Source organism: Littorina saxatilis, linkage group LG15 (genome assembly GCF_037325665.1).
Source record: "Littorina saxatilis isolate snail1 linkage group LG15, US_GU_Lsax_2.0, whole genome shotgun sequence".
Lineage (NCBI taxonomy): Eukaryota > Metazoa > Mollusca > Gastropoda > Littorinimorpha > Littorinidae > Littorina > Littorina saxatilis.
This window is the reverse complement of record NC_090259.1, coordinates 45,891,799-45,995,951: the sequence shown is the minus strand read 5'-3', so window position 1 is coordinate 45,995,951 and position 104,153 is coordinate 45,891,799. Positions and strand designations below refer to the sequence as shown.

The 104,153-nt window shown below is 43.5% G+C and overlaps 4 protein-coding genes and 5 long non-coding RNA genes across 9 annotated transcripts in view; 5 read left to right on the top strand and 4 right to left on the bottom strand.

Moving 5' to 3' along the window:
- The window catches only part of LOC138949473 (multiple epidermal growth factor-like domains protein 6), a 109,090-nt gene extending 109,064 nt beyond the window's left edge, over nucleotides 1-26 (bottom strand). Inside the window, exon 1 of the mRNA XM_070321302.1 lies at nucleotides 1-26. This exon is cut by the window's left edge and continues 144 nt beyond it. The gene's annotated coding sequence lies outside the window, so the exon portion shown is untranslated.
- Nucleotides 27-12,886: 12,860 nt separating this feature from the next.
- Nucleotides 12,887-21,888, bottom strand: LOC138949469 (uncharacterized). Its single transcript, XM_070321297.1, has 3 exons — nucleotides 21,075-21,888; nucleotides 19,606-19,746; nucleotides 12,887-15,926 (listed from the first exon to the last, which is right to left on the bottom strand). The coding sequence occupies exons 1-3, from the start codon at nucleotides 21,334-21,336 to the stop codon at nucleotides 15,520-15,522; spliced, it is 810 nt and encodes a 269-aa protein (XP_070177398.1). The 5' UTR covers nucleotides 21,337-21,888; the 3' UTR covers nucleotides 12,887-15,519.
- A 937-nt stretch (nucleotides 21,889-22,825) lies between these two features.
- On the top strand, nucleotides 22,826-23,769 carry LOC138949468 (uncharacterized). Its single transcript, XR_011450294.1, has 2 exons — nucleotides 22,826-23,243; nucleotides 23,427-23,769. It is a non-coding gene; the product is annotated as an uncharacterized lncRNA (long non-coding RNA).
- Nucleotides 23,770-26,157: 2,388 nt separating this feature from the next.
- On the top strand, nucleotides 26,158-30,520 carry LOC138949467 (uncharacterized). The gene is made up of 2 exons (XM_070321295.1): nucleotides 26,158-29,994; nucleotides 30,178-30,520. The coding sequence occupies exon 1, from the start codon at nucleotides 26,365-26,367 to the stop codon at nucleotides 29,527-29,529; it is 3,165 nt and encodes a 1,054-aa protein (XP_070177396.1). The 5' UTR covers nucleotides 26,158-26,364; the 3' UTR covers nucleotides 29,530-29,994; nucleotides 30,178-30,520.
- Nucleotides 30,521-31,456: 936 nt separating this feature from the next.
- On the top strand, nucleotides 31,457-82,979 carry LOC138949474 (uncharacterized). Its single transcript, XR_011450295.1, has 2 exons — nucleotides 31,457-31,679; nucleotides 80,801-82,979. It is a non-coding gene; the product is annotated as an uncharacterized lncRNA (long non-coding RNA).
- LOC138949466 (uncharacterized) lies at nucleotides 38,226-59,836 on the top strand. Its single transcript, XR_011450293.1, has 3 exons — nucleotides 38,226-40,044; nucleotides 52,300-52,443; nucleotides 59,326-59,836. It is a non-coding gene; the product is annotated as an uncharacterized lncRNA (long non-coding RNA).
- LOC138948340 (uncharacterized) lies at nucleotides 73,858-79,679 on the bottom strand. Its single transcript, XM_070319852.1, has 3 exons — nucleotides 79,486-79,679; nucleotides 74,796-74,901; nucleotides 73,858-74,500 (listed from the first exon to the last, which is right to left on the bottom strand). Exons 1-3 carry the CDS (start codon nucleotides 79,677-79,679, stop codon nucleotides 73,964-73,966), a joined length of 837 nt encoding a protein of 278 aa, XP_070175953.1. The 3' UTR covers nucleotides 73,858-73,963.
- LOC138949475 (uncharacterized) lies at nucleotides 80,983-82,797 on the bottom strand. The gene is made up of 2 exons (XR_011450296.1): nucleotides 82,691-82,797; nucleotides 80,983-81,058 (listed from the first exon to the last, which is right to left on the bottom strand). It is a non-coding gene; the product is annotated as an uncharacterized lncRNA (long non-coding RNA).
- Nucleotides 82,980-94,114: 11,135 nt separating the features above from the next.
- Nucleotides 94,115-101,121, top strand: LOC138949465 (uncharacterized). The gene is made up of 4 exons (XR_011450292.1): nucleotides 94,115-94,807; nucleotides 96,472-96,701; nucleotides 97,616-97,780; nucleotides 99,096-101,121. It is a non-coding gene; the product is annotated as an uncharacterized lncRNA (long non-coding RNA).
- The last annotated feature ends 3,032 nt before the right edge of the window (nucleotides 101,122-104,153 follow it).

Sequence of the window (104,153 nt, the reverse complement as noted above, 5' to 3'; positions counted from 1 at the left end):
CAAGTTCATACATAGTTTCCACACCCAAGATGACGTCATTTCAATAATGCCATAGAACAATATCGTCTAGGTTCACCTGACCCTATCTTTCATAGTCTCAGTGAACACATAATTGTTTCACGTTCCGAAGATTTGGAGAGAAAAAAATCATAATGTTACCTCGCGAGATATGATTTTGTTTGGTTGTGAAATTAAAACAAGACGCCGAAGCGTGATTAACCGGGGTCAACCCGCTATTGCCGCGTCCCGTTGTTGCCGCGGCCCGTTGTTGCCGCGGCCCGTTGTTGCCGCGGCCCGTTGTTGCCGCGGCCCGTTGTTGACGCGGCCCGTTAGTGCCGCGGCCCGTTGTTGCTGCGGCCCGTTATTGCCGCGGCCCCCACCTTTTTTTAAACAAAATTTTTTTTAATTTTTTGTTTCCATTATGTACATTAATTTTTATTGACGAGAAAATCTCTTACGCAAGGAGAAAGGACGACCCCCAGCGGAAGTTTTCGCCACGTCCGCAGGGATTGGAACTCGCAATCCTGTGCATTGGAGGCAGGCGCGGCGGCCCGTTGTTGTTATTCTAGAACTATGTCAAAATTGGAATATCTAAGGCAGATCACAGGCGGAAGGTATCGTCCACTGGACGACTACTATCACAGAAAGACTACAAGGTACGTCACTCACCTTCAAGTCTTTTGTGTTCTTGGAGTCGCTTCCTGGGGAAAAATATTGTTCAAGACGGTTTGCCTCTTCCTACAGTCTGTGTAAGGTCAAATAAATACAGTTGAATGATTGTTTGAACTATATGCACCTTTAGTTTTCAGCTTCCGTATAGGGTGGGAGGAAGAGAGTGGGAGGGAGATAGAGAGGGGGAGGGAGATAGAGAGGGGGAGGGAGATAGAGAGGGGGAGGGAGGGGGAGAAAGGGAGTGGGATGGAGAGACAGAGGGGAGGGAGTGAGAGTGAAGGAGGGAGGTAGAGGAAAGTCGATTGTTGGCGGTATAGAGAGATAGGTAGGGAGGAAAGGAGGGAGAGAGAGAATGATGGCGGAAGAGAGAGGGAGAGGAGAGAGCGAAAGGAAAGGAGGGATAGAGAAAATGATGGAGGGAGGGAAATATAGAGAGGGAGAGAGATCGCGAGAGAGGTAGGGAGGGATAGAAAGAGATGAAGGGAGGGAAAGAGAGAGGGAGGGAGAGAGGGAGACAAGGATCGTCAGGAGAATCATATAGAGAAGAAAAATGTTAGAAATAAAACGTCATAAGGTGACGTCATAATGTCTCGCCGTATCTCATGACGTCATTTGTTTGTTTCAAACTTACATGACGTCATTTGTGTGTTCTAAACTTTAAATGACGTCTTTTTTTGTATGAGTCCTCTGACAAGAATTTTGAAACTATCATTATACGAAAATTAGGAACCCCTTAGACTTACTTTGTTTTGCCAAAACATTTCTTGCATACTTAAAAAGTTGTTTTTAATTGTGGACTTACTTGTTCATATCTGCTTATTTAAGCACTCTAAAAAGTAGAAATGAACACAAAAGGTGCGCATTGATTTGTTCTTTTTGATGAACGAAAAATGTCATTTTTGAAAAAAAAGGACTTACTCGGTTTTGTTAGCACACGGCAGAGTTACGAACTTGATGACATCTGACTGGCGCAAAATTGTTTTTCAAAAAACCGGAATCAGGGGAACTTTCTTGCGGGAAAGTTCCGCGGCAATAGCGGGTTGCAGCAATAGCGGTTTGCGGCAATAACGGGCCGCGGAAACAACGGGCCGCGGCAATAACGGGCCGCGGCAACAACGGGCCGCGGCAATAGGGAGTTGTAACCGATTAACCATTTAGTCAAGCGATTGCACTGACATACACCCGGTTCTCTCTAACTTTCTTTGTCAAACAGAGAGAGAGAGAGAGAGAGAGAGAGAGAGAGAGAGAGAGAGAGAGAGAGAATACAAAAAATAAGCTTGAGGCACAATCTTCACTGTGTTTGTGGGAAAGAAAGTCGCAAGGTGGAGTCATAATCTCTCGCCTTTCCCTGGGGTCGATTTTCAAGAGGCTCGGTAATACCTCAAAATCTACCAGAGTGAAAACATGCACGATATGCAGGACGAGGTGTGTAAGCTTTTTACATTTAGTCAAGTTTTGACTAAATGTTTTAACATAGAGGGGCGAATCGAGACGAGGGTCGTGGTGTATGTGTGTGTGTCTGTGTGTGTGTGTGTGTGTGTGTGTGTGTGTGTGTGTGTGTGTGTGTGTGTGTGTAGAGCGATTCAGAGTAAACTACTGGACCGATCTTTATGAAATTTTTCATGAGTGTTCCTGGGTATGATATCCCCAGACTTGTTTTCATTTTTTCGATAAATGTCTTTGATGACGTCATATCCAGCATTTTGTAAAAGTTGAGGCGGCACTGTCACACCCTCATTTTTCAATAAAATTGATTGAAATTTTGGCCAAGCAATCTTCGACGAAGGCCGGACTTTGGTATTGCATTTCAGCTCGGAGGCTTAAAAATTAATTAATGACTTTGGTCATTACAAATCTGAAAATTCTAATTAAAATCATTTTTTTACAAAACGATCCAAAATTACGTTCATCTTATTCTTCATCATTCTCTGATTCCAAAAACATATAAATATGTTATATTCGGATTGAAAACAAGCTCTGAAAATTTACAATAAAAAAAATTATAATTAAAATAAAATGTCCGAAATCGATTTAAAAACAATTACATCATATTCCTTGTTGGTTCCTGATTCCAAAAACATATAGATATGATATGTTTGGATTAAAAACACGCTCAGAAAGTTAAAACGAAGAGAGGTACAGAAAAGCACTATTCTGGCTTGTCAATTTCACTGCCTTTGCCACGAGCGGTGGACTGACGAAACTACGAGAATGCGGTCTTGGTGAAACGATGCAGTGCGTTCAGTTTCATTCTGTGAGTACCGCAACATGGTGGCCTAGTGGTAGGGCGTCCGCCCAGTGAGCGGGAGGTCGTGGGTTCGAACCCCTGCCGGGTCATACCTAAGACTTTAAAATTGGCAATCAAGTGGCTGCTCCGCCTGGCGTCTGGCATTATGGGGTTAGTGCTAGGACTGGTTGGTCCGGTGTCAGAATAATGTGACTGCGTGAGACATGAAGCCTGTGCTGCGACTTCTGTCTTGTGTGTGGCGCCCTGATATAATCCTTCGTGGTGGACTGGGCGTTAAGCAAACAAACAAAAATTCCGTGGGTTTGACAGCTTGACTAAATGTAGTAATTTCGCTTTACGCGACTTGTTATCCCTTTACTCCGACGTTTTCTTAAAAAAAAACACCACTTTTTGACACAAACTCTGCGAGTGTCTGTTTTCTGCTCATCAAACCATCCTGCCAACACGTGTCATCAAATTCATATGCGAAACGAGTCCCCTTTTGTCTTTTTGGTAAACGCGCTTTTGTATTCAGTCATCTATAAAACGAATAACAGTTATTTCTAGAGTGTTGAAATGAAATTGGAAATATTATTTTGCATTGTTTGCTTCTGGCTTTCGTCCTACCTGACCGGTACACCCGTCATGTTTCCGAGATTGCGCAGTTGAATGCATGTGATACTGTGCAGTTACCGGCCGGTTTCTGTCGGTGACCCAAGTCGGTTGTCAGAGGCATTCGTCAAAAAGACTGCGTGTGTGATTTTACAAGCGATGAGGATGATTGCTAAAGTTGTGCTTATTCGAGCTGTTGTGCTTCAGTGTTCAAATTTGGATTACTTACTTCTTCAGTCGTCATTTGGGTGAGCCTTACTTTGATGTCTGTCGTTCAGTCGGGTTCAGTCTTAGGCCAGCAAGTTATCTGTACCGTACTGCGGTAGTTTTTGTTCTGCTGGTCTATTCAATGTAGGTCAAAACTTGTAAATATATCTGCCTGTATGACCTGAACACCGTTTGTCGTGTTTTTCCTTTCGCCACTCTCAGTCACAAAGGAGACACAACGAGTTGTGTAGGTTCTGTAGATTTATTAACAGCTGGAACAACGGTGACAATATCTCTCAGCACAGTGTAAGAAAGAACAAGTGCAAGACTGGTAAAGAACAACAATACGTGTGCGCAGCCCTACTTATATAGTTAATGGACATACGAGAATATTCGGGAAACATCGACACTAATCTGGTTAGATCTACACAGTTCCGTCTGTCCGATGAGCGTCTACGCTTACGTCATGAGTGACTGCGCATTTAATCAAAGTAAGTTCCATAATGTTCTTTATCCTTCCATTCGATTCCAGTGGTATCTAGCGATCTCCACAACACCTCCCCACCTAAACTGATGCTACTCCTCAAGCATCAACAGCAAAGTCTCTCTGTGGGTTTGCGTGTTCTCTTTGACCGTCTTGGATTGTCTGGTCCATACTCTGGAACGGATGGAGTACCTTTGGGTTTGGTCTGTCTCCGAGTTTGTGGCACAGTTTCCAAGATCTCCATGGGGTGATCTGTTACAAGTTCAGAAACAGTGTCCACTTCCTCACCAGGTTCATTGTCCTCCTCAGTGGTGTAGCGTGGCTGTAGCTGTTCCCAGTGTCGTCTCCATACTGGACCATGAGGAATGACCATGACGTTGAAGCAGCGAGTACCCAGAGACTTCTTGATGACTGCTGGTACCCATCGGGGTTGTTTGTCTCGGAGAGGTCCATGGTACAGAGCATACACAGGATCTCCGGCCTTGTACTGTCTGGTTACCTTGACGACAGATTTCAAGTCTGGAGTCATCTGAGACTTGGATGCCTCCTTGGATTGCTTGCCCTGAGCGATGTGGGCTGGCGAGGGCAGCAGAGTGTCGATCCTTGTCCGTAACTGCCTGGAATTCAAGAGTTCACTCGGAGAGAAACCACAGGATGTCGGCGTTCTCCGGTACTGCATCAAGAACTCTTGAAGAGCACGCTTCGGTGGCAAAGAAGATTTTCTCAGTGCTTGTTTGAATGTCTGCACCAAACGTTCGGCGGCTCCATTGGTAGCAGGATGATATGGTGCCCCTGTCAGGTGCGTGATCCCCCGTTCCTTGCACCAGCTCTGAAATTCTTCAGAAGTGAAGGTCGGCGCGTTGTCAGTGACAAGTGTGTGAGGCAATCCAAAATGAGCAAAATCTTCTTCCAGCAGGTCTAGAGTGGCTCTAGAGGACGTGGATGACGTAGGATGAATGCATGGATACTTGGAGTAAGCATCCGTGATCACCAGCCAGTCTCTACCCATGAAGTTGATTGCATGGTCCAGGTGTAAGCGGCTCCACGGCTTTTCTGGTAGCATCCATGGGTGAACTGGAGGCTTGGATGGCTTGTTCTGATGTTCACCGCACGAGTCACATCGTCGAGTAGCCATCTCAATAGCAGCATCGATACCGGGCCAGTAAACAGCAGTTCTTGCCAACTGTTTCATGCGTTCCATGCCGAAGTGTCCGAGATGCAGCAGATCAAGGATCTTGGACTGCAGGCTCTGTGGAATCACCACTCTCGATCCATGGACGAGGCATCCGTGGCAGATACTGAGAGAGTCAGACAACTTCCGGAACTTGTTGACATCTTCATTGATCTCAGCGTTCTTTGGTGGCCATCCTTCACGGACGTAGCGCATCACAGTAGATATCACTGGATCTTTTCCTGACTCTTGACGGAGGATGTTGGCATCCACAGGCTGGACTTGAAGACTGAGAACCTTGATGGTACACACCATGTCCATGTCTTCACCACTTTCCTCCCTGTCGAAGTCGATGTCATCTCCGTATGGCAAGCGACTAAGGGCATCTGCATTGCCATGATCCGCTGTTTTCCGGTACTCGATGGTGTAGTTAAACTGGTTCAGCCACAGGGCCCACCGAGCTAGTCTGTTAGCTGCGAGCAGTGGAGTCCCGTTCTTCGGTCCGAAAAGTGATATCAGCGGCTTATGATCTGTCACCAGTATGAACTGACGTCCGTAGAGATACCGGTAGAACTTCTGCAAGCCAAAAATGATGGCCAGGGCTTCCTTGTGGATTTGGCTGTACATAGTTCCTTTCTGCAGCCGTGAGAGTCTTGGACACGTTGGCGATTGGGCGCTCGCTTCCATCTGGATAGCGATGAAATAGGACTGCTCCAATTCCAACGTTGGACGCGTCACAAGCTAGTCCCAAAGTCTTGTTTGGATCGAAGTGTACCAGAACTTGATCCGAGGAAAGCACATTTTTCAACTGTTCAAATGCTGCCTGTTCCTCATCTCCCCACTTCCAGGGGTTCGCCTTCTTCGTCAGGCGGTAGAGCGGCTCTGCCATGCTGGCCAGGTTAGGGATGAACTTCCCGTAAAACTGAACTGAGCCCAAGAAAGACTTCAAGCTTGAGACGTCCGTAGGGGCTGGCATTTTCAAAACTGCCTCGACCTTCGATCCTTTGGAGATCCCTTCGGCCGATAAGGTATGTCCAAGGTATTCCACACTGGCTTGTGCGAACTCGCACTTTTCACGACGACATCTGAGTCCTTTGTCGTTCAGACGAGTGAGCAAACGTTCCAGGTTGCTCAGGTGGTCGTTGGCGTCCTTCCCGCTGACGAGTATATCATCTTGGAAGACAGCAACACCAGGTAGATCACAGGTCAGGTTTTCCATGATCTCTTGAAAGTAACCAGGTGCTGACTTTATCCCGAAAGGAAGTCGTTGCTGCAGGAGTACCCCACGGTGAGTGCTGAGGGCTAGCCTGCGTTGACTCTCTGGTGCCAGCTTGATCTGGTTGTAGGCATCAGCAAGATCGATCTTGGTGTATCCGAATCCACCTCCTAGCTTCTGCATCAGTTCCTCTGGGAGTGGCATTGGATGACGGTGATCTTCAAGCTGATCATTGATGCCCACTGAGTAGTCACCACAGATCCGTAGCTTGGGCTTCAGGGTGCCCGAGGTTTGTGCCTTACGAATTGGTACCACTGGCGTTCCGTATTCGTTGAACTGGACTGGCTTCCAGACTCCTTTGGCGATGCCTTCTTCGTAGCCTTTGGCGAGGTCATCACGAAGAGCAAAAGGTACCGGACGTGCCTTGTGAAAAATCGGCTTCGCATCAGACTTGAACTTCACGTCCAGTTCGAAGTCCTTGAGACATCCCAATTCTTGTTTGAAGAGATTTGGGAATTTATCAGACAGTCTGTGACAATCTCGTTGCAGGGCAGCATAAGGCGCGTTGGAGGTCGCTGGATGCGTAGGTTTTGCACCCTCACTCTTTGCGTGACTCTCTATGCTCCTCAGTCCTAGAGCATTGTCCACAGAAATTCCCAGAGTCTGGATTGCGTTGCGTCCTAGCAGATTCAGATGAGGGATCTTGGTGACGATGTACGGAATTGAGCTTTGCTTACCAGTCACTGGATCCTTGGTTTGGCCCATGAAAGTTCCCAGCACGGGCAGGTCGTGCTTGCTGGCAGACTCGTAACGATGTGTGACGTCATCCAGCTTCGGTTTTCCTAGTTGTCTCCAGACCGGAAGAGAAACAAAATTTCCCGTAGTTGCGGTGTCCAGTTCCATGGAGAACTGTCGGTCCTGGATTGTTATGGGTACATCCAACCAAGGAGTATCTTGGGGAACTTCACCGAGGATCGCTTTGGCAAGCTCTGCTTTCGTGACTCTCTTCACAGAAGCCTGGGAATGTCGTTCCCGATTCTGATGTTGCTTTTTTCTACAGACAGCTTCCAAATGTCCTGTGACGTCACAGTATCGGCATTTGGCTTCTTTGTAGGGGCAGTCTGTTGCTTTGTGGGCCTTTCCACATCGGTAGCACTTCCTGTCTGTGGAATTAGACTGCTTGTGGTTCTTTCGTGGACCCGTAGTCTTGTTCTGGTGGACCTTGTTGACTGGCATGGTCTTGGAACCGTAGACAGTTTCCTTGGCAACCTTCGCTGCGTCTTCAGTCTCAATCGCGACTTGGACAGCACGTGCGAAATCCAGCTCTGTGTCCTTGATCTTGAATAGAGCCTTTAAGACAGCCTCATTGTTGACAGAACATATGAATCTCTGTCTCAGAGCTTCGTCTTGTGGATTTTTGATCGAAGGAAAGTCACAGGTAGCGGCGTCTTGGCGAATGCGCGCTGCTAACTCCTGGAGAGTTTCGCCTGGCTTCCGTTTCATGTCACTCCAGAACTTGAAACGTTCACGAACTAAGAAGAGTTTCGGGTCGAACTGTTCTTTCATGAATTTGACAATTTCGTCCATTGTCAAACTGTTGATGTCCTTGGGCGGATTTTGCTGAGTAGCCAGATTTGCCAGTTGTTTGTAGACCGTAGCAGTCTGATTCGTCAAGAAAATTTGAGCCTTGCGCTGCTCCGGCACGGAGTTGGCGACCACAAACGTGCAAAATCTTGACCAGTAGTCAGGCCACAGTTCCGATGTTGCATCAAACGCAACAAAAGATGGGATTGCAGCTGCCTGTGTAGTAATGGGAAAACGTAGATTCGAAGGACTCGGATCGTTGTAGCTTTCCTCCCTGGCAGAAGCTGCGGCACCACTGAACACTTTCATCATCATCTCCATCTGGTGCATTTGTTGCTCCATATCTTCCTTGTGCTGGCGTTGCTGTTGCTCCAACTCCTCCCTTAGAAGCGTTATCAGCTGCTCTGTTTCCGTCATTTTGCAGTAATAAGTCACTCCGAATAGACAAGGGAAGTAACTGTCGGCGACGCCAGTTGTCGTGTTTTTCCTTTCGCCACTCTCAGTCACAAAGGAGACACAACGAGTTGTGTAGGTTCTGTAGATTTATTAACAGCTGGAACAACGGTGACAATATCTCTCAGCACAGTGTAAGAAAGAACAAGTGCAAGACTGGTAAAGAACAACAATACGTGTGCGCAGCCCTACTTATATAGTTACTGGACATACGAGAATATTCGGGAAACATCGACACTAATCTGGTTAGATCTACACAGTTCCGTCTGTCCGATGAGCGTCTACGCTTACGTCATGAGTGACTGCGCACTATGATCAAAGTAAGTTCCATAATGTTCTTTATCCTTCCATTCGATTCCAGTGGTATCTAGCGATCTCCACAACACCGTTGTTTACTTTAAAATTGAAAAATAACACACGCAAGATCCGACCTTCTTCGCCACCTTTTATTTTAACCGTATCTCCAACTTTGTAAGTGGCAATTTCCATGTTGTTGGTCAACTTGATCAGTAGCCGAGGATTCTGTAGCAAACGAGAGATCTGCAGCAGACGACAGATCTGCAGCAGTCGACAGATGGGACAGCCTTGTTCTGTTGAACCAGATGTGAACTTGTGACCGACGACAGTTACGGTACACATGCACTTTTGCGCATCCGTTTGAACTCGTGAGCTCGTGGTACCTCTATGATATCGAGGATTCAAACCTGTACTATCGGGGATCCACTAAGGTTTCCGAGGCTGTGTTTTGTCTGTTTTGAAATGGTCTGGCGGAAGAGCCGATTCTTAAATTTGCATAGGTAAAATGATCGCTTTTTGCTCAACACCCCTCTGGGTTGGGTTTATGTTTAAGTATTACGCGAGATTACGCGCGCTTTCTTTTCTGGGGGCTTTCTTTTTCTTGGAATCCTTGAGTGGAGAAGACGTGTGTTTTGTGCGGCGTGTTTTTCTTCGGCGATGCCGTTGTGTGACATGTCTGTCACGGGCTGAAATCCTTTCCGGATGTGAAGATTTCTTTGCTGGTAGGTTAACACATTTTTCTTTCTGTAAATGTGTAAGCAGTGAGAAGAAGGTTGTGACATGTTTTGGGAGGATTTATTTGAATGTTCAAGTAGATTGTTTTGTGAGTTGAATGTTCGGGAAAACTTTTGTTTATTGAATGTTTTAGAAAACCGTTTGAGTGTTTGAGAGAACTGTATTTTAGGCATGTTATTTGGAAGGAATGATGTGTTTTGCTGTTGTTAAAGGATTTAGTTTGTGGTAGTTGAAATTGTTGAGTTGTTTATGTATGCTTATGACGTGCATTCTGTGATTTACAGAATGGCGGAATGTGCGACGGTGTTTTCGTAGACGGGGTTTTGGTAGAAGGGTGTAGTTAGATTTAGTTAGGTTTCGTTAGAGGTGTTAGACGGGCGCTGTGGCGTGGTGGTAAGACGTCGGCCTCTTAATCGGAAGGTCGAGGGTTCGAATCCCGGCCGCGGCCGCCTGGTGGGTTAAGTGTGGAGATTTTTCCGATCTCCCAGGTCAACTTATGTGCAGACCTGCTAGTGGCTTATCCCCCTTCGTGTGTACACGCAAGCACAAGACCAAGTACGCACGGAAAAGATCCTGTAATCCATGTCAGAGTTCGGTGGGTTATAGAAACACGAAAATACCCAGCATGCTTCCTCCGAAAGCGGCGTATGGCTGCCTAAATGGCGGGGTAAAAACGGTCATACACGTAAATACGTGGGAGTTTCAGCCCACGAACGAAGAAGAAGAAGAAGTTAGAGGTGTTCAGTTAGATTTCAGTTGAATTTTAGTAGGCGGGATTTCAGTTAGGTTTCGGTAGAGGGGTGTAGTTAGATTCAGTTAGTTTTCGTAAACGGGGTTTTGTTAGAGGGGTGCAGTTAGATTTCGTTTGTTTTAGATTAGAGTTCTATTGTGGTTTTTTGGCTCACGTAAGTGTAGCCTATGCGATCGTAACTTTGTCTGTCTGTGCGTGCGTGCGTATGTGCGTGCGTGCGTGCGTGCGTGTGTATGTCTGTGGTAGAAACTCTAACATTTGAAGACGTCACATTACATTGACGTCACATTATGACGTAAGAGGGTTAGACGTCACGCGAAGGAAGTACTGAAAGTCTCGGTCATTATTATTTTGAGCGGGCCGAGACTAGTTGGCAGTCGTGTCCCTGTAAGTAGGCTACATGCAGACAGACAGATCTAGATCTAGTGTCTCGCTTTCTTGCACAGTTTCACCTGTGCTCTTTCTGTGTGTGTGTGTGTGTGTGTGTGTGTGTGTGTGTGTGTGTGTGTGTGTGTGTGTGTGTGTGTGTGTGTGTGTGTGTGTGTGTGTGTGTGTTACTGTTTGTCGATTTCTTACGTGAGCCTTGATGGCTTCGCCTCTTGTTTTGATTAAAGTTGACTCGGAGTGAAGATTTAGAGTAGAGTTTTGGAGTGTAGTTTGGAGGGAGGATTTAAAGTATTGTTTTAAAGCATAGTTTTAGAGTGGGAATCTAAAGCATAGCTTCAGAGTAAAGGATTTAGAGTGTTGTTTTGGGTTCTAGTTCTAGAGAGTAATACATTGGAAGTTTTGTATTTGAAGGTAAACCCCCGCTTTCCCACATTTTCCCCTCATCATCTTATGGAAATAAAGAACCTGGTAATTTAACTTGTGTCAGTTGCTTTGACTGTTTGAGCTTGGTGAGAAAGGGGCACTCAGTTATGTTTGACCCCGTGGTCAGGGTAAAGTACATTTGGCACTCGGTTACATTGATTTAGCAATCAATGCTCTAAAAGCTATAGCAAATGAACAATACTGTAAGCATACTGTTTTAGTTTAATTTTTATTTCGTCGCGCAGGATTTTGTTGTCGGGATTGATCTACTGGAGTTGTGCGCCTTGAATCACTCTCTCTGTCGCTCTCTCTCTCTCACCGCTTCGGCCAACTCATAATCTTCACTCAGTTCTTTTCACCCCAGCAGATTAGTTTTCTTTATTTCTTCAATGTTAAAATGTTTGTAGATCGTTAGCCAAACGTGAGTTCGACTTTTATACCGCAGAATATCTCCATCGTTTTTCTGAAGAAAGTAGTCCCGGAGTCAACGATAAATATGCAGATGACCTCTATAAATTATTCATTTGTACTCTGAGATCAAACACAATGACCAATGACAGGTGAGATCGAGACTCTGTGATGATGGATTATCCATAATTATGGTAACCATAGATTATCCAGGATAATCACCTCCTCAGCTAACAGAGACAAAGAGGCAGGTCATGGGATAAGACGTAATTTGCTTTTCTAGACTTGATATGACGTTCGTTTATCTTGATCGACCAAACCGAGTGTACAATCAGTAGGGGAAGGGCTCCTAATATGGACCACTTTTTGTTTCATGCTGATAACTAGCTTGTTTTCTTGCGAAGAAGTTTCATTTTGTGTTTGGTAGTCCTTCTCTCTCAGGTTAACCGTTAGGTCTAATTAGAGTAAAATAGCTTTGATAGACATTCAGCAAAAATTAAATACAGAAAAGATCACAAAGGGTCCATATTAGGAGCCTGGGCGCCTAATATGGAAAAGTGAAGCGGCCTTCACGAATCACTGTAAAAAGCCCCCTCTATTTCAAAATAACATGATACAACGACTTAGTGTACAAGTCAGCCTAATTAAAATATGCTCTAGGGTGAGGATCTAACTGGTCATAGGGTGGGGATCTAACTGGTCTCAGGGTGGGGATCGGACTGGTCATAGGGTGGGAATCTAACTGCTCATAGGGTGGGGATCTAACTGTTGTCAGGGTGGGGATCTAACTGGTCATAGGGTGGGGATCTAACTGGTCATAGGGTGGGGATCTAACCGGTCATAGGGTGGGGATCTAACTGGTCATAGGGTGGGGATCTAACTGGTCATAGGGTGGGGATCTAACTGGTCATAGGGTGGGGATCTAACTGGTCATAGGGTGGGGATCTAACTGGTCATAGGGTTGAGATCTAACTGGTCATAGGGTGGGGATCTAACAGGGCATAGGGTGAGGATCTAACCGGTCATAGGGTGGGAATCTAACTGGTCATAGGGTGGGGATCTAACCGGTCATAGGGTGGGGATCTAACTGGTCATAGGGTGGGGATCTAACCGGTCATAGGGTGGGAATCTAACTGGTCATAGTGTGGGGATCTAACCGGTCATAGGGTGGGGATCTAACTGGTCATAGGGTTGGGATCTAACTGGTCATAGGGTGTGGATCTAACTCGTCATAGGGTGGGGATCTAACTGGTCATAGGGTGGGGATCTAACTGGTCATAGGGTGGGGATCTAACCGGTCATAGGGTGGGGATCTAACTGGTCATAGGGTGGGGATCTAACTGGTCATAGGGTGGGGATCTAACTGGTCATAGGGTGGGGATCTAACTGGTCATAGGGTGGGGATCTAACCGGTCATAGTGTGGGGATCTAACTGGTCATAGGGTGGGGATCTAACAGGGCATAGGGTGAGGATCTAACCGGTCATAGGGTGGGAATCTAACTGGTCATAGGGTGGGGATCTAACCGGTCATAGGGTGGGGATCTAACTGGTCATAGGGTGGGGATCTAACCGGTCATAGGGTGGGAATCTAACTGGTCATAGTGTGGGGATCTAACCGGTCATAGGGTGGGGATCTAACTGGTCATAGGGTGGGGATCTAACTGGTCATAGGGTGGGGATCTAACCGGTCATAGGGTGGGGATCTAACTGGTCATAGGCAGACTGGTCCGAATTTTATCGGAATTCCGATATTTTCCTTAGCTCACAGACCATTCTTGAGATCGATGCAAATTCGTTGAAAAAAAAGGGGGGGGGGGGGGTGGTGGTATGAACCGTTCAGCTGAAGCTGTCTGCGTCTGAAGTCAGTGCATTCGCACCCCAACACTCGCGTGAACCCATAGCAGTATCATGGGTCGCGTTTGATTGGCTGTCGATCTCCGACGATTATTGCCTAGGCCTAATTATTCACCGATGGCGGTTTGCGGGTTGTTTTGATTGGCTTTTCTTTATTTGGTGTTTAACGTCGTTTTCAACCACGCAGGTTATATCGCGACGGGGAAAGGGGGGGGGGGGGGGGAGAGAGAGATGGGATAGAGCCACTTGTTAATTGTTTCTTGTTCACAAAAGCACTAATAAAAAAATTGCTCCAGGGGCTTGCAACGTAGTACAATATATTACCTTACTGGGAGAATGCAAGTTTCCAGTACAAAGGACTTAACATTTCTTACATACTGCTTGACTAAAATCTTTACAAACATTGACTATATTCTATACAAGAAACACTTAACAAGGGTAAAGGGAGAAACAGAATCCGTTAGTCGCCTCTTACGACATGCTGGGGAGCATCGGGTAAATTCTTCCCCCTAACCCGCGGGGGGTTTTGCCGATCTCCAAACGCCGAAGGTGAAAAAGGTAGCATCATGGCGTCTGGATTCCGTATTGTTTTGTCGGCTTTGGAAGCTCTTACGATCGACGACCAAAGTGTGAAAAACAAGTGGAAAGCCAACTGGCTGTCAGAAGAAGTGACTGTCATTATCAACAAGAAAGAAAGGCGCCAGCTCATTGGCGACAGTATCGCCAAGATATCCATTCCCGGTCAGGCCGTGTGCACGTGGTGCGACAACGGCCACTGCGTGGTGAAATACGGACTTGGTGGAAAAAATGTGTTGGTTCTGAAAGTTTTCAAGTAAGTTTTGTGTGTGTGTGTGATTGTTATAAATTACACTTTTGTTTAAAATGCTAAAACATATTATTCTTGTGGTTCTTATAGCTTTTTAAAAAGGCATGATCTAATTTTTTGCTATCAGGAGAGGCCCCAAAATGGCCTTTATAATTCTAACATTCATTTTCCGTCAGGGGGGCTTTGCCCCCCTGCACCCCCTACCGGGGCGTTGCCCCTAGACCCCACCAGGGGCCTATGCGGCCCCCGGACCCCGGCTTAGTTTCCTACTTTTGGAACATTTGCTGGTCTCATGTCTGATCATAGGGTGGGGATCTAACCGGTCATAGGGTGGGGATCTAACTGGTCATAGGGTGGGGATCTAACTGGTCATAGGGTGGGGATCTAACTGGTCATAGGGTGGGGATCTAACCGGTCATAGGGTGGGGATCTAACTGGTCATAGGGTGGGGATCTAACCGGTCATAGGGTGGGGATCTAACTGGTCATAGGGTGGGGATCTAACCGGTCATAGGGTGGGGATCTAACTGTTCTCAGGGTGGGAATCTAACTGGTCATAGGGTGGGGATCTAACTGGTTATAGGGTGGGGATCTAACTGGTTATAGGGTGGGGATCTAACTGTTCTCAGGGTGGGAATCTAACTGTCATAGGGTGGGGATCTAACAGGGCATAGGGTGAGGATCTAACCGGTCATAGGGTGGGAATCTAACTGGTCATAGGGTGGGGATCTAACAGGGCATAGGGTGAGGATCTAACCGGTCATAGGGTGGGGATCTATCTGGTCATAGGGTGGGGATCTAACTGGTTATAGGGTGGGGATCTAACCGGTCATAGGTTGAGGATCTAACTAGTTATAGGGTGGGGATCTAACTGTTCTCAGGGTGGGAATCTAACTGGTCATAGGGTGGGGATCTAACAGGGCATAGGGTGAGGATCTAACTGGTTATAGGGTGGGGATCTAACTGTTCTCGGGGTGGGAATCTAACTGGTCATAGGGTGGGGATCTAACTGTTCTCGGGGTGGGAATCTAACTGGTCATACGGTGGGGATCTAACTGGTCATAGGGTGAGGATCTAACTGGTCATAGGGTGGGGATCTTACTGGTCATAGGGTGGGGATCTAACTGGTCATAGGGTGGGGATCGTTCTGGTCATAGGGTGGGGATCTATCTGGTCATAGGGTGGGGATCTATCAGGTCATAGGGTGGGGATCTATCTGGTCATAGGTTGGGGATCGTTCTGGTTATAGGGTGGGGGCGGATCGTCCGGTGCAATCCGACTGTAGGGAGGTGGCTCAGCCATAGCCTGATACGCAACGTGAAGATGACGCTGACGCTCGTAAGCCGGAACAGCCGAATAACTCTGTGATCGACCTTGAGAGTCGGTTGCCACGGTTGCTATGGTGATTTCGTTGCCTTCCTCCGCTAATGGTCCGTTCAAGGCCCTGACCATGACTGCAGCGAGGACGGCCAGGACGCTGGCGATGAGGGTCAGGTAGAATGACCAGTCCACGCGGTACTCCAAGCACTGGACTCCGGCACGTGCAGCCCTTCGGGTCAGTACTCCGTTCCCGCTGCTATTGACTGCAAACACCGCGCAGCCCAGCAGTCCCACCATGCCTGTGAATAAACACAAAGCTGCCACTACACACCACTACCGTTACAATTCTTTGACTGCATACACCACGCAGCCCTACCATGCCTTGAATAAACACAAAGCTGCCACTACACACCACTAGCGTAACAATTCACTGACTGCAGCCCTACCATGCCTGTGAATAAACACAAAGCTGCCACTACATACCACTAGCGTTACAATTCACTGACTGCAGCCCAGCAGCCCTATCATGCATGTGAATAAACACAAAGCTGCCACTACACACCACTAGCGTAACAGTTCACTGACTGCAGCCCAGCAGTCCCACCATGCCTGTGAATAAACACAAAGCTGCCACTACACACCACTAGCGTAACAATTCACTGACTGCAATTGCAAACACCGCGTAGTGCCACCATGCCTGTGAATGAACACAAAGCTGCAACTACACACCACTAGCGTAACAATTCACTGACTGCAAACACCGCGTAGTGCCACCATGCCTGTGAATGAACACGACACAGGTGCAACTACACACCACTAGCGTAACAATTCACTGACTGCAAACACCGCGTCCTACCACTATGCCTGTGAATGAACACAAAGCTTCCACTACACACCACTAGCGTAACAATTCACTGACTGCAAACACCGCGTAGTCCCATGCCTGTGAATGAACACAAAGCTGCCACAACACACCACTAGCGTTAACACTGATTCACTGACTGCAGCCCAGCAGCCCTACCATGCCTGTGAATAAACACAACGCTGCCACTGCACACCACTAGCGTTATAATTCACTGGCTGCATACACCACGCAGTCCCACTATGCCTGTGAATAAACACAAAGCTGCCACTACACATCACTAGCGTTACAATTCACTGACTGCATACATCACGCATGCAGTCCCACCATGCCTGTAAATAAACACAAAACTGCCACTACACACCACCAGCGTTAATATTCACTAACTGCATACACCACGCAGTCCCACCATGCCTGTGAATAAACACAAAGCTGCCACTACACATCACTAGCGTTACGATTCACTGACTGCAGCCCAGCAGCCCTACCATATGCCTGTGAATATTTTTTTTAATTTTTTAATTTTATTTATTTTATGCAATGTATATCGCGCACATATCTCAACCATGGATTCAAGGCGCAGGGATTTATTTATGCCGTGTGAGATGGAATTTTTTACACAATATATCACGCATTCACATCGGCCAGCAAACCTCAAGCCTAGCTATTAGGGCGAGCATTCACCTTTCACGGCCTATTATTCCAAGTCACACGGGTATTTGGTGGACATTTTTATCTATGCCTATACAATTTTGCCAGGAAAGACCCTTTTGTCAATCGTGGGATCTTTAACGTGCACACCCCAATGTAGTGTACACGATAAACATGAATAAACACAAAGCTGCCACTACACACCACTAGCGTTACAATTCACTGACTGCAGCCCAGCAGCCCTACCATGCATGCCTGTGAATAAACACAAAGCTGCAACTACACACCACTAGCGTAACAATTCACTCAGACTGCAAACACCGCGTACTCCCACCATGCCTGTGAATGAACAAAAAGCTGCCACTACACACCACTAGCGTTAACATTCACTGACTCAGTGACTGCAGCCCAGCAGCCGTACCATGCCTGTGAATAAACACAAAGCTGCCACTACACACCACTAGCGTTACAATTCACTGACTGCATACACCACGCAGTCCCACCATGCCTGTGAATAACTGAACTTGACACAACGCTGCCACTACACACCACTAGCGTTACAATTCACTGACCGCATACACCACGCAGTCCCAACATGCCTGTAAATAAACACAAACCTGCCACTACACACCACTAGCGTTAACATTCACTGACTGCATACACCACGCAGTCCCACCATGCCTGTGAATAAACACAAAGCTGCCACTACACACCACTTGCGTTACAATTTACTGACTGCATTCAACCATGCCTGTGAATAAAACCGAAGTTGCAACTACACACCACTAGTGGGGGCCCGGGTAGCTCAGGTGGTAGAGCACAGGACTTGTGATCGAAAGGTCGCTGGTTCGAATCCGGGCCGGGACGGATACGGGTCAACTTTATGTGCAGACCCAGGGTGGGTATCCATCTCCCACCCCCGTGTCACCACAGTGGCACGTAAAAGACCTCGGACATTGTGCCATAAGTGGATGGCTGATATCACCTAAACACGCATACACTTGTATATATCTCATCTTAAGGCCCGGTCACACAGCCCAAAAGTCGCGTAAACGCATGAATCACGCATAAAATTTGGTTGTGCATGCTTGTCGGTCGAGAATTTGACCATTTTCGCTGATTTACGCGATGAAAATCACCGATGAATTGCGCAAGAACTACGGAAAGATCACGCAAAAATCACTAACAAACCACGCACTACAGCGCACAGGCACGCAAAGGTCCACGGAAAACCACGTATAATCTGCGCACTATCACTAATGAACTGCGTATGAATCGCGCATGATTCGCGCATGAACTGCGCAAGGAATGCGCGGCAGCGCGCACGTCTGTTCCGCGCATATATAAACTGATGCAACCGCGGCGCCTTGGCATTCCGGTTTCAACAGTCGCGAACGATCACTGATATTCCACCTATATTTCGCGCATTGTTCGCGTAAGAACTACGCAGAAATTACGTAAAACAGCGCAATACTGCGTAAACTCTTACGCGAAGCCGAGTTTTGAGCTGCTCAGAACCTGGAATCGCGTAAAGCGCCAATCCGGCGAACCGGCATCGGCGAACAACTACGGAGGTTCCACGTCAGACAAACTGATGAAATGCGCAAATCGCGCATGTATCGCGTAAGGATCGAATTTCGTGCGTGATTCATGCGTTTACGCGACTTTTGGGCTGTGTGAACGGGCCTTACAGTCGGGTTAAAACCCAGGAACATGCCCCTAATCATGGCTTTGCCGTGAGGGTGTAAAACTTGAATTTCTCTCACACACCACAAGCGTTACAATACTGACTGCATACACCGCGCAGTCCCACCATTCCTGTGAATAAACACAAAGCTGCCACTACACACCACTAGCGTTACAATTTACTGACTGCATACACCGCATACACATGTTTTTGGGGGCTTAATTTCGTACCTAACGTTGTTGTCAATTTTGGGTGCACCTTAATTTGAGCGGCTGTCACGTGATCCCTGTGATAAATAAACTTTGGTCCGAACGTGTGCCTGACAACCAGATAGAGAGGCTTAAATGGTATAAAAAGTTTGAATGAAATGACTTGGGAATTTAATGTACGCAAACTATTTTTGCGCTAAGGTTAGAATACAATAGAATAGAATGGAATAGAATGCATCACACTCATCGTGTATATAATATGGGTCGCACATACACAGTACACAGACACACACGCACGCACGCACGCATGCACACACACACACACACACACACACACACACACACACACACACACACACACACACACACACACACTCTCTCACACACTCTCTCTCTCTCACACACTCACACACACCACACTCTCTCTCACACACACACATCACACACACACACACACACACACACACACACACACACACACACATAATGGCTACTATCCTGGTAGCCATTTTTGCTTCTTGTCTTGGCATGTAACCGTAAGTACAAGTATTATTTTGTTGTGGCCTTACCTGCTGCAGTTGCAGAGTAGCGAACACCACCACCATCAGTCTCTGGGTACGGGAAGTTGACCAGGTACGTTGTCACGCAGGCTATGGCCAGGTTTATCAGACCAGCACATTCCAGCATTCTCACACTGGAAAACCATCGGGCTGCAATTGAAACAGGTGTAAGTTTGTTTGTTTGTTTGCTTAACGCCCAGCCGACCACGAAGGGCCATATCAGGGCGGTGATGCTTTGACATATAACGTGCGCCACACACAAGACAGAAGTCGCAGCACAGGCTTCATGTCTCACCCAGTCACATTATTCTGACACCGGACCAACCAGTCCTAGCACTAACCCCATAATGCCAGACGCCAGGCGGAGCAGCCACTAGATTGCCAATTTTAAAGTCTTTGGTATGACCCGGCCGGGATTCGAACCCACGACCTCCCGATCACGGGGCGGACGCCTTACCACTAGGCCAACCGTGACGGTACAGGTGTAAGTATTCTTGTCTTCATTGTTATTATCATCGTGATCATCATAATCACCATTATAGTCATCATCGTAATCCGTAATCGTAATCACCATTATCATCATCATCGTCGTCGTCGTCATCGTCATCATCATCATCATGATCAGAAGATGATGATAATGATGATGATGATGATGATGATGATGCATGAGGAGAATACGTGTGTACGTGTAGTAATTCACGAAACCAAAATGAGAGAGAGAAAGATGAGAGAGAGAGAGAGAGGGAGAGAGAGAGAGAGAGAGAGAGAGAGAGAGAGAGAGAGAGAGAGACAGACAGACAGAGACAGACAGACAGACAGACAGACAGATAGAGACAGCGAGAAAAAGAGAAAGACATAGACAGTCAGGCAGACATACATATATATATATATATATTATACTAGATGATTACCCGCTTCGCCGGGTACCGGCTTCGCCGGGAAGAAGTAGAGCCGAATACCAGGCTGCGCCTGGGACCCGGCTTTGCCGGGTGTACGCCGGCTTCGCCGGCGCACGAAGGAAAGGAGATAAACGCGCAAAACACTGGAGACCTTCTAAAAATAGTAACGTGCAGTGACCTTCTAAAAATAGTAACGTAGTAACGGGAATATGGATTGACGCCACACGGAGGAAGGGAGATAATCGCGGCTGAAAACACTGGAGAAGATAAGGAAGAGTTACTGGTAGTGGATCCCGACAAAACAAAAAAAAGACCAAAAAAAATCGGTTCAGCGCGCACAGCGCTGCGCGCTGAGAGCACGTGTTGAAATATCTCATCGATGAGGTTGTGTCCGGGGTCTCTCTGAATAAGCCCACCAAATTTGAAGCAGATCCATCGAGAACTTTGGCCGTGCATCGCGCACAGACAGACAGACACACAGACACACAGACACTAGTCGTATATAGATATATATATATATATATATCGGTGGGGGGTGGGGGTGGGTGGGTAGCTAATTAGACGAGAATATATACTCACATACTCTAGCAATGCTCCAATATCTGCACACAACGAACTTCTGTGGCCTCGTGCCTGACGTACACACCTCCCACAGGCCGAAGTTGGACACGAAGACGCCGTTCTCCTCACTTATCCCAGACAAGTGGAACCAGTACTTCGTGGAGAAGCCAATCACGAACAGTGTCAGTGATGTAAACAGCAACGCCACGCCTGCTTGGTACCCACGGGTTCGCTGGTGAAATACAGGCGTACCATGACCGCTAGTTCTCCTTGGGTACATTCTGAAGCTGACGATGTTATTGTCATAGTTACGAGGAGCTTTGACCTACTGCAGTCTCCCTCCGCTGCCAGTTGTGGGGAGGGAAGGAGGACCTGGAGAAGACAGCATCATTTGTCTCGCTGTCCGGTCTGACAGTATAGACGTGTGATCGACAAGAAGAAGAAGAAGACTTACTTCGGTAGCGTATTGTTCGTGCCGAGTTGTCGATGGTATTGTCGATTTTACGAAGAGCTTTGACTTACAACGGTACTGTAGCATTATGTTTATAATGCAACGTTGTCGACGTTATTGTCATTTTTACGAAGAGCTTTGACTTTGTCAATTTGTATACATGTACGCATCGAGATTGTCGCTTCTCTGTGGAACACAATATCGCTCATGGCACAATGTTCATGCAACTACGCATCGAGGTTGTCGCTTCTCTGCGGAACACAGTAGCACTCATGTCAAACCTTAGTAAATTATTCCCATTCCGGGAATCGGTGCATGTGTCTGGCTGCAAGGTCAACACATTATTGAGATCAAGTTATGCATGCACCCTCGTCTTCTTTGTGGAATTTGATGACGTTTTTGAATTAATGGCGTCATTTTGTTGATGACGAAATGATCTGCTTAGTCTTGGTCACGTCCTGGTGTACAACACCCTCGTACACATTTGTTTCAGTGTCCAGAGAAAAAAAAAGTGAGTGGCGCACACAAATATTAAAATGTGACGTTGAGCTGGGGGAGGGAGGGGGGAGGGGGGGTCTTTTCAGATATAAATGTGACTGTTTTTCCTAATGTGCTTCTTTAAATTGTCACGCTCATGGGACAGTACCTTACCGAATAACGCAGTGAAACGGAACTTGACAGGTGTGAAAAGCGTTCACCTGGCACACCTGTCTGGTATGTGGAAAAGTCAGTGAGGCCTATCTGGGATTGAAATGTGATTATTTTTCGGTCTTCAATATGTATCACTCAAAAATGTATCAGGGTAGCGCAAAATAATACGGTTTAAAGTTGCGCTTACTCCTTTTACCAAAAGATAGTACTAAACTTCCTGAACAACGTTTCTTCTTAAGCACAGCACACAAATTGCTTTGATTGTTTTTAAATAATAAAAAAATCGTTCACCGCTGGCCCCTCAGCCGGACTTTAAAGTAGAGGGTGACCCCCCCCCCCCCCCCCTCCTAAAAAAATGTATACTGAAATGCCATCCATTATTATGCTAATAACTCCTACATTACTTCAGCAATTTATTTCATTCTGTTTACTGTTTTAAAAGCGTAAAAATCAAACCACCTGACCTAGATACTTGAATCTGCCTCAGATTATCATCCCACACCCCAATCTAATGTACACCAAATATGAAGTAATTCGATGAACACATGTGTGAGTTATTAGCATCATAATGAGTGGCATTTGGTGGTGGTGGTGGTAGTGATGGTGGGGGGTTACCCTGGACTACTCTGAAGTAGCATAAAGCAGAAGAACACACATACACACTGTGACGAATGGAATTCGTGTATCGACTCCCTCTCTCATATTAATCGAGACTTCACTAGTTGCGTACACAAAACGAGGTTAAATGACCGAGACTACGTCATGACGACACTGTATACATATGACGTCAACGCTCGCGCCATTAGTCCAAAACTAGTGCAGCGTACAAGAAAAGAATTTGTTTATCTTCATGGAAAGAAATTTAAAGAAGAGAGCAAAAGGAAACAGCGTGCATTGGTATTAATTCGTGAATATGAACTGTACATATATTCAGTTGAGGTTGCTAGGATGCAATGCTCTGACCGTTTCATTGACTCCAAGATGGCAGCAATCAACGAAGCCACATAGATTGCACTAGCATATGTTTCACCTTCCGTGGACGGATTTCCACATTTTTGCGATCTCCAAAGGTCCACTAACCGCAGGTAAAACACGCTAATACATGTTAACATTATTGATTCACAGGAAAACACAGGTATTGTTCATTTTCCATGTGTTTGTGTCAGTCTGTGAACTCTTGTTTCTGTGTTTGTTTTAGAGAAACAAATTGAATGATATCGATGGAAATCATACTTGATAATAACAGATATTGCACGTGTGTGTTGCAGAAGGTGCAAGTGTACAGGGGTGTACAATGCTTGTGTAAATGATGTCGTGTGAACACTGTGGGAAGGGCAACGTCAGCGGTAACCACGGAAGGAACCACCAACGTCCCCAAGTGTCACTCAGATCGAGTTTTTCATGATGAGTAGTCTACTTTATATTTTGTGAACATTAACACACCATCACGTCTTCATTTGTGTAAACCGAAATACATTTGCAACGAGAAGAAGAAGTACGTTCCGCGCTTCGATATCAAACGTCTACGCAACAAGAAGAAGAAAGACAATGTTGTTACGTGTGTGTGAAATCACATCAGCGAGATCATAATCTATAAAACTTTCATTTGAAGATTCTAAGAGAAAGGGATTGATGTCTGCAAGAATGATCACGTGCATGTTTTTGAAAGTACAGAATTATTAAATTTATTATTACTTCTTTGCACTTGTCTCTGTTAAACACTGATCAGCCCAAGAACGAGAAGCAGACGTCACAATGGGGGCTCGAGTCACGGGATATTGAATCAACGTTTTACTTTCGATCCAGCCGTTCCAAATTTTTCTCGTTTCAAAATTGCTGTAGGTTTCTTGCATGTCGATTTGTATTGTATATGTTCGTACTTCATCGCCATCGTCTCATCATATAATTTTATTTATTTACCTTTAGTTATATTACTTATCACAGATCTATAACTCAACGTGTGCCCTATCACACGGTAAAATAAAAACTGGAAGTGTTGTCAGCTGAAACGACACGTTAAAAAATCAATATTTAGCGAGACCACTTTTGATTTGTTAGCTCCCAATTTTATTTGTGGTGTTCCAATTCATCAGTGTGATAGTATTCTTGCACGTACTATCGGAACCATCATTCCCCTTAGTTTGTTCTAAATTACGCGGGAGGTTGGTGGGAGTCAGGTACCTAAGAGGTAAGGATTTAATACCTGTATTTCCCTGTGAAGCCCTATATAATCGACTTGTGGATATCAGTCGTATTTACTTGCTGTAGAAGTGGCTGTAAATTAATCTACACAGTAAATGATGCGAATTGACAGTTGAGTTGATACATCTTGTATATTCAACGTTCGATCGAGTGAAAGATTGATCTTTTCGCCAGAAAGAGTCAAATAAAGTTTACAGTGTAAGTTCTCGTTAGTAGATAGAAGTAAACTGACTCACGATAGAAAGTGGAAACATAACTCTTTGGGTGGTTGTGTAGAAACGTAACGTAACATACGTTGAAGAATTATTTCAAAGTACAGTAGAAGTAGAGCTAAACTAGGACTTGCATTTTGTGCACGAAGGCGCCGCCCGACTGTTTCTTTTTGTAATTTGATCCGAAATTTAGTAGCTCGACGGTGTTTGAGCAACATACATTTTGTACGTTTTGGAATAATACGCGAGGTGACTTATGAGTGACGACAGTTCCCCAGCTCATAATTTTAGAAAGTCCACCATCGCAGCCCAGTTGGCACGGAAACAGCCGGCCGACAAATCGCTTCCCATAGTAACCACAGATAAGAAGGGAAGAAAAACCCTTACTGTCGGTAACGATCGGGAAGAGGTGATAGACTCGTTACCAATTCCTGCTGACGAAGAAGAGAGTGTTCATCTCTCTCTTCAAGTTGACAGCAACCGTAACGACGAAGAGGTTGATCCACAGGCGTGCACGGACGTGTCACCTGTAAATATGTCTCAGTCCACAAGTGTAGATCCGCTAGAGTTGACTAGACAGCTAATGGCCGAAGGACAGTTGTTGGGGTTAGAAGGAGCCGAGTTGCGTGCATTTGTTCTTGATCAGAAAGAGAAGCAACAAACTCTTGATCGCGAAGAACGAGAACGTGATGCTGAACGACAAGAACGTGCTGAACGACAAGAACGTGATGCTGAACGACAAGAACGTGATGCTGAACGACAAGAACGTGACGCTGAACGACAATTCCAACTGGAACAGTTGAAAATCCAGAACGCCAACCAAGAGGGCAACAGGAACAACAACTCGCCAGGACGTATTCGCGAAGATGATGGTTTCAAGCCCAAGATTCCTTTTCTAGACGACCGTGATGACATCGAGAGCTGGTTCCATCAGTTCGAGCATTATGCTCGAGACTGTAACCTGAGTGATGCAGCAAAAGCTTCACGTGTAGTGTACTTTCTGAAGGGTAAGGCGAGAGTCATCTTCTCAAAGCTGAACGAGGAAGACGCTAATGACTACGACACTCTCAAACACGCTTTGTATGAGGGCTTCCAACTCACTAGCGAAGATTATAGAAAGAAGTTTCGCCAAACCAAGAAAAGCGCCACTGACACGTATAAAGAGCACATCACGAAGCTAGAACGGTATCTAGACAAGTGGGTGGAATTAGCAGAATGCGACCAAGATGTAAAAGATCTCAAAGATTTGTTGGTCCGTGAACAGGTGTTGGACACCCTTCCGCCTGACCTCGCCGTTCACATTAGGGATAGAGACCCTAAGAGCGCCAAAGAGATTGGGATGATAGCCAACACATATCAACAATCTAGATCGAACGTCAAAACTTCATCGACGTACGTCAAGCCTGAAAAACGTCGTTCTCCCCAAGAAGAAACAAGAATAGCTGCTCCATCAACAAAACCCGCAAATCAAACTCTAAAGGCAAAGTTGAGTGACGCCGAGAGAGAGAAACTGCGAGCATCTGGATGTTGTTTCATTTGTAAATTGCAAGGGCATGTCTCTCGTTTTTGTCCAAACAAGAGAGACACAGCAGGTGCAGTTTCATCGAAGAAAGATACACTTGAGACACCGATCCTCTTAGAAAAACTTTGCGGAAATTGCAAGGAAAAGAAATGTGCCGAAGTGGTACCAGTGAAGCTGAATGGAACAATTGTCAACGCTTTGAGAGACACTGGATGTACTGGTATCATTGTCAGCAAGAAGTTTGTGCCTAAGGAGGCATATTCAGCGAAAATGAAGGAGACTACTCTGGCAGAGAAAGACTCCAAGAAGATGTACCACACCGCCGTGGTGCACATCGATTCACCCTACTTTGACTCCGAGACAGAAGTAACGGTGATGGACGACCCAATTTACCCTGTCCTCATAGGTAAATGGTATGGACTAGGTAAAGAGAAGAAATTGACTCCCACATATCCTGTTCGAGACCCAGCGTGGTACCCTGGGACAGCAGCTGCTGTTACCACGAGAGCACAAGCGACAGAAGACGCCCAGAAACCAAGCTGCAGTCACAAACAGGGAGTCAAGGAAGAAGAAAGACTGTATTCGCCAGCTGATCTGAAGAGAGAACAGGCAAGTGACCCTTCGTTGAAGACCATCAGGCAATTTGCCAACTCTCCAGAAGGGATCAATGGGATACGATATTCATACAAGAAAGAAATCCTGTATAGAACAACGAAAGATCGCCACGGAAACGACCGTTCACTAGTAATCGTTCCGAAGAAACTCAGGAACAAAGTTCTTTCATTTGGTCACGATCACCCCATGGCAGGACACTTAGGACAAAGAAAAACATCTGACAGAATTAGAGCAGAATTCTGGTGGCCAGGGTGTGCAGGAGACATTCGTAGGTATTGCTTGTCCTGTGACACATGCCAAAGAACTGCACCGAAAAGTCAGACAAAGAAAGTCCCTCTGGGAAGGATGCCACCCATCAGTTCGGTTTTCAAGAGAGTTGCGGTGGATATCATCGGCCCGGTCAAACCTATGTCGGAGAGCAAGAAACAATACATCTTGGTATCTGTTGACTACGCTACCCGATACCCCGAAGCCGTAGCCCTGAAAAACATCCAAGCAGATACCGTAGCTGAAGCTCTCTGGGAGATGTGGACTAGATTGGGAATCCCAGATGAAGTGATAACGGACCAAGGCACACAGTTCACCAGCCACCTGATGAAAGAAGTGAACGACTTTCTCAGCATCAAACACCATATGACTGCACCGTTTCACCCTCAAGCGAATGGTTTGGTCGAAAGGTTCAACTCCACACTGAAGAGCATGCTGAAAAAGTTAGCGATCGATCAACCGAGGGAATGGGACACGTTTATCCCCGCCCTCCTGTTTGCATACAGAGAAGCTCCACAAGAAAGCATGGGATTTTCGCCGTTTGAGCTGCTGTATGGGAGATCTGTCAAAGGACCCATGCAAGTGCTGCGCCAAACATGGACCGAAGAAGAAATCTCAGGGGAGCAGAAGACTACAGCGGAATATGTAGTCAACCTCAGGAACAGAATAGAAGAAACGTGCAACGTGGCACGTGAGAACCTGAAGAAAGCGGCCAGCAAGCAAGCCCATTTCTTCAACAAGAAAACGAAACCAAGGACGCTAGAAGTCGGAAAACGGGTTCTACTTCTACGCCCTGTGAAGAACAACAAGCTGGAACTTACATGGTCAGGTCCCTACAAGGTTGTGGAAAAGTTGAATGAATTCGACTACAAGATCCAAGTTGGCAGAAGAACACGGATCTACCACATCAACCTCATCAAGGAGTACCAAGAACGGGAATTGAGTTCCGCCACTCCCAATCCCAGTTCATCTGCCCAAGCGAGTGTTCCTGCTTCAAACGAAGAAGAAAGTGATGAAGAAGACGGAGGAGAAGAGGTCGTGGCTGTTGTCATGGAAGAGGACAACACGATGGATGATGACATCTTCAAGTATGACACTCAGAAGATGTTACCCCTCCTAGAAACTCAAAGAACCGAAAATGTGAAGAACATCCATTTCGACGAGAAATTGGACGAGGCAAAGGTCAAGGAGGCGAAGATGATCTGTGAAGAATTTGAAGAGTTCCTAACAGATGTTCCAAAGACGACGAACCTGGAAAAATGTTCCATTGAAGTGACAGAGAAGAAACCAGTCTTTGTGAAACCCAGACCCATACCTCACGCCATGGTAGAAACTGTCGAAAAGGAAATTGAAGAAATGCTGAAGTTGCATGTCATCGAACCTGCAAACTCTCCATACAACTCTCCCATCGTCCTGATAAAGAAGAAGGACGGAAAGTACCGTTTCTGTTCTGATCTGAGAGCTCTGAACAACGTGGTAGTGTTCGACGCTGAACCCATCACCGATGTCGACCATCTGTTTCAAAGTTTAGGAAAAGCGAAATACTTTTCAAAGCTAGACTTGACGAAAGGATATTGGGCGATCCCAATAGAAGAGGAAGATAGAGACAAGACGGCATTCACAACTTCAGCGGGCCAATTTCGTTGGGCCAACATGCCATTTGGATTGAAAACAGCGACAGGGGTGTTTAATCGCATGATGAGGAAGCTACTCAATCCAATCAGAAGAAAAGACGTCCACCACTTCATGGACGACGTGCTTATAGCAACTGAAACCTGGGAAGAGCACATGTCAGCTCTGAAGGCAGTACTACAGAGGCTACAAGAAGCCAATTTGGCAGCAAAACCCTCCAAGTGCTACATAGGCTACACAGAGTTGCCGTACCTCGGACACGAAGTGGGAGGTGGAAAAAGGTGGCCAGAAAGCGACAAGATCAAGAAGATTCAAGACGCTCTCCCACCCACCACGAAGAAGGAACTACGGTCGTTCCTAGGACTCTGCAACTTCTACAGGTCCTACATCGAGTCATACGCGAACATAGCTGTTCCGTTAACCGACCTGACAAAGAAGTTCAACCCAGACAAGCTTGTCTGGAACGACGAAGCGAGAAGGAGTTTTGAGACACTCAAAGAGAAAATCTCACAGAAACCTGTGCTGTGTATGCCAGACCACAGCAAACCTTTCGTGCTAAGGACGGACGCCTCCGACAAAGGAATGGGTGCTGTTCTCATGCAAGAGCACGAAGAGACTCTACGACCTGTTGCGTACCAAAGCAAGAAGTTCAACGGAGCAGAAAGTAGGTACGCCACCGTAGAAAAAGAATGCCTAGCTACAGTTTGGGGAGTGGGAAAGTTCGAACGGTATCTGTACGGGAAACACTTCACCATTGAGACAGACCATCGCCCACTCAAACATCTCCAACGACAACCGAACAACCCTCGTCTGATGAGATGGGCCCTCCAACTGCAGCCATACGAGTTCACCGTACGTGTTATCCCCGGGAAGGACAACCACGGTGCAGATTATATGAGCAGAGCGTCGTACGATGAATAATTATCTACTTGGGATAGGATAATTATCTTGATCCATGGGGTTATGTGACGAATGGAATTCGTGTATCGACTCCCTCTCTCATATTAATCGAGACTTCACTAGTTGCGTACACAAAACGAGGTTAAATGACCGAGACTACGTCATGACGACACTGTATACATATGACGTCAACGCTCGCGCCATTAGTCCAAAACTAGTGCAGCGTACAAGAAAAGAATTTGTTTATCTTCATGGAAAGAAATTTAAAGAAGAGAGCAAAAGGAAACAGCGTGCATTGGTATTAATTCGTGAATATGAACTGTACATATATTCAGTTGAGGTTGCTAGGATGCAATGCTCTGACCGTTTCATTGACTCCAAGATGGCAGCAATCAACGAAGCCACATAGATTGCACTAGCATATGTTTCACCTTCCGTGGACGGATTTCCACATTTTTGCGATCTCCAAAGGTCCACTAACCGCAGGTAAAACACGCTAATACATGTTAACATTATTGATTCACAGGAAAACACAGGTATTGTTCATTTTCCATGTGTTTGTGTCAGTCTGTGAACTCTTGTTTCTGTGTTTGTTTTAGAGAAACAAATTGAATGATATCGATGGAAATCATACTTGATAATAACAGATATTGCACGTGTGTGTTGCAGAAGGTGCAAGTGTACAGGGGTGTACAATGCTTGTGTAAATGATGTCGTGTGAACACTGTGGGAAGGGCAACGTCAGCGGTAACCACGGAAGGAACCACCAACGTCCCCAAGTGTCACTCAGATCGAGTTTTTCATGATGAGTAGTCTACTTTATATTTTGTGAACATTAACACACCATCACGTCTTCATTTGTGTAAACCGAAATACATTTGCAACGAGAAGAAGAAGTACGTTCCGCGCTTCGATATCAAACGTCTACGCAACAAGAAGAAGAAAGACAATGTTGTTACGTGTGTGTGAAATCACATCAGCGAGATCATAATCTATAAAACTTTCATTTGAAGATTCTAAGAGAAAGGGATTGATGTCTGCAAGAATGATCACGTGCATGTTTTTGAAAGTACAGAATTATTAAATTTATTATTACTTCTTTGCACTTGTCTCTGTTAAACACTGATCAGCCCAAGAACGAGAAGCAGACGTCACACACACAAACACACACACACACACACAAACACACACACACACACACACACACACACACACACACACAGAAACAAACACATACACCCGCCCACACACACCCACACGTACACCCAACCTACAGGTCCCAGCAGGCACCTAACCATGTGGAAAGTGTCTTATTCCGACCCGGATATTATAAGATGTTTGATGGGTTGTTGACAGAACAGCTTTTTTGTCGGTCCGAGGGGGAGCATATCGTCTTTTGTTTCGGCCGCGGTCAATAAATATGAAACAAAAGTCGATATGCCCCCCAAGGACCGACAAAAAAGCTGGTCTGTCAACAAACCATCAAACATCGTTTTTGTCATCATTTTGGTAGTGAGAAAATAAGTGCACAATCAACCCAGGGAGCCATGCTTTGAAACACGGGTTCCGTGCTGATAACCACACGAGTCCCGGTTTGATAACCACTGGCAATCAAAGATGGCGTGTGAAAGCAACTTTTTGTGTTTTTGAGTTCATTAAATGTTGGGATGAAAATGTCAGGTTTGAGGATGCACAGTTCTGCAGGTTCATCTCGGTATTCCACCCCCTCGGCTCTCTGTTGTAAATAGTAAGCTGAGTGATCGAATGTGGAAGCTACGTTTGGTGGTCACAGAAGATTTGCGTCGTGCAGCGAAGGAAATAATCGCGATCTTGTTTCCGACTCGGTACCTCTTTGTTTTTCATTGAGACCTGTCATTCTGCTTGCTCGGCTTTGTTAGATGTTTGCATATCTTGTTGCTATTTTCTTTGCTTTTATTATTGTTTGTACCCCCCGCGGGTTAGGGGGAATCCCATATTGGTTGGGACGAGAAAGAATTTACCCGATGCTCCCCAGCATGTTGTAAGAGGCAACTAACGGATTCTGTTTCTCCTGTTACCCTTGTTAAGTGTTTCTTGTATAGAATATAGTGAATGTTTGTAAAGATTTTAGTCAAGCAGTATGTAAGAAATGTTAAGTCCTTTGTACTGGAAACTTGCATTCTCCCAGTAAGGTAATATATTGTACTACGTTGCAAGCCCCTGGAGCAATTTTTTTTATTTGTGCTTTTGTGAACAAGAAACAATTGACAAGTGGCTCTATATATCCCATCTTCCCTCTTGCCCCGTCGCGATATAACCTTCGTGGTTGAAAACGACGTTAAATACCCAATTAAAGAAATTATTGTTTCTTATGTGTGCTTCGCTTATCGATACAACGTCTTGTGCACGGGTCAAAATTTGTGTGTCAGGTGTCGTTTTACTTGAACTTGACGTTCGTGTTTCTCCGAACGTCTGTGTATCGAAACACAGATACACGCCATCCATGACTCGGTAAGAAGACAAAACATATCGCTAGGTTTCATTTGTTTTTGATGAATGTATAACCTTTCATGAAGTAGTTTTGTTTTTTGATTACTTTTGCCAGTTTGTGAGTTCGTTTTTGGAACTTTGCAAAGCAGTGTCGTGTCGTCTGTTTAGTTCTGGGGAAACACCAATGAAAAGAGCCGAAGAATCCCCGAGCGTTTCTATTGGGTTTGCTTTTGAGTATCCATGTATAACCTGCTTCCTGCAACTATGGTAACCGGGGATTTATTGAATGGGGAACATGAGATTTAGTTCCCAGGTGCTTTTGAATGAAAACTCGTGAAAATGATGACAATCTAGAATACCCGATGTCTGCCAAGTCATCCGTACCTTAACTGACAACTGCCGATTGTGGTTTTTTTTAAGTAGAGTTTCGTCATTCCAACGATGACGAGGTAAAATTTATGTTAATGGAAAACTCAACCTCCTCCCCCCTTAAAGGTGGTCGTCTACATTTTTGCTTTTTTTCAATAATCTTATGGTTAGATTTCGCTAAAAAGTTATGTCAGATGATGAATGAACCATGGGGAAAAAAGTTATAGAAAAAAAAATATATGTAAAAAAAGATTTTATTTTTGGGTAACGTGACTCACGCTTCCAATATTTTGTTTTCTGTTTGCTGAGAACATGTGCTTTGCCTAAAAATACTGACCAATCAAATTCATGTCACTATGCTTATAGCCACGCCCAAACAAGTGCAGCAACAGCTTGACACTAGAGCGTTGTCTACGCTTTTATTTAAACGCATGAAATGCACGGGATTTGAGAGGAGTTTTGCGCTTGGCATTTTCCAAATAAGGATATCCTACTATGAGTACTGCGCTGGAATACTACAATGAATTTTCAAACGGCTACACTGGCTTCGTCTTTCCTGATCGAAAGGGGGTGTATTGTTGATATTATTTTGTAGATAATAGACTCTGCATTTTAATGGTAAAATGGCGATTTCGGCATAAAAATGTAGACAAGGACCTTTAAAAACAGTTTCTCACATCGCCCAAAATTAGCTATACAAAACTTGTCGGGGTGGAAATGATGTCACCACACCCAATGTGTTCAATGTTCAGTTATTCAAACTGTGAAGTGAACGCTATATTTCGGCACTTTTGAGGCTGTACGTAAGTTCTCTGCTTTCTTTTGCCCTCATGGCTACAGTGAAAGATGCTGGCTTTTGATAGATTACAGAACTAAGATGTCGGTTGATAGATTCTGACAACAAAATGTAAAATCAACAAGAGTGTAGTAAGATTCCAAATTGTATTCAGACCAAAACAACAATCATCTATATTCATCTAGTCTCTATATATATACGACTTGTGTCTGTGTGTGTGTGTGTTCGCGATGCACGGCCAAAGTTCTCGATGGATCTGCTTCAAATTTGGTGGGCATATTCAGTTAGACCCCGGACACAACCTGGTCGATGAGAATTTTCAACACGTGCTCTCAGCGCGCAGCGCTGAACCGATTTTGGTTGTTCTGTTCATCTTCCCAGATCCATTCCCAGTAACTCTTCCTTATCTTCTCCAGTGTTTTGCGTTTATCTCCCTTCCTTCGTGTGGCGTCAATCCATATTCCCGTTACTACGTTACTATTTTTAGAATGTCACTGCACTGTCCAGAACGCTTTCCTTGCACCCGTAAGTTGTCCTCACTGTAAAAGTGCAAAGGTCGAATCAATTTATAGCCACGCGAAAAATACACTGTCATCTATCTCTATATATTTATAGATATAGATATACATATTTATATACGGCTTCTCTGTGTGTGTATGTGTGTGTGTGTATGTGTGTGTGTGTGTGTGTGTGTGTGTGTGTGTGTGTGTCAGTGTGTGTGTGTGTGTGTGTGTGTGTGTGGACAACACCTGTGGATTGTAGAGTTCTGTTTGTGATGTGGTCTGGCGGCTTTGGTGTGTCTGTATGTTCGGGTCTTCCTTTGAGAAACCATAACAGTTATTATAGGGCTTAGAAATAAGCTCTAAAATTCTCAATCCCGTTTGAGTGGACTTCGCCTTCAAAGGTGATTGTGGTGTTTCGGCACTCGGTTACATTTGGCGTCGTCGACAGGGATGGGACTCGACATGAAATGTTCAGGCCACTGAATCATTTTCGTGCTGTTCCCATTCCACCAACCTGGGAGGGACCTAAGCTTGGCGGGTCCATGGTTCGGAACTTTGGGGACAAAGTTCATTCAAAGGGGGTCGAGTGTGACAGGGAGACTACCGTCGCCCTTCACAGCAGACTCTGCACAGTTGTTCGCCTTAGAAGTTGTGAGCTAGCTATTTATAGCTAGCTCGCCAGGCAACACCTGTGGATTGTAGAGTTCTGTTTGTGATGGGGTCTGGCGGCTTTTGTCTCTCTGTATGTTCTTGCCTTTCTTTGAGTGGGCACAAACTGGTGGATGAAAATGTTCACACGTGCTAAGACGGCGAACCGCCACGCTGTCTGTCTCTGTCTCGCGATTCACCCGGCGAAGCCGGGTATTCCTCTAGTAAAACATACATGGGTTCTTCCATTGAAAATATATCTATAAAGAATCTAGGTTGGCTTTAATACAGTCTTTCCTTCTCTACTAACAAATAAAATCTAAGTCTTTTATAAACTGCTGAAAATTCGGGCATGGCCCGCAGGTACCCTGGTGACTTAACGTACTCTCCAAAAACAAAACCTAAGTCCTAATCTGCAGGAAAAATTGGGCAGGGGTTCGGGGCCTGGACACTTGACAATCGAGCGACGCTGCTCGATCACTGCTGTTGGAAACCTTAGAGTAGCGCGCACTACTCTAATTGCCTCGAGGTTACCGAGTGAACAGCGCGCACTGTTCACTATTGCAAGTGGGACTGGACTGAGCTGCGTATTGAGGACGTGGTTTATCAGGTCAGGCACACATACCAACAAAACCACACGCAACTCGATCGGCCAGGGAGAGGCACCAAGCATAGGGCATAGGTTCCCGCACCTTTTACCCAGCTCAATATATCTCTCCCCGAGTGGTCGTTTTGATGACCCTGACTCTAAAACAGGGGGGACGCATGCTTCAGGCACTTATTTAGCACCCTACTCTCTCACACGTCTCCCGACCTCATGAGGACACTGGCTTTTATAGCTAACAAGGCTTCCTCCCACGTCACCCTAGTTGGACCAATGAGAATCTCGCTCTGGCAGCGCCGGGGCAAAAGGGAGGGGAGGTGGAGGGCTCCGAGCCTGCTGCCAGCCTCGATCTTACAAACTGAAGGTAGACTTCCTCAAAAATACACAAACACTCTTCTATTAAGAAAACCCACATGAACAATGCTGTACACACATATGTCATTAAACGACTACCTCACATAGCCGGTAGACAAAAATGCAGACGAACTGCAAAACTTCCTATTACAAACTGTCTCTCAAAGACTGAGCAATTATGTCACACACAACAATACTTCTTCTTTCTCTTTTGTACACAAAACGTACACTGAACGTTCATATCAAACGGCAAATCTATGCCCATAAAAGCTGACCCGCAAAAACAACTCGTGCTCAAAGCACCAACGGCCATTGCCATAACCTGAAAAACCGTCTGCACACACCAGTTTCAATCGTCTTTGTACATTCGCATTAGCCATATATATATAATAATAATAATAATAAAAATAGCTTATATAGCGCCGCTTCACAAATTTAACTATGCTCTTAGCGCTGTACATCGAGATATAACAATTTCAATAATATAAATTTATACAAAGATGATATTATCATAATACACATTTACAAATATCACTCACGTGCATACATCCTCGTGCACACCACGCGCATACACACTCCCACTCATTAGCAAGTGCTTCCATCCCCCTATAAAGCCTATATATACATTCTACTGAATAAATGAATACATGTATGGAATATACGAATAAAAGCCTGAATATTGAGGAAAAAAAGGCAAAATAAAAGAGAGAGAGAGAGAGAGAGAGAGAGAGAGAGAGAGAGAGAGAGAGAGAGAGAGAGAGAGAGAGAGAGAGGGTAATAGAGAGAGAGAGAGAGAGAGAAAGAAAGAAAGAGAGAGTATGCCAGTGTGTGTGTGCCAGTGTGTGTGTAGAATCAGAAAACATGTACTTCAGACATGATCAGAAAAGGTAGGGCAAAAGAAATCCCAAAACTCAAACTCGAGCCACTTTGTTGTACAACTACGAGGGGTGCAAGTCCAGTCAATTAGCCGCCATCTCGGCCGGATGTTTCGGAGATGGGGGAACTAGAACAAAGGCCTCTCTGTGGTCAGTCGGCTTCTCTGGACCTGACAGGTCTCACCGCAGCAACACATGGGAAAACGATTAACTCGCTTAGTACCCAAAAGTTTTGCTAAGGAATAGAGTAAAACTCCAATCTGGCCGCACAGAAGTTGTCAGCTTAAAATGACATACTTTCCCTGCTCACGCACGGGCAATTCGTACTGTATTCCCTCTTGTACACTTACAAGGCTCACATAGAGAAAATAAGAGATACCAAAAAAATTGTATGTGCACTGCACTTTTCTCCACAATTTTAAGGCTTCAAATTCGATTACAGCGCATTTTCAGCAACAATTAGTCAAACACTGAGCAAATCATGTTTCGAGGTCACTGTCGCTCGGTTGGGGTCTATGTCGACCAAAAGAATGGGATTCACTGTAGGTCGAGTTCCTGTAGGTGGATTCTCTGTATACCTAAGACTTTAAAATTGGCAATCTTGTATACAGGGAATACCACAGGGTGTAGTTCCTGTAGCGTTTTGCTAATATCAATGAAAGTCACGTGATGCTTATATAGCGACATCGTTAGAATTTGATGTTTTTCGATCTTTTTATATTTAGTCAAGTTTTGACTAAATATTTTAACATCGAGGGGGAATCGAAACGAGGGTCGTGGTGTATGTGCGTGTGTCTGTGTGTGTGTCTGTGTGTGTGTCTGTGTGCGTGTGTGTGTGTGTGTGTAGAGCGATTCAGACTAAACTACTGGACCGATCTTTATGAAATTTGACATGAGAGTTCCTGGGTATGAAATCCCCCTACGTTTATTTTCATTTTTTTGATAAATGTCTTTGATGACGTCATATCCGGCTTTTCGTGAAAGTTGAGGCGGCACTGTCACGCCCTCATTTTTCAACCAAATTGGTTGAAATTTTGGTCAAGTAATCTTCGACGAAGCCCGGGATTCGGTATTGCATTTCAGCTTGGTGGCTTAAAAATTAATTAATGACTTTGGTCATTAAAAATCTGAAAATTGTAAAAAAAAATAAAAATTTATAAAACGATCCAAATTTACGTTTATCTTATTCTCCATCATTTGCTGATTCCAAAAACATATAAATATGTTATATTCGGATTAAAAACAAGCTCTGAAAATTAAATATATAAAAATTATTATAAAAATTAAATTGTCCAAATCAATTTAAAAACACTTTCATCTTATTCCTTGTCGGTTCCTGATTCCAAAAACATATAGATATGATATGTTTGGATTAAAAACACGCTCAGAAAGTTAAAACAAAGAGAGGTACAGAAAAGCGTGCTATCCTTCTTAGCGCAACTACTACCCCGCTCTTCTTGTCAATTTCACTGCCTTTGCCATGAGCGGTGGCCTGACGATGCTACGAGTAAAATGGCATTGCGTTTCATTCTGTGAGTTCGACAGCTACTTGACTAAATATTGTATTTTCGCCTTACGCGACTTGTTTTGATATTTCTTAGAAATTCGAGTATGGTTTGCAAGTTTTATTGAAAAACTGCACCCTGTGGGATTCCCTGTATACTAGATTGTCAATTTTAAAGTCTTAGGTATACAGGGAATCCACCTACAGGAACTCGACCTACAGGGAATCCCACTCTTTTGGTCGACATAGACCCCATCAGCGTCACTGTCAGTCGTCATTTGGTACGAGCATTGCAAATCGATTTCTTGCCGACTTTGTGCACATCACGTTCGTGTCTGTGTCTAAGACTATTTTATGGTGCATAATTATGTGTCTGAATGACTCAATTTTGTCAGGATGGCAATCAAACAAACACGTATGTGGACACGACAAGACGAACGAACAGTATCAACTCAACAAGAGTCTAGTAAAGTTTCGCATACACAACCACACACACACCTAGATGTGCCGGTAAACATGACTGAAGAGAGAGACGCAGACGCAGACGCAGATAATTTATTCAATAGGCCATGTCCCCTTATGAAGGGGTGTGAACAAACGGTTAACATTGCCGCATATAAATTAAACTCAATAGGGGCAAAACAAAAAGGTACACAATAATAATCGCACAACACATACATTACACGGCATTTAACTAAGAGGTTATACAACATATCTTAATTTAAAGGCTTTATACAAATACAGGGACATATTTCTGACAAGTTTCCAAGTTCAGGTGATGCTAAGAGCAAGCTGAGTCGAACAATGCTTGGGTTTTTGTAATATTTAAATGGGATAAATTTTTCTCTTAATTAATTTGTTCAAGAATGGACAACACAAACTGACAAAATGGACTTCATCTTCTTGGTTTTCTTTACACAGAGGACACATCAAATCATCGGCATTATAATATGAAGAGAGAGAGAGACTGAGAGAGAGAGAGAGAGAGAGAGAGAGAGAGAGAGACAGAGACAGAGACAGAGACAGAGACAGAGACAGAGATAGATGGACTGACTCAGGTACGAACGAACGACTGAACCGTGAACGAGCTTTATTTTACAAGAATAAAGGTTTAAGGCACACTGCCTTGTCTAACAACCTGTCCTTAAACAAATACAAAACATATTATATCCACTAAATAAGCATACACAAATGGAACATAGGTGAACAAGTCGCGCAAGGCGAAAATACAACATTTAGTCAAGTAGCTGTCGAACTCACAGAATGAAACTGAACGCAATCCAACGCAGACCGTATACTCGTAGCATCGTCAGTCCACTGCTCACGGCAAAGGCAGTGAAATTGACAAGAAGAGCGGGGTAGTAGTTGCGCTGAGAATGATAGCACGCTTTTCAGTCTGTACCTCTCTTCGTTTTAACTTTCTGAGCGTGTTTTTAATCCAAACATATCATATCTATATGTTTTTGGAATCAGGAACCGACAAGGAATAAGGTGAAAGTGTTTTTAAATTGATTTCGACAAATTAATTTTTATAATAATTTTTATATATTTAATTTTCAGAGCTTGTTTTTAATCCAAATATAACATATTTATATGTTTTTGGAATCAGCAAATGATGGAGAATAAGATGAACGTAAATTGGGATCGTTTTATAAAAAATTTTTTTTTTACAATTTTCAGATTTTTAATGACCAAAGTCATTAATTAATTTTTAAGCCACCAAGCTGAAATGCAATACCGAATCCCGGGCTTTGTCGAAGATTACTTGACCAAAATTTCAACCAATTTGGTTAAAAAATGTGGGCGTGACAGTGCCGCCTCAACTTTCACGAAAAGCCGGATATGACGTCATCAAAGACATTTATCAAAAAAATGAAAATAAACGTAGGGGGATATCATACCCAGGAACTCTCACGTCAAATTTCATAAAGATCGGTCCAGTAGTTTAGTCTGAATCGCTCTGCACACACACACAGACACACACACGCACGCACATAGACCACGACCCTCGTCTCGATTCCCCCCTCTACGTCAAAACATTTAGTCAAAACTTGACTAAATGTAAAAATGCTAAAACTGATGCAACCAAAATACTAGAATGACTTATATGACTTAACAGTTGGTACACCGCAAGAAAATACCGTACAATTACTATTAAGTCAAAAATATAACGTGTATAATATATATATATTATTATATGCTTTGGTTTGAGGTCGGGCGGTGTCGGGCTGTATTTAGTCAGACCGGCTGGAGGCGGCGCGTGCGAAGCGCGCGACCCGCGTGGTCTCAGTCCGCCATTGTGAGTAATCATGTTCGGTTCGGTCGAGGAAAATGTCACGTATCTGGCCTTTGCGCCAAAAGATTGCTTCTATGGAAGGACTGCAATCTGTGCAGAGAAGAACATTGAAAACCGAGTGAGTGTACAATCATTATATTTTGCTTGCAACGTAAATTCGTGTTATAGTTCCAGAGCACGACGCGACGACGCAGATTTGCCACTCGACTCTCAGTCTCACTCTCAGACCCTCCGTCACTGTCTGGTGTCGTGCTCGCCGTCTATTGTTGAAGTTCAGCTTTGTGTTCAGTTGAGTGTGTTTGACGCGCGTGTATAGATCTGCAGTACTGTAAAACGGATCGTTACAGCGCGCTTACAAAAACTAAAAATTAGACTCATGGAGGTTTGCTTGCATTTAATCAAATACATGTATGGTTGTGCTGCTTGTTAATTTGCTCTCTACAACTACATGACTGCTTGAATAAGTTTGAGGACACATGCTTCTTTTTGCAGCGAAGACTTGCAACCACCCATCCACCAATTGATACCTGATCTTTCCTCGCCCAGAGTCAGATTGTGGAAAAGGTGTGTGTGTCACTGTGTCAGTGTGTGTGTGATGCATAGAGAATACTACATTGCTTGCTGTGTCCTACCAGATTTACACGAGTTGTTTTTTTAAATATTGAACTTCGAGCGAAAGCGAGCTGTTCACTATTTGAAAAAGCAACGAGTGTAAATCTGGTACGATACAGCAAGCCATGTAGTATTCTGTTTATCCTAGTGTATTCTGTTTACTGAAAATGTCCTGCAGTCGAGGCATCTAAATTGAAGACGCTTGTTTTGGAACCTCGATCTCTTCTAAACCCTCGTGCAATCTATTACGTCTAAGCAAAGAAACGTCACTCTGAAAGTGTGGCGTGACGTATTTGTTCTAAAAAAATCGAGGGTAATTACAAAATTAGCGAGCGCAATTTTTTTCTATAATGACGTTTGTCTTGGTGACTTTGGCATCATAAGCAGTGGAAAAACAGGTCCCTGCCAGACTTGCTTGACATGACCTCATTTACATGATACACACGTGTGATTTGAACGATTATTATAGATCTCACCAGTATGTAGGATAAAATGTTTTCTTGTACCTGCCGGGCCTCTCAGCGGAAAAGCGTACACACTGTCACTGATAGGAGTGATGACTTTTTCTGACAGCCCCCCCCCCCCCCCCCCCAAATTATGAGAAACACAGTACTTAGCAAACTTTGTATCATCATGGCAAAGAGGAAAAGCTTTTTCTACACGCGTGTCAATGACGATGACACTTTTAACAATTGCCAAGCGCTGATGAAGTTTATGTATTTTTGGTGAAGGCTTGCACTGGTAGGAGTTCTTTCAAGTTAAGTACTGTGATGAATCATTGAATGCAAATGAAATGTTGGGCAGATAAATTGTTTTGCAGCAAAAAAGCAAATTTAGCAATGTTTCTGTTGTTGCATTTAATTCTTTCTGTTATTTTATAGGTGTGTTTAATTGATCCCAGAAGGACGGGCGCGGTGGCAAGACGTCGGCCTCCTAATCATGAGGTCGCGAGTCCGCCTGGTGGGTTAAGAGTAGGTGGCGGCAGTCAATTTTTTTTTTTGGGAAGAGGAAGTTTAAAATGTGTTGTGTCATAAAGTTGGCAGAAAGACTAGAAAAACAAAAAAAAAAGTAAGTGAATATCTTCATTAGTTTCTGAGATATGCCACTTCAAAGGTCGTGAAAGGCGAAACGCTCGTAATACATAAATGTCAAATCAGCATAAAGTAGCAACTTTGAAGGTCATTAGAATCAAAACTAAAGCACAGCTGTCCTTATTAATGAAACATTTCATAGATTCTATGTTATTGTCTGGCTCTAATTTTTTTCAGGGACCATGGCAGGCTGGTTTTTTTTAAAAAGAGCCTTCAAAATGGGGAAAAACATCAATTTGCCTCGCGGAACAAGGCCATTTTCTGGAATATTTCACTTTACGAAGCTATAACTCAAGAACCGTTTAAGATATTTCACTGATTTTTTGCAGACAGACAGAATATGATATAAAGGGCCCAGGAAAACAATCAAATTGCTTTAAAAATTAATACATCAGTTGATGACCACCAAAAATAACAAAAAATTTAGACGAAAACTAAAGTTTTCGAAGAACTCGTATACTGAACAAGCTACAGCTCAAAAACTACTGGAGATAAATGCTTGAAATTTTGCACACAAGCAGAATGTAATGTATGGAACTGATAGAACCAACAAACAGGAATGTACAGGTCACTTTTTCTTGACAACAAGTATCAAAGCACTCTATTTTAGACAAAATCAAGAAAAAAATTGTCGTTCAGTCCATTTAACTTCAAAATTCAGAAACAACTGAAGTTTGGCACAAACCCTAACAAACTGCTTTGTTGAGTAAACTTCATGGCAGATCAGGTACACAAGATGCTGCTCACAAAGCATAATTCTGCTTCAAATACTCCTTGAAAGCATCATATCTGGCAGGCAAATCTGACGGCGACTCAACGATAAATGCTCTGCCGGAGTTGGAGAATGGGGCAAGTGTGATGTTCCCAGCAAATACCACTGAAGCGTCTATGGAACAACTGTCTGGTCTGCTTGGCCACCTATACACTCCCTCCTTCCCTCTGGCAGACTCTAGAAAGTTTACTGTTGCAGTTTCCTCGTTCTCCACAGACATCACCTCTCCCACGAACAGACCCTCCACATAATACACCCCCACTACTTCCCCTTCTCGACGAAACACAAAGTCAGTTTCAAACTCCACTTCATCTTCGACTTCATTGTCGCCTTCTTCATTGTCCTCACTGTCGCCTTCTTCATTGTCCTCACTGTCGTCTTCTTCGTTGTCCTCACTGTCGTCTTCATCTGCGAAAGGCAAACGCCGTCTGGCTGGTTGGTGCTGCAGTGGTGGTAGCTGCCTCAACACTTCAGCGCCGAAGTACTGCCTTAGCCTGTTTAACCCTTTCAGCACTGGGACCTCTGCAGGCTGGGCTGCTCCCTCAGCCTGGGACTTTTCAGCAGTTCAGAGCTGTCTGCTGGCCACTTTCTTAAATTACTCATAACTTCTAAACTACTTAACCTAGAACCTTCATATTTCACATTAATGCTCAGAATTGAATGCAGAGTGTTGTGTAAAAGTGTAGAAGTGTTTAGTTAAATTTGTGAGTTGGATCACTATAGTAAAGAACAAAAAAATAAAAAAATAAACAATACATCACACCTAATGACCTATGAAACAACAACAACACACACATGTAAACACAGACACACACAAAATCATGCAAAAACACAAGTAAAAGTTCAGAAGTTTGTCTTACCTTAAATTTGAATTCACCTCCACATCCACACATCCTTTGAAGATCAACACCAAACACCACAAAATTATGTCACTCCACTTGGTCCTTGTCACAACACCAAACACTGCAGTGTTCCACTCACTCTGACTCCTTGTTAGTGTCACAGCCTTACTATTTTAGTTTTACAATACACAGTTATATTCTTTCTTGTTTCACAGGGTTTTTTTCTTTCTTTTTTTCTTCATTTCTCCCCTTATTAGTTTATGAAAAAAAAAAAAAAAACACAAGCGCTACACAGTCTGAAATTTGTTGTCACATCTTGAAGTCCCCTTGAAGTTTACACTCTTATTCTAATAGTTGCCAACTTTGAGTGTTCAATACACTGCTAACACACACATATTTTATGTACACAAGATAACATGGATGATGGGGGCAGGGGACAGGGGGTGTGGGCGGGGGACAGCACAGGGGAGAAGCAAAAAATCCGCAGGATGTTGTCAGGCTCACTGTTCAGAATTCCAGGTTTAGTGCCAGTTTTGCAGCTTCCTTGTAGTCCTCCTTTGTGTGGTAGATCTTGAAACACGGCTCGTAGCACATGCTTATGTTACACTGCTCGCACATGTAGCGGGTCTCCTTCTTCCGAAGGTAGCGAGCCTCTTTCTGCGGATCTCTAAAACTGCACACATGGCACAGTCGCTGTGGGTAGGCCTTGCTCTCCGTCGCAGGGATGTGGCACGAGAAGTGACGCGCTGTCAACCTCTCAGCAACAGGAGCATCACGCTTTGGTCCGTTGATCTTGACCTTGAGCGGAACGTCGCTCAGCAGCTGGCGTATCAAGTCCTTCGTGAATTCATACTGTGTTTTCGGCCGACGGACTTGCTGCTTGTACAGGATGTAGGCCTGCACTTTGGCCAGGTGAATCAGATGGAAGGCCATCCTCTTCCACCACTTGACAGTCTTCCTGTAGAAGCTGTAGTAGCCCAGGTTCTGGTCAAAGTTGTCCACACCATCCATGTTGGCGTTGTAGTCCAGGATGACGACAGGCTTGGTGACAGGAGGGGCATCCTGGTTCCTGTGGGCTGACGGCGGAGCTTCACCAGTCGCTGCAGTGTGGCGTGTTGAAAGAAAGGAGACGTTCTTTCTGTCGTTGATGCGGAGGCACAAAAGATTTCCCTTGCGCCGGAACCGGAACTCTCCTTTCTTCAGTTTCAGTTCCTTGGGGTGCAGAGACCTGGGCATGCCCACACGACCAGAAATGACGGTTCCAACTGCCATCGTGTTGTTCTGGCGCAGGTACTCATACAGAGCTACAGAGGAGAAAAAGGAGTCCATGTAGATGGTGTGGCCTTTTCCCAGGAAATCTTGTGTTAGACGTTTCACCACATTCTCCCCGTGATTCTTCTCTGGGCCATTTGGACCGGCACCGGTATACACCTGCATGCGACAAACAAATCCAGTATCGGCCTCACAGCAGCAGTACATCTTGATCCCGTAACGCGTCGGCTTGCTGGGGATGAACATTCTGAAGCTCAGACGACCACGCCATGGGATCATGGACTCATCCACAGACAGCTCCTGCTGAGGATAGTAGACATCCTTGAACCGTGTTGCCAAATGGTCGAAGAGAGGCCGGACTTTGTGGATCTTGTCTTCTCGGTTTCTGAAACAGAAATGAAAAAAATAAGGAAATATGGCAACAACCAACAAAAAAAAAGAAAAAAAAGTAAAATATATACATGCATAATATCTGTTGTTCTAATTCAGCAATTGTGTTTACATTCTAAATTTTTAATTTGAACTTTGAATACCCATGGCATTCTGAATTGTACTTGTGATCTGTATTTGTGGTTATTCTGTCTCTCTGAGTTTCACTGTTATCACATATAATTTTAGAAATACACATACACCACACAGCCCTGCACAATAAACTATGACATACTCACACAAACAAATGAGGGAAAAAAACCACACACACACATAATTCACACTGTATAAAAGAAAATAATATGCGTTGAAAATAATGAAACTTGCCTCATTCCTTGGTTGTCGACCAAGTGAAAAAATCCAAGAATGGCGAGGTATCTGTCACGCGCCATGTAGTCCCCCCAGAACGGTGTTGTGCACAGGGGATCTGTCGACCAGTACTGTTTGATTTCTGGTTTCCAGAGAAGACCCATGTTTATGGTCAGTGCCAGGAATACTTTCATTTCCTGCACAGTGACAGGCTTCCACTTGGCAAACATGGAGTGTGGGGAGGCATCGGGTCTAGATTCACAACAGTGCTGGGCATACAAATTTGTCTGATTCACAAACAGTGCTATTTGTTCTTCTCCTATAAACAGGGAGAAGAAGTCCAGACAACTGGCATTGTCATCCATGTCAATCAGCAATCCAGAATGTTTAGCAAACTGAAGAAGCTCTGGCTGAAAGTCAAGCAGACTCCAGCCATTTTCATCAGTTTCTGCAGGTGGAGGTGCTTCATTCACATTGTCAACAGCTGGTTGTGTATTTCTGTTCACTCCCCCTCTTCCTCTCCCTCTTCCTCTCCTCCTAGCTGTCACCACAGGTCGCGTAGGTGCATTCTCACTTTCAGACTCAGAACTTGTGTCATTCTCAGTCTCAAAATCAAAAAGTTCTGCGTCAAAAGCACGACCACGCCCCCTTGCCAGTCGAACAGGTCTTGTGGTTGAATTATCGCAGGATATTCCAGTTGAAGTCGAAGCCTGTGGTTCTATCGAAGCAATGTTGAATGCTGGTGCATTGTTCGACGAAGTTTCAGTACTTTCACTCGATTCTGATCGCGAATCCTCGATATCAGGATCAAAATCGCTGTCATCGTCACCAATTATCTCATCCAGTACTTGCTGGGCAGTGAAGCGTCTTCGCTTATCCATTGTTTCGACAAAAATCGAAGAAAACGTGATCAAAATCCAAAATTAGCGCGCACTTTCTAGCCTTTGTTATCGCAAACGAAGTTTTAGACGTAGTAGCCTCCCTTTTCTCATTAATATTCATGAGAATGACGTATCAAACGGGTTGCAACGAAACGGGTTTGAGCGCCCGTAGATTCTACCGGCACAGGCGCTGGTGAGCATTCAGAGGCGCCGGTAGAATCTACGGGCGCAGTGCTGAAAGGGTTAAGACCTCCAGGGGTTTTCCAGTGACTTGAAGGAGAGGTGACTTCTTCCCAAGAACAAGCTTCTGGAATAGGACTTCAGCTCGCAATCCTGTCTTCAAACTGGCACTTGTGGTGCACACCTGGAGCATGCGGTCCAGATCATCCGCGCTGGTGCAAGGGCCATTATGGAGTTTCAACGTGTCAAGGATCTCTGTCTGTTTCTGTGTCCTTTTCTGCTCCTTGGTGTCCCTTTTTCGCTTTTCCGCCTCCATCAACTCCCTTCTCTTTGTGAGCGTGTTTGCCTGCAACTGCTGATGCTGTTTCCTCAGCGATTGGGCCTTCTTTGCCGACATGCTCATCATATTCTGCTGATCTTCATGAGACTGATGGAGAAACCAGTTGGAGATGGATTTGTTTTTCTTCAACATGGCAATGGTAGAATGGTGATGTAGGCTTCCATTTCTCCTTTTAAAAAGGGAAAAGTCCAAGTCTGCAAAGCTCTCCTCAGCAACGAGGTTTGTGACAAGTGAATGAGCAAGCTTCTGGCGCAACTCTTCGTCTTCACAACTGTGGTACTTGCCCCCAGGAAGAAAGTCAGCCAGTTGTCTTTCTGTAGCTGTCATCATCGCCTTGGCCAGTTTCTTCAGCACCACTTTTACCAGTTCTGCTTTTTCTTCGCTGATAGCAAGGAGTGACTGAAGTACGTTTGGCTGCTCCTGGAAGTGGATCCCTCTGAAAACTGGTGGGCAGTCCGGCGACAGGGCTGATGATGGGTCATCCTGCCAGGCACGCAGAGTATCCACTAGGTCACCAACAAATTGGTAGAAGTCCAAATAATGGACTTTAGTTCCCAGTAGCTGCCAGTAGGGTCCTGTGAACAGAGGCACACAGGACTTTAAGAAAATTGACCAGTGTAAAGATAAGTTAAGAAATGTGGAGCTTTGTGTCTCCAGTCAAAAGTGGAAAGAACATTAATCAGTCTGAACGTTCTGTGAGTCTGTCGAGCCATTTCCTAAAACTAAAAGTAACTGAAAGAATGTTTTTTTTATTTCGTATGTTGTATTTTTTGTATTGTTTGTTTTTGTTTTCTGTATATTCTCCATAATCATTTTCAGTATAGATGTGCTGATAGTGATAGCCAGTTCCCTTGTCTAGCTTACCTGTAATCCTGAAGTAGATCAGACCCAGAGCAACGAGGTGGACATCAGTTGTCTCGTCCTTGGAGTCGGTGACCACTGTCTGTACTTTCTGGTTGCGATGTGGCAAATAGATCTCAAGGCAATCCTGTACCTCCTGGCGATGGTAATGCAAACTTGCAGCCCCTGTAAAACAAAAGCAAAAAATACAAATAAGTAAAAAGAAAATGTCCAAGAGAGAGAGAGAGATGAAAATGATGTCCTGAACATTTAACACAAACAAACCCAAGTGAATCCTATGATGCCCTAAACAGCTACTGAGGATAGTCAGGAAAGCAGAAATGCATTCACCAACTGGATACCAAAAGGGAAGTGTGAAATATTTTTTCTACCTTGAAAGGTGTTGTTGAAGCGGTTTTCACGGAAGCTGGAAATTGTAGATGGTCTCTGAGCAATGGTCGCACAATACGCCAACCAGGTATCCCTACATCCATTCTTGTCGTCCCCACGGGGTCCAAGGCAGTCACACGCAAGACGAATGAACCTAAAAAAAAAAAGGTCACAAACATTAGTTCGAACAAGGTTATACATAACTTTAGGGTTATATTTATAATGGTCCGAGAGCTAAGATGGCTTTACTCAGACCAAAGGTTAACTGATTAATGGACAGTGGAGCCAGGCTCTCTATCTCTCTGTTTAACTAAAAACAAAAATTCTTAACAATTCAAAACATCTTGTGTAAAACAACAACAACAACAAATTAACATTGAACAAAAGCAAAACAGATTATATTTGTTATTTACCCAATCATCAAGTTTAGAAATATGTGACAAAAATGTAATTACCTGTACACGAGGCATTCACCAGCTCTGCGGAAACCAGGTGGAATCTCAGGTCTTGTCTTGTCCTCTTCTGCCAGGGTCTTCTTAATTTCGGAGGCAAGGCCTAGCAGAAAATGGGCGTTGCAGTGCAAGAAGTTCATGCCGTCTTCTGTATCCAATAGCAGTCGTCGCTCCTCCTCCAGTGCACGGCCATATGATTTCATCACTGCAGCACGGTCAGACATCACGGTGCTCAATCCTGAAAGTAGTTGCAGGAATTTCTCTTGTGCTTCCTCACCAGAGGCTGAGAGATCACTGACCTCCTCAAGCATTTGGATGGTGACTTCAAGAAGACTAGAGGTGTCTTCCCTGGCAAGGGGAGTGTATCCAAGAGACAAGGTTCCCTCTGGTGTATTCACAGATTGGCTGATATACTTGTTTCCACTACGGGATGTGCCATCAATGTGAAGGTCATAGTTGTCTTGTTCCATCAAGACGTCCATCACATGAGCTTTTGTTATGACGTGCGCCTGGTCGCTGAACCGAAGAGCAGATCTTTGTGATGGGAGGTCAGTCTCTGGAACACGTGCATTCAAAATATGCCACACTACTGTTCTGATCACCTCTCCACATCTGGTTGCAGGAACCTCGCACTCACCAACAAGTGCCATAACACAAACCTTTGCTTCATGCAGAAAATTGCCTTTTTCATCTTTAAGACGAACAACACGCTCCTGTTCTGCAGCATTTTCGTTTCTCTCTTGGGTTAGTAGGTCTACAATATCCTGCTTGAGCTGGTTTATTTTCTTGTCGGACGATGCTCGAAGCCTTTCTTTATCCTTTCTTGCGTTAGAAGCCCTAGTTTGCAGTAACTTCTTGTCCTTACGAAGTTTTCTTATGATACGATTGCATCCCATGTTCATGTGTTGTGTTATCACTGCTTCCTGACGCTTGATTTCCATCTCTTTTCTCTTGTTTCTTTTGTAGAAATTTGTGCGTTTGATGTGTGTAACTGTTGCCCTCGCAGTTCTCAAGGCCTCTTCCTTGTTTTCAACAAGCATCTTCATATCCTGCAACCGTTTTTTCAGTGTCTTGATTTCTTCCTCAAGGGCCAGGAGCTGTTGGTTTTTCTCCTTTGTGGACTCTTGGAGAATGTTGTTGGCATTTTGCACTGCCTTCAGTTGTAGCTCTGTGTCTTCAAGCTGCCTTCGCAGTCTGGCGTTTGTACACTGAGATGCAGAGAGTGATTGCTCAGTACTGGTCTGTTGTGTCAATGTTCTTTGTGGTGGGCCTTGTGGGTGAAGTGAATTGAACTCCTGGTCCAAGAACACATTCATGTTGGCAGAACCATTCTTGTGATGAAGACTTTTGGAAAGGCCCTTGTACTTAGTCATGACATCATTCAACTTCCTGCTGAGGGTTTGGTCTGAAATTGTGCTAATGTTTGCTCCAAGGTTTTCCAACACTGCGCGTGTGTTGACATGCATTGTTATCTTGCTGAATGTCATCAAATCAACTACCACTCCATTTGAAACCAAAGACCCAGTAGGCAGTTTCAGCTGTTTCATCAAGCTAGGATCCATGAGATGTTTGCGCTGAATACCTAATTTCAACAAGTGTGGGCCAATGTTTCTGAATGAGATGATGGACTCCACATTCAAACTGAAGAAGTAGTCAAGGTCTTGTGCCTTCAGTGCATCTTTGATAGCTCCTTGTATTTCACTTTTAAGTGAAACCCCCTGTAAGGGGTCGCCTTCTGTAATCCGGTTGAAGGTGTCCTCCACTGTGTCCCATGTGAGCGAATACCTGCCAAAATAATCAAAGGGGCATTGTCATCAATTCCAGACAACACATAAATTGATGTATGAAATGAAAAAAAAAAAAAATTGGTCATTTATAACGCGCTTTATACAACCAGTGAAGGCCGTCTCAAAGCGCGAAGTCGGATGCTCTACCCACTCGGCCACCGGGCGAAGATAACTTGAAAAGTGGTATGAAATTATTTCATGTGTGGGGGGAAAGTACATACCTTCTACGAAGTGACTCCAGCTGCAGCAAGAGCTTATTGGTCGCAGGCTGAGGCTGAAGTTTGGGGGGACGACCTCTCCCACTGCCAGGACCGGTGCTAGTTGTGAAAGTGATCACCTTCTGCATGTGTTCGTCATTGGCTGAAAATGTATAAAATAATAATTTAATGATAATAATAATAACTAAAAGAAGAAGAAAGAAGCCAAAATGAAACTAATTTCAACTTTCAAATACAAAAGAATAGTTTCAGTAGTGAAGCAAATCCAAAGTTTGTGACCATATGACTAGGACAAATACCTGATTAATAAATCCTTTCTGAAATAATTTGTGGTTAAATCCTATTTTATTCTCTGAAGATGCCACTCAGAAGAAAAACGACTGAAGCCAATATCTTGAAACATGTGAACGACTAGGCCTACTGAACTAGCAGACGACAGAAGCTGACTCGATCTACCACTTCCGGTTTTAGTAAGCTAACGTTTTTGTCTATTTTACCCCCACCAAAGTTAAATCATCACAAAACAATACACCAATCATTTCTACAACTACTCTTCCTTTGTTTCAAATCTTGACTTGGAACAATAAATCGCCTGAAAAAAGACACAGAACATGTTTTTGTCTCTACCCATAACACAAGAGCCCGATCGGCATGGATCGTATCCACTCGCAACTTTTAGCTTAAAATCTAGCCATTCTTACGTGAAATTAGCACCTTAAAACTTTACAAGTACCGAAAATAGATGTTTATGAATACGATTATCGACAAACTTACCAACAATGGTTGCGATTTTCTCGAACAGTGTCGCGAAGTTTAGGCACGGCGACGTTGGAAGACCGTGTTCTGTCGCCATGTTTAGAGCTACGTGTCAAGGTCGCAGGGTTGCCTCTTTTGATTGGCTGTTGCTCGGCGTGTACGTCATGCATTCTTTAGTTTCGAACACGACCGAAACCTCTAGAAAACGCTGTTTCCATCGAATATATGATTGTGGGGTCGCAAATATGCCCCAATCCCGTAATTCAGCCGAGAAAGTGACCAAGCTATTTTTAGGTGTTTTCATCTCGGATTTTTTCATAAACCCTACTACCTAGGAAAAATAAAAACACACGTAAACAAAGCCTGCTTTGTCTTGTTTGACTTGACACACTTTTGTTCAAGTTAAAAATAGACATGCACAGACAACAGCGGGATTTCCCAGATAGGTGTTGGTTTGCTTGAGCTCAAAATGGCTGCAGGCCTAATGGCGTCGCGGTTCGTGATCCTAAATATTAGGCATTTCTGCCTACTCCTCTCACTCACATGTTCTCATTCACACCAAAAGAAGGCAAAGACAAGGCAGAATGAACTTCAAAGTATTTATTGGGCACATTTTCAAGACAAATCAAGCAAAATGTTGTTGATAAAACATGGTGTGAAAATTAGTGCAAAAAGCAGGTTTCCCTGCATGACTGTAAAGAGGCTGCCGCCACCTATTAAGAGTGGAGATTTTTCCGATCTCCCAGGTCAACTTATGTGCAGACCTGCTAGTGACTTAACCCCCTTCATGTGTACACGCAAGCACAAGACCAAGTGCGCACGGAAAAGATCCTGTAATCCATGTCGGAGTTCGGTGGGTTATGGAAACACGAAAATACCCAGCATGCCTACTCAACGAAAGCGGAGTGAAGCTGACTATGCTCTCAGAGTATAGTTTGGGGAACCCAAATGGGCAAATGAGCTCACACGTAACCAGAACATTCTGGAACGCTGAAGAAGATCCCAGAAGGGTTGTGATCTCAAATAGTACAGGGAGGGACTGGGCTGGAAGTTCTGGGGCAGGCTGGGCAAGAACTTCAGTTCAAGAAGTGCAGAGAATGGCTGAGCTGGAAGTGTAGGGAGGGGCTGGGATTCCATGTCATCGAGATATGTTGTCATGAGGTCATCATCATTGCTTGAACAGTCACTTTTTTCTTCTACAGAGAAGATGTGCGTAGCCTCATCAACTCGGAACAGCCATGGATTGTAGTGGAGGATACAAAGCCCTTTCTTCTCCACCGCCCTGCCCAGAGCAACACCCAGCTGACCCCGCATCGTCATCTGACTACAATCAATTTCAACCATAGGTAAGGACATGCCTTGAGCCATATGGACTTTAGGGCAAAGGCCGGCTTCAAGGGAAATTGGAGTCTGGGCGCAACATTTCTACGTTGATCTGGATTAAATAAGGCGAAGAGATGGCGTGATAATACAGTTTCTCAGTGTAAGCCCTGAAAGTTCACCTTTCACTCGCATTTATTGATGTGACCCACCTTGTTGCTGTTGAAAATAGCCATGATGATGCTGAAGATAGCCTTGTTGCTGTGGGATAAGAAAGCCTTGTTGCAGTAGGAGATATAAGATAGCCTTGTTGCTGTGGGAGATAGCATTAATGCTGTTAAAAATAGCCATTAAATGCTGTTATATTCAATGAATTGGCTGATAATATCTTACTTCGCTGCCTTGCTTGATCTTGCTTTTCAATGAATCCGACAGACCGTCAATATCCTCGACCTATGGCAGTTCTACGTTGTAATTCCTCTGCAAGTCTTTTGCCTTGTTGCTGTTGAAAGTAGCATTGATGCTGTTGGAAACAGCCTTGATCATGTTTGAGATAGCCGTGTTGCTGTTGAAAATAGCCTGGATGCTGTCAAACTAGCCCCGATGCTGTTGAATTAGCATTGATGCTGTTAAAGTGATAATACCTAAGGGGAAAAGGCCTTCAGATCACCTTCAAAGCTTCACCATCAGATGATTTCTGCGTTATAGATGGTACTACCAAGCAGGTGGACAAAATTAACTTTGCAAGTTCAACAGTTTGTGAAGATTAATCAATTGTCGCAATATCAAAGGAAAATGCACTGTTTGTGATGTTTCTGTTGGTGATATAATACGATGGGGATATAATATGTGTAGGGTTCAGAGCATTCTTACCGTTCATATTTAGTACCAGACTCCCCGATGAGTGAAGATACAACACGAGAAACATACCACATTTATTTTGAAAATGTGCTAACCGTCGACCAGTCCTTGGAGTCAATTCAAGGGGCGTCACTCTGCACAGTCAATCCGTCGAAGCATGACTGAAGGGGCACTGTCATGTTCATTCCTTCTCAGCTGCTCAGCCTTTTAAGGAAGATGTTTGACTTCAGTTCGATGATGTGTGCGTAGGTCATGTGCACATGCTACCAACTCTGTAACATACAGAGCGCACACCATGAGCATATGCACAACTCAAACAATTCCACATATCCAAATCTGGACACGTTAAATTAATGAAAAAAAACACATCATTACTTCAACAATACACCAAGGAAATTATTGCTTTATTCGCACTAGGGTGGTAAGGTGTTGTTCTGGAGTGATATTCAAGAAGAAAAAGAATTTGAGGTGGTTTCAGATTCTGAAGCCGTTTTAGCGCAGCCACCACCGTAGTGTGTGTCTGTAGCTGTCCCAAAACAGGCCCAAAGCCCGTATGCCCATAGGGCAGACCATGTCCACAGTTCGCCGGCAACCCAGCGGAAGCAGCGGGAACCGCGGAAAACCCCGGAGGAACCGGAAGTGAGGCAGCAGCAGCAGAGCTAAACCATAGCTGCTGCTGAGCCGCCTGTGGGCTGAAGCCCGAAGGCAAGCCCTAGGCCGGAACCGGAAGTGACAGCGTCATGAGAACTTCCGGCCTGACCCACACTTCCCGTCGAGGACGGAAGCGCAGCTACCGGAAACGGCCGCTGAGTAAGGGCATAGCTCAAACCGGAAGGGGCCGTGGGCTGCCCGCGAACCGGTGAACTGACACTTCCGGCCGGAGCCGAAAGTGGAGCTGTCGTAAACGACTGCTCACGTAAAGAGCTGCTCGAGCCGGACGGGACCATGGGCTGTGCGCGAACCAGCGAGTAGCTACTTCCGGAGACCGGAAGTGCAGCTGCCGCAAGCGGCTGCTGCGAGCACCTACCTTCAACAGGCCGCGTCCCGGAAGGGACACGCTCAGGCGTACCTCCGCAAGCGGAAGCCGCCGAGTACCGGCCAAGGAGAGAAGTAAGTTCCGGTGGGTGAAGTCCATGAACGTCACGAACGCCGGAACCCGACGGCAGAGGCGAAGATCCGGTGTGAGAACATCCGGAAACGGCCGACATCGGAAGTAGAGACGCCAGCGAAAACTGGTCACCCACCCCCGGCAGGGAGGCAGCGCTGGCAAGAGAGTCAGAACGACTCATTTCCTCCCTGACAAGGGTGCGTATCTCTGGAAGTAGAGAGGAAAGCAACGAAGACACCAGAGCACTAGACTCTGGTGCCGGCAAAGGCGTGCGCGCAGGAGCCCTAGGGGCAGAAACGGACGCCTGAGAGCCCGAAGGGGTCACTTTAGGTGTAACTCCCCTAAGTTTTGGGAGAGGTATAGGAATACCTTTTATCGTACAAAACACTCAGACACAATCAACCACTCTTACTCTAATCACTGACTCCACACCCAGGCAACATTCAAACCAAAGTTTATTATTTACACACACGACATCACCGCATTCACATTCACACCCAATCACAATCGCTCAAAATCAAAGATAGATGAAGTAGGAAGAATTATCTTAAAGTTTTAACGAAACAAAATGGCTATGAGAATTTATAACTTGATACTAAGAGAACTGTAAATACCCCTAAATATTACCATTTACCACCTTAATTCCCTAATCCCGAAAAATCAAGATGTCTCTTTATAAATTTATCTCAACTCAAAATCCGCTTATCTTCCCCTACATTAATCAATTAACCCCGTTATTTATTAACTAACTCTTATTTCTAACTTATGTTTACACTAATACCTCGTGATAGGGACTACCGACGTTTACTGCTACACTGCCTTCAACCTTGATGCATAAGATCAACGCCAAACGCAGCTACACATGAAACCAGTAGGCCCAGCCACCAGTAATACTAATTAACTTAACTTTAAATAACAAAACCCTCAATTCTCTTCCACTTATTTCAACACAATAAGTGGTACGAACATTAATTCATCAATAACACACTCACACTAATCCACCACGTAACAACTTTACTTCATAACAACAAATTACCATATCACTACATAATTTTCTCTTCGTGCGTAGTGATCATGACGTTTCACATCAAAGTCCAGTTTCAAATCTCGCCGATCCACAAAATCAAAAGTCGCTCGGAAAAATAAAGACACTCCAGATTAATCCCGTTGAAATGTAATTAACCAGGCCTGGTACTAAATTACTAACCTAATATTTAATTAATAGTCAATTTCTACCTGGTTTCCTCTAACACTTGCAAAATCTCCATGTCTTTAATGTATTTAAACTAACTTATAGGTCACAGTGCTTATTGAAGCCACAGCTGCATAACTCAGGCACACAGATGCCATAATATATTCTTGTGCACAGACTGCTTGTGGCAATAAAATGCCAGCACCTCCACCACTTTACCCACTGACGGTGGGCCACCTCACCTCCACAGCTCACACTTGCGACACACCGGTGGTCAAAAACCCCACCAGCTAACACGCCTTCATCCCGGGTATAGAGCCGGAAACATCTTGCACCCGGAACCTCATGCTGTCTCTTATGTCGTTCGTCTCTCTTGGCTTGGACTCTCCCACAGCCCCGCTTCTGTGCTTGAACGCTGTCGTAGGAACAAAGCCAAGTATAACTACTTGTTCCCCCAACAATATTTCAATTATCTCCCCTTACCCACAAAGTCCATAAATTGACTCTCCTAATAACAATATCTCCCTCATTAGACTTCCCATAATTATCAATACTCATCAACTTACAAAGTCCCCTCTTTACTTAATTACTCATTAATTACCATAATTAACTACTTAATTAACCACCCTGGCCATCTCATCAAAGTTACTATTTAACTTTAACCACAACATCATTATCAAAATACCAGAGTCCCAACATGACCAATTATGTAATAATTCTTACAATTTTCACTCCCTTAAATACCTAATTATAGTCTTTACTTTTATACAATTGTAAATACACCATCATCAATATAAATGTAAAAAATATTTACAACTCCCATTTCACAAAGTCAATACAACATGGCTGCCCCCATAATAAACAATTCCTATTCCATTATTTGACCCAACCATTCACAAGCAGCCCCTTCACAAACAACGCCACTTCCCTTACCCCTTATGAATTTAAGTCATATTACATAGTGGCACCTCGTTCTTCCCTCTTTCTCTAACCGTGATGACGTCACATATTTACAACCAACTTCTGTCTTGACAGTGAACTCCCGTTTACACCTCCCGTACCTCGTGTCCAATTTTCCGCACTTGCAACTACTACACGACTCATTCTCTGGAGTTAACGCTCTCTACCTTAAATACACCCTCCATAAAAATAAATCCTTCCCACACATGAGTTCACTCGCAGTAACTGCTGACACCTCTTTTCTTCTTTCCACCAGCCTACTCGCTCTCCACACTTCTTGCACAATGAAAAACTGTCCACCCCCTTTCCCTCGTTTCCCATTCCCCCTCTCCCCTTTCTACCCCAGACACCCTACACATAAAATGACACCAACCAAGGAAACTAAAAAACTAAAACTCTCTCATACACAAACATTTTCGAACCAACAAATTTTGACCCTGAGCACGGAAGGAGAGAAAAACTACAGAATTTCAACACACCTTGCCGTTCGAGGACTGACCACCCGTAGAACCCTTGAAGCCACACCAAGACAGCTGGAACACAACTTGTCTCCGGGGTTGTATAAAACATCAACACGCCGGTCGGCCGGATAGAGCATTCACATCAACCATCCGTTTCCTTCACAGTTTTACACAGCAGTGACCTTCGAGCCTGTGACTCGTTCACGCACCACGCAACACCACGTGCGTGAATACCCTCCCGCGATTGGCTGTCCATATCCACGGACACACACTGAGTCACTGTATAGGCACTCATCTAAGCCAAAACCGCACGAAACCCAGCTCATGCACGAATTACAAAATAAGTCATGGCTGGACTTGGGCAGAGTTTGTGACATTAGGAGGAGAAATCGAAACGGAAAAGACAGTATTAGTCTTAGGATCAGAGACGACTACCACGGGGTTCTTACTAGAAGAACCAGAAGCAGAGGATTTAGGCTTGCCGGGGCCCTTGCCCTTACTCTCAGCCTTCCCCCCCCTCTTTTTCTCACCGTCCGCCATGTTAAGACGGCGTGAGCAAAGTAACTACTGAACAAAACTAAGTCCACCGGACGAAAAATTCAGCAGAAACAAACGGACTAGCACTAACTTAAAAGCAGCAAAAAGCCGCTACACAAACAGCGCTAAGCAAACATTCACAGTCCGAAAGCGGACAGAAACGTACAAGTGTAATCAACACGTGCTAGTCACAAAATGGCGACCGACAAGGAGGCCACGAGCAAAGTAACTACTGAACGTAACTAAGTCCACCAGACGAAAAATTCAGCAGAAACAAAAGGACTAGCACTAACGTAAAAGCAGCAAAAAGCCGCTAAACAAACAGCACTAAACAAACGTTCGCAGTCCGAGCACGGACAGAAACGTACAAGTGTAATCAACACGTGCTAGCCACAAAATGGCGACCGGCAAGGCGGCCACAAACGAAACTACTGCAGAAACTTCTAAGTCCCAAGTTCGTCAGAATAACAGTAGAAACGCAACATACAACAACAAGGAAAGATCTCACCAACTGGAAACCAGCTAAGAGAAGAAGACGGGAGCCGAGGCCGGAGGGTGTCAGGCTGACAAACAAACGGCCTAGGAGCGCTAGCGAAAAGACGACCTGTCTCTCTGGCTGAAAGGAGTCGAATGAGGGTGTCTCCTACTGGGTACGAGATCTGTGGCGTGATACGCTACGGGAGGCAACCCAGGGTAGCAAGCTTGCTACTTTTTTAGCTTGGGTTGCTTCCCTTAGACTATAGACGGGATAGCGTTTTTCAGTCAACCTAGTCCCGCAGTGGGGCACTGCGGTTATGAAATTAAAAGCCCCTCCTGTTTTTGGAACCGCAGGAGCTTTCTAGTTTGCTGTTAGGTAGATTTTTGGTTCCTCTTTCCTGTCATGCTCTCTTTTTCTTCATGAATTCTTTTCTTTTTTCTGCCTTCTTGCTCATTCACCTGTATTTTTTCCAAAAATCTCTTCTCTTGCTGCTTGTCTCGCGATTCATGCATAGTTTAATCTGTTAGTGTTCTGATGTAAGTCCAGCAGTAGATAGGTTAAGCCTATTTTAACATACTGGAAACTGGTAATCTTCCAGTAGGTATTAATTTAGTTTTACTAAAGCCTGCTGGGACACAAGTAATGGGTTAGTGCATTTGTAAACAGGAATCGCTTGACAAGTGGCCCCCTTCATCCCCCCCTTCCTCGTCCTGATATGGCTCTGCGTAGTCGGCTGGACGTTAAGCAACAAATAAACAAACAAACAAACAGTCAACCTAGCATCTCGACTGCGTCAATGCTAATATGTGACTCGGGTAAGTATATTAATCAAATGAAAATTTAATTAAACATATTCGATTTTAACTGGTATTCACGCGTCCCCCTCTGAACGCTGTTAGCTAACAAGATTGTCTATTCATAAACCACGGGGTTTCCCTCACTTCCTGTTGAGTGCGCACGTGCAGTAGGTCTTATCCGCCTTCATTGCTTTTATTCCGCGAACGAACACGTGTGCATTACATTTACTTCAGTCGACGTGTACGGAACATCCATCGGACAAGCGAAACTGGACTGACAGCGAAACGCGGACAAATACGAGATATTGCTCGCGAAAGATTTCAACCGATGCTTGATCATACCGGCTTGTGGATCGGCACGGTTGGCCTAGTGTATGTATGTACATATACCTGCCCTGTGTCAATTGAAAAATACATTTACTCACACCTAGTTTGACATTATGCCCAAATGACTTTTAGACCTCTTACTATTAGGTGCAAAAACCCTGAAGACTAAACGTCCTTTTGATTTCAGTTACTTTTTTGATTCAATCACCTGAGCTTTTGGGGACCTTCAGGCCCACTGCATGGCGTGTTGGAGAGGAGTCCAGCAATCCTGACACCCTGTCGATGTCCAGCAATCCTGACACCCTGTCGATGTCCAGCAATCCTGACACCCTGTCGATGTCCAGCAATCCTGACACCCTGTCGATGTCCAGCAATCCTGACACCCTGTCGATGTCCAGCAATCCTGACACCCTGTTGATGTCCAGTTCCTCCAAATCAATGGGACATGGCGATGAAGGCTAGAACAGGAAAAAGAATGGTGGCGTCTTTTAAACATTGAGGTGGCCAGAGGGAGAGGGTATTTATAGCCATGAAAAGGGTGGTCCCCTCTAGTCCAGGAAAAAAATATCAATTGTAACCTGGCAACCATCCTGGGCTGCCATAGCAATTAAAATATGCCCAAATAAAATTTTCACAGGCACTACAAAAAAAGTATTGAGCACAGGAAGTAGCCAAAGCCTTTGAGAATCCCCCCCTCCCCCCCCCCCTCCCAAAAAAAAAAAAAAAAAATCAAACACTATCATAACATATATAAACTTACAGTCGATGTACCGGTGTACACATCCATTGACCGCAGCATTTCTTGGTGATGCACCAGCTGTTTTTGTTTCTCCGTATTCAGAACAACAACGGCAGGTTTTTTCTTCACTGCAAAAGTAAGTATAAATAAATAATAAAATGGAACAAATCTTCTGGTGACTTGTAAAGGATGCATTAGCTGAGAATGAAAAATAAGTTTTTACTCTGCGGCCTGCAAAGCACACAACTAGGGTAAGCTAATATTTTAACAAATCATCCTTAGCTAAGCTTATTGCGGATTCTGTTTCTCCTTTTACCCTTGTTAAGTGCTTCTTGTATAGAACATAGTCAATTTTTGTAAAGATTTTAGTCAAGCAGTATGTAAGAAATGTTAAGTCCTTTGTACTGGAAACTTGCATTCTCCCAGTAAGGTCATATATTGTACTACGTTGCAATCCCCTGGAGCAAATTTTTGATTTGTGCTTTTGTGAACAAGAAACAATTGACAAGTGGCTCTATCCCATCTCCCGGTTGAAAACAACGTTAAACACCAAATAAAGAAAGAAAGATCCCATCTCCCCCCCCCTTTCCCCATTGCGATATAACCTTCGTGGTTGAAAACGACGTTAAACACCAAATAAAGAAAGAAAGACCCTACATACATTACAACCAGACCACATCCAGTCATGTCCTAATGTGCAGACACTGCACACACCCCAAACATTTTAAAATACATGAAAATATAAGTAGTAGGAAATACAAACCCGGCTTGCCCTTCTTCTTTACCAGGGGGAGTTCTTCTGGCTCAAGGTACCAGCACGGTTGGCCTAGTGGTAAGGCATCCGCCCCGTGATCGGGAGGTCATGGGTTCGAACCCCGGCCGGGTCATACCTAAGACTTTAAAATTGGCAATCTAGTGGCTGCTCCGCCTGGCGTCTGGCATTATGGGGTTAGTGCTTGGACTGGTTGGTCCGGTGTCAGAATAATGTGACTGGGTGAGACATGAAGCCTGTGCTGCGACTTCTGTCTTGTGTGTGGCGCACGTTGTATGTCAAAGCAGCACCGCCCTGATATCGCCCTTCGTGGTCGGCTGGGCGTTAAGCAAACAAACAAATGTAAAGCCGAGCGGTGGTAGCTTCACGGGAATATTAACTGTCTGTGTCTAGGATGTTACTGTGCATGTGGTTTTAAAAGGCATTTGTCAGGATGGCATTCAAACCACACGAACAGACGAACAAAATGCAAAATCAACAAGAGTATAATAGGATTTCAAATTGTATTCAAACAAAAACAATCAAAAGAAAACATACGTGGGTCCTTCCATAGAAAATATATCTATAAAGAGTCTAGGTTGGCTTTAATACAGTCCAAACACTACACTAACAAATAAAATCTGAGTCTTTACAATGCTGGAAAATCGGGCATGACCCGTAGGTACCCTTGCGATCTAACTTACTCTTTGAAAACAAAACCCGAGTCCTAATCTGGATGAAAAATTGGGCAGGGGTTCGGGGCCTGGACAAAAATCGAGTGACGCCACTCGATCACTGCTTGTTGGTAACCTTAGGGTAGCGCGCACTACCCTAATAAGCCTTGTGGTAACCGAGTAAACAGCGCGCACTGTTCACTACTTCCAGAGGGACAAGAGTTGCGTATCGAGGACGTGGTCTGTAAGAACCACACACAACTCTGAGGAGAAGCACTAAGCATAGGGCGTAGGGTCCAACCACTTTAAACCCAGCTCAGTGTATCTTCTCCAGGGGAAAGACACCAAGCATTTGCGCAAACTCCCTCGCTTTTCTCCTGGCTTGATGCACTCCCCCCCTGCCCTCACGAGGACAGGGGTCTTTTTATAGCTAACGGGGTTTCCTCCCACGTCACCCTAGCAGGACCAATGAGAATCCCGCTCTGGCAGCGCGGGAGCAAAAGGGAGGGGAGGTGGAGGGCTCTGAGCCTGTGGCCAGCCTCCTTACAAACTGAAGTTAAATCCCTCAAATATACACAAAAGCTCTTCTATTAAGAAAACCCACATGAAAAATGATGTACAAACATATGTCATTAAATGACAAACCTCACAACGTACCCTGGGGAGGGGGGGAGGGGGGGGGGGGGTTGGTCAAGCTGGGGGCAGTGCCACAGGTGCAAGCGATTAACCGCTTGGCACCAAAGTTTTGCTAAGAGAAAGAGGAAAAACCCAATTCTGGTGCGCACAAGTTGTCGGCTTAAAGTGACCTATTTACGCACTGGCGATTTGTATTGGGTCACCTTTTGTACTATTACAGGACTTTCATTGGGGAAATAAGAAATACAAAAAAAAACATAGGTGTACTGCACTTTTCTCCACAATGCCCCCTTCTAAAAAAAATAAGTTTGTCCCCAAACTTGGCAACATCATAAAAAGAAGATGAACACATCTTAGAATCAAAAAAAAGTATAAGAAGGAGAAAAGTGTCACTGATCTCACCCCAGTTTTACAAACTAAAAAGAGTAATACAAAAGTTATAATCCAACCATCCATACGGCAGTTATGTTTCTCCAAATTGTGACGAAATCGAAACATGGCAAAGAATACTTTAGGATTGATTTCCTATGTCGATTATTCTTCAAAAACTTTCTCAAATGTACATTGGTATGACCTCAAAATTTTACCACCATCTAATGATGAGTTAAATAACGCCCAATGAGCGTGACACCCATCATAAAACCACACATTCAAATGCTTTCCTGGACAAAGTTTCAAACTTAACAGGTTTACCCGAAAAAGAAACCAACAACGAACCAACCGTAGAATACCCTTTTTCGTTCGAGCACTGAATGACTATATACAGGTCACCCTACAAAAACCAAATAATTACAAGAGCTCCGGTCCTCTTTCAAACCAACGTCACATTTTCATCGTTAGAGTTCTTAATGTCGTGCGCACGCCATCACTCCGAGACAACATTGTCACCGAAAACAAAACAAAAATTTAAATGCATCTAATTCAATACTGTCACTGTCTCCTTTGTCGTTGGTTATGCTAATCTATGCTTTTTAACAAAAATCAGAACAAAAACATCTATCAAGCTCCCCACCCTTATCGATCGCGAAGTCACTGGTGCCTATTTCCTTGATGCTTACGTCCGACGCTTGAGTTGTCGCCTTCTCTGTCGACGTCGTCCCCCTCGGTGGATTCCGGAAGAGTTGTACCTCGACGACATCAGGCGCGTCCTCGCGGCGCCGGACAGCAACAAAGGACCAGATGACACCCGGCGCGTCCTCGCGGCGCCGGAAAGGAACACAGGAACGGGTGACATCTGTGACGACTTCTGTAGCGGCGACAAGGCTGGGTGATGCAGGATTTACTGGTTGTGGTTACAACATGGGCAGCTCCCTTCTGTTTGGGTGACGGCGTTCGTCGTGGTCGCTGTCCCCGGCTCTGGTGCCCAGGTGGACTTGAAGTACGCCACTCCGTCTGGCATCACGGCTTTCTCCTCTTTGGTGACGACACTGGCGCTACGGGTTGTGTACCGCACCCGGGGAGTGCTGACGCGGGCCCCTTCCCGTACCCGGCGCAGGATATACGCCGGGTGTTCTACGCTGTAGAGGGAAGGAGCCCCGATGAAAGCGAGACGCGGGTCTTGTTGAATTTCCCACTTGCGCTCCGCCAACGGGTACGGTCGTCGCATCACCGGCTCGTCGTCACCCGGGGTAGCAGGTGTCGTCACCGCTGTCAGGGACGCTGCCTCTCTAGGCTGAGGATTTCCCTGCGGCGATGGGGATGCTATTTCTTCAGGTGGGTTGGATTCCTGCTGGGATGGCGACGCTATTCCTTCAGGCTGGGGGGTAGGGTGAGTTTCCTCCGTCGCAGCCACAGTGCCAGTGGAGTCTCTCAGCGTGTTGTATACCGGATCTGCAACAAAGCTCCAACCCGGAGTTTTTGGTATCTCCATCTCGTCGCCGTCGCTGCTGAACCCCAGCGCCTTATTTGCGATCTCGTCCGCCTTCAGTAGTTCAGCATCAATATCAAATCCATCCGACGTTTCCACCTTTCCACCTGGAAACTTGCATTCTCCCAGTAAGGTCATATTGTACTACGTTGCAAGCCCCTGGAGCAAGTTTTTGATTAGTGCTTTTGTGAACAAGAAACAATTAACACGTGGCTCTATTCCATCTCCCCGCCCCTTTCCCCGTCGCGATATAACCTTGAACGGTTGAAAACGACGTTAAACACCAAATAAATAAAGAAAGAAAGATTGACCAAATATGTGACCCACTCCCACAAAAGGATAACAAAAATGTCATTTTGGACATATGGACCTTTTGGTATCATGGGAAAGAGGAGATATCCAGCTTTCAGATAGTCTTTACTGCAGGTGTCTAATGTTAACTTTGTAGGAGATAATAATTTTATTGCCATTTGAAGTTCGCTAACACTCAAGCGAAACCGCCACGGTGGCCTAGTGGTAAGGCGTCCGCCCCGTGATCTGGAGGTCGTGGGTTCGAACCCCGGCCGGGTCATACCTAAGACATTAAAATTGGCAATCTAGTGGCTGCTCCGCCTGGCGTCTGGCATTATGGGGTTAGTGCTAGGACTGGTTGGTCCGGTGTCAGAATAATGTGACTGGGTGAGACATGAAGCCTGTGCTGCGACTTCTGTCTTGTGTGTGGCGCACGTTATATGTCAAAGCAGCACCGCCCTGATATGGCCCTTCGTGGTCGGCTGGGCGTTAAGCAAACAAACAAACAAACAAACAGCAATCCTGACACCCTGTCGATGTCCAGCAATCCTGACACCCTGTCGATGTCCAGCAATCCTGACACCCTGTCGATGTCCAGCAATCCTGACACCCTGTCGATGTCAAGCAATCCTGACACCCTGTCGATGTCCAGCAATCCTGACACCCTGTAGATGTCCAGCAATCCTGACACCCTGTCGATGTCCAGTTCCTCCAAATCAATGGGACATGGCGATGAAGGCTAGAACAGGAAAAAGAATGGTGGCGTCTTTTAAACATTGAGGTGGCCAGAGGGAGAGGGTATTTATAGCCATGAAAAGGGTGGTCCCCTCTAGTCCAGGAAAAAAATATCAATTGTAACCTGGCAACCATCCTGGGCTGCCATAGCAATTAAAATATGCCCAAATAAAATTTTCACAGGCACTACAAAAAAAGTATTGAGCACAGGAAGTAGCCAAAGCCTTTGAGAATCCCCCCCCTCAAAAAAAACAAACCATCAAACACCATCATAACATATATAAACTTACAGTCGATGTACTGGTGTACACATCCATTGACCGCAGCATTACTTGGTGACGCACCAGCTGTTTTTGTTTCTCCGTATTCAGAACAACAACGGCAGGTTTTTTCTTCACTGCAAAAGTAAATATAAATAAATAATAAAATGGAACAAATGTTCTGGTGCCTTGTTGTAAAGGATGCATTAGCTGAGAATGAAAAATAAGTTTTTACTCTGCGGCCTGCAAAGCACACAACTAGGGTAAGCTGATATTTTAACAAAACATCCTTAGCTAAGCTTATTGGTGACCTGTATGTACCCCGTCGCGATATAGCCTTGAACGGTTGAAAACTACGTTAAACACCAAATAAAGAAAGAACCTGCATGTACATTAAATACTCAAGAGAAATAAGCAAAAGGAGGGTATTGACCCCACATACATTACAACCACACCACATCCAGTCATGTCCTAATGTGCAGACACTGCACACACCCCAAACATTTTAAAATACATGAAAATATAAGTAGTAGGAAATACAAACCTGGCTTGCCCTTCTTCTTTACCAGGGGGAGTTCTTCTGGCTGAAGGTACCGGCACGGTTGGCCTAGTGGTAAGGCGTCCGCCCCGTGATCGGGAGGTCGTGGGTTCGAACCCCGGCCGGGTCACACCTAAGACTTTAAAATTGGCAATCTAGTGGCTGCTCCGCCTGGCGTCTGGCATTATGGGGTTAATGCTGGGACTGGTTGGTCCGGTGTCAGAATAATGTGACTGGGTGAGACATGAAGCCTGTGCTGCGACTTCTGTCTTGTGTGTGGCGTACGTTGTATGTCAAAGCAGCATCGCCCTTCGTGGTCGGCTGGGCGTTAAGCAAACAAACAAATGTAAAGCCGAGCGGTAGTAGCTTCACGGGAATATTAACTTTCTGTGTCTGAGGTGTTACTGTGCATGCGGTTTTAAAAGGCATTTGTCAGGATGGCATTCAAACCACACGCACCAGACGAACAGACGAACAAAATGCAAAATCAACAAGAGTATAATAGGATTTCAAATTGTATTCAAACAAAAACAATCAAAAGAAAACATACGTGGGTCCTTCCATAGAAAATATATCTATAAAGAGTCTAGGTTGGCTTTAATACAGTCTAAACACTACACTAACAAATAAAATCTGAGTCTTTACAATGCTGGAAAATCGGGCATGACCCGTAGGTACCCTAGCGATCTAACTTACTCTTTGAAAACAAAACCTGAGTCCTAATCTGGATGAAAAATTGGGCATGGGTTCGGGGCCTGGACAAAAATCGAGTGACGCCACTCGATCACTGCTTGTTGGTAACCTTAGGGTAGCGCGCACTACCCTAATAAGCCTTGTGGTAACCGAGTAAACAGCGCGCACTGTTCACTACTTCCAGAGGGACAAGAGTTGCGTATCGAGGACGTGGTCTGTAAGAACCACACACAACTCTGAGGAGAAGCACCGAGCATAGGGCGTAGGGTCGAACCACTTTAAACCCAGCTGAATGTATCTTCTCCAGGGGAAAGACACCAAGCATTTACGCAAACTCCCTCGCTTTTCTCCTGGCTTGATGCACTCCCCCCCTGACCTCACGAGGACAGGGGTCTTTTTTATAGCTAACGGGGTTTCCTCCCACGTCACCCTAGCAGGACCAATGAGAATCCCGCTCTGGCAGCGCGGGAGCAAAAGGGAGGGGAGGTGGAGGGCTCTGAGCCTGCGGCCAGCCTCCTTACAAACTGAAGTTAAATCCCTCAAATATACACAAAAGCTCTTCTATTAAGAAAACCCACATGAAAAATGATGTACAAACATATGTCATTAAATGACAAACCTCACAACGTACCCTGGGGAGGGGGGGAGGGTTGGTCAAGCTGGGGGCAGTGCCACAGGTGCAAGCGATTAACCGCTTGGCACCAAAGTTTTGCTAAGAGAAAGAGGAAAAACCCAATTCTGGTGCGCACTAGTTGTCGGCTTAAAGTGACCTATTTACGCACTGGCGATTTGTACTGGGTCACCTTTTGTACTATTACAGGACTTTCTTTGGGGAAATAAGAAATACAAAAAAACAAACATAGGTGTACTGCACTTTTCTCCACAATGCCCCCTTCTAAAAAAAATAAGTTTGTCCCCAAACTTGGCAACATCATAAAAAGAAGATGAACACATCTTAGAATCAAAAAAAAGTATAAGAAGGAGAAAAGTGTCACTGATCTCACCCCAGTTTTACAAACTAAAAAGAGTAATACAAAAGTTATAATCCAACCATCCATACGGCAGTTATGTTTCTCCAAATTGTGACGAAATCGAAACATGGCAAAGAATACTTTAGGATTGATTTCCTAAGTCGATTATTCTTCAAAAACTTTCTCAAATGTACATTGGTATGACCTCAAAATTTTACCACCATCTAATGATGAGTTAAATAACGCCCAATGAGCGTGACACCCATCATAAAACCACACATTCAAATGCTTTCCTGGACAAAGTTTCAAACTTAACAGGTTTACCCGAAAAAGAAACCAACAACGAACCAACCGTACAATACCCTTCTTCGTTCGAGCACTGAATGACTAAATACAGGTCACCCTACAAAAACCAAATATTTACAAGAGCTCCGGTCCTCTTTCAAACCAACGTCACATTTTCATCGTTAGAGTTCTTAATGTCGTGCGCACGCCATCACTCCGAGACAACATTGTCACCGAAAACAAAACAAAAATTTAAATGCATCTAATTCAATACTGTCACTGTCTCCGTTGTCGTTGGTTATGCTAATCTATGCTTTTTAAGAAAAATCAGAACAAAAACATCTATCAATCTCCCCACCCTTATCGATCGCGAAGTCACTGGTGCCTATTTCCTTGATGCTTACGTCCGACGCTTGAGTTGTCGCCTTCTCCGTCGACGTCGTCCCCCTCGGTGGATTCCGGGAGAGTTGTACCACGACGACATCAGGCGCGTCCTCGCGGCGCCGGACAGCAACAAAGGACCAGATGACACCCGGCGCGTCCTCGTGGCGCCGGACAGGAACACAGGAACGGGTGACATCTGTGACGACTTCTGTGGCGGCGACAAGGCTGGGCGATGCAGGATTTACTGGTTGTGGTTACAACATGGGCAGCTCCCTTCTGTTTGGGTGACGGCGTTCGTCGTGGTCGCTGTCCCCTTCTCTGGTGCCCAGGTGGACTTAAGGAAGTACGCCACTCCGTCTGGCATCACGGCTTTCTCCTCTTTGGTGACGACGCTGGCGCTACGGGTTGTGTACCGCACCCGGGGAGTGCTGACGCGGGCCCCTTCCCGTACCCGGTGCAGGATATACGGGTGTTTTTCAAAAAAGAACGAAAAATGAGACTAGTGAATGGTTAAAAGTGAATTTATTCCAAACTCTTAACAAATGCGTTGACATTATTCAGCACACCCAGTGCCATGTTGACATTATTCAGCACACCCAGTGCCATGTTGACATTATTCAGCACACCCAGTGCCATGTTGACATTATTCAGCACACCCAGTGCCATGTTGACATTATTCAGCACACCCAGTGCCATGTTAACATAAGATATGCACTCTTAATAAAGAATGGTTTTGCCAAAAAAATAAATAAAATTTTTTTTTTTTGTTGCAGTGGTCAGTCGTGTTACTCTTTCTTTAATTTTTTTTAGGTTGAAAGAAATGTTGACAGATGACTCCAGTATGACAAAAACAATACACTTTTCACTTTCTGAAGAAAAATATATACCTTAAAGTGAAAGAAAGCGATAAAAATTAAAGAAATTGTCACTCAAATGAATAAAAATCATTTTTGAAAAATGTCAAACATCGCCAGGAGCTTGAAACTTGTACATTTCTTGCAATTGTATTTTTCTCGAATCAAGTATTATGAGAGCATTGAGCAAAAGATAAACAGACTGAAAAGAATGATATCTTCCTGGAAATTCTGCATTCAGAAGCCTCAGTAACACCAATGACATGTGAGTAACACGACTGAGTAACATGACTGACGTCTCATAACACAACTGGCCATCCTTAGCTAACTTTGATTTATGAACTGATTTTAACTTTAAACGTAAAGTTAATTAAATGGAACAAACAAATTTGCTTATAGTAAGACATTTTTACTTTATTTCCACCTTTTAAGCCTAACTCCACAATTTGACCCAAAAAATGCAAACTTGTCACAAAATAAACTGTAATGATAGCGCCGTGAATTTGCACAGGCCTAGCAAAATCGCAATTTTATATGATTCAAGGAAAGAACAAAATCTTATTTATTTTCAGCATTACTACAGAAATGTACTGCAAACATTTTGCACTGTAACATTATTGATTCTAACAGCAAAATTACTGACAGATGGTAACAGCACTGAGACCAAATTGCCTTGGCTGGTTTCGACAAAAGTTACACGTACAAAAACGATCAGCAGTGTTTACTTACTGTTTGACAGAAATACAATTTTTTTCCTCAAACGGCGAAGACAAAGCATAAACAGGATTATCTTTAAAACAACTAAAGCTGCACAGTTTTTTTAAACAGTAACATTACAGGCATGGTAACACCACTGACACCAAATTGCCTTTAGATGTTTCGACAAACAATAAAACGTTCTCAAACAGATCAGCAGTGGAATCTTCAACGTTCTGGCACGAACAGTACAGTGACCTAGCTGGACTCTAGCACATTCAACTAGTCAGGAACTTGATTAGGAGTGCAGTCAGCAGTTGGTGAATATGGTAGACCCGGTGTGAAGTGGTTTGGGATCCAGTGCGTCATGTTCATGTCAACACGTGCAGACGTCCATATACCCATGAATGTTTTTTGCTTTATTATCTTCATCACTTCCGCTTCCTATATTCGTTTTACGGTGTTCTCGTCCAGGGACATTCCAGGAAGCTATTCGTCAGAATACATTGCAAAGCTCTTGATGATGTGTCCTCTGCGTTATTTGCTGGTCTCGAAGCATTTCCTCAGGTTTTCTTCTTTCAAGTAGTATTCAGATTAGTTAGTTAGTTAGTTGTTGCCTTTTGGGTCCAGCGGACCCTATCGGCCAAATCAGGACCCCACAAGTTTAACATTACAAATATTTAAAATAAACCAATGTTACTAAACAAAATTAGGAACGTCACCCGAAACCCTACGTGTCAAGGACTCCTTTAAAAATCCAAAGAGAGCTGCAGAGCTGACCTTTGTAAAAATATGTTTCAAGCTAGAAGTGTCAAAATACTTCACTCGTAGATCATACAGATCAGCGCACTCCGTGAGAAAATGGCTCACAGAAAAACTATTATCACAGGCGTGGCACCATGGTGCCTTTTCTCTTTTAAGCAGATGGACATGCGTTGTATAAGTGTGACCAGTGTGTAGCCTAGCCAGAACACTTTCGTCTTTTCTACTTGCAGCCAACAAAGGAAAGGGCTTTGATAGCTCAGGGTGTATCTTATACAGTTTATTTTCCTTGCAGGTGGACCAACGGTCTTGCCAGAGTTTTAAACTGTAAACGAAGGTCGGTGAAAAAAACAAATTGCTCAGGAAGAGGTGGAACCGCCATCTCCGGAGCATCCTTTGCTGCCTTGTCAGCAGCTTCGTTGCCTTGTATGCCCATATGACTGGGCGCCGACATAAAATGTATAATAGTATTCAGAATGACACGCGTGTTCATGGACAATGCGGGCTCTAAGTTCTGCTGGTCGCTGATCATGGCCAAAAGCGTAGACACTGCCACATGCTGGTAGACAATCACCATCTGCTCTCACAACAACAGGATACGTTTGTGCATTAGGTATTTCCGCAGCAAAAAGAGCCATGACATAAGATTACCTGAAAAACAGTAATATTTGATAATCATAACAGAGTTGTCTTTTTATAAGAAATGATCCCGTAAAAAGTCTTGCATTCTCTCTCTGGCACACCCCTACACACCAACCTCAACCCCAACCCCCTCCTCTTTTACTCTCTCTCTGCCTTCCCACAGGGACACACGTATAATCAACAATTATACACGCAAAAGAAGTATGTGGCAGGCAGAAGAATGAAAATAAAACCAGGAAAGAATCTAAGATCAGTCGTGTTACCTTTTCGTCAGTAGTGTTACCAGGCACAAGGTAACACGACTGAAAGTAACACGACTGATAGAATTCATTTGAGAAAATAATGATCACTCCCCAGGCCATGCGTTCTGAACAAACATGTGTTCCAGTAGTTTTGATCCTTAAATGAAACAATAAAAAAGTAACAGAAGAATGTAAATTCCTTCAGATCGCTAGAGACACACAGTAACACAACTGATTCGTTAAAAAAACACATCTTACCTTTCTGCACTTGTCGGGTCCACCATACACAAGCGATCAAACTCGCTTAGCTGTTCCCGCTGCAGGAAGCTGCTGAAGGATGGGGGATAACTACAGGCCCAAAATGGTTTAAAAAAACTGGAGTACTCATTGTTTAGGTCTGTTTAACTGTTCTGGTAACACCACTGACAAAAAAGTGAGAGACACTCATTTTTGAGAGTTTAAGTCCACGATCAGAGTCTGGGTCAACCTTATCAAAATCTGTTGCAATAATCCAAATGTGCTCCCGTAAGCAATTTTTTTAATGGTGTACAATTTTTTTTCTTCTTTGTAGAGGTGGTGGAAGTTTTGAGTGCCTTCAAAAAGACAGGCATTTTTAGATACCCCTACATGTTTAAACCATGCAAAACTAACTTTCAAGTGTCAAGAATATACTTTAATGAATGTTCATGTTGTTGTCTATTCATTTTTGTACAAAAAAATATGTATTATACTAAGATAGATAGGACATGTTTCTTTCTGAATTAATTTAAAAATCAGACACGTTTTTCGTACATTTTTGAAAAACACCCCTACGCCGGGTGTTCTACGCTGTAGAGGGAAGGAGCCCCGATGAAAGCGAGACGCGGGTCTTGTTGAGTTTCCCACTTGCGCTCCGCCAACGGGTACGGTCGTCGCATCACCGGCTCGTCGTCACCGGGGTAGCAGGTGTCGTCACCGCTGTCAGGGACGCTGCCTCTCTAGGCTGAGGACTTCCCTGCGGCGATGGGGATGCTATTTCTTCAGGGGGGTTGTATTCCTGCTGGGATGGCGACGCTATTCCTTCAGGCTGGGGGGTAGGGTGAGTTTCCTCCGTCGCAGCCACAGTGCCAGTGGAGTCTCTCAGCGTGTTGTATACCGGATCTGCAACAAAGCTCCAACCCGGAGTTTTCGGTATCTCCACCTCGTCGCCGTCGCTGCTGAACCCCAGCGCCTTATTTGCGATCTCGTCCGCCTTCAGTAGTTCAGCGTCAATATCAAATCCATCCGACGTTTCCACCTTTCTCTTTTTTGACTTGTCAACGTCGTGCACCTCTTCCTCGTGGAGTCGACGCTTTGTGCTCGTCATGAAAGCCCTGTCGCATGTCTTACACTTGCAGAACACCATTTTACCTCCCGTCCTCTTACGTGTGCAAGCAGTCAGTGGTCGTCGCATAAACTGCATCAAGTCTCTCCCTCTCACTCCTGCCAGCCAGCGAGCAATCCCCCGTCACTCCCATAGGTGTCGCTCATTGGCCCTGACCAAAGTAGCCCGTTGTGGGGGGGGGGGGGGGGGGGGGGGGGGGGTGGTAATGGCATGCGAGAAGTTACGAGTCAGTGTCACTCCCCGTCCAGTAATTTGACACCGTGGTTACGGAATCGGTGCCCGGCGCTCGGTCTGCTGTCTGGGTCTCCTGTAGCGTGGGAACTGGTTGCACTGTCCTCGTTAGGTCAGTGAGAGACTTTTCCCGGTGACGTTCTATGGTGACGTATGCTCGCGCTTTCTCCCTCGTTTGAGATGTGATGACGTAATTCTTCTTTCTCCGCTGTCCTGCGTGGCTGCTTTCCTTCTCCAATTTAGGGTAGAATCAGGTTCCGACGCGTCGTCTCCAGGACTGGGCTCCGTACTGTTATACCTCAGCACACCTAGCAGCTCCTCAGTCGATTATAGTTATAATGTTCGACTCCAGTCCCCTTCCAAGTTTCGTCTTCCTCAGGCTCCCCTCGCCTCAGGCTTTCCCTTCTCCGGTTTTTCTGACAGCCCCACCCATGTGATCAGCACAGGTACATCGGACGACACGGCTCATGTCATTCCCCTGACATTCGCCTCCGCCCGCCTCACAAGTAGCACTTCACTGCCTTCTTGCGTCTGCGAAGTCGGTCTGATTCTTGCTCCCGCGGACCGCAAGACTACATCCCGTCGTCTTTCCAGAAAACAGCCCGTCATCTCCTTTTGGTTTTACGCTGGGGCTCACTAGGTAGCCGCAAAGTTGATGACAGAAGTATTATAGATCGTCATTTTGTACATCTTTGATTGGGGGTCATGTGCTGATTGACGTCATCATGTGACGTAGTGCCGCCGTTACTGCTGAGTGGATTCCCTGTCTGCGACGAGCTAATTGTAGTTGGACAGTGGAGATAAAAATTAAAAAAAATTAAAACTTGTAAAAAAAAACCGATGACGTCTCTTTGTGATGACCGGCGTTCCGTTGCTAGTTCGCTTCTATTGTGAAGACTTGTGCGTCCTCCTTCAGGTGCTGACGAGCCCTCGTCTTCCTGAAAGACTCGAACTCTATTGCCAGCGTGACAGCCTCCTCTACTGTCGCTGGCTTTCCCTGAAGGACAGCCCATTCCATCTCTGGATTGTCCAGACTGTCGAGGTAGCTCGTGACCGTAAGTTGTTCGGACAGCTTTCCTGTAGCCTTTGGATAGGCCTTCCGGATCATCCCCTTCAGATCAAGAGCGAGTGCCGCCAGCGACTCGCCCTTCTTCCGCACCCGGCTCCTGAGAGAAGCCCGGTGCATTTCCGTTTGGTTCGGGGGTTCGAACCTAGCTTCCAGCGCTCCCACGAGCGCGTCGTAGTCCCCCCACGAGCGCGTCGTAGTCCCCCCGAAGTGCCGCATGTAACTGGGTCAGCACTGACACGGCCTGGTCTCTCAGGCAGGCCGCCAGTTCCATGGCGCACCTCCTCTTGGACCAGCCGTTCATGCTGGCGACTATCTTGAACTGGATGAGAAAGTCGCCCCAGCTCGTTTTCCCGTTGAATGTCGGTGGTTTCCTGTTTGTTGGATGATCCCTCTCCTCATGAGGGCCTCTCCAGCGCAGTGATGTGTCCTGGTTGAGGTGACGGTGGCGCAAGCCGCCCCACCTCGCCACCCTGTCGATGTCCAGCAATCCTGACACCCTGTCGATGTCCAGCAATCCTGACACCCTGTCGATGTCCAGCAATCCTGACACCCTGTCGATGTCCAGCAATCCTGACACCCTGTCGATGTCCAGCAATCCTGACACCCTGTCGATGTCCAGCAATCCTGTCACCCTGTCGATGTCCAGTTCCTCCAAATCAATGGGACATGGCGATGAAGGCTAGAACAGGAAAAAGAATGGTGGCGTCTTTTAAACATTGAGGTGGCCAGAGGGAGAGGGTATTTATAGCCATGAAAAGGGTGGTCCCCTCTAGTCCAGGAAAAAAATATCAATTGTAACCTGGCAACCATCCTGGGCTGCCATAGCAATTAAAATATACCCAAATAAAATTTTCACAGGCACTACAAAAAAAGTATTGAGCACAGGAAATAGCCAAAGCCTTTGAGAATTCCCCCCCCCCCCCCCCCCAAAAAAAAAAAATCATCAAACACCATCATAACATATATAAACTTACAGTCGATGTACTGGTGTACACATCCATTGACCGCAGCATTTCTTGGTGACGCACCAGCTGTTTTTGTTTCTCCGATTCAGAACAACAACGGCAGGTTTTTTCTTCACTGCAAAAGTAAATATAAATAAATATTAAAATGGAACAAATGTTCTGGTGCCTTGTTGTAAAGGATGCATTAGCTGAGAATGAAAAATAAGTTTTTACTCTGCGGCCTGCAAAGCACACAACTAGGGTAAGCTGATATTTTAACAAAACATCCTTAGCTAAGCTTATTGGTGACCTGTATGTACCCCGTCGCGATATAACCTTGAACGGTTGAAAACGACGATAAACACCAAATAAAGAAAGAACCTGCATGTACATTAAATACTCAAGAGAAATAAGCAAAAGAAGGGTATTGACCCTACATACATTACAACCACACCACATCCAGTCATGTCCTAATGTGCAGACACTGCACACACCCCAAACATTTTAAAGTACATGAAAATATAAGTAGTAGGAAATACAAACCTGGCTTGCCCTTCTTCTTTACCAGGGGGAGTTCTTCTGGCTGAAGGTACCGGCACGGTTGGCCTAGTGGTAAGGCGTCCGCCCCATGATTGGGAGGTCGTGGGTTCGAACCCCGGCCGGGTCATACCTAAGACTTTAAAATTGGCAATCTAGTGGCTGCTCCGCCTGGCGTCTGGCATTATGGGGTTAGTGCCAGGACTGGTTGGTCTGGTGTCAGAATAATGTGACTGGGTGAGACATGAAGCCTGTGCTGCGACTTCTGTCTTGTGTGTGCCGCACGTTGCATGTCAAAGCAGCACCGCCCTGACATGGCCCTTCGTGGTCGGCTGGGCATTAAGCAAGCAAACAAACAAACAAACTGGCTCAAGGTCTGCAAGACATACACTCACGTCACCAGAGCCTTAAAAAGTGGAACCCCCCTCTTCCCCCAATCTAAAACTCTCTCCATTTTAAACCCTGTTTCTATTAAAAAAAAAAAAAAAATTACCAGGCAAGGTAAGTTTAAATCAATATTTCGGCATGTAACCGCCTTCTTCGAGATGGTATGGAAAAAATGGAAACAAGCCACGTGATTTCTCTTGTAAAATTATCCCCATTTAAAGACCAGCTTGCAAGCTCCAAGTTTTGAGTGTCTATCAAGTTTTTTTTTAAAATTTGCCAAGCACATCATTGTGGGGCTTTTAATCAAAAAATATTCAAGCATCCGTCTACAACGTATCCTCATTCATCCTTCAACATTTACACAATACTGAAATATCTCAATGCTAATTCATATCCTAACATCACATTCAAATCAATAGGTCTACCATATCTATACTTACTGATACACATTTTTGAAATGAGCAAAATATGATTAATAATTTTGTTTATGGGGGTTTGCACTTCTGGAGAGTATCCAAACAATACATCTTTTTCTGTTAATATAATATTTTCTCCCGTATTAACAAATATACATCTTCTAACATTTTCCCAAAACAATTTCATTTTACTACATTTCCAAAAGAAGTGTTCAATATAATCAATTTCATTACAAAGACTACATAAACTATTTTCTTTTAACTTCATTTTATGCAATAAAATATTTGTGGGATAAATATTATGTAAAATTTTCCATTGGAGTAACTTTAATCTTTCTTCGCTTGTACATGCACTTGCCAGGACCCAATACTTTTCGTCAATGCAAATGTTATATTTGTGGGACCAAAATTTTACAGCGCAGGGTTCACTAGCTTTGGATTGCGTTAATATCGCACGAAATTTCTTCGGGGAAGGGTTATTTAGCATGCCCTGAAAACAGGTCGCAGGATGCTCGTCACCCGCGTCTGTGTTGTCCCGCAGTGCTCGCGCGCAGAGGGCCGTGTGCAAAGCGTTGTACTCAAACAGCCTTGTGGCGCTATATCCGACAATGGCACAAATATGTTGAAATGACACAATATTTTCGTCTATCCATACATCACGTACACAATTTACACCGGCTTCAATCCATTTATCAAAACACAACACATTCTTTCTAAAAATAATATCTGCATTATTCCACAAACATTGATCAAGAATACTTTCTTTTTGAACAGGAAATAAATATCTGTTCTCAATCCATATTTTTAAAACTTGTTGCCAAAATTTTGATTTAACTCTGGTCAGACCAATAAACTGTTTTGGTTTGGCAGTTGATTTAAAGCAGCACAGCTGGCTTCCGAGAACCTCATAATAATGTCTTGGGATCAATTGCCAATTTGCAAAATCGGTTTGTTGTAACCTGGCTGCCCAACATAACAAAAAGGATGTCTGCAAATCATGCATATTTATCATGTTAATACCGCCTATTTCTATGTTACTACATACAACTGTTCGTTTTACCTTTTCAAAAGCTTTACTATTTGAGTACTTCCGTTTCCACAAAAATTTAAAAAGGATAGTATTTAATCTATCAAGCACTTTTGTCGGTGCAGAGAGTGCCTGCAAAACATATACAAACTGGGATATCAAAAAAGTTTTAATTATACACAATTTACCACTAATGCTTAAATTTCGTTTTGACCACATTCCAACAATTCTTTCAATTCTATCAAACCGTACTGACCAATTCTCTTCAATGTCAGAAGCAGCGATATCGTTTCTAAATATTATACCCAAAATTTTTAACTGTTTTTTCCATCTTATATTACAGTATTGCTCAAGACTGTTCTTCATGGATCCTAGCCACATTGCCTCTGTTTTATTTTCATTCAGATGTAAATTTGAAATACATGAAAACTGTTTTACTATTAACAGTACTTGTTGGAGATCGTGTTTATCTTTAAGGAACATTGTTACGTCGTCTGCATACATTGCCAATTTTAAAATATATTCCAAATTGGTTTTTAAATGAAATGACGGGAATTTTAATCCTTTTATATTCGGGTCACTGCGTATCTTAATGGCTAAAAGTTCCAGGCCAAGGACAAAGGCCATCGGTGAAAAATTACATCCCTGACGAATTCCGGTTAATACATCGAATTCCTCAGAGATCCATCCCATGTAATTGATGCAACTTGTGGTATTATTCGTTAACATTTTTACGGAATTCAAAAAGTTATCACCGAAACCAAATTTTCTAAATGCCCAATACATATAATCTTTAGAAATTGAGTCAAAAGCACGTGAAAAGTCAAGGGCAAGTAAAATGCCTGGTTCGTTTTTCTGATTCATAAGATCTGTTACGTCATCAATCAATCGAATAACATCGCTTGATTTTCTCCCTTTAATAAAACCGACTTGATCTTCTGAGATAATATCAGTAATGACAGATGCGAGGCGAATTGCTAAACACTTTGCAATTATTTTGTAGTCAGTATTTGTTAGCGAAATTGGTCTCCAATTGATTAGGCTGTCCCGTGGTAAATCTTTTCCTTTGTGGAGTAAGGAAATAACTGCTCTTTTTTGTGTAGTCGACATCTCACCGACTTGAAAGGATGTTTGTAGAGAATTGAAAACCATCGTCTTTAGGCTCGGCCAAAAAAACTTCACGAAACTAGCTGTAAGCCCGTCCAAACCTGGTGATGATCCGTTCCTTAATAACTGTAATGCTCTGCCAATTTCTTCAATAGTAAATTCACGGTCCATGTCAACTTTCTGTTCTTGTGTTAATTGTGGAATATGTAATCCATCAACTTCACGTTCAGCTTTATTTTCGTCAAAATTAATATTTTTTCCAAATACATCGTGGTAAAATTTGTTTGTTCTTTCATTATTTCTTCTTGTGATGTAATCATATTCCCGGAATCATCCATTAATTTGTCCATTATCTTAACGTTTGCTCTTACCTTTTCGAGATTCAAGAAGTAGAGTGTCTATCAAGGTTGAAAAAGTATCAGTCAAGTGAACACAAGATACAGCAGGAAGAATTTCCAGTTTTGCTTTCAAAGATATTAAATCTTTCATTAAATCAGTAAATGTGATATTCAAGGATGCATGCACATAAAATACATGCGTCGAAAGTTAATATCTTTGTGATTTCGGCGCTCCGCCAGGGAAGCGGCCGTGTAAGGAATTGCCCCTCATTGTCGCTATCATCATCTCCGATGACATCAGAGCTGAGATGAGGCATGGCCCGATTGGTTGTACTGTCTGGGTTGACAACTCCTCAACCGTCATAATTGGCACTTTCTGTAGCTTCCTTCGAGGGCTCAATAAGTCACTAGCCTTTCTGTCAAGTTTAATTAATATTTTTGTGATTTTGGCGCTCTGAAGAAGTGATTGCACCTGTGGATGCAACAATGTTCTTTGGCTTCTGGACGGTCGTGACTCCAGTTTCATCCGCATTCCAAATGTTGGAAGGCGAGAATCTATGCCTGTCTATAACTGAGGCAAGTTGCTCAAAGAATAATGACAGTCATTTGTATGGCTGAAAGCAGTAGCCCTGGCAAGGCTGGTTACTTCTGGTTTTCGAATTGAGGTGGGGGCTGCTTGCGAAAGGATGAAAACCAATCTTTTCCGGCAATTTCCTTTTGCTTCCACGGATCCGGTATGTCTATTTGATATGTGCACTCGCACTGATATATATGCAAGCTGGCGCACATCTTTTGGAGAACGTCGCGATATAACCTTGAATGGTTGAAAACACGTTAAACACCAAATAAAGAAAGAAAGATCTTTTGGAGACAGACCAAAATATATGTCAGCTGCTTGCTTGATGTACTTCTCCAGCTCAGCTTCCTGTGTGTCGTTAAATATCTGTCTGTTCTTGTAACCGTAGTGCACGTCACTCTCAGTCATTGAAGGTGATGCTGGTGCTTGTGACCTCCGTTGCCTTTTCTTGATGTACCGGCTCAAGGTGACGTGGCACATGTTGAACTGCTCAGCCACAGCGCGCACGCTTCTCCCGGATGTCATCGCCTCACTGACAGCTCTCTCTATATTAACATCTGGAGGAGTGGTGCCCCGGATGTCATCGCCTCACTGACAGCTCTCTCTATATTAACATCTGGAGGAGTGGTGCCCCGGATGTCATCGCCTCACTGACAGCTCTCTCTATATTAACATCTGGAGGAGTGGTGCCCCGGATGTCATCGCCTCACTGACAGCTCTCTCTATATTAACATCTGGAGGAGTAGTGCCCCGGAATGACTTCCTCTGGTAACTTCGAAGCATTCTCATAACACTTCATGATTTTTTGGGAAAGGCAAAACACAATCCATGTACACACACATGACACGTTCACAAAAATCTATTGAGTTCCAGATAGCGCCCACTCGGCACCAAGCGGGAGGTTGTGGTTGGTTGGTGCTGACCAGATTCACACCTCCTCAACCCTCATAACTGGCACTTTCTGTAGCTTCCCTGAGGGCTCAATAAGTCGCTAGCCTTTCTATCAAGTTTAATTACGGTAATATCTTTGATTTCGGCGCTCCGCCAGGGAAGCGGCCGTGTAAGGAATTGCCCCTCATTGTCGCTATCATCATCGTCCCATGACATCAGGGCTGAGATGACGCATGGGCCGATTCTTTCCTTCTTTGCTGTGCTTCACGACTTCTGCACATTAATAAAATGTTGAAAACTAGGGGCAGGGGATGAAATACAGGGAGAATCAATTGGTAAGGACTGGGAGTTGACGGTAGCTGGGGTTGCTGATGGGTTGTTGACTGGCGGCCTTTGGTGTTCACTTCCAGTAGACGTGCCACATGCGATCCTCCGTCTCTTCGAATTTGGCAGCTGAGTGATTTGCTCCACCGCATCAGTCAGCCTATTTTGCTTCTTCTCCCGCTTCTCTTTTTTTTCGCCTTTCAAAGTCAAGAAAATAGATTGCCTTTGCTTTTAGTACCTCTTTCTTCACCGTTGATAATAGTTGAAGAGTTGTGGCTTAATAAGGCATCTCTGGCTCTCAGGCTTAATTTTATGATCGCTGTTGCCTCATGTGTTTCGACATTCAGCCTTGACCTGTCCGACCCATGTCATCCATGACATTAAAGGACAACTTGACAAGGGGACGTGGAAACTTGCATTCACCCAGTAAGGTAATATATATATTGTACTACGTTGCAAGCCCCTGGAGCAATTTTTTGATTAGTGCTTTTGTGAACAAGAAACAATTAACAAGTGGCTCTATCCCATCTCCCCCCTTTCCCCGTCGCGATATAACCTTTGTGGTTGAAAACGACGTTAGACACCAAATAAAGAAAGAAACACTATAACGCCCCCCGCGGGTTAGGGGGAAGAATTTACCTGATGCTCCCCAGCATGTCGTAAGAGGCGACTAACGGATTCTGTTTCTCCTTTTACCCTTGTTAAGTGTTTCTTGTATAGAATATAGTCAATGTTTGTAAAGATTTTAGTCAAGCAGTATGTGAGAAATGTTAAGTCCTTTGTACTGGAAACTTGCATTCTCCCAGTAAGGTTATATATTGTACTACGTTGCAAGCCCCTGGAGCAATTTTTTGATTAGTGCTTTTGTGAACAAGAAACAATTGACAAGTGGCTCTATTCCATCTCCCCCCTTTCCCCGTCGCGATATAACCTTCGTGGTTGAAAACGACGTTAAACACCAAATAAAGAAAGAAAGAAAGAATTTAAAAAAAAAAAAAGAAAAAAAAGGAACAGAATCACTGAATCTGCTTAAGTGCTTGCACTTGCAGTGGCATGTTAAATTTAGCTAAACAAAACAACAGCCCGGCAGACTGACACTAGTGACAGACTGAGTAAAACAAAGAAAACTGAAGCAGAAATAACCTAGAATTCCCAATTCCCAAGAATCACATTATTTACAAGAACAACTAGACTACTAGTTAGTTTCAATTACCGAGACAACATCATATTCATAATTCACAATCACATCTGCGTCAGTGCACAATATTTCTCAGTTTGATCTCGAAGCAGTGCAGGAAAACGACAACTGACAGAAAATCATATCCCAAGGAAAGCATATCCATCAACAATTAAAGTATGAATGAACAACAGTCTTGGTTTTTAAACATCCATTTCGCCAAACAAGACTTGATGTTCGCTGTACGTACCGTATTTGAAGCATGTTTCTTCAAAATGTCGGGAACAGATCTTCGCATTTTGGGGGTTGAATATCTTGTCAGCACGGTTGATTATGTGGATAACATCAGCTGTCCAGTCGACATCTGTTTTTTCTTGTGGTATACTATGAAAAGTTAAGAGTGTAGAACATCTTTCTGAACTCGTACTGCATCCAGGCATACAACAAAACGCACCAGGCATCGTGAAAACATAGCTTCTTCTCTGTTCAACTCTCGACGAAAATGGCCGAGCCGTAAGTAGGCCCCCTTAGTCTTCGGCTTTGTTCCGGTGTACGGGACTTATCCCGCGAGAAAAGCGATTTGGCTATCCAGTCAGTACACATCTATGGCCCAATGTCATCTTTCTTAAGTTTGGACAAAACATTTGTGAAAAATGATGAACTGACATCAGGAGGTAGGGGAAGCAATAGCCTGCCAATGATGGCACACTGTCCTTTCTTCAAGCGGTTTGAATCACAAGATCTTTGTGGGCAGTTTGGTTCATGTTTGGACAAGAGCTGTCTGCGATAAATAGCTTTGCAGTGAGGACATACCCTTTAGTCTGTTTGTGTTGTAGGTTTTATGCTCTTTCCATATTTTGGAATCATCGGTCCTTCTTTATTCCTTCGGCGTTAGCGATTAGCAACTCATCCCTGATTCGCATGCTAATTTTCTACTTCAGTTAAAATCGAGGCATTATACATAAATAAGTCATCAATGACAACTCGAGAATCAACTTACCGAATTAACAGGATCCTGCTAACTGCTGGCTCCAGTCACCTGATGAAGATAATCGGGGTATTCAGAGTTCCATCCCTCCCCCCCCGCGAGTTAGAGGGAAGAATTTACCCGATGCTCCTCAGCATGTCGTTAGAGGCGACTAACGGATTCTGTTTCTCCTTTTACCCTTAAGTGTTTCTTGTATAGAATATAGTCAATTTTTGTAAAGATTTTAGTCAAGCAGTATGTAAGAAATGTTAAGTCCTTTGTACTGGAAACTTGCATTCTCCCAGTAAGGTCATATATTGTACTACGTTTCAAGCCCCTGGAGCAAAATTTTGATTAGTGCTTTTGTGAACAAGAAACAATTGACAAGTGGCTCTATCCCCTCTCCCCCCTTTCCCCGTCGCGATATAACCTTCGTGGTTGAAAACGACGTTAAACACCAAATAAAGTAAAGTAAACGTTTATTTGGGGGAACATAGCCCTGGAGGAACATACCTAGCGGAGCATAGACCTAGGTAACCATGAAGCTGACCCCGGACACAACAGACAATGAAGATGAGGCTAACCTAGAGGGTAGTGGTGAGAATGAAGTATCGGATGAAGACTCGAACGGCCTCTTTTCTCTTGTCCTCTTTCGTCCTCGGCTGCAGCTAGCATCTGCTGAAGAGACATTAAACCCCAAAAACCAACCAAAAACCATCGTCCTCGGCTTTCATGCCTCTCTGCTGACCCTTGGGGTACCCTGGTTTCATGGGTCTCTCTGGCACCCTGCGACACCCTGTTGAAAAACAAAAAGGTTCAAGTAGTGGAGATATAGAACTGTCAATATTAATGCTGAGAGCAAATCCAGCTCACAAGAATGCAAACAGAGTAGATCCAACATTATATGACAGTCTGTTGAGGTATAAAATATAGTTTTGGAGGTGACCTCACGTTAAAGTTATATTTTCCCCCGGCGTGCACGGACAGCCAGACGGACAACCGGATGGAGGGGCAGATTTGATTTGATATCTCCCCCCCCCCCCCCCCCCCCCCCCCCCGCGGGTTAGGAGGAAGAATTTACCTGATGCTCCCCAGCATGTCGTAACAGGCAACTAACAGTTTCTGTTTCTCCCTTTACCCTTAAGTGTTTCTTGTATAGAATATAGTCAATGTTTTTAAGTCCTTTGTACTGGAAACTTGCATTCTACCAGTAAGGTAATATATTGTACTACGTTGCAAGCCCCTGGAGCAATTTTTTGATTAGTGCTTTTGTGAACAAGAAACAATTAACAAGTGGCTCCTATCCCATACTTTCCCCCCTTTCCCCGTCGCGATATAACCTTCGTGGTTGAAAAAGACGTTAAATACCAAATAAAGAAAGAAAGATTTGATATCTGTTGCTTTTTGGGTCCAGCGGACCATATAGGCCAAATCAGGACCCCACAAGTATAGGGGGCACTGCTACCTAGATCGGGGTACCTTACTTCTTTTGTTTAATGGTCAACTTCTAATGGAGATACAAAGCTGAAATTGATATGTTGTGTACAAAACACCGTAAATTAGATAAAAATAGAAAGACCGGCACGGTTGGCCTAGTGGTAAGGCGTCCGCCCCGTGATCGGGAGGTCGTGGGTTCGAACCCCGGCCGGGTCATACCTAAGACTTTAACATTGGCAATCTGGTGGCTGCTCCGCCTGGCGTCTGGCATTATGGGGTTAGTGCTAGGACTGGTTGGTCTGGTGTCAGAATAATGTGACTGGGTGAGATATGAAGCCTGTGCTGCGACTTCTGTCTTGTGTGTGGCGCACGTTATATGTCAAAGCAGCACCGCCCTGATATGGCCCTTCGTGGTCGGCTGGGCGTTAAACAAACAAAAAAAACAACAACAAAAAAGCCCATTGCAGTTGGTGTAGACCTTAAGCTTATTTAAATTGCTTGTCCAGTATTTAATTTAGTTGTCTATTTTTGTATGAACTCAAATGTTTAAATAGAACTTAGCTTAGCACTACATACTAAGAACACTAATCAGAGTATGTTTGCGAGTGCTTATACTTAGTGATATTGTAAAGCGCATAGTGCTTTTAGTTATGCGCTATAGAAATCTCCTTAATAAATAAATAAATAAATAAATAAACATTCAAAACTGTGTAAAATGGTCGAACTGAAGTTTTTGCACAACAACTATGACCATAACAATTATTTCCTAAACTTAAAGTACTGGACACATTAACCTCTTCGTTGTGAAGTTACACACGCGCAATGTCGAGACAAATTCATCAAAGACATGAACGCAATCATCCATGGAAAACGCGCTGATCATGCCTGTAAGGGCTGTTTTCAAGTCAGTGAATGTCTAATGTTGATTGAGGTACACCATGTATGGTAACACTTGGTTTAAGCGTGTTTTATTCAATTTCTCATACACACGTTTCAAACAATAACAACATTAAGAACGCTAACAAGCAGATTGCTTATGGACACGTTCTTGAAATGATAATCAATACACATTCCGATAGCAAAACATGGCGAACAAGTGATAGCTTTAACACTTATCTTGATAATCTTTAATTATATTTTATACAAATAAGATGAAGAGAGAGACAGAGAGAGAGAGAGAGAGAGAGAGAGAGAGAGAGGGAGAGAGAGAATGCCTGGCTACATCAATTGCACAGTTAATATAATATCAGCCGAAGCGATTAGTTAACATAACATAGTCTTGTACAACAGAGAATATTTTCGTGTTCAAAGATATTGTTAAATCAGTATTTCCAAACAAGAGTGTTTTGCAGTCTAGAACGTGTGTTGGCAGACTATTTAATAAAATGGTTCTATGTTCTTTAAATTTTGGACAGTGTAACAAGAAATGTTCAGAATTTTTCGGGCATGCTCATACGAGTTACTATCTGTGACAAGGAAGCATAAGCAACTAAATATTAATCCGCTTACCTATTGCTCCTCTTCGCACCTCGGCCTGTGAGTCGTCCTTTTCCTGAGGACTTGCACACAAGTTTTGCGTATGCATACTTCAGTTCGTCTGGAAAATGCTGTTTTGAATTCTTGTTCTGTATTTGATTGATTTGACCACGTACACCAAATCGTTCTTTCTGGAAAAGTCTGCCAGCCGTTCGGTAAGATCGTTCCAACTTCTGAATGTTTCCCCAACTGTCATTTGTGCCATTTCTCAGCAATTGATCAACGGTGTGGTTATGGGTGTAGTAAGTGTCGAATTGTGAGAATGCACAGTTCTGTCCGCCAAGTGGTTTTAAACACCGCGCGTATTTTGCACCAAGTAATAACGTGTCACATCAACATAGTACTTTACCTGTCAGATAGTTTAGCGCCAAAAACATGAACCAATGATAGCCCATGGATTAGTAAGTCACATGATGTTGGGGCGGGGCCAATGAACTAATGTCAACACAGTAAGTATCAACCAATGTTTGGCTCCGCCCCCACTTCACGTGACCCATAAACCCATCGCCTGTAATTAAATCATACTATTACCGCTTCAGTTCTGAGACATCCTGCTTGCTGGCGCGCGGGCAGAGAAAAAATTTCCCTCTTTATCTTCACTTCTGATGCTCATCCTATTGTTGTTGGCACTCGGGTAACAGGGAGCGAAGGGCAGTGCCCCACCTAGTGATCGAGTGCCACAACCCAGACTTTTCCCTTAATATATACTGGTTTTAAACTCCTGTTTCCGGATTATACAATACACATTAAAACATGATTACATAAACGAGAGGATAGCTGTTTTCTCTCAATTTTACAACCCTATAGAAGATTTGTATTACGGGTTTGCGCATGTTCTTTATATTTTTTTCTTACAATGATGTCACTTTTAAACCTTTTAACAGGTGGTCCTGAGTTTTATCATTTTTTTTAACGAAACTATAATTGAATTAAAGTCCATGTTCTTAATGATCCTTCCCCTATGAAGTCAACGTATATAAAGGAAATATTATTAATACTCCTCTTACAAGGACCTTAACATATATCTCTTATTGCCCCCCCCCCCCTCCCCTCCCGTACTCATGGAGAGTGGGTCCTGGGTCCTATCACGGTCGGGCTTGCTTGATCTTGCATTTTTCTTTTCCTCCTCTATTTTTTTTTATCATATTACCCCAGTCCTGTCCTTTAGAGGCCAACAATCTATGCCTGTAGGACGTTAATATATCTTGTAAGTAACTGCGCTGGCTGCAAAATTCCTCAAACGGGAGGTGATTTTAGACAGGCAAGGCACTGGTTTTCCCTTGAGACATGAGAAAATGACTGTTCTTTTTCTAAATTATTGTGGTTATCATTCTTAATTAGCGAGCCAATCCATCAGAGAAAAATGAAAAAAAAGAATGATAACCACAATAATTTAGAAAAAGAACAGTTTAAACTCTGATGTCATCGTAATACCCAGGGACATGTCTATACTCGTTTTACCGCGCTGGCGTCAAACAACACTTTTCATCTCAAACTCCTTACGACCAGACAAAATGTATTCATGTCCTATAGGCATGTATTGTTAGCCTTTTAAGAACATGATCTGGGTTATAGGAAAAAAAACACCGAACGAACGAAAATTAAGGGGCTTACTGTCCGTCAGGTCTAAATTGCGTATTATTGAACATGACTTGGTTTATAGTTACGATAGTTAAAAAATAAAAAAATCGGGAGCTGGTTAAAAACAGAAGGATAACGGGAGTGGGGGTGATAAGATATTTAAAAAGATCTGCTAAGATTGGATAAAATTGAGTACTTTGTATCACCTTGGTATAAGTGGGGTCCACATACGTAATCTGGGATGGGACGATAAAATCGAGTGTTTATTTCATCCCAATGATGTTAAAAGTTATACAATCAGAGCCACATTTGGTTTACAAACAGTCAGACAGAGACATAAAAGTTTAGTCCAGAGCGGCTCTGCAGTTTCTGTCTTCTGCGTAGTGAAGAAAAACCGGCTTCGGAGGCAAACGCCTTTCCACCACGCCACAACCCTCACAACATTTTTGCGTGAAAACTGTCTGTCTGTCTGTCTGTCTGTCTGTCTGTCTGTCTGTCTGTCTGTCTCTCTCTCTCTCTCTCTCTCCCTCTCGCTCCCATGGGGTCGCCTTCACGCGGCGGGAGTGTTTCCACCAAGCTACCCCACCCCTTTACTTCTCTTCTTTTGTCTTATTTCTGCCTTACCAGTCCTTTCACCTATATTTCCTTCCAAAAAACTCTCCCTACTATTCCCTGCAGTTTTCTGATTCCTTTCTTGTCTTATTTCTACCTGACTGGATCCGTCACCTTTATTTCACTTCCCAAAAGTCTTCTTTTCCACATCCTTATTTCTCTGTGGTCTTCTTAAGACCCAGCGTGTTTGCCGTGCGCTGCGACCTGTACCGGTTTGGGCTGGTGACCTGATGATTGAGGGGTTTACTTAGTTGCGACTTTGTAGCGCCAACACATCATTTTGGCCCAGTCTTTATCTAAGACAGGAGGTTGAAAAAGGCTTACCCGCTTCAATCAATCGGCTGGTCAAGTCTGGGTATATGTCTTGAGCATATTGCATCGGACCTTTGGCTAAAGGAGCAAGCGGCGGTAGGAGGGGGCGGCGGTAGTCGGGACAAACACTATGCCAAGTTGTTACCTAATCCGTTTCCGCTTGGAAAGAGTTGACGAACATTATGCCAAGTTGTTACCTAACCCGTTTCCGCTTGGAAAGAGTTAAATCTCCTATTACAGATTGATACCATATGTTTCCTCTTATCGCTGCGTATATCCATCTGTATCCTTGGCGCTCTGGAGTTGGATAACCGCTCCACCTAAGCGTCCCCTTGTTGGGCTCCGTGGTGGGTGGGGATCAGATGCGACGAAGATAAAGGCCTCAAACATGGCCACCTCTTCTTTTTCTTCTTTTTTTTCAAGCACCCGAAACGGAAACAAACGAAGATACTGCGTTGACTCTGACTCTGACGATGAAGTCCGAGTCAGAGCAACAAAGAACAACATCAGCGAGGCCTGGCCCCGTTTCATTGTTGTTGAGACTGCAGATGAGGCACAGCCCATCTCCAAACTTTCGCCTTTTGCGATACAGAAGGTTATTGCAGGAGTATCATCAACGATAGACAACATTAAGAGGCTTCGTAATGGTTCTCTACTGATTGAATGTCCTTCAAAAAAGGCATCAGATGGTCTTCTCCGTCTGAATGGTCAGAAATTTGTTGATAGACCGGTCAAGGTCAGTCCTCACAGAGGCCTGAACACCAGCAAAGGAGTCATCCGATGCCGAGAGCTGGAGGGCCTCAGTGAGGCTGAAATAAAAGAAGGTCTAAAGGATCAAGGTGTCATTGATGTGTACCGGGTGTTGATCAGGAAGGGCGATATCAGAGTACCCACTAACACCCTTTTCGTCACTTTTTGTACCCCAACCATCCCTGAGAAAATAAAAGTGGGATTTGTTCAAATAAGAGTGACTTTGTATATTCCATCACCAATGAGATGTTTCCAATGCCAAAGATTTGGACATTCAAAGGCTGGATGTAAACAGAAGGCAGTGTGCGAGAGGTGTGGCGGAGATCCTCACGAAGGTCCCTGCACATCACCACCCACCTGCACAAACTGTAAGGGAAACCATTCCCCGTCCTCCAGAGAATGTCCAAAATACAAGTTTGAACAGGCCATTCAAAAAACAAAAACGGAGAAAAAGATGTCTTTCTCAGACGCCAGGAAGGAGGTTGAAAAAACGAATGTTTTTTCCTTCCAGAAAAGTTTTGCGGCAGCAGTCAGTCAAAGACCTGCAACAAAGTCAACACCCACCCAGACCAGTATTTCATATAGGTCTGTGGGTGTCCAGGCAGGCCCGTCCATGTTGAAAAGGACAGAGCCCACAAGAAACAAAAGTATTTGTACACAGACAGATGAAAGCACAGGTGGGGCTATCCCCACTGGAGACTCTATGGGGTCTCCTGGTGAGGTTTGCTTCACCGCCCCAACTGGAGACCCTGTGGGGGCTCCTGGTGAGGTTCGCTTCACCACCCCAATTGAGGACCCTATGGGGTCTCCTGGTGAGGTTCGCTTCACCACCCCAACCCAGAAGCCCGTTCACAGGGCAACTCACAGGAAGGGGGCCGTCGAGGTAGTGGAGGTAGTGGACCTTACTCAATCCACACCACGAACACCTCCGGACAAGGAAAAAGTTACTCTGCCCCAAAGATCGCCTCGCACCCCAAAAATGGAGAAAAATCCCATCACACTATACAATCATTTTGGGAGTTTATCCGACGAAGAGGGTATGGAGGCAGAAATTTCTTAAAACTAAACAAACATAGCCAATTTTATTCAATGGAATTGTAGAGGGGTCCAAGCTAACTATGAAGAATTATGTCTACTTTTACACAAATTTCATCCTGTTGCTACAGCATTACAGGAAACAATGCTGAAACCAAACAAAGATTTTAATGTATCTGGATACAATGTTTTTAGAAACCATTCAGACAATAACACGTCTGGGGGAGTTGCTCTTTTGATTAAGAAAAGTGTACTTTGTAGTGAGATCAACCTATGTACAAACATTCAAGCCGTCGCAGCACGAGTGACATTAGATAAAACCATCACTCTCTGCAGTGTATATCTGTCACCATCCAAATGTTACACGAAGCACGATCTTGAAAATCTTATTGATCAGCTTCCAGCTCCCTTTGTTTTAATGGGAGATTTTAACGCTCATTCCCCTTTATGGGGCAGCAACTCTCTAAGTACGAGAGGACGAATTCTAGAAGATTTTTTAGACAATCGTAATCTATGCGTTTTAAACGATGGAGTACCAACATATCTCCATCCAGCAACAGGATGCAAGTCCATACTAGATCTAGTTATTTGCGACACCTCTCTTGTTCTAGACTTTGAATTTAAAGTCTATGATGACACATGTGGTAGCGATCATTTCCCTATCTTGATGTCTCAAATAGATGGATTGGAAGAAGCTTCCCCCCAGAGATGGAACCTGAACAAGGCAAACTGGCTGTCTTTTACTGCCAAATGTTCTGTCCAACTCACAGAAGACACTGTCTTTGATGGAAGTGACGACCCATCATCTATTTTTACAAACACTCTACAAGACATTGCCACTGAGTACATCCCAAAAACATCTTCAAACAACCGCATTAAAGTGCCATGGTTTAATAAAGAATGCAAAGAAGCCCGATCTGAGCGAAAGAGAAGTCTACACAGGTTCTACAGATGCCCAACCCTTAGCAAGAAGTTGACTTTCTTCAGATTTCGCGCTAAGAGTCGCACTGTCATAAAACATTCTAAAAGAACATCCTGGAGGTCTTTTTGCTCAAACTTAAACTCTAAGGTATCATCAAGTAAAGTTTGGAATGCTATTCGCAAAATCAAAGGGAAAAAAGGATCTGCATCAATTAACCACCTTGTGGTAAATGGATCCCTTATAACCCAAAAGAATGAAGTAGCAAACGTTCTGGCTTCAACAATGGAAAAAAACTCATCAACAGAAAATTACTGCACAGATTTTCAAAAAATCAAAGCCACCCAAGAACGTAAACCCATAAACTTCTCATCTCAGAATGAGGAGAACTACAACAAGTTGTTCAGTATAACTGAACTCAAACAAGCCTTACAAAAATGCAACAACTCAGCAACGGGGCTGGACGGAATACATTATCAGTTCCTCACACACCTACCAGAAAGTTGTCTTCTGGTCCTGCTGAAGGTTTTTAACCACATATGGGAGAGTGGATCCTTTCCACCTTCATGGCAAGAAGCGATGATTGTCCCCATTCCAAAACCAGGTAAAGATCATACAAACCCCAGCAACTACCGTCCGATAGCCTTGACCAGCTGTCTGTGTAAAACCATGGAGAGATTGGTCAACGCTAGGATGGTGTGGTACCTAGAAAAACAAAACCTCTTAAGTGATGTGCAATGTGGCTTCCGAAAGGGACACAGCACCACTGATCATTTGGTACGTTTTGAGACCTTCGTTCGAGAGGCCTTTGCGAGATCTGAACATGTACTAGCTATATTTTTTGACCTCGAGAAGGCTTACGACACGACCTGGAAACACGGTATTTTAGCTGATTTGCATGAAATGGGTTTTCGTGGACGTCTCCCTGTTTTTGTGGAAGGATTTCTAAGTAATCGATTTTTTACAGTACGGGTCGGTCCCAACCTATCAGAGTTCTGTCAACAAGAGATGGGTGTTCCTCAAGGAAGCATTCTATCACCCATGTTGTTCAACATCAAAATCAATAACATAGTAAAGGCAGTACTGAAAGGATCCGAGTCATCCTTGTTTGTTGATGACTTTGCACTTTGTGTGCGTGGCAAATCCCTACATAGAGTGGAAAGGCAGCTTCAATTATGTATCGACAAGGTGCAAAAATGGGTAACAGAGAACGGTTTCAAATTTTCCACCAGCAAAACTGTCTGTATGCATCTTTGCAAACAAAGGGGAGCCATGCCAGAACCCTCTCTGGTCCTGAATGGTAATCCTGTCAAGGTTGTTGAAGAATTTAAATTCCTAGGACTGACCTTTGACCGTCGACTAACATTCCTTAAACATATCCAGTATCTGAGAACATCATGTCTGAAAGCTCTGGATGTATTGAAAGTGGTTTCTCATACAGACTGGGGTGCTGACCGCACAGTACTACTCAGACTTTACCGTGCTTTAATCCGATCCAAGTTGGACTATGGTTGTGTCGTCTATGGTGGAGCCGCAAAATCCAACCTAAGGCTATTAGACACAATACACCACCAGGGTATACGTCTTTGTCTGGGAGCTTTCAGGACGTCTCCAGTACAGTCCTTATATTTTGAGGCCAAAGAACCCTCTCTGAGGCTGCGACGCCTGAAACTCACCCTAAATTATGTGTTGAAACTGAAAGCTATGCCTACAAATCCAGCCTACCAATGCGTATTTCAACCACAATGCTCTGAATTTTTTGAAAGTCACCCAAATGATCGAGCACCTCTGTCTTCTCGGATTCAGTCACATCTGGCCGAATCAAAGATAAAACTCGATCATGTTAGTGAAAATCGATGGACAGAAACACCACCATGGACATTGCCAGATCCAGTTGTTCGACTCGATCTGACAAGGTTAAAGAAGTCAGAGACAAATGATTTGATTTTTAAACAGTGTTTTAGCCAGTTCTGTACCGAGTTTCCTTCCCATCAACGAATATACACTGATGCCCAGCCAGCATGATTCTGCGTGACGCATGCGTTATTTCTGCGTTTTTCATGCGGGGATGCGTACGGCCTCGTGACACCTTCGCTTCGCGCGCGTTACTTTTCGCCAACTTTTACGCAGATTGTCGCATTCGAAACGACTTCACCACGCAGTGTTTAGCACGCATGGATTCAATGAAAAGGTGATTGCAATTTTTGTTTTTCCTAATTTTATACCGTGGGTTTATGCATTTACTTTATGAAATAATTTATTATATTTTATGTTATTAAAAAATATTTACTTTTAAATTTTGGTTATGAATAGTTATTCTTCTTCAAAAACTTCTTCTTTTTTTTTTAGAAAAAAAATTGCATAAAAACTTTCAATCCGTTATTTTTCAGTTTATCTTAAGACAGTTTCGGTTAAAAAAAAATGCATTTAAAAGTTTAATAAAAATATTTTTATTTTATGTAATGGTTTTCCCATTTAATTTTTATTTAATCATTTTGTTATTACTAACATTTATTTGCTTAATTGTTATCCTGATTATTTTTATCTTAAAATAAATATGATTATTTTAATTTGTATTATCATTATAATTGTTTTAGCATGTAATATAATTATTGTAATGGGGATTTGGTATTGTTGTAGGAATCAGCTTTCCACAAAATAATGTCGTGGAAAAATCTAGGCAAAGCATAATAAAAATATTATATGAACAGAAAAGATAACTGAAATCTATATGAACACCCATAACAAAACGATAAAAACATTTAAAAAATTCAGATTAAACAAAAAAATGTAAACTAAAGTAACTTTGAAACTAATTATCTACTCAAAATAAAGGCTGATGTTAATGGTTACATAAAATTTGTTCTCAGCATATTTTCATTTTATTTTATTTTGCTTTGGAAGAAAATCTCTATGAAAGTTCAATTTCAGGGGAGACAGTTACCTTGACTGAAAAGAGCAATTTATTGAAGTTATTTCCCTTGTCTATCAGACAATCTCCAACTTCCTGTTGGCAAGAAGTCTGTCAAATCCACATTGTATCGGCGTTTTTTTGCTTTTTCTTCATATTGACTTGTATTTTTGACTTGCTTATTGGATGCAAGGTAATCTTATCCTTCTCTCTGAAATGAAGATTGACTTCTTTCAAGAATAGGTAAGTTGATCAACTGAAGGAAAGATTTGGGAATTTGAATTTTTGATAGCTCGCGGCTTCGGCTTCCGAGTTTGATGGCAGAGAGAATTTCTCACACTTTCGATTTTTTTTTCGCCTAGAAGAACACTGTTCTATTCATTCATGTTTGTTTTGTCTGAAAGATGGATGAATGAACTAACTTTTCCAAAAACATAAAGTTGATTGATGCAGTGGTTTGTTTTTAAGGAGTTGTGGAAGAGTGAAAATACCATCCGAATCCCGATTCGCGGGTCGCTCACGGCACCATAAAAACTGAATTTTCGTTTATCATTTTATGTCTCATTGTCTGTTTCTTGGTGAACTTTGGTTGGTTCCTAATCTGGTCGAGTCATTGCGGCAGCAGTTGTCAGGAGCTTTAGTAGTAATACTAATAGGCTCTTCATATATATCTGGTTTTTTTTATTTGTATCTTTTTATTTTTCCACAGATGTTCAACTTTCAGTTCCGCATACTGACATAGACTCATAGTCATAGTGGAATATTCTGTGTCTGAGTCTCGGAAAAGAGAAAAATTACCCTTGTTCCCGAGGCATGCATAGACTAGAGAGGCAGGCAGAGGCTGTGTCAGCGTGTGCAGTGATAAAGTTGAAAAACAGATTTTTTTGAAATAAAAATAAAAAATACATCACAGAGAAAATAAATATACTAATTTAGTGAAATTGAGATGCTTATATTTAATAATTAATATTCCAGTTTTGATGTTTGCGTGTTACTGTTACTGTTAGGTTTGGGAATCAATGTGATCCTATTTAACTTCCAAGTATTTATTTTTTCAGAAAGCTTTGACTTGAGTATGACGGTGCTCACTGCTTGTTTGAACTGAAGGTGAAGAAAGCTGAGATGGACAGTGACCTTAACACCGCCACCGATGCCAGTAACGCAGACTGTCGTTCCGTCCCGGCAAGGTGAAGATGAACAGGTATGGCTCGATAGCAATGAGTGTCTCATTCAGAGTCATTGATAGTGACACTGACAGCGTCTTTTTATATTTAGTCAAGTTTTGACTAAATATTTTAACATCGAGGGGGAATCGAAACGAGGGTCGTGGTGTATGTGCGTGTGTGCGTGTGTGTGTCTGTGTGTGTGTGTGTGTAGAGCGATTCAGACTAAACTACTGGACCGATCTTTATGAAATTTGACATGAGAGTTCCTGGGTATGAAATCCCCGAACGTTTTTTTCATTTTTTTGATAAATGTCTTTGATGACGTCATATCCGGCTTTTCGTGAAAGTTGAGGCGGCACTGTCACGCCCTCATTTTTCAACCAAATTGGTTGAAATTTTGGTCAAGTACTCTTCGACGAAGCCCGGGGTTCGGTATTGCATTTCAGCTTGGTGGCTTAAAAATTAATTAATGACTTTGGTCATTAAAAATCTGAAAATTGTAAAAAAAATTAAAAATTTATAAAACGATCCAAATTTACGTTTATCTTATTCTCCATCATTTGCTGATTCCAAAAACATATCAATATGTTATATTTGGATTAAAAACAAGCTCTGAAAATTAAATATATAAAAATTATTATCAAATTTTTTTTTTCGAAATCAATTTAAAAACACTTTCATCGTATTCCTTGTCGGTTCCTGATTCCAAAAATATATAGATATGATATGTTTGGATTAAAAACACGCTCAGAAAGTTAAAACGAAGAGAGGTACAGAAAAGCGTGCTATCCTTCTTAGCGCAACGAATACCCCGCTCTTCTTGTCAATTCCACGGGCACTGCCTTTGCCACGGGCGGTGGAGTGACGATGCTACGAGTATACGGTCTTGCTGCGTTCAGTTTCATTCTGTGAGTTCGACAGCTACTTGACTAAATATTGTATTTTCGCCTTACGCGACTTGTTGTTCTGTGACTTTGGCTTATTTTGTGTTTTATTCTTTTAGTTATAACCAGATGTGTCAAACAAATTCAGCTGATCTCTTTTACTGTTTTAGTGAAACAAATGTATTGTTTCCAGCAAAGGGAAAAAAAATCGGGTGGGGGCGGTTGGTCGATTTTATTTTTATATTTAAATTTTTATTTTATTTTAATAGTTTTATTGATGTTTGTTTTTAATTAACACAGGCATCTCATTGATGAGAAAGTGTGAACTGTGTCCGCGGGATGCCAGAGAAGAGTAACTTTTCATCCAAAGTCTGCAAAATTGAATTTAAAATTTAACCTTTTTGATGAATATTTTTGAATGAATACAAAAAGTTCTAGTGTTTGGAGGAAAAGTTAAGGTCAGTTCAACTTTAAACAAGGATTTTTAGTGTGTGTTTGTTCTTCTGTCTAAAAAAAAAAATAAAAAAAAAATCTGCTTGAAGTAAATACACACAAAAATTTTCATCTCCAACTGCTGAGTCCCTACATCTTTTTACCCCATCAAATGCCACTCTGTATGCCCCTTTAAAAATTGATTGCAATATATATATTCCTCATCTTCTCCTGAATTCAAAAATATAGAGATGTCACGTTTACTTTGAACATTTGCTCAGATTGTTTTTTAGTGCTGATGGTTTCTTTTCAGGCCGACAGATTGTCTAAAATATGTATTGCTTCATGTAAATGACTTTTTGTTCTTCTTTTCTTCCATTCAGCGGACACAAGACTACGAGCAGAGCAGAGCGGCAAGATAAACATCAGTTCTTGCTGCTGGAGAAGGTTCTACAGGAGCAGATGGACCTGATGCGACTAATTTAGTAATTGGTCGCCAAAGAATCATGGTGGAGCCAGAGCCTGTGCTACTGTTCGATGGAGTCATCTTTTTACTGTTGAGTGTGGAAGATGTTGAAGGCACATGATGGATCTGTCGAAGGAGTGATCACTGGTAGGTGGCTTTGAATGCTATTGTTGAAGCAGACCAGTCATGCCTGTGCTATTTTCCCCAGATAACTGTAGCAAGATCTTGTGAGAGTGACATGTTATTGTTAGACGCTCTTTAGGCTTTAAATGTTACCTTGAGTGTGTGCTTTTTGGAGGATGCCAGATGTCATCACGGTTCACGGGTGTATCTTAACTGTTCATCAGTTCTCAGTCATGACCAGTTTCCCATTATCCTGGGAATTCATGCAAGGTTTATGCGTATTGGTCACATTTGTGAATTTAACCAACACATTTTGATGATAAAACTATGCTTATGGGTACGCACAATGATGGGCCTCTTTTTCTCATGTGGGGTGCGGAAAATGCATGCACCACTTTGTTTTCTGTGATCATTGCATCTGTGAGAAATAATGCAAATATTGCTCTGTGGCCAGAGCTGCCATCTGCTAGGTTTTCAGGGATGTAACAGAAATTGCTACGCTGTTTCCTCAAGTTCAAAATTGCAAGTGCTACACTCAAGCAAATAATCACAAACATGCAACAGTGCCTTCTTGTGAGTTCTGATTCTCACTTTGTGTAGGCATCGGATTATGGGTCAGAAAAAAATTGTCCACACTGAATAGTATCACGGTTGACGCTCTCTTCTAACTATGTTTGTGCTTTCCAAATGAAGATTTGTGAGATAGTATTGAATGATTGATGCAGGTCACCCGAGGTGTGTGATTACATTTTATGACAATGCTACACTCAATCACCATTTGCTCTTCTGAAAACTTTTTTTTTTAAAGCAAGTGCGATTATTGATTTTTTGTTCCAGGTGACAGTATGATGCTTCCAGATTGAATTGTTTGTATGTGAAGAAGAGCTGTCTGAATATTTGATTTTTGGAATTCAGTTGGCTTGTTTTGTTTGTTTCAGATCCATGACCATGAGCTCGGTGTGGTTGGTGGACATGAACTAAAGACGACTACTGATGCTGTGATGACGAAGGTGTTCCATAGGCCACACGGTTGCTGACAGGGGGCTCTGGGGGAGGGCAGGGAAAGAGACCATGGTGTACGCTGCGACTAAAAGCCATCGACAGTGAGTTGTTTTTCATAATTTGTAAAATCATCCTGGTCCTTTTAGGAAGAAGATAAAATCCATGTCTACAAAACAACAAGTTATTTCTGTCTCAAATTTTGTTCTTTGGAATCTCCAATTTGCCATGTTTCACATGTGAATGATAGTTGTCAAAGCTTTTACGCTTAACATTAAATTGCTAGAAGCCAAGTTCCTGAGCTCATTTGTCAGTGTCATGGATTTTCGACTACATACGAAATAAGGATGTTAGCAAACGGTATGATGTCGTCACATATGCGTCTGCACGTCACAGTACATGTATTATGAATTTCCGAAGGCCCCCAAAGAAAAAGTCATAGTAAAGGTAACTTTAACCACTTGAATGCCTTATGACGGGTATACCAGTCATGCGCTTGTGCAGCCGCAGCGCCTTAGGACGGGTAAACCCATCTTCTCCGTTCCGGGATTTTCCAGAAATGCTACATCACTGCTGACACACAAATAGCAGCCAATGGCTTGGTAGGATACCTCATTCTCATGAATAAACATAAATGGTGACGCGGTTTTGCGTTTGAAGGCTATTTTCGGCCTTGTCGACAGGGTATGGGAGAGAAATCTCGACTCGTCAAAATGGCTAACGGTGACTGTCGACCGGGCCCTAGTAGGGAAAAACAAAGCCGGACTGACGCTACAGGCGGTGCAAATGATTATGGATACTGACAGGGGAAGGGGGAGATCTTCTTTCGGACAATTCGTTGGAAACAGGTAGATGACAGTGATTATAATCCTTTCTTGGAGCGAGCAAAACAGCCACCTGTGTTTGATCCACAGGCACCGGAAGATGCGCCGGGCTGATTTTTCAAAAGTTCATATTTAAACATCATTATAAGCCAAACTAATTATCATTTCCATGATTAGACACTAAAAACAGATTCTTGGTTCAATTTCCTTTAAAAACAACATAGGTTTTACTTACCTACCTACTGCCAGTTTGAAGCTAGATTTTTTTGTGAATTATTACACCCCAAACTCCAATATTCCCTGGCAGTCAGGAATGCACATACCCAAGTTTTGATTGGCAGCGAAAGGGTTAAAACAAATATTAGGGTAGGTATTTTTTTTTACTTCTCTTCTACAAGGATTACAATGTGTTGTAATTTCCTAACTCAAGTATAGTTGGTGTGTTGTAAAAGCGTATGGTGTGTATGCAAGTTTGTGTGTCTGTATGATTTTTAGCAAGTTTACAGGCGTCAGGAAATAAACTTGAGACTTTTCTCAAATCAGTGATAGTTGTTTGATGATCTAAGTTCATGTTATTTTTTGTTTTGTCATGCAGAGGCTGTTCCGTGAAGCTGTACGGGTGCCACAGGTCAAGACCTTGAAGACGGCCGTTCAAGACTGGTTTTTGGAAGCCTGTGATAAAAGAAAGAGAAAACAGGCCATGGAAGAGCCTTCATGATTTGGTTTGCAGTAATTGAACTTTGTAATCTCTGTAGGCTTATTTACAATGCTAGTTGCAAAAATTTGATGAATGTAAGATTTGACTCGCCTGAGAAATTGCTAGTGAGTAATTGTATTTCACAGTTCAGGTCTGTGTGGCTGATGGGTAATGTACAGAAGAGTCTGGGGTTTTGTTGGACATTATTTAAGCTAAGCTTTAAACTTCACACTCTTCTACAGATGATGTTCAGACATGATGTACCCTTTTAGGTTGTGTCAGAAGACTAAACTGGAAGTGCTCAACTACCATTACTATCAGTGGAGACGCATGGATGCATTTGAACTTTTCTTGTGGGTATCCCATACTAAAAATATAGAATACATGATTCTGGAAAAGCTGTTCAAGGGCACTTACACACTATATTCGATTTTTAATACACGACTCAAACCTTCAGGCTAAATTAAAATGAATAAAATACAAGTATAAAAAGTTCAGAAAAGAAGAAAACAAAAAGTGAACAAATAGAAAGAAAAGGTTTTAACAATTCCTTGTCATTTATGGGAGTCGAACGCAAACAACCTAGGCAGCTTGAAGGAGACAATGCATGATGCGGGTTTTTGTTGTTCTTTATTATTTTTTGGAGTTGAGTTGAGAATTTAGAAGCGAGACTAGAAATATACTTTTTTTTTTTTTGCTGTTAAAACCGTTATGATTGGATTTCTATAGATGTAAGTCTTGGTGCACCTGATAAAAATTTAGCCCTTGAATGCAGGCAGTGTAAGGTAAATGAAGCAAAGTTCTCTCCGAAACAGCAAAAAAAATGCATTTCAATTATATTGATCCTCGCCACCTTATTTTGTTTGCTGAGCAGCTGGCCGCTGGAGACTTGTCTATCATTTTGTGAGTAAGCTGCGTGTTTTACATCCATTTTGAGATGGCAAACCTATGTTTTACGCAGTCTGATAAGTTTTTTTTAATTTATGAGTTTTATGTCATGTTTTTTTTTAAATTTATGAGTTTATGTCATGTTGGTGTGCTTATACATATCAGTGGAGAAGGGGCATTGAATAAGTGTTTCTTTTTGATATCATTGTTCTGAATTTTGACTATTAGCTGGCATTTTACCTTTTGTTTCATTATTGTAGTTGTTACTTTTGTGTAGTGAAACTTGATAACTCACTGCTGCCCATGTCTAGGTTGTGTCAATTGTTTTTTCTTCACTGAACGTACCACTGATTAGGCCAAAAAAAAAAAATGCTTTGGTTACGGTTTCCCGACCGACCCTAACTTTTTGGGCCGACCCTAAACTTTTTTTTTGGTCCTAAAGCTAAAAATAAAATGAACCAAACACATACATACACACAAAAAAACCACACACACACACAAAAACCCACCGAAAACGACAACACCACGGCACAGAGAAAACATCGATCGCCGGCGAGCAGACAACAACAAGCCCGACAAGGGACACCACTCCGCTTTTTACAACTCCCATATCCAAGGGAAGTCAGTCTCGTGCGTTCGTTCGTTGCGCGAACGTTTTTGCAATCGTATTCGGAAAGTGCGTTCATATCGAACAAACACGACTGATAAGTCGGTACTCGAAGAGTGCAACCTTGGTGGACATTTTTCATGATTTTCATCCAACTTTGGACGGCAAACTGTTCGGGATAAAATGTGTTGGGTCGACGAAAATAAGTGCCGAGCCCGAAGACTCTTTCGAACTGGACTTTGGCATGACTCTCGAAAACTGTGTTCACTAGTGGCACTATACAGTTTAAAGGGTATGTCCAGTTTTCTTTTCTTAACATGAAAAAGTAATTAATATCTGTGGTTCCAAATACACCAATATGAAAATACCTCGAATATCCTGCATACACAAATATTTTTATCATTTCAAGAGGGACCAACCACAAAAAAAAAACACAAAAAAAAAGTTTAATCGACCTACCTACCCTATTTTTTTTGGCCATGAAACCGTAACCAAAGCATTTTTTTTTTTTGGCCTTATCAATGATGACATCAGGGTTTTGTTCTGTTTTTTCTCTGGCATTTGAATTTGCTTCAAATCATTGTGAACTTTTTTTTTCCATGCAAAGTTACTGGTATATATATGTGAATATGTTAACACACTTCAAATCAAAACCTGAAATGTCTCCTTTTTAAAAGTAATTTTGTTAATTTCTTTTATTTAAATGGTACACATTCATATGATTGTCTCCCTTTTTTTTCCTTTTTTTTATTTTTTTCCTTTTTTTTTCTCTCTCCTTCTCTTATTTTGTTTATTTCTTTCTTATTCTTCGGTTTGTTCTTCCTTTTATCTTCTTATCCTCTTTCTCTTGCTTGTTCCTTGTCCCAGTATGCTTTCACGCCGCCCCATCTAATTATTTTGTGCTCCATCCACATCTGAATTTCGTTCAGCTGCCTTGTCCGAAATGTGTGTGGGGCACATATGTATGTTTAATGTCAATGTTCATGTTTCAAGTTCCTTGCTTTGTGAATTGCATACCAATGTTTTATGCAGTCGTGATAGATTCTAAATGTATGTGTTATCCTAGTTTGGTGTACATTGACTGGATTTCGATCCCTGGAGAATGGGCATTAACTAAGTGTTTGTTTGTGATATCATTAGTAATCTGAAGTTCAACTATTAGCTGGCTTGTAGAATTTTTTTTCTCTTTTTGTTGCTGTTCTGTATTCAAACATGTTGATACAACTCACTGCTGCCTATGCCTAGGCTGTGCCAATTATTTATTTATTTGTTTACATCAATGTGATATAGTGACGAGTGTTCCCGCAGTGGGGCACTGCGGTTATGAAATTAAAGGCCCCTCCTGTTTTTGGAACCGCAGGAGCTTTCTAGTTTGCTGTTAGGTAGATTTTTGGTTCCTCTTTCCTGTCATGCTCTCTTTTTCTTCATGAATTCTTTTCTTTTTTCTGCCTTCTTGCTCATTCACCTGTATTTTTTCCAAAAATCTCTTCTCTTGCCGCTTGTCTCGCGATTCATGTATAGTTTAATCTGTTAGTGTTCTGATGTAAGTCCAGCAGTAGATAGGTTAAGCCTATTTTAACATACTGGAAACCTTCCAGTAGGTATTAATTTAGTTTTACTAAAGCCTGCTGGGACACAAGTAATGGGTTAGTGCATTTGTAAACAGGAATCGCTTGACAAGTGGCCCCCTTCATCCCCCCCTTCCTCGTCCTGATATGGCTCTGCGTAGTCGGCTGGACGTTAAGCAACAAATAAACAAACAAACAAACAAAGTGACGAGTGTACATCAAAATTCTCTCTTATAAGTTATACTGGATTCTTCACTGCATGTACTACGGCGTATCGATGATGACTATCAGGGTTTTGTTCTATTTATTCTTTGTTCTGCCAATTTGAATTCTGCTTTGAATAGTATTTTGATCATTTTTGTTTCCGTGCTGCTGGTATGTCAAAATGCAGTGAAATTAAAACCTGGAAGTCACAATGGCAATAAGCGAGATTCAAATCTCTCCTTTGTTTTAATCAATTTATTTGACTGCATTTTTGAGTCACTTGAGAAAAAGTGACTATGTAATCGGTCAGTGTTAGTCTGTCCGGCCGGCCGTCCGGCCGGCCGTCCATAGACACCACCTTAACGTTGGACTTTTCTCGGAAACTATCAAAGCGATCGGGCTCATATTTTGTTTAGTCGTGACCTCCAATGACCTCTACACTTTAACGATGGTTTCGTTGACCTTTGACCTTTTTCAAGGTCACAGGTCAGCGTCAAAGGAAAAATTAGACATTTTATATCTTTGACAAAGTTCATCGGATGTGATTGAAACTTTGTAGGATTATTCTTTACATCAAAGTATTTACATCTGTAGCCTTTTACGAACGTTATCAGAAAAACAAGGGAGATAACTAGCCTTTTCTGTTCGGCAACACACGTTGGGCTTTTCTCGGAAACTATAAAAGTGACCGGGCTCAAATTTTATGTGAACGTGACTCATTGTGTTGTGAATAGCAATTTCTTCCTGTCCATCTGATGCCTCATATAATATTCAGAACTGCGAAAGTGACTCGATCGAGCGTTTGCTCTTCTTGTTGTTTTAGAACTTGTACATAATTATGATCATCTCTGTTATCGAACCTGCACGCTTGACCTTTGTCTTTCTGGATCAATACAATGTTGTGCACTGCCCATTATTTGTTTGTGAGTGCGTAAAGCGGTTGTGTGGTCTGCGTAAAATTGTGTAGGTCAATCGTGACATCTGCGTGGAGAGTGCGTCAAATGCGTGAGAATGCGTAAAGCAATTGTGACATCTGCGTGGAGAGTGCGTCAAATGCGTGAGAATGCGTACAGCAATTGTGACATCTGCGTGAAGAGAGCGTAAAAAGCGCGTAATGCCTGAGAATGCGTCAATAATTCGTGACATCTGCGTGGAGAGTGCGTAAGATGATCAGGACATCTGCGTCAAGAGCGCGTTAAATGCATAAAGCAATCGTGTCGTCTGCGTGGAGAGCGCGTTAATAGCGTGAGAATGCGTAAAGCAATCGTGACGTCTGCGTGGAGAGTGCGAATTTGTCTTGGTGTCAAATAAGCGTGCGCTGGAGGTGCGTATGGTCTGCGTAATCTGAGGGAAAACGAGTGTGTCACGCATGTATTTCGCTTTGCAAAATCGCGCGCGTTACGCATGCGTCCAGTGCAGTTGTTACGCAGAGTTTGGCGACTGCGACACGCATTCGCTGCGCAAAATTTTGCTGGCTGGGTGGGTCCAAAGCTGAAAGTAAAGTGGCATCAGCTTCTGTCACTGGCCCTAAACTCGATAGGGCCTTTTCGGCCCGTCTTCCGGATGACAGTTCTGTATTTTCTGCAGAGTTGAAAGCTTTACAGCTAGCTCTGAAACAGGTATATCAGTCAAAAAAGAAAGACTTCCTGATTCTGTCGGATTCCCTATCGGCTCTTACCGCCGTGAAGA

Bases quoted from the DNA above. Each gene is read 5' to 3' on its own strand.
- LOC138949469 (XM_070321297.1), bottom strand. From the start codon at position 21,336: ATGTACCCAAGGAGAACTAGCGGTCATGGTACGCCTGTATTTCACCAG. The intron at 19,747-21,074 runs GTGAGTATATAT...TTTCAATTGCAG, and splicing joins TTGGAGCATTGCTAGAGTAT to CCCGATGGTTTTCCAGTGTG. The intron at 15,927-19,605 runs GTAAGGCCACAA...GTTTATTCACAG, and splicing joins CTACTCTGCAACTGCAGCAG to GCATGGTGGGACTGCTGGGC.
- LOC138949467 (XM_070321295.1), top strand. From the start codon at position 26,365: ATGAAGGAGACTACTCTGGCAGAGAAAGACTCCAAGAAGATGTACCAC.
- LOC138948340 (XM_070319852.1), bottom strand. From the start codon at position 79,679: ATGACATCCGGGAGAAGCGTGCGCGCTGTGGCTGAGCAGTTCAACATG. The intron at 74,902-79,485 runs GTACATCAAGCA...TTACTTTTGCAG, and splicing joins CAGGAAGCTGAGCTGGAGAA to TGAAGAAAAAACCTGCCGTT. The intron at 74,501-74,795 runs GTAAGTTTATAT...TTCCTGTTCTAG, and splicing joins TGTACACCAGTACATCGACT to CCTTCATCGCCATGTCCCAT.